This window comes from Panthera uncia, chromosome D1 (assembly GCF_023721935.1).
Source record: "Panthera uncia isolate 11264 chromosome D1, Puncia_PCG_1.0, whole genome shotgun sequence".
Classification (NCBI taxonomy): domain Eukaryota; kingdom Metazoa; phylum Chordata; class Mammalia; order Carnivora; family Felidae; genus Panthera; species Panthera uncia.
This window is the reverse complement of record NC_064808.1, coordinates 28,873,968-29,018,146: the sequence shown is the minus strand read 5'-3', so window position 1 is coordinate 29,018,146 and position 144,179 is coordinate 28,873,968. Positions and strand designations below refer to the sequence as shown.

Sequence of the window (144,179 nt, the reverse complement as noted above, 5' to 3'; positions counted from 1 at the left end):
AGGTATAGGATCACTCCAACCTCTGCTTCCATCACCATAATTTCTCTTCTTCTGTTGTCACATGGTCTCCCCTATTATGTCCCTATTATGACCCTCATGCATCTCCCTTTTGTAAGGACCCAGATGATTACATTGGACCTATCCAGATCATACAGGATAGTCTTCCCATCTCAAGATCCTCAATCAAACGTCCAGAGTCCTTTCTCATGTAAGGGAATGTAGCTGGCTAAGAGAATTAGGATGTGGACCATTGGGGTGGGTGGGGTGGCCTGTTAGCCTACCATGGTAACCATTCAGCCTTAGAGATCATTTCCAACCCTGACTTCATACTGCTGCTTACTGCAGTTTCATGGGACAAAAATAATGCCTTTTCCTGGGCACATAGTTTCTCAATCTCTTTGCAGTTGGGTTGGGGTCAAGAGAACGACTCAGACTAACAGGATGTATTTAGAAGGGAAGTAAGCACTATTTTCTCAACGTGTGGTCTGCAAGACAGCAGCAGCAGCATCACACTGAAGCTTGTTAGAAATGCAGAACTCCAGGCTCCACCTGCAACCTCCTGAGTCAGAATCCTCCTTTTAGCAAGATCCTGGATGATTCTACTGCACATTAAAGTTCAGGAAGAACTCATCAGACCACTTCCAACCCCTAGCACTTAGAAATGTCGTGCAACACCCAATCCTGCAGCTGTCTCTTCCTCTACTGCAGTGACCTCAGGGACCAAGAACTCCAGGTAGCAAAGTCACAACACAGAGGCCACCCAACCCACAAGAGACTGTGACAACAAGCAAAAAATAAACTTCTGAGTCAAGGCACCAAGACTTTGGAAACTGCTTGTTGTAGCAGCTACTGTTAATTACTCTGGTTTTCAGTAAGACATTTATCTGAGTTAGCTTGTGCAGATTCCCATTTCTCTTGATCAAAAAAGCTTTGCCCGCAATGGTGATTCTCAAGCAAGTGTGTATCAGGATCACCTGGAGGACTTCTGAAAATACATACTGCTTGGCTTCATCTCCTAAAGGTCCTGATTTAGTAGCTCAAGGGTGAGGCACAACAATTTGTCTTTCTAACCAGTTCCCAGATGAGACTGATGCTGCTGGCCCTGAGACCACATTTTGAGAACTGTTGGTTTACAATTTCACTGTTAGTTGCTCTCTATCACTATACAGCTCAATTCAGAAAACATAGACCAGGAGTCTGCACACTATAGGCAACAAGCCAAATCTGACCCACTGCTGGTTTTCACACATAAAGTTTTATTGGAACTTGGGAACCTAACTACACCTATTGATTTATGTACGATCTGTGGCTGCTTCCTCACTACAAAGGCAGAGTTGAATCACTGCAGAAGATATGCCCTGCTGCTCTGGACTGAATGTTTGTGGATTAGTTTAGGGCTTACCCACTGGTGAGTTGGCACATATTAGTCCCTATATAAATTCATTTGGTGGAACCTAAACCCCAAAATGATGATATTAGGAGGCAGAGCATTTGCTTAGTGCTCAGATCATGAGGGTGGGATTATGAATGTTATTAGCGCTTTTACAAAAGGGACCCCAAAGAGCTCCCTTACCTTGTCTGCCATGTGAAGATGCAGCGAGAAGATGGCCATCCATGAACCAAGAAGCAAGTTCTCAACAGAAACTGAAGCTATAAAGTTAATTTATTTATTGTGAGAGAGAGAGAGAGAGAGAGAGAGAGAGATCGATCGAGCAGGGGGAGGAGCAGAGAACAAGAATCCCAAGCAGGCTCTGCACTGTCAGCATGGAGCCTGACGTGAGGCTCCCACTCACAAACTGTGAGATCATGACCTGAGCAGAAGCCAAGAGCCAGTTGCTTAACTGACTGAGTCTCCCAGACATCCCAACTACGACTGAATCTTCCAAAGCCTTGGTCTTAGGCTTCTAGCCTGCGGAACTTTGAGAAATAAATTTCTGTTGTTTATAAGCTACTTAGTCCGTCATAGTTTGTTACAGCAGCACAAATGTACTAAGATATACACGAAACCAAAAGTATTTACTATCTGGCTATTTACAAAAAAAATGTGCCAACCCCTGATAGAGACTACAATAAAGTTTTCCTTATAATACCCTACAAAACACTGAATAGAGAATACAGAATACTGACCTGCTTGAGGATATTCATTGATTATTCTCTATTTCCATTATGCCCTTTTCCACTTTGGCAACAACCACAAGAAAATTCTTTGAGAACTGGTATTTACTATTACTATTATGTCCCTAGTAAGAGCCACTTGTTATCAAGCACAAATCTCTCCAGTATGGAACTGGAAATATTCTGGGGAAGCAATAAAGATTTTCAAAGAAATTCGTGTGTGAAAGCTGGGGTTGTGCTAGCACACCTGATTACAGAGGCAGAAGGGGACAAAAAGCAGGCAGTTTCCAATGCTATGAACACACTCTTAATGACCTTATGACCTTTCTGCTTATGTTACAAATCCAAATGGGCTTTTATGACTTTCATCATGCTGGGGTCAACTTATTTTATTAAAATTAAGCTGCCTGTCATCTTCCAGAATGGTACACAAGACTATAATATATGCTCTCCACCCACTTCAAAAGCCCTATGACCCATTTTTTTTTTATCCTTAAATATGCCAACCCACACAAAAGCACTGTCTTTTTTTTTTTAAACTACTCTTTCAGGTTGTGCCTTTTAAAACAGTAGTGTCTGCAGAAATGTCACATCAAAAGAAATTGCTCAAAGGAAGAAGTACTTAACTGAAACTGCTTTTATTAGTATATTGGAGGAAATTTGCTGGTCTGAGAAAGGAAAGAAGGACTGATACTGAATAAAAACACAGTGTTGCCAAAAAGGGAGATTTTTTTTCTATAAAAAACTCACCTTATATTTTAAAATCTAAATCAGAAGATTCTCTATGGACCATAGCTAGTTTTTTTTTTTTTTTTGAATAATAACCCTTTCCTAGTCTCCCCAGAATTCTGATGCATAAACGAAGCTTAGGGCTAATCCATTAGGCTGGTAGGCTGGCACATCCACTGGTCTCCATAGGAAGTCACAGTCTCTGCTGCACAGTTGTCAACTATGTCAAGCCTCCACATGACCCGGTGGAGCTACTCACACCAGAGCTCTTAGTAGGCACCCTCCTAGCCCAAAATGACATATCCATATTACAAGGAACAGGATGAAGGAAGAATGAAAAAGAAGAAAAAGGGGCATAAAGTTGCTTGCTACCTGTCTCCTGAAGTTCCTGAAAGCTGTCACACAACATTTTAATCACATCTTTTCAAACATAACCATTCCTGGCTGCAAGGGAGGTGGATACATTTTACTCTTTCTTCCAGGCAACCATATGCCCACCTAAAAAATCTACTGCTATGGGAGAATGGAGAAAGAATGGATATCAGGAAACAACTAGCAATGTCTGTCACTCGGGCTCCTCAACTCACTATCTTTTTCTGGGCTAATAATAAATTCTGGAGTCACCTAAAATAGAATGCTTTAAATTCCATATTCTTAAAAAAGTTGAAGTAGAAGTCAAAATTCTGGCATTTGATGTAACTGTCGGGAAGTCACTCAGTGGTTTAACTCTCTGCCTTACTCGATTGGGAATACACTGAGATGATTAAGGTGAAAGAAATTTTTGAAATATGACATAAATAACTCTTGAAGCAAAATAGAATTAAAGCAATAAATTCTCTTTTGTCTCCTTTAAACATATGTCTCTCATTCAAATTATCTCCATTATCCTTTTAGGTCTCTTAATAAAATGTGGCAGATTTATTTGCATACAGCAAAAGACCAGAAACAAAGGTATGTGGTCTGATACTAGGTGATTCGGATAGGGTCACTGGTCTATCAGAGAAAGAAAAGGAAATTCTCTAGAAATTGCCAAGATTTATGAAGTATCACACTATCAACATGGTCTCTCCAACCTACTTCCTATATTTAATTATTATTAGATATAGGATTAGATCTTCATAACAGAAGTTATTGTTTTTCAAGCAAAATTCTAATAATTACACTTCTAGCAACTGTGTTTTGCAGAGAAAGCTATCCTGGCCATTTAGGGCAAGCAGAACAGCTAAAAAACCTGCTTTTATAACTTTGTGGAGTGTTTAGTTTTGCTACCGCTATTATTGCTTCTTCTGTGGTTTGTTGAAAAGCACTAGAAAGATGGAATGATTGCAAATCACCTAGTGATTCTAAACTGCTTTAAGGGAGGGAATGAATCAAAGGGAGTCTTGGTAAAAGTAACTTGTATTGAGGCTATGTTTTGCCATGCTCTGCTGGAGGAAGAAAGAGAACACAGAGTGAGCAAAAGGTGTGGTGAGGATTGAAAGCTTTGGAAACGCAGAGGGTGATTCTGAAAATCATATTAGAACAGATTCCAGGCTTTGAATGTATTTTTCTTCCTCTCCTTGTGGTTTGGAATCCTATAGTGTCAAGCAGACTACTAACATGCCCTCCAGGGAACCTGGTAGAGGCCTCTTAGTCAGAATAGGCTTGGTAATGGTGCAGTAACAAAAGAACCTCAAATCCGCAATGACTTAACACAATAAAGGTTAACTGCTTTCCTATACTACATATCTAACATGAGTCACAGGCGACTGTGCTCTACACATTCACCCAAGGACACAGGCTGTCAGAGTCTCTCCTAACTTACAGCTGCACCACCTGGAAGATGAAGACTCTGCAGTACCCACAGAAAGAAGAGAGCATCAGAAGTCATGCAAGAGATTTCTACTGGCTCAGCCCAAAGGACTCTGGAGTCTTCTTGCATGGTCTGGAGTTGAAGCTCTGCCACTTACTTACTGTGACATTGGGCATCCTAATGCACTGCTCTGACCTTCATTTCTTTATTTACAATGTACAGATATTAGTAATATGTACTTCAGAAGGCTTTTGGGAACATTCAATGGTTCCATGTATGTAAGTATTTACCACAGTGACGAGTACAGAGTAAGTGTTCAGTAAATGTTTGTATTCTGTAAGATGAGGACCATAATACTACTCTCAAAAGATACACATGAACTTAAGGAAGCTGTGAAAGCACCGTAAATGGTTATGTCAGCATTTTCTATGTATGTCTACATGTGTGTGTGTGTGTGTGTGTGTATACATATATATGAGATGCTCCCTCTGAAAACAAAAGATGTACAAACAACTGGAATCTGCATTTCATGATGGGGTAACTGCCACTCCAACATTTGATTATTATCTTTTCACATTATTTTCAGTATAGGCCACATCAAGAATCAATATATTGTTAGCACTTAGATGTCCATTCTATTCTTAGTGCTTCATTCTTTAGTTTCTAGAAATTTGCCAACTAGCATCAAAACAAAAATCAAATCCATAAGTATTTACTGAATGCTTACTCTATGCAAAACACAATTGCTATAAAGCTTAGGAAATATTTTTAGCTTCATGCATTATCAGTTGACTGATACCAAATGTACTGCCTTCTTACTGGAACACTATCATGGAATATTCTGAGTGCCATTACTGCTTTTAAAAGAGTTTCTATCAGGAGAGCTCTATGCTACTATATTCCATCTTGCTCTGAGGAAAAGAAAATGCAATAAAGATGAGCATTAGATTTCATTTCGTTGTTCACAGTATGCTACTGTCTCAAAGAATGAAATAAATTAAAGTTCCATCTGACTGCCCCAGTGGATAAGAACAAGAAGTTTACCTGCTAACATGAAGACTGACCCTCCTGACCCCATCACCGAAAAATATAAAGTGCATTATTGTATCTTCATGTTAATAAACATGTCAACCAACAGACTTTTCACTTTATTATTTTTTAGTTCTATCAGTTGACCTAGACTGGCAATGTGTAATACACAGAGCCAGACATTAGACCAGTAAACAGGTCTTATAACTTCTGAAAATTTACTCATCAGCCAACATGTTCTATACTTGTGCTGTCCAATAAAAATATAGCATGAGCCACTTATGTGTTTTAAAATATTCTAGTAACCACATTTTAAAGTAATTTTAGAGTAAAAGGAATAAGTGAGATTGACTTAGTAGTATTTTATTTAGCCTAATATATCCAAAATAATGTCCTTTCAATGTAACCAACAGAAAAATCATTGAGATAATTTATATGCTTTCTTTGAAACCCAGTGGGTATTTTATACTTATAGTACATCTTAGTTTGGACTAGCTGCGTTTCAAGTGTTTAATAGCCACAAGTGGGTGGTGCCTACCATACTGGACAGTACAACAGCTCCATACTATTGTTGGGTAATTCGGTAGGGTAAAATATAAAAATTTAGTACTTAATATGGAAATATCCCATAATATATATTATATATTACTGTGTAATTTAAATAAAGGAAATATTTTTTTTATTTTGTTAACATTTTTTTTTGAGACAAAGAGAGAGACAGAGGGTGAAAGCAGGGGAGGGGCAGAGAGAGAGGGAGAAAGAGAATCTGAAGCAGACTCCAGTCTCTGAACTGTTAGCACGGAGCCTGACATGGAGCGTGAACCCACAAACCATGAGATCATGACCTGAGCCAAAGTCGGATACTTAACTGACTGAGCCACCCAGGCGCCCCTAAAGGAAATAAATTTAAGTAACTAAGACAAATTTGAATAACTAAAAATGACACGTTTGAATTAGAAATTATTTAAAATACATTAAGCATCTTTAAAAATCTACATAATGAAACATAATTCACATAGGCAAAGAAAAGGAGAAAAAGGATACCATAGAAGGAAAAAGTAGTTTATCAAAATACAAGCATGAGTACTTAATTTCCTATTTTTTAAACTCAAACATTTAAAAATGACTTTACAAATTCTTTTTTTATAATTAAAAAAAATTTATTTTTGAGAGAGAGAGAGAGAGAGTGCAAGTGGGGGAGGAGCAGAGAGACAGGGAGACACAGAATCCAAAGCAGGCTCCAGTCTCTGAGCTGTCAGCACATAGCCTAATGAGGGGCTTAAACCCATGAACTATAAGATCATGACCTGAGCTGAAGTCAGACACTTAAGCAACTGAGCCACCCAGGTACCTCTAAAAATTCTTTATAAATGAAAGAAGAATGTGAGTCATTGAGCATATGTACAGGTAGAAATTCTAGGAATATTACACAGTTGAGGTCATTGGTTCACCAGAATTCACAAGATAAGTCTGTTTCACATTTAAATTATAATGTGATAAGGGGTGGTTCAGTCATTGAGTGTCCAACTCTTGATTTTGGCTCAGATCACGATCCTAGGGCTGTGGGATCGAGTCCTGTATTGGGCTCTGCGCTAGTCTCCCCCACTCGTACTCTCTCTCTAAAATATATATGTATATATATGTAAATATATATTTATTTTATATAAATATAAATAAATATATATTTATCTTATTATGTAAATATACATACTTATTTTAAATATATATCTAAAATATATATATTTAAAATAACTATATATACACACACATACATACATACACACAAATAAACACATACACATAGAATATGATGAGTGTTAACATTGAGATAAGTCCTGGGAACTAATGAAACAAAACAGAAAGCACTGGACTGAGAATAATGACTACTGTGTAAGGTGGAGTGAATGCACACTAAAGAAGCTACATCTAAATGAAGTCCTATAGTAGTGCTTGTAGGAGTAGCTTAGATGAAAAGAAGATCTAGCCTAAGGAACAGAACCTTTTGTCCTTAATACATGGTATATTGGGAAGTGGGGAGGTGCTTCAATAAAGTAAGAATTTGACATAGGGTCTCCCTGAATAATGTTCAATATTTCATCAAATATGGAATTAATAAAAACAATATAGAGCTAGAAATAAAGGCGGGTGTTATCAGCTTCCAACCAGGAAAAGAGCAATGACCCCTAATACAAAAAACAGAAATTTTAAACAGGAATTTAATCCAGAGAGTTGACTACCAAGTGTTAGAATTGCTAAGAACCCAGGCAGGGAAAATGAGGCAACCCAAAAATCAGCACAGCACAGGAAGTCCGCTTACCCTCAGGACTGGAAGACACAAGTGGGGTTTCCATAGCCAAAATGTAAGACTACCCAGCAGAAGCTCAAGCCATAAGAGGAGTTTCCTCACAGAAGCCGGAAACACTGAGGGAGGAGCTGTCTGATATGACCTGGAGCCAGAGAGAAAATGCAGCTACTGCCAAGAAAAGAAGAATGTAAAGGAGAGAAATACTCTGACTTCTTTCTTTTCACTCTCCAGTCTCCCTCCACAGAGGTGAATCCTGCTGACAATGGAGCTTGGAAAGACAGCCTGCAGAGGTCTTCCCCAAATATTTTCCTCTCTACAAAACCCTCAGCAATTCCTCTACCATCCTTATTCTCAGATGATGATCTTACTTCATACTTTACTAAGAAAATGAATTAATCACAGGAGAGCTTGCACAGAGCCGTTCACCACACCTACCACTCCCCATCTTCTGCACCCACCACATCTCTGCACCCACCAGCACCTGCCCTCACAAGCTCTGCCTCCTGCCTGATACTGGGATAATCTCTCCATCCTCCTGTCTAAAGCCAGTCCCTCCACTTAGGCTTTAAAGTCAGTTTCTTCTTACCTACTCAAGAACACTCCAGAAATTCTCCTCTCTTCTTCCAACATAGTCATTTCTCTCTTTCTACTCAATCATTTGTATCATGATGCAAACACACAGTTATTCCTTCCATCTTAAAACAAAGATATCAAAAGAAAATTATCTTTACGCTATTTCCACTTTACCAAATCACCTACTTCTTTGGTCATCATTGTATCAAAACTCCTGGAAAAAGTTGTCTATATTCAACTTTTTTTTTTCTCTTGTCAATAACTAAAATACACATCAATCAGGGTTTTATCCCCCTCACTCTAGAGAAAGTTATCTAGCCAAGGACACTAGTGACCTTAACATTGCCACATGTGCTGTACAATTCACAGTCCTCATCTTAACCTGACAACAGCATTTATCACAGCTGTCACTCATTCCTTGATACACTTCCTTAGCTTCTGGGACACCACATTCTCTCCATTCCTGTCTTTTCTCAAAAGGCCTTCTCAGTTTCCTTTAGAAAAAAAGCAGCAAAGGGGCACCTGGGCGGCTCAGTTGGCCAAGCATCTGACTTCGGCTAAGGTCATGATCTCACGGTCCGTGAGTTCAAGCCCCATGTCAGGCTCTGTGCTGATGCCTGCTTTGGATTCTGTGTCTCCCTCTCTCTCTGTACCTTCCCCACTAGCTCTCTCTCTCTCTCTCTCTCTCTCTCTCTCTCAAAATGAAATAAACATTAAAAAAAAAAAAGAAAAAGGCAGCAAAAAAACCCTTCATCTTATCCCTGACCTCTTAACGTTGGAGTATACCAGGCTCAACTATTGGTCTTTCTTTTTCCTCTATTGTACCCACTCCCTTGGTAATCTCTTTCTAGGCTCATGTCTACAACTCCCAAATGTATACCTTCAGCCAATATATGTCTCCCAAAATCTAGATTCAGCATTCTATTTAGATGTTTTAAAGACATCTCAAGCTTAACATGTCCATATGGAACTCTATATCTTTGCTAAAAACTTACTACATTGACAGCCTTCCCATTTCATTTGATAGCAAGTTTATCCTTAAAGTTGCTCAGGCCAGAATCTCTAGTCATCCTTGACTCTTTTCTTTCTCTCACACTCAACATTCATCTGTCAGAAAATTCTGTTGGTTCTACTTTCAACATATATCCAGAATCAGATTATGTCCCATTACCTTCATTGCCACCACACTACTGTGAACAAATATTTCTCACCGGGGTTCCTGCAATAGCATCTAACAGGCCTTCCTGTTTCTACCTTTCTTCCCCTACCTTAGCAAGGGATCCTTTTAGAACCAAATCAGAACATGTCACTCCTCTACTCAAAATCCTACAATTGATCCCCTCTCACAGACAGTAAAAACCAAGGTTCTACATGATTTGACTTCTGTTATATCTTTGAAATCATATCCTAATATTTCTACCATTGTTCTTTTGTTCCAGCCACACTGTTTAAATAATAGATATTTGTTAAAAAAAATCAATCCCAGTCTCCAAGGAGCTCATACTCTACTGGGAGAAACAGAGAGATATTAATGATTCCAAAACAGAAGGTGGTGATTAAAGCTCTCCTCCATTTCCCATCCTAAATTCTGGCAGGTGAGTGTGGAAGGTTGAGAAATTTACCAGGGATGGGAATGGTATTGGAGAACACAGGTAGGAAGCAAAGACATTTCAGGCAGGACAAACACGGCACATGTAAAGATCTGGAGAAATGAATCAGCAGAACATTTAGAGAATTACAAGTAAAGCATAAATTAAAGAATAACATTTGAGATTAGAGGATCTGGACGTGGGAGGTAAAGACAAATACAATTTATACTTTAGATAGGAGTCAGATAATGAAAGACTTTCCATTTGTTTGTTTCTTCCCTTACAGCTTTCAAGCTGCTCTGAGAGTAATTTATTAATCATATCTTTTGATGCACCCTCTCAACAGGGCTAAAACAATACTTGGAAAGGATTCTGATTTCCCTGAGTTAAAGATACAAAAGAAAAACCTAGAGTCACATTTAATTTGACAAGGTAAAGGAGTGGGTGTGCTACTATATCAAATTTAATTTGTACAAAATCATAATCTCTGGTAACATTATTTTTCCTGATCTACTGCGTTTAGACTACTTTAGTAAGGCTTGATCTCCCTGTCTACCTAAACACTGATTCACTTACAGCAAGCTTCAGGGTAACATTGGTCTTATTAATACCCAACAAATCCACAAGGTGTTAGTTGCACATGATTTTGTATAAAAGGTGAACTCAGATGACTCAGTCTACAGCTTTCACCAGACTAGACAGCCAACCAAAGGTGAGTCTTGACATCTATAGTTATCAAGTGGTGATGGTTACTTTTAAAATTATAGGTTTTCCAGGATCTGGAGAACAAATCAAGACCTTTTCAACTACTGTTGTGTAGACAATTTGTGCTTGTCAACTTGATTCTTAAATATGGTTAATATGCTGTAGTCACTCTTAGCAAGCAATTGAACTTTACATAGACCAATTCACCTGGCTTCTTAAAATAGTCTTATTTTAAACAAAGGTGAGCAAAAGCAAATGATGATATTTATGAGATGCTAAAAATGATGAGCTAATTTTATAGTATAGAATTTCTTTTTTCTTTTTAAACAAAAATAGTCTTTAAAATGGTAATGAATGGACAAATATGACAATCACAAATTACCATCCTCAGAATAATCACTTAAATACTCTAATCTTTATATTATTGCTCTGCTTAAATCATTATATTGGAGTTTTGACCTGCAATATGGGTTTACTTTGACAAAAAAAAGAAAAAAAAACCAAGAAGGAGTATAAGAGGAAATGTTTGTTCAAGAAACAAAGAAGGAAAGAAAAAGGAAGGAAAAAATTGCTGAAGCAAAATGTGACTGGGGAGGATGGGAAGATCAATTATTTTTGGTTTGGCCAACTTACATAATGATTATAATTATTTGTTTTTTTGTTGTTTGTTTCTCATAGTCTTAATTGTTTGCTTCATAGACCAGGATGAAGTCAGTCCAGTTTTGCTTCCTTTTCTGTTGCTGGAGAGTAATCTGCTGCAAGAGCTGTGAGCTGACAAACATCACCATCACAGTGGAAAAAGAGGAATGTCGCTTCTGCATGAGCATCAATGCTACTTGGTGTGCAGGCTACTGCTATACCCGGGTAGGAACTTTGCTTTGCTGGAAGTGAGGGTGGTAAGGGTCTATACAAGGCTGGCTTCATTAATTCTCACTTTATGAATATTTTAACTTTTCAAAATAATAGCCATGAGTCCTTTAGCCAATACTGCCTGTGTTACGATTGTGGTTAATTGCTATGATATCAGTTAGATGTTTGGGATTGGATTTGATTAGGATAAATCTAGGGAAGCCTCAGATTTGATCTGATCAACTTGGAAATATGCCAATTCTTCATTTCCAAAAAAAAAAAAAAAAAGTAGTGCTATGGCAGATTTTACATATAGAGAGATAAACATGTAAACATACGTATATTTAATAACAGATCTAAAATATTCCCCAAAAGCCATTTTCTGTAATTGAAGCCATATCTTTGCAACAGAGATAGTATCAAAATATGTTTCTACACCACATAAAAAACATAAACAGCCATATTTTTTACAGTTATTTATTTATTTGAGAAAGAGAGAGAGAGATACAGCATGACTGGGGGAGGGACAGACAAGAGGGAGAGAGAATGCCAAGCAGGCTCTGCACTGTCAGCATGGAACCCAACACGGGGCTTGAACTGGTGAACCATGAGATCATGACCTGATCAAGAACAGACTGAGGCACCTAGGTGCCCCACAAACAGCCATATTATAAAAACTGCCTTATTGGTCTACCTGATTAGAAATGGCAACAAGTAGCCTGAGAACACAGTCAATGCATACAGACTATTAGAACCAAAATGAATCAGCAATCCTACTCACTTCTTCATGTCTTTGAGAAAAACAAAGCACAGAAGCATTAAAGCACTAGTTTGTATTCACTCAGCTTCTTTGCATTAACTCAAGTAAAGAGTTTCTACTTTGTTTACTTTGTTCTCCTATAATACCTGGTTATCTATGCAAAATTTCATTCTATAGACTGAAACTGAAAATAACTTTTTAATGAAATATATTTATTGGGCAGTAAATGAGTTTGATCAATAGACCTGGTAGCATGATACTGAAACAAATTAAGCAGCACTGCAAATTTCCTCTCGTGATGCAAACAATTTTTCTAGAAACGATTGGAACAAACCTATTCTGCCTGGATTAAAAGTTCTCATGTGCAGGGGCAACTGGGTGGTTCAGTCGGCTGAGCATCTGACTCATGATCTTGGCTCAGGTCATGATCTCACTTTGGGATCAAGCCCCACCTTGGGCTGGGCTCTGTGCTGACAGGGTGAAACCTGCTTGGGATTCTCTCTCTACCTCTCCCCCATTCATAGTCTGTCTGTCTGTCTCTCTCTCTCTCTCAAATTAATAAACTTTAAAAAAATGTTTTCATATGCAAACCGTGTATGTTTTGAAACCGAAAGCCCTGCAAAATATACAACATTTAAGGGAGGGAAATGTCTACAAAACAGTAAAATATTTAAAATTTGCCATGAGCTTTCATAGTCATGTTAAGCTAAGCATTAACATTTCCTATTATGTCTTTTTTGGCCTTTTATAAACACCAAGGGACAATGTATTTGGAAACATTTTCTGAGAAATTAAACTTCAGTATTTTATGGTTAATGTTGTCATTAATACAGCTTTTGACTAAGTACAAAAATCAACTTAAAATTTCTGTTATATTTCACTTTTCATCTTTTTCTATATTGAAATTTAAAATTTCTCTACAGTTTGAGAAATATTTAAGATTTGATATTGACATAAGGAGTAGGAAAAGGAATGACTTATCTTTTCTATATGATTTCCAGAACCAGGAAATAGGATATTTATAAGATCATATTTCCTTGGTTAGGAATTCCTTAAGTGAGCTTTAATGGGTAAATGTTAGAACAAGCAATATTAAGTTTCCATCTCATTTTCATTATGCTACATAGAAACTTCCAGCATATTTTAACCTAATCCTCTCCTTTCTAAACTCCTCAGGATCTAGTGTACAAGGACCCAGCCAGGCCCAACAACCAGAAAACATGTACCTTCAAAGAGCTGGTGTACGAGACAGTGAAAGTGCCCGGCTGTGCTCACCAGGCAGATTCCCTGTATACATATCCAGTAGCCACTGAATGTCACTGTGGCAAGTGTGATAGTGACAGTACTGACTGCACCGTACAAGGCCTGGGGCCCAGCTACTGCTCCTTCAGTGAAATGAAAGAATAAAGAGCAATGGACATTTCAGGTGACCTATCCTTGTCCTAAAGGACCAAAATATCCAAGAAGTCTGTGTGTGTCCATATGCCCAGGCTGCAAACCACTGTGGACCAGGGGATCATTAGACCCCTGATCCCTGTTCTCCAGGCAGAGGAGGTCCAGGAATTAAGAATGCTGGGGCCAGGAGCCTGTCACCACTCAACCCTATAAACCTGGTTCCATAAATTTTATTCAGTCTTACTTAACTTATAGACATGTGGGTGCTTTCCTATTTAATAGCCTTAGAAATCCTCTCAGGCAACCCCTTTCCTTAAAAGGAAGGGATTTTAGGCCCAAAGGGCAGAAATAAGATGGGAATGGATCAGAGTACTAAAGGCAGCCTTCTAGACATTTGAGCCCTCAAAAGCAGGGCCAGCATCTTCATGATTATAGTCTTAATGCCTAGCATCATGCCTGAAATTTAGTAAGAAATTCAACAATGGCTTCCTTAAGGAAAGTAAGATCTGAAAGGTAGGGATAGGAAACACTAAAAGAGCATGTTTGACTCTGGCTGATGAGATTGCCTTCAGCAATGCCAATCAGTCCATGAAAGTGGGGGCATTAACCCCACCTCACCTCTCCTTCTCTGTCACATGAAGTACTGAGATACGATGCATCTTGCATGAATTGCTTAGTGTATATGGGGGTTACCAGAGCTCAGGATTTCTAACTATTACTACCAAACCTTTCAGTTAAAGGGCAAAAGCAAGAAATGTTAATGAGGACCTGGGAAAATTAGCCCGTATCTATTTCATCATTTAAACAAATTGAACAAATATTGTCAGGCTCCTGAAAAATTCCCTTTGAGAAGTAGAAAAAAAAACTACATCACCCTGCGCTCCAGGCTAGGATTCACTCCTTTGAAGAGAGGTGGATTTGAAAGTAGATTGGAAAGCAATTTTGTCAACTTAGTAAATACATTTATCCTATCTACAAACACATTTGTGTAAAAAAATATGTTTTTTAGAAAGAGTTAGCTAGGAGGAAAAAGAAAAACTACCTGTTTTCTAGAATCCTCTGTATGTCAATCTTTTCTTTTGTCTATCCATGTTCTCCCATATCTGTTTCTTTCAAGAGGATAAATATTAAAACTGTTTCATGAGTTGATTTCTTTTCAAGGTGTTACCTCTCTTAGTCATGGAGTTATTTCATACTTATATTGTCTAATTTATTTAAATCTTATTTTTTTAATAAAGATGCTAGCCACAGTCTTAGATTTAGATTTTTTCATGTATAAGCAAATGACTAAAATATGTCTTATCTTTATATTAGTAGAAAGAATATTAAAAAATAATTCCTAGTTCTTCTGTAATATTTAATTGTTCTCACCTTTGGAAACATTAAAATTAATTTTGTCGCATTTCTAGAAGTGTTTACTTAAATTTCCTATCATTTTTTGAACTCAGTTTCTGATGGGGGGGGCAGTGGGAGACAAAGAATCACAGAGTGGGTGGGGACATTAGAGATTTTCTAGTTCATTTTTGAATTTTTGAAATGGAAAAATTGAAGTCTAAGGACATTAATTGACCCACCCAAGATCACAAAGACAGTTCATGGCAGAACCAGGATTAGAACTCTGGCATCTTAGGGGCCTGGGTGGCTCTGTTGGTTGAACATCCAATTCTTGATTTTGGCTCAGGTCATGATCTCAGGGTTGCAGGATCAAGCTCCACATCAGGCTCGACACTGAGCATGGATCCTGCCTGAGATTCATTTTCTCTCTCTTTCTCTCTCTCCCTCTCTCTCTCTCCCTCTCTCTCTCTCTCTCTCTCCACACACACACACACCTCCCCGCCTTGCACATGCACAGACACTGTCTCTATGTCTCTAAAACAAAAATTAAAAAGAAAAAAAAAAAGGAACCCTGGCCTCCTAGCTCTTAGCCAGCTCTCCTATGACTACTCCACCATATTAAGAAGTCATTTTGACAAAGATTGAAGCAAAATTGTAAGTATTGATAATCAAGCTATGCCCATTCAAATCTGGTACTGATCGTGGCTTATTTATATTCTTTACAATATTGTGACACACTGAAATTAGGGCTTATTAAGCAAAGTTGAATAAGAGCTTTAAATTATAACAACGTTTTCCTTCTCGCTATACTTTTAGAAATCAAAATAATTGCCTTCCTGTTAGAGACAGTACAGGGCAATGGCTCCAGAGTTAACTTGTCTTAATCACCTTGTCCAGATGTAGCATCTTAAACAAGTTACTTAAATTCTCTGGATCTCTTTTTCCTCAGCTGTAAAATGAGGAGAATAATATTTACCTCAGAGGGTTATACAGATGATTAAATGGGAAAACACATGTAAAGGGCTTAGAACAGTGCCTGGCACACAGCATTCCTCAATAAATACCAGATGTTATGCTTTAAAAGAGATGATGTGTCAAGATGGTAAGTCAGACCTAAGTAAAGCAACATAGCTTAGGTTCTTTCTAGTAATATTAGGCAAGCTATTTAACTACTCCGGGAATCACTTTCCTCACTTTTAAAATGGAGTAAAGATGGTAACTATGCCACAGGGTTGCTTTAAAGATTAAAAAATATAATGAATGTGAGGTGCTTTAGGAGTCCAGTAGAAGGACTATAATCTTGATGTAGAGTGATCTCTACAACTTAGCTTAGAACATCAAGGTCAAAATGCTAGGAAGGAGCAACATTTTCCACCTGAGACACCCCCATGCCAAACTGAAGTACAATCCTTTATGAAGCAGCAAGAAAGAACATTTGTGAGCTCTCCAAGTGCTTGAGAGCCTAACCCCATGGACCACTATTTTAGAAGCCATATTATCTCTCCTTAGCATTATAGCAAGGGTCTTTCTACCTCTGAGAAGTCCTCATGGGTCAATTCCTCACAAATCACAACTTTGATCATGTCTAATAATGAATGGGATTCCACTTTCTTTTCAAAATAAAATCTTAATATTTAGCTGACACATGAGGCTCATCATGGTCTGACCTATGACTATCTCTCAACTTCCTATATCCCCATTCCCTCATTCCCAAGAGGCTGCTATACCTGAGACCATCTACGAGGGTTGAGGGATGATTTTGTATCTTCCACCGTGGAATGCTTTAACAGAATACCATGCCTTTCCTCCCATGAAAGATTTTGCCAACTATCGTAGAATTCAGTAGTGCTGACTTACTGACCAGTTTAAGTGATTAAAAATGTGGTATCAGTATACAAGATTAATAAATACTAAGTTCACAATAGCGAGGAAGGATAAAGATGAATGGAACTGGAGGAAAGTACTTAAGGAACCTCAAACTAGATTTACAATGTTTATATCTTAACATAAATCAAAGTTACAAATATGGTATAATGTTAACACATATATAATCTGGGGAAGAGCTATCCAGGTACTCATTATATTCTTTCATACACACAAAGTGTTTGCTAGTTAACAAGTGACAAAGCATCTTTATATGCTTTATACATTTAATCCTGAATTTATGCCCATTATAAGAAAGTTGAGATGGGCCCTGAGCCTAAAGTCACACAGCTAGTGTGCAAGGCTCAGTCATTAATATTCATTTAGGAATTGAGGCAGAATTTAGGATGTTCACCAAGATTTGTGCTTACTTCTTCCTGGCTATAAAGCTGAACTCCATTTTCTAGCCTTCCTTGCAATCAAGTTATATCCGTGTTCCAGTGAATAGAATGTGAGTGGAAGTACGAGGAGATATTCCATATCTGTCCCCTAAAATCCTCTCATAAGCAGTCATCCATTCTCTTCCTATATCAGCTAGATGTCAACACCCGGGATGACCTTGAAAGCTTTGTGTTGATGATAACAGAGCCACTGTCATCCTGGATTCCTGAATGCTTGCATGGAGTAGTATGCCCCAACATCAACAATCCTTACAGCAGACTGGATGGACTTTAGATCAATGAAGAAATTTTCTATTGGGTTAAACTACTGGCATTTGTGGGTTCATCAATTAAGAAAAATTGCATCATTTTAAGTAATATATAAATTGGCACTGGAAGTAGAGTGCTGCATTAACAAAAAAAATAGCAGATGTGGCACTAGCTTAGTGGTTGTACAATAGGATAAAAAAAGTGATAATCAGAGTAAAACTTTCCGCTGTAAAAACGTGAAGGCCAATCACATGTTTACTGAGCTTTTAGCAAATTTATGGCCTATGGCCCAAATCTGGCCCATCAACTTTTTTAAAAAATAAAGTTTATTGGTACATAGCCAGTTATCTATGGCTGTTTTTGCACTACAACAGAATTCAATAGTTGTGACAAAAACTGTTTATGGTCCACAAAGTCTAAAATAATTTACAATTTAGACCTTTACAGAAAAAGTTTGCCAAAAGGTTTACAAAGAGTTCAGATGTTAACAGAATTAGCTTTTACCCTCTAGTTATTAAAGCTATGGTTTGTCAAATAGACATAAAAGGGAATGGAAAAAGTCTAGGAATTTGAAGACTTGAGGTTTATAATAAAAGGTTATTGCTTCTAGACCCCAAATAGTGAGAGATAAAATGGATTTGAGGAACAAAGATCTATTAGGATTCAGTCCTGAGGTAGACAGATTTAAGGTGTGGCCTTATCACCTAGGTCTTTTATCTCAGATAGTATCCACAATAGAACCACTAAGTTGCAAGGAAGCAAAAAAATAAATAAATAAATCAGGATTTAGGATCATGTTTAGGAAAAGAACTTTAGATATTTTTATAGGCGCCAGGAACAAAATGAAAGTATTTAAGAGAGTTGTCAACAAAACCAAAAGATTAGACTAAAAATGCCTTTGATTATTCAAACAACCTTTGAGTCCTAAAAGTTGGTGAGCAGAAAGTACTCTACTAAACTTGTACAACTCCAAGGAGGGCCACTTTCCATACCTACTTCAAATGTGATGATAGAGCCAGAAGCTATGGAGAACAAGGACATGGAAAAAAAAAAATGTTCCTCTAGAGAGAAGAATCAGCATCTAATTAAGGAATTTCGTCAACTGCCAAGGCAGAAGGATTTCATAAAGCTTGTGCAGTAGGATTTGATCCTTGATTCCATGAGCTGTGTCTCCTAGTCTTCCCTTTTGTGAATGGGAATGTTATTGTGATTAGTATTATGGTGTAGAAGTGCCACTACTTCATCACTGAATACTAGGTGGAGAGGGAAAAGGAAGATAACTTGTCTTTTTAGTTCATGGGTTGCTAGCACATAAGAAGCCACGTGTGGAATGATGGTGAGACCTTTATCATCTGGAAAGTAGTGACCTGGAACTGGACTCAAGTATGGATGAGCTCTTTGGAGAGGCAAGGAGGTAGTTTGACATGAGGGAGAAGGATGAAACTTGTATTGTTCTTAGATATTTGGACTGTGACAGAGATTGTTATATGCTCACCAGAACCCTTTTTCTTTTCTTCTTGGGACCATAACTAGTCTACCTTTCTTAGTCTTACCTGTAGAAAGGTCTGATAATGTGACTGAGTTCTACCAATGGAAGGTTATCATAAATGATGTGTGCTAATTCTAGGTCTGGCTCATAAATCCTTCCCATAAATGAATAATACTTCCTCTCTTTTCTGGCCGAGTTTTATGCTTAAAGCAATCTTGGAAGTCATGTATAGAAGATGGCAGAACATCCATCAGCCTGTCTCTGAATGACCAGAGGATCCACATAACCCCACACACCTGTTCCCTCTGAGAGGACTTAGTATCAAGAATAAACTTCTCTTGTGTTAAGTCACTGAAACTTGAGGGTTTACAACAGGTAATGCTACCTTAACTAATCTAGGGATCCACAGTTCTCAAGAAACTTAATGTTTCATACCAATCCACATGAACCAAATACAAAGTCAGTTATCTAATATTGTTCACATATATGCCCATAGATTACTAGCTTCTAATGAAAAATTTGTCAATTAGTATTTTATTTATTTTTTTTCAACGTTTTTTAATTTATTTTTGGGACAGAGAGAGACATAGCATGAACGGGGGAGGGGCAGAGAGAGGGAGACACAGATTCGGAAACAGGCTCCAGGCTCCGAGCCATCAGCCCAGAGCCTGACGCGGGGCTCGAACTCACGGACCGTGAAATCGTGACCTGGCTGAAGTCGGACGCTTAACCGACTGCGCCACCCAGGCGCCCCTGTCAATTAGTATTTTAACTTTGAGCCTGGATGTGTGTGTGTGTGTGTGTGTGTGTGTGTGTGTGTGTGTGTACACACGTGTGCACAATTTCCCTAAATGAAACTTCCTTCGTCTTTCAGTCTGAAAGTAGATTCAGGGAATGACACTGAAAAGCCCTGATGACCAGTAAAAAGACCTCCCCAAAAAAGGCAAGCTAGTGCCTCCTTCCTGTTTCCCTGGTAAAGTCTCTTTCCTAAGGCATTATGATCATAGAGATATTAAGTGGGGAATCCAAGAGTCAGGAAGTTCCCATGATTTCCATGCCTGTGTGTACACAGTAATGCTCCACTGTTTCTCCACAGGCTTCATTGTGAGGGTAATTTGAGGGTCCACTTAGAGGTAGACCACCTGGCAACATTTGAGTAGGCCTTAAAATTCAACACTCAGGTCACTGATAAATTTTAATGAAGCCAGGAATTCATATCACACTAAGATATGATGCTGTCTATCGAATGTAATTATTTCAAAGCCTCACCTCACCTGGGAAAAGAGAGGGTGACCCTGAGGGAGAGGTAATAATGATTAGACCAAATGCTAGAGATTAAGTCCAGTGAGAGTGATAAAGTACAGAGGAACTAGGCAAAGAATTTCAGTTATTAAGCAATAAGTCCTCAAAGGCTCCCATATGTGGAATACATTTATTTCCATCTAGAGCAAGATAGTCTATTCCTTTAGCATTTTTTTCTCAAGCTCCAATACAGATCCTGAAAAGATCACCAAATAACATCAATAACAAAACAATCTGAGCCACTTTGAAGCAATATACATAATGATCATATTAAAAGTCCATACATAGAATATGGTCTGTTGGCCCATGTGATGACATGGATATATAGACAATCAGCTCACACTAAACAATGAAAATAATAAATATCCACTCAGAACCAACGAAATAATAGATGTTACATTCAGGAAGTCAGCTGTCCTTAAAATAAGCAGGAAAACAAAAGTCCATCATATAGCAGCTCAGACAGGTGAGCCCTGAAGATGTGACTATGTTAAGTGTGCAATGAAATTGGTGCCAGTTTACCACATTCCTCCAGACAGGGCCTTTTTTGGTGTCAAAGGACAGACACCCATCACGTTTCTTTATAGTAAAAAATGATTTTACTTTAAGAACGCTCATGGAATTGGAACTAAAACTAAAACACTTAAAAGGATCAAGACAGCATCCTTGTTCAGGGGTCCCCAAGGCTCATTTCTAACATCTCTCTCTCTCTGCACAACAGCTCCAATATCTTCATTATTATTGTGTAGGAATACTAATGATTTCTATGTATTAATTTTGTATCCTGCAACTTTAGTGAAACAATTACTTCCACTAGTTTTCTAAAGGAGTCTTTAAGACGTTCTATGTATGTCATATGCAAATAGTGAAAAGTTTAACTTTACCAATATAGATGTCTCCTATTTCTTTTTTATTTAATGTTTATTTTTGAGAGACAGGGAACAACCAGGGGAGGGCAGAGAGAGAGGGAGACACAGGATCCAAAACAGGCTCCAGGCTCTGAGCTGTCAGCACAGAGCCCAACGCGGACTGCGAACCCACAAACTGTGAGATCATGACCAGAGCTCAACCAACTGAGCCACCCAGGCGCCTTGCCTCTTATTTCTTTTTCCTGTCTGACTTCTATGGCTAGGACTTCCAGTACTATACTGAATACAAGTGGTGAGAGTGTACGTCCTTGTCTTATTTCTAACCTTAGAGGAAAAGCTTTCACTTTCAGTTTTTTACCATTGAGTATGATGTCAGTTGTGGGCTTTTCATATAAGGCTAAGCCCACTTTGATGAGAGTTTTTAACATGACTGGATATTGTACTTTGTCAAATGCTTTTTCTGCATCTATTGAGGTGGTAATATGATTTTTAACTTTCATTTTGTTGATGTGGTATATCAATTTGATTGATTTACAACTATTGAGCCATCTTTGCATCATGAGAATAAATCCCCAATCATGGTGAACGATCTTTTAATGTACTATTGTATGCTATTTGCTATTATTTTGTTGAGAATTTTTGCACCAATGTTAATAAGGATATTGGTCTGTAGATTTTTGGGGGTCTCTTTGGTTATGGTATCAGGCCTCATAAGATGTATCTGTAAGCTTTCCTCCCTCTTCTGTTTTTTGGAATAGTTTGAGGAGAATAGTATTAACTCTTCTTTAAATGTTTGGTAGAATTCACCTGTGAATCCACCTGGTAGTTTTACTTTTTGGTACTTTTTGATTACCAATTCAATTTTTGTTAGTTATAATAATTCTGTTCAATCTTCTATTTCTTCTTGATTCACATTTGGAAGACTGTATGTTTCTAGATATTTACCCATTTCTTCTGGATTGTCCAATTTGTTGGCATATAATTTTTCACAGTATTTTCTTATAATCCTTTGTATTTCTTTTTTTTTTTTTAGTTTATTTTTATTTATTTTTGAGAGATAAAGAGAGAGCACGCAAGCCAGGGAGCAGCAGAGAGAGAGAGGAAAAGAGAAAATCCCAAGCAGGCTCTGCATTAACAGCTCAGAGCATGACACGGGATTTGATCTCATGAACCACGAGATCATGACCTGAACCAAGATCAAGAGCTGAATGATTAACAAACTGAGCCATCCAGGTACCCCTAATCCTTTGTATTTCTATGGTTCCAGTTGTTAGTTCTCCCTTGTTTCTGATTTTATTTGGGTACTTTCTCTTTTTTTCTTCATGAATCTACAACCAGGTCTCGGTTTAATTTATATATATTTGTGTGTGTGTGTGTGTGTGTGTGTGTGTGTGTGTGTGTATGATCTCTGTGTCATGTACTTATGCTCTGATCTTTATTATTTCCTTCCTTCGACTCACCTTGGGCTTTCTTCTTTTTCTAGTTCCTTAAGTGTAAGGTTAGATTGTTTATTTCAGCTTTTCCTTGTTTCCTGATGTGGCCTATATTGCTATATATTTCTCTTGTAGGACTGCTTTTGCTAAATCCCAATGATTTTAGACCATTGTGTTTTTATTTTCACTTGTCTTCACGTATTTTTTTTTTATTTCTTCTGTGACTACTTCATTCACCCACTGGTTATTTAATATCATGCTGTTTAGCCTCCACATGTTTGTATTTTTTCCAGCTGTTTTCTTGTCATTTATGCCTAGTTTCATAACACTGTGGTCAGAAAAGATACATAGTACGATTTTAGTCATCTTAAATTTATCAAGTCTTTTCTTGTGGCCTAATATATAATCTATTCTGGATAATGTTTCACATGTACTTGAAAAGAATGTGTATTCTGTTGGTTTGGGATGGACTGCTCTATATATATCTGTTATATCCATCTGGTCCAATGTGTCATTCATAGATACTATTTCCTCATTGATGTAAGTGGGGGATTAAAGTCCCCTATTATTGTATTGCCATCAATTTCTCTCTTTGCTTTATATATTTGCTTTATATATTTAGGTGCTTAACAATGGGTGCATATATATTTACAATTGCTATATCCTCATGCTGAATTGTTCCCTTTATCATTATAGAATATCCTTATTTGTCTCTTGTTACAGTCTTTGTTTTAAAGTCCATTTTGTCTGGGGCTCCTGTGTGGCTCAGTCGGTTAGGTGTCCAACTCTTGATCTCAGCTCAGGTTATGATCTCAATCTCAGGGTTGTGAGTTCAAGCCCCATATTGGGCGTCATGCTGGGCATGAAGCCTAAATAAATAAATAAATAAATAAATAAATAAATAAAGTCTATTTTTCCTGATATAAGTATTACTATCCTGACTTTTTTTTTCTTCCATTTGCATAGTAAATGTTTTTCCATCCCTTCACTTCAGTCTGCATATATCTTTAGGTCTGAGGTGAGCCTCTTATAGGCAGCATATTGATGGGTCTTAATTTTTTTATCCATTCTGCCACTTTATGTTTTGATTGGAGCATTTAGGCCATTTAAATTCCAAGAATTATTGACAGATATGTACTTATTGCCATTTTGTTATTTGTTTTCTGATTATTTCTGTAGTTCTCTATTCTTTTCTTCTCTTGTTCTCTTTGTGATTGACAAATCACTGTAGTGTTATGTTTGGCTTTCTTTCTCTTTATTATTTGTGTATCTGTTATAGGTTTGAAGTTTGTAGTTACCATGAAGTTGATATATTCATAATATATACAAGTAATTAGGAGTCTATATTAATTTGGTAGACATTTAAGTTCAAACACATTCTACTAAAAATGGAGAGGGAAACTTTCTTTTATTTTTTTCCTTTCTCTTCTTTCTTTTCTTCTTTCTTCCCTTCCTCCCATTTTCCCTCCCTCCCTTTCTTTTCTTTCTCACCCCTCTGTTTTATATATGTCCTGGATGTTCTTATACAAACACTAATCCTATCACTATTACATCAGGGCTCAGACCTTATGATTTCATTTAATCTCAATTACATGCATAAATGCCCTATCTCCAAATATAGTCACATCATGGTTTGAGGTTCAATATATGGATTTTGGGAAGACAAGTCTATAATATTATTCCATATCTGGCAGACCAAAATTCATGCCCTTCCTATATGCAAAACACATTCATTCCACCCAATAGCCCTCAAAGTGTTAACTCATTCTAGCATCAACTCTAAAGACTAAAATCTCATCCAAATATCATCTAAGTCAGATATGGGTGAGACTCAAGGTATGATTCATCTTGAGTCAAAATTGCTCTCCAGCTGTGATCCTGTAAAACTAGTTATGTCCTTCCAAAATAAGACAGTAAGGCAGGCAGAAGATAAACATTCCCATCCAAAAGGGAGAAATAGGAAAGAAAAAAGTAGTGATGAGTCGCAGACAAGTCCCAAACCTAGCAAGATAAATTCCAGTAGGTCTTAAGGCTTGAAACTACTCTCCTTTGCCTCTATATCCTGTCTTCCAAGTCCCTGGGGTGGCAGCATCACCCCCCACAGCTCTGTAGTGACCTTCTCCCCCTCTCCCTTAAGCTCCTTGCCCTCTAGCCCTTGCTCACATGGCTGTCTGCAGAGGCTCTGCACTCTGAAACCAGGGAGGAGAAAATAGCCTGGCTACCTGGGCCCCTGGTGAAAGTGGCAGCCCTGATGATCTCTGAATAGCCTCTGGGTCATTGTTCCCCTTCCCTGAAGAATAGCACATGTTCACAGGCAAACAGCTCTGTGCTCTGGTCCTACAGAATCCAACAAGTCAGACACTTGTTCCACCCACTTTCTCTGCCAGTTTATTTCTTTCTTTTTTTTTCATTTTTTCTTTTTTTTTTTATAATTTATTGTCAAATTGGTTTCCATACAACTCCCAGTGCTCATCCCAACAGGTGCCCTCCTCAACGCCCATCACCCACTTTCCCTCTCCCCCATCCCCCATCAACCCTCAGTTTGTTCTCAGTATTTGAGAGTCTCTTAGGGTTTGCCTCCTTCCCTCTCTGTAACTTTTGCCCCCTTTCCCTCCCCCATGGTCTTCTGTTCAGTTTCTCAGGATCGACGTATGAGTGAAACATATGGTATCTGTCTTTCTCTGCCTAACTTATTTCACTTAGCATAATACTATCCAGTTCCATCCATAGCATAATACTCTCCAGTTCCATCCACATTGCTACAAATGGCCAGATTTAATTCTTCCTCATTGCCAAGTAGTATTTCATTGTATATATAAACCACATCTTCTTTATCCAGTTGTCATTTGATGGACATTTAGGCTCTTTCCATAATTTGGCTATTGTTGAGAGTGCTGCTATAAACATTGGGGTACAAGTGCCCCTATGCATCAGCACTCCTGTATCCCTTGGGTAAATTCCTAGCAGTGCTATTGCTAGGTCATAGGGTAGATCTATTTTTAATTTTTTGAGGAACCTCCATACTGTTTTCCAGAGCAGCTGCACCAGTTTGCATTCCCACCAACAGTGCAAGAGGGTTCCCGTTTCTCCACATCCTCGCCAGCATCTATAGTCTCCTGATTTATCCATTTTAGCCACTCTGACCGGCATGAGGTGGTATCTCAGTGTGGTTTTGATTTGTATTTCCCTGATTAGGAGTGACGTTGAGCATCTTTTCATGTGTCTGTTGCCATCTGGATGTCTTCTTTAGAAAATTGTCTATTCACATCTTCTAACCATTTCTTCACTGGATTATTTGATTTTTGGATGTGGAATTTGGTGAGTTCTTTATAGATTTTGGATACTAGCCCTTTATCTGATATGTCATTTGCAAATATCTTTTCCCATTCTGTCACTTGCCTTTTAGTTTTGTTGATTGTTTCCTTTGCAGTGCAGAAGCTTTTTATCTTGATGAGGTCCCAATAGTTCATTTTTGCTTTTCATTCCCTTGCCTTTGTAGATGTGTCAAGTAAGAAACTGCTGCAGCTGGGGACAGAGAGGTTTTTTTCCTGCTTTCTCCTCTAGGATTTTGATGGTTTCCTGTCTCACATTCAAGTCTTTCATCCATTTTGAGTTTATTTTTGTGAATGGTATAAGAAGGTGGTCTAGTTTCATTCTTCTGCATGTTGCTCTCCCAGCAGTTGTTACAGACTGTCTTTTTTTGGATATCATTGGATATTCTTTCCTGCTTTGTCAAAGATTAGTTGGTCATACATTTGTGGGTCCAATTCTGGAGTCTCTATTCTATTCCATTGGTCTATGTGTCTGTTTTTGTGCCAATACCATAAAGTCTACTAGAACTGATACATGAATTCATGAAAGTCACAGGATACAAATTAATGTACAGAAATCAGTGGCATTTTTATACACCAATAATGAAGCAACATAAAGAGAAATAATGAAACTTATCCCATTCACAATTGTACCAAGAACCATAAAATACCTAGGAATAAATCTAACCAAAGATGTAAATGATCTGTCTGCTGAAAACTATAGAAAGCTTATGAAGGAAATTGAAGAAGATACAAAGAAATGGAAAAACATTCCATGCTCATGGATTGGAAGAATAAATATTATTAAAACATCAACACTGCCCAAAGCAGTCTACACATTCAGTGCAATACCAATCAAAATTGCACCAGCATTCTTCTCAAAGCTAGACTAAGCAATTCTAAAATTTGTATGGAACCACAAAAGACCTCAAATAGCCAAAGTAATATTGAAGAAGAAAACCAAAGCAGGAGGCATCACAATCCCAGACCTTAGCCTCTACTTCAAAGCTGTAATCATCTGCCAGTTCATTTCAAACTGGCAGTGCCTTTGACGATATTATCTCATCTTTATTCCTGTTTTCTGCTGAGAGGGTTGATTAAATCTATGAATTGTATCCATAATCTCTTTATCAAATGTTTGTTCAGCCACACATTTAATGTTCTCTTAAGAACAAGCCTTCTCATTTTTGCATTATGAATAGGCTGAGAATTTTCCAAATCTTCAAGTTCCAGTTCCTTTTTGCTTCACAATTCTTTCTTCAATTCATCTCTTTCCTCTAGCATTTTACTATAAGCAGTAAAGAGGACCCAATCTGTACCTTCAATACTTTGCTTATAAATCTCCTCTGCTAAATATTCAGTTACACAGTTTGCAGATTCTATGTTTCACAAAACACTACAAGACAATTCAGCCAAGTTCTTAGCCACACTTCCTTCAGTTTCCAACAAACTGTTCCTCATTTCCATCTGATACCTCACCAAAATGGCCTTTATATCCATATTTCTACCAACATTCTGCTGATGATTATTTACATATTCTCTAATAAAAAGGAAGCTTTCTCTCCAGCACTCCTTTCTTTCTGAGCTCTCACCAGAATCACCTTTAACACCCATAATCCTACCAACAGTCACTTCATGACAACTTGACTTTTTCTAGCATGTACCTCAAAACTCCTTCAGCCTCTACATATCACTCAGTTCCAAAGTTATTTCCACATTTTTAGTTATTTATTAAAGCAGAACTCCACTTCTTGGTACCAAAATCTGTTTTAGTCACTCAGGCTACCATAACACAAAACCACAGAGTGGGTAGCTTAAACAACAGAAGTTTATTTTCTCCCAGTTCTGAAGGCCAGAAATCCCAGATCAAGGTACCAGCCAATTCAGTTCCTGGCAAAGACTCTCTTCCTGGCTCGCTCTTTTCTTTCTTTCTTTCTTTCTTTCTTTCTTTCTTTCTTTCTTTCTTTCTTTCTTTTTTTGAGAGAAAGAGAGAGAGAGCAAGAGAGAGAGTAAAGGAGGGGCAGAGACAGGGAGAGAGAATCCCAGAAGGTTCTGCACTATCAGTAGTGCAGAGCTTGTTATGGGGCTCCAACTCAAGAACAATGAGATCATGATATGAGCCAAGATCGAGAATCAGATGCTTAACCAGTTAAGCCACCCGGTTTCCCCTTCCTGGCTTATTAATGGCTATCTTCTTGCTGTATCCTCATGTAGAATACAGAGAGGGAGAGAGAGGGAGAGAGGGGTGGAGAGAGAGAGACAGAGAGAGAGAGAGCGAGAGAGAGAGAGAGAGAGAGAGAACATGCAAGTTCTCATATCTCTTCTCAAAAGGACACTAATCCTATTGATCAGGACCCCACCCTTGTGGCCTAATTTAATTACCCATTTCCAAATACAGGCACATTGAGGGTTGGGACTTCAACATATGAATGTGGCAGAAACACAAATATTCAGTCCAAAACAAAAATGATTATATCTTCAGCCAATTTAACATTATTTTGCCCCATGCTGTAAAGAGACCAGCAACCTCTACAGTTGGAATGGCTAAATATGAAGGCTACAAGGTGATGAATTTCTTTTAGTGAATCACAGGCCACATTAGAATGCTCTAAGCTTATAAAACCTACTGTGGTAGGCCAAATGTCCATGTGCCTTAAATATTTGAACCTGCGAATATTATATTACACAGGAAAAGGGACTTTACAGATGTGATTAAGAACCTTGAGATAGAGTGATTACCCTGGATTATCCAAGTGACTTCAATGTCATTACAAGGGTTCTTAAAAATGGAAGAGGAAGGCAGAAGAGGAAAGTCATGGAGAAACGTGACTATGGAAGGTCAGAATGATGCAATGCAAGGACTTGACCTGCCATTGCTGGCTTTGGAGGTGGAAGAAGGAGACCATAAACTAAGGAATGTGGGATTGCCTCAAGAAGCTGGAAAAGGCAAGGAAATAGATTCTCCTTTAAAGCTTCAAGAAAAGCACAGTCTAGCTGACACCTTGAGTTTAGCCCAGTGAGACCTATGTTGGACCTATAATCTACACAACTATAAAGTAATAAATTTGCGTTATTTTAAGCCACCAAGTTCGTGATTATTTGTTATGGCAGCAATAGAAAACTAATATAGCTGTAAAAAGTTCTCATCCACCTCCCAAAAAAGTGAGTCAAGCTCTTCCAGTCAAGATCCATAGCCAAAATCCGTTACAGGTGCAATGTGCCTCCAGCTACACTCTGGGTGGATTGGCTAGACACATGGGGCCTCAACCAGAACAGTTTACCAGATGTCTACACAATTTCATAATAGCTTAGAAAGTAAACAGGCTGGTGGAGGAAAAGACTAAAGTCAGGATCCTTTGAGGAGATAACTTAATGTCTATTTCTGATGCTAAATCCTCTAGATTATAAGCACTCCTTGAGGGTAGGAACTACCTCTTCCTCTCAATTCAGTCTTCAGAACCTAGAACCTCAGTGTTTGACATATGATAGGCACTGAAGAATTATTTGTTGACTATTAAAGTAACCATCACAGACTCTGATTGAAATTTTAGGAGAAAGGTGAAGCCTGAAGATACCTTATGAAGTGCCTGGTGGCTCAGTCGATTGAGCATCTGGCTCTTGATTTTGGCTCAGAGCATGATCTCATGGTCATGGGATTGAGCCCCACGTTGGGCTCAGCGCTGGCAGCATGGAAGCTGCTTGGGATTTTCTATCTCCATCTCTCTACCCCTCGCCCCATCTCTTGCTCTCTCTCTCTCTCTCTCTCTCTCAAATAAACATTAAAAAAAAGATACTTTATGATTTTTCATTCTCAATTTTGTTGTAAATAAATCTATTATATTTGTCAGGGATTTTTTTTTCCCTTAGTTTATAAGAACTAGAAACCCAAGCAAATGAAGGAGTTTGTAATAATATGATTAAGAATAGCCACCATAGTTCCAATTTCATGTAGTACTAAGTCCAGGGTAGTTCTCACACTAAGTCCTCAGGATCCTCTCTGTTGTTTGAAAACTTATTCCATTACTAAAATTGAAAATTAAAAATATAGATCATTAAACTAAATAGCCCGATGATTCCTTTCTTTTCTGACAGCTTATTGTTTCATAAGAGAATGTCACTTGCTTACCCAGAAAAAAACAGGATTAAAATGTATTTGCAGTTATATATCTGAAATAGCTCTCAAATAAACATGAACAAAACAGATTTTATCATATCCACTTTTATTTATTTTTTTTTATTTTTTAATATATGAAATTTACTGTCAAATTGGTTTCCATACAACACCCAGTGCTCATCCCAAAAGGTGCCCTCCTCAATACCCATCACCCACCCTGCCCTCCCTCCCACCCCCCATCAACCCTCAGTTTGTTCTCAGTTTTTAACAGTCTCTTATGCTTTGGCTCTCTCCCACTCTAACCTCTTTTTTTTTTTTTCCTTCCCCTCCCCCATGGGTTTCTGTTATGTTTCTCAGGATCCACATAAGAGTGAAACCATATGGTATCTGTCTTTCTCTGTATGGCTTATTTCACTTAGCATCACACTCTCCAGTTCCATCCATGTTGCTACAAAAGGCCATATTTCATTTTTTCTCATTGCCACGTAGTATTCCATTGTGTATATAAACCACAATTTCTTTATCCATTCATCAGTTGATGGACATTTAGGCTCTTTCCATAATTTGGCTATTGTTGAGAGTGCCGCTATAAACATTGGGGTACAGGTGCCCCTATGCATCAGTACTCCTGTATCCCTTGGATAAATTCCTAGCAGTGCTATTGCTGGGTCATAGGGTAGGTCTATTTTTAATTTTCTGAGGAACCTCCACACTGCTTTCCAGAGCGGCTGCACCAATTTGCATTCCCACCAACAGTGCAAGAGGGTTCCTGTTTCTCCACATCCTCTCCAGCATCTATAGTCTCCTGATTTCTTCATTTTGGCCACTCTGACTGGCGTGAGGTGATATCTGAGTGTGGTTTTGATTTGTATTTCCCTGATAAGGAGCGACGTTGAACATCTTTTCATGTGCCTGTTGGCCATCTGGATGTCTTCTTTAGAGAAGTGTCTATTCATGTTTTCTGCCCATTTCTTCACTGGGTTATTTGTTTTTCGGGTGTGGAGTTTGATGAGCTCTTTATAGATTTTGGATACTAGCCCTTTGTCCGATGTGTCATTTGCAAATATCTTTTCCCATTCCGTCGGTTGCCTTTTAGTTTTGTTGGTTGTTTCCTTTGCTGTGCAGAAGCTTTTTATCTTCATAAGGTCCCAGTAATTCACTTTTGCTTTTAATTCCCTTGCCTTTGGGGATGTGCCGAGTAAGAGATTGCTACGGCTGAGGTCAGAGAGGTCTTTTCCTGCTTTCTCCTCTAAGGTTTTGATGGTTTCCTGTCTCACATTCAGGTCCTTTATCCATTTTGAGTTTATTTTTGTGAATGGTGTGAGAAAGTGGTCTAGTTTCAACCTTCTGCATGTTGCTGTCCAGTTCTCCCAGCACCATTTGTTAAAGAGACTGTCTTTTTTCCATTGGATGTTCTTTCCTGCTTTGTCAAAGATGAGTTGGCCATACGTTTGTGGGTCCAGTTCTGGGGTTTCTATTCTATTCCATTGGTCTATGTGTCTGTTTTTATGCCAATACCATGCTGTCTTGATGATAACAGCTTTGTAGTAGAGGCTAAAGTCTGGGATTGTGATGCCTCCTGCTTTGGTCTTCTTCTTCAAAATTACTTTGGCTATGCGGGGCCTTTTGTGGTTCCATATGAATTTTAGGATTGCTTGTTCTAGTTTCGAGAAGAATGCTGGTGCAATTTTGATTGGGATTGCATTGAATGTGTAGATAGCTTTGGGTAGTATTGACATTTTGACAATATTTATTCTTCCAATCCATGAGCAGGGAATGTCTTTCCATTTCTTTATATCTTCTTCAATTACCTGCATAAGCTTTCTATAGTTTTCAGCATACAGATCTTTTACATCTTTGGTTAGATTTATTCCTAGATATTTTATGCTTCTTGGTGCATTGTGAATGGGATCAGTTTCTTCATTTGTCTTTCTGTTGCTTCATTGTTAGTGTATAAGAATGCAACTGATTTCTGCACATTGATTTTGTATCCTGCAACTTTGCTGAATTCATGTATCAGTTCTAGCAGACTTTTGGTGGAGTCTATCGGATTTTCCATGTATAATATCATGTCATCTGCAAAAAGCGAAAGCTTGACTTCATCTTTGCCAATTTTGATGCCTTTGATTTCCTTTTGTTGTCTGATTGCTGATGCTAGAACTTCCAGCACTATGTTAAACAACAGCGGTGAGAGTGGGCATCCCTGTCGTGTTCCTGATCTCAGGGAAAAAGCTCTCAGTTTTTCCCCGTTGAGGATGATGTTAGCTGTGGGCTTTTCATAAATGGCCTTTATGATCTTTAAGTATGTTCCTTCTATCCCGACTTTCTCAAGGGTTTTTATTAAGAAAGGGTGCTGGATTTTGTCAAAGGCCTTTTCTGCATCGATTGACAGGATCATATGGTTCTTCTCTTTTTTTTTGTTAATGTGATGTATCACGTTGATCGATTTGCGAATGTTGAACCAGCCCTGCATCCCAGGAATGAATCCCACTTGATCATGGTGAATAATTCTTTTTATATGCTGTTGAATTCGATTTGCTAGTATCTTATTAAGAATTTTTGCATCCATATTCATCAGGGATATTGGCCTGTAGTTCTCTTTTTTTACTGGGTCTCTGTCTGGTTTAGGAATCAAAGTAATACTGGCTTCATAGAATGAGTCTGGAAGTTTTCCTTCCCTTTCTATTTCTTGGAATAGCTTGAGAAGGATAGGTATTATCTCTGCTTTAAATGTCTGGTAGAACTCCCCTGGGAAGCCATCTGGTCCTGGACTCTTATTTGTTGGGAGATTTTTGATAACCGATTCAATTTCTTCGCTGGTTATGGGTCTGTTCAAGCTTTCTATTTCCTCCTGATTGAGTTTTGGAAGAGTGTGGGTGTTTAGAAATTTGTCCATTTCTTCCAGGTTGTCCAATTTGCTGGCATATAATTTTTCATAGTATTCCCTGATAATTGTTTGTATCTCTGAGGGATTGGTTGTAATAATTCCATTTTCATTCATGATTTTATCTATTTGGGTCATCTCCCTTTTCTTTTTGAGAAGCCTGGCTAGAGGTTTGTCAATTTTGTTTATTTTTTCAAAAAACCAACTCTTGGTTTCGTTGATCTGCTCTACAGTTTTTTTAGATTCTATATTGTTTATTTCTGCTCTGATCTTTATTATTTCTCTTCTTCTGCTGGGTTTAGGCTGCCTTTGCTGTTCTGCTTCTATTTCCTTTAGGTGTGCTGTTAGATTTTGTATTTGGGATTTTTCTTGTTTCTTGAGATAGGCCTGGATTGCAATGTATTTTCCTCTCAGGACTGCCTTCGCTGCATCCCAAAGCGTTTGGATTGTTGTATTTTCATTTTCGTTTGTTTCCATATATATTTTAATTTCTTCTCTAATTGCCTGGTTGACCCACTCATTCGTTAGTAGGGTGTTCTTTAACCTCCATGCTTTTGGAGGTTTTCCAGACTTTTTCCTGTGGTTGATTTCAAGCTTCATAGCATTGTGGTCTGAAAGTATGCATGGTATAATTTCAATTCTTGTAAACTTATGAAGGGCTGTTTTGTGACCCAGTATATGATCTATCTTGGAGAATGTTCCATGTGCACTCGAGAAGAAAGTATATTCTGTTGCTTTGGGATGCAGAGTTCTAAATATATCTGTCAAGTCCATCTGATCCAATGTATCATTCAGGGCCCTTGTTTCTTTATTGACTGTGTGTCTAGATGATCTATCCATTTCTGTAAGTGGGGTGTTAAAGTCCCCTGCAATGACCACATTCTTATCAATAAGGTTGCTTATGTTTATGAATAATTGTTTTATATATCTGGGGGCTCCGGTATTTGGCGCATAGACATTTATAATAGTTAGCTCTTCCTGGTGGATAGACCCTGTGATTATTATATAATGCCCTTCTTCATCTCTTGTTACAGCCTTTAATTTAAAGTCTAGTTTGTCTGATATAAGTATGGCTACTCCAGCTTTCTTTTGGCTTCCAGGAGCATGATAGATAGTTCTCCATCCCCTCACTCTCAATCTAAAGGTGTCCTCAGATCTAAAATGAGTCTCTTGTAGACAGCAAATAGATGGGTCTTGTTTTTTTATCCATTCTGATACCCTACGTCTTTTAGTTGGCGCATTTAATCCATTTACATTCAGTGTTATTATAGAAAGATATGGGTTTAGAGTCATTGTGATGTCTGTATGTTTTATGCTTGTAGTAATGTCTCTGGTACTTTGTCTCACAGGATCCCCCTTAGGATCTCTTGTAGGGCTGGTTTCGTGGTGACAAATTCCTTCAGTTTTTGTTTGTTTGGGAAGACCTTTATCTCTCCTTCTATTCTAAATGACAGACTTGCTGGATAAAGGATTCTCGGCTGCATATTTTTTCTGTTTAGCACACTGTAGATATCGTGCCAAGCCTTTCTGGCCTGCCAAGTTTCAAAGGAGAGATCAGACCCGAGTCTTATAGGTCTCCCTTTATATGTGAGGGCACGTTTATCCCTTGCTGCTTTCAGAATTTTCTCTTTATCCTTGTATTTTGCCAGTTTCACTATGATATGTCATGCAGAAGATCGATTCAAGTTACGTCTGAAGGGAGTTCTCTGTGCCTCTTGGATTTCAATGCCTTTTTCCTTCCCCAGTTCAGGGAAGTTCTCAGCTATAATTTGTTCAAGTACCCCTTCAGCACCTTTCCCTCTCTCTTCCTCCTCTGGGATACCAATTATGCGTATATTATTTTTTTTTAGTGTATCACTTAGTTCTCTAATTTTCCCCTCATACTCCTGGATTTTTTTATCTCTCTTTCAGCTTCCTCTTTCTCCATAACTTTATCTTCTAGTTCACCTATTCTCTCCTCTGCCTCTTCAATCCGAGCCATCGTGGTTTCCATTTTGTTTTGCATTTCGTTTAAAGCGTTTTTCAACTCCTCGTGACTGTTCCTTAGTCCCTCGATCTTTGTGGCAAGAGATTCTCTGCTGTCCTGTATACTGTTTTCAAGCCCAGCGATTAATTTTATGACTATTATTCTAAATTCTAGAAATAGCTAAAAGTTCACAATTGTAAACATTCCCACTAAAAATTGCAAATATTTATTGAAAAGATATAATATACTAGAAACTGTAGTAGGGATTATGAAAGACACCAAGTATAAGGCAGATCTTTCATTCAGTAACACTATATAATCTAGTAAGGTAACATACGAAATATAATGACTTTTGGTGGGTACGAGATGGTGTAGACCTATTTCTCCCTGCTCTTCCTTCCTGCTAAGCATAACTATGAATCCTGGAAATAACATAAAACACAAACAAAGGAGAATTCTGAAAGGTGTTCAGAAGAAAGTGAACTTATGTAGGATCCCATTTAGAGGGACAACTGCAGCAGGGCATCTTATATCCTTCCAACTAAGAGAAAAAGGCAACCCAGATCTATTTACTAACCCCTAACCTCATTCCTCTCCATGATACAGCTAGGGCCGCTTAGACAACAACAGGCAAACCCAGCCCAACCACTGGGTTGACCAGAAGGTCTGACAACAAAAAGGGGCCAGAAAAGCACTTATCTCTACTTTCTACCAACCCCTTACACCCTCTTCAAGAATGTGTTTAAAAAGACCCAACTACATCCTACTCACAAGAAACTCATTTTAAATTCAACATAGGTAGTTTTAAAGTACAAGGATGGTAAATAGTATACCATGGAAACATCAATTAATTTTTTTAAAGCAAAGTGTCTATGTTAATATGTAATAAAATAGATTCAGAGCAAAGAAAATTACTTAGAGACAAAGAGGACGGTGGCATAATGACAAATCCACAATTAGAGCTGAATACTTCAATAACTCGTCTCAGCATCTGACAGAAGTACTAGAAAGAAAAGAATCAAGGATTTAAGAAGTCTGAACAACACAATCATTCCATCACCAATAACAGAATACACCTTTTTTCTCAAATGCTTGTGGAACATTCACCAAGAAAGACTATATCCTGAGCCATAAAGAAAACCTCAGCAAATTTAAAATAATTGAAATCACACAGAGTGTGTTCTCTAAACATAAAGGAATAAAACCAGAAATCATTTTTTTTAAATACAAGAAAATCTCTTATATGAAACTTAAACAGAAAACTTCCAAATAATCAATGGATCAAAGGAGAAGTCCCAAAAAAAAATTAAAAATTCATTGGACTGAATGAAAATGAAAAAGTATAACATATCAAAACTTGTGGAATACAACTAAGGCAGTGCTATTTTTATCACTAATGCTTACATTAGAAATGGCAAAATTCTTAAATCACTAATCTAAATTTTTATCTCAAAAGAAGAGGATAGCAAATAATCTGAAATTAAAGACAAGAAAGGAAATAATAAATATCAGAGTAAAAATCAATACATTAAAAAATAGGAAAATAGAGAAAATCAATGAAACAAAAAACTAGTTCTTAAGAAATTTTCAGTAAATTAACTTCTACCAAGTCTAAAAAAAAAGACACAAATCACCAATATTAGGAATTAAACAGAGGTTATCACTATACATTCAGCAGAGATTAAAAAGATAAGGTAATACAACAGCTTTATGCTCAGACATTCAACAAATTAAAAGATACTGACCAATTCCTTGAAAGCCACAAACTACCAAAACTCAACCAAGATGGAATATGCATCATGAATACCTCATAACCATAAAAAACTGAATTTGTAATTTAAAAGCTCCCAAGAAAACAAATCTCCAGGCCCAGATGATTTCACTGGATAATTCTAGCAAAAATTTAAAGGATTAACACCAATTTTACACAATATATTCCAGAAACGGAGGAAGAGAGAATATTTACCAAACCATCTTATTAGGCCAATATACAAAACCAGACAAAGATACTTTAAAAAGAAAATGAAGAGGGAAAAAACCTGCAGACCAATGATTCTCATCAACTTAGAAGCAAAAATCTTCAATAAATGTTAGCAAGTGAATTCCAAACAATGCATAGAAAGATTTATATACCATGACAAAGTAGGAGTTACTGCTATGTAAGACTGGCTCAATATTCAAAATCAATGTCATCCACTGCATCACAGCAGTCTAAAGAAGAAAATTCATATGATCACATCAAATGATGCAGAAAAAAAAAATCATTTGACAAAATCCAACATCCATTCATGCTAAATACAAAACTCAGCAACTGAGAAATAGAGGGGAATGATCTTAATCTGATAGACAGCATCTATAAAAACCTACACTTAATTTAATGGTGAATTTTTTTATCTTCCTAAAATCAAGAATAGGGCAAGGATGTTCATTCTCACCACATTTTGTTTTAACATAGTACTAGAAAGCTCAGCCAGGGAAATAAGAAAAATAAATACAAATAAATAAAAATAAATCATACAAATTGGAAAGGAAGGAATAAACTATTCTCTTTTGACAAATGACCCAACTGTCTATATAGAAAATCTCAAGGAAGCTATAAAAACAAAAACTTCTAAAATTATAAAAAGGCTAACTAATACAAGATCAACATGTAAAAATCAATTGCATTTCTAAATACAATGAATGTGTGGAATACAAAATCTAAAAATAATACAATATACAATCATTCTGAATAAAATGAAATTTGGAGGTATGGAGTTAGCAAACCACAAAATCTATATACAGAAAATTACAAAATGCTTATAACAAAATTAAATATCTGATAAATGGAGACTCAACATTTAAGTAAACATATCAATTCTCCACCGCAGTGATATATATGTTTAAAGCAATTCCTATCAAAAACTCAATACGGTATTTTTGCAAAGACAAGCTTATTCTAAAATTTATATGTAAAGTCACAGGCACCAGAACAGTTAAACTAATTTTGACAAAGGATAAAGTGAAAGGAATCATTTTACCTGATATTAAGACCTAATAAAAAGCAGCAGTAATCAAAACTGATATTGATGGAGGCATATACACATAAGTCCATGGAATAAAATGGAAAACAAAATAGATTCACACAAACAATAAATTATGTTCAACCAAATTTTCAAAAAGGCACAAAAGCAATTCAAAGCAGAAATGAGATATTAGTACATACCTATCATAAAATAAATAATGACAATACTAAATGCTGGTGAGCATTTAATGCAATCATTCACATATTGCTGGTAGAAATGTAAAATGGCACAGCCACTCTAGAAAACAGTTTGGTAGTTTCTGATAAAACAAACAAGCAACTGCCATTTTACACAGCAATTTCCCTCTTGGGCATTTATCCCAGAGAAATGAAATTTATTTTCACGTAAAACCTGTACACAAATGTTCATACCATCTATGTTCATATTAGCCAAAAACTGGAAACACCCCAGATGTCCTTCAACAGGCAATTGTTAAACAAACTGAGATACATACATGCCATGAGCACTACACAGACATAAAAAGGAACAAGCTATTGACACATACAATTTGGATGAATCTCCAGGAAATTAGGCTGAATGAAAAAAGCCAATACTCAAAGGTTACACATTGTATGATTCGATTTATACCTGTAGAGTTTTTGAAATGATAAAATTTTTGAAATGGAGAACACATTAGTGGTGAGGTTAATGGTGTTAGGAGGGAAGTTGGTGTGGTTATAAAACTCAACAGGAAGGATTCTTGCGGTATTGAAACAGAGTAGTACTTTGACTCTGGGTGAGAATACCTAAACCTATGCATTTAATAAAACTGCAGAGAATTAGATACACATTCACAAATACATGAGTTCAAGTGAAAATGGGAAATCTGAATAAAATAGGCAAATTGTATCAATGTCAGTATCCTGGTTGTGATATTATACCATGGTTTTGTAAAATGTTAGCATTCAGGGAATCTGGGTAAAGTGCACCCAAGAGCGCTCTGTATTATTTCTTACACCTGCATGTGATTCTACAATTATCTCAATAAGAATTCCCCCAAAGATATTATCAGTCATTGCTGCAAAGCACAAGTTTGTTCTCCAGGCAAGTGTTTGTCATAACCATTCTCAATGCACTTTAGAAAACTAAACTCCCAGAAATTGCAGGGCCTTTATAGATTGCATTCAGTTTTACCAATATCTAATTCCCCTTCTTGAAGTCACATTTGGCCTTAGCCCTAGATTTTTTTTTTTTCCAACGTTTTTTTATTTATTTTTGGGACAGAGAGAGACAGAGCATGAACTGGGGAGGGGCAGAGAGAGAGGGAGACACAGAATCGGAAACAGGCTCCAGGCTCCGAGCCATCAGCCCAGAGCCTGACGCGGGGCTCGAACTCACGGACCGCGAGATCGTGACCTGGCTGAAGTCGGACGCTTAACCGACTGCGCCACCCAGGCGCCCCTAAGCCCTAGATTTGATCTAGGAGCACCTGAGTGGCTCAGTCAGGTAAGCATCTGATTCTTGATCTCAGCTCAGGTCATGATCTCACTGTTCATAAGTGTGAGCCCTGTGTTGGGCTCTGCGCTGACAGTGTGGAACCTGCTGGATCCTCTCCCTATTTCTCTGCCCCTCCCCTGCTCCTGCTCTCTTTCTCTTTCTCTCAAAATAAATAAACTTAAAAAAAAAAGCTAGCTTTAGTCAACATAATATGCAAAAAAGTGACACGTGTCACTTGTGGGCAGAAGTTTTAAGAGCCAATACATGCCCAAAGTTGCCATGTTTTTTTTCCCTCTGTCATGGCCATACCAGTGTTTCAGGCAGTGGCTGCTCTGTCAGCCTGAGCCCCCAAGTGAGGATGATGATGACTTGGGAGCAGAGATCCCAGTCGACTCATGACGGTTATGTATAGTGGGAGCAAGATATAAATTCTGATTGTTTCAAGCCCTGTGATGTGGATGCTCTTTATTACTGTGGCATAACTTAGCATACCTTGCCTGATACACAGTCCAACATGTCTCATGTTACAGCTAATAAAACTAAGAGCCAAGGGGCTAGAGCCCAGGTACCTAGGAAGTTAGTGATAGAGATAATGCTATCACCTAGATAGTGACAGTCCCAGACTGGTGCCCTTTCCAATACAAATTTTATCAGTAAGCCTCAGGTTATTTTGTTCATAAAAATAAAATTAAAATACAAATAAAAGCTCGGCACCAAACTGAATAATCAAATTAGTTGTAGTTAATAAGCCAAAAGTGAAAGAACATATTTTAAAAGTAGACTGAATGAAATGCTAGCATTTCAAATTTTATCGTGTATTTATGAATCAGTAGCCCGTCATTCAGAGGGAGAGAAAAAAGCACTTGACTCAAATGAGTCATGTCAGAGAAGTCCTTGATATTTTGAAAATTCAAATGTCAACAAGCCACATAATATGAAACATGGGAGTCATTGGCTCCAACCTTTTGAGCAATATCTACAAAATGAATCAAAATCAAATACCAAGACTAGAGGTTTATTAACCTACAAAAAGATATCTGGGTAATTCTGCAAAGAGATGCTTCCATAGTGGTCATGACCATTTGTAAAATTAAAAGAGAATATGTGAGGGACACCTGGGTGGCTCAATTGGTTGAGCGTCCGACTTCGGCTCAGGTCATGATCTCATGGTTCATGAGTTCAAGCCCCGTGTCAGGTTCTGTGCTGACAACTCAGAGCCTGGAACCTGCTTTGGATTCTGTGCCTCCCTCTCTCTCTGCCCCTCTCCTGCTTGTGTTCTGTCTCTCTCTCTGTTTCTCTCTCTCAAAAATAAACAACATTAAAAAAAGAGAGAGAGAATTTGTGAAAGAATGGAGCATGTTTTCTTCTAAGGAAGGGAGTGTTTTATTCAGCCATTTTTTGTGAATCTGCTTAAGACCCAAGAGACTTCTTGTGGTATGCATTAACATTTGAAATTTGATTATTAAAAAAATCTTAAGAGATAAACCTATTCCAGAATCATTTAAGAAAATATTTACTCCATCCTCACTTGCTGTATATCACATAGGAAAAAAAAATTACTTCTCTATACAAAAGAACCTCCTAAAAATTGCCAGTTACCAAGTCAGTCAGGCATTAAGGCTTTATTGCAAATATTCTACTATAAAACAGCAAGCAGTTCATGAAGAGAAAAAGATGTAGCTGAAATGTTCTTTAGGGGAAAAAAAAAACTTCACCTTGTCTTTATTTAGCTATTCTATTTATAGATCACTTCTTAAAACCAAGAATTTTTTCTCTTCAATTTTAATTCTGATGATAAACATAATAGGGTCATTAAAGAAAATTTGGGAAGGGCGCCTGGGTGGCTCAGTCAGTTGAGTGTCCAACTTCGGCTCAGGTCATGATCTCACAGTTTGTGAGTTCAAGCCCCATGTCGGGCTCTGTGCTGAGAGCTCAGAGCCTGGAGCCTCATTCGGATTCTGTATCTCCCTCTCTCTGCCCCTTCCCCACTCATGCTCTGTCTCTCTCTGTCTCTCAAAAATGAATAAACAAATTTTTTTAAATAAAGGAAATTTGGGAAGTTTAAACAAGATAAAATGAAAAAAAAAAAAGGTTTCCTACAATCCTTCCACCTCAAGCAAATAGTAGCATAATTTTAGAAAATTTCCTTTGACCTTTTTTCTGTATACTTTTCAAATATAGTTGAGTTGACAGCTTATAATTCTGAATATTTCTGTGTTCCAGTCATCACTATGTCAAAAATATTCTCTCATATTAAAAACTCATGAGTAAGCTCATGTCATTAGATGCACAAAATTCTATTGTCATTATACAGTTATTTATTTATTCAGTCCTGAAACACAGGACATCTTAGTAATTTCTTCTCTTTCATTATCATAAAGTATCTGAGTTAATTCAACTTTATTTCACTTTTATTCAGTATTGTTTTTATTTATCCTGAGATTAAAAAAGATTATGTAATATAGACCTTTCATTTCCATGCTGCCCTGCTTCCTTCCCCCTTAAGCTGCTGCTTCTGTAGATTGTCCTAAGAATCTTGAACAATCTTCTCTCCACAGATATAGTTAAACCTTGCATTGCAGCAAGGTAAAAAAAAAGCATTTGATTTTTGGTGCTCTCACTAGTACTGAGAGAGAGAGAGAGGAGAATACCTCACGTTCGAAAAATAAATAAATCCATCAGTAATTGCCTAAATAAAATAATCCTTTATGTCTGTTCCTTTTTGAAGGTAAATATAATGTGATGAAAATGGAAAAGCATTGGATTAAAGTCAGATTCTTTTTTTATTGAAGTATAGTTGATACACAATGTTACACTAGTTTCAAGCATACAACATAGTGATTCCACAAGTCTATAGTTCCTGCTACCCAAGCATGGTTACCATCTGTCACCATACAACACTAGTACAATACCACTGACCATAGTCCATATGCTGTTACCTTTTATTCCTGTGACTTATTCATTCCATAGCTGGAGGCCTGTATATCCCACTTTCCTTTACTCATTTTGCCCATCCCAACACCCCCCTCCCCTCTAGCAACCATCAGTTTGTTCTCTGTATTATGGGTCAGTTTCTGATTTTTGTTTATTCATTTGTTTTGATTCTTAGGCTCACACATGAGTGAAATCATATGGTATTTGTCTTTCTCAGTTTGACCAACTTAGCATAATACCCTCTAAGTCCATCCATCTTGCCTCCAATGGCAAAGTCTCATCCTTTTTAATGGCCTCATAATATTGCATTGTGTGTGTGTGTGTAGTCCCCCACATATTTCTAATCCATGTGTCTATTGATGGACATTTAGGTTGCTTCCATATCTTGGCTATTGGAAATAATGTTGCAATAAACATAGGGGTGCGTATATATTTTCAAATTAATCTTTCCCTACCTAAGTGAACCTTAATCTTAGCAATTTGATTATGATGTATCTTGTAAAAGGAGATTTCAAAATGGAGCAAGCTAGCCTAGATAAGAGAGTCCCTTTTAAAATAGGGTTGAGGGGCCAGAAGGGAAGGGAAATGTATGCATGTACTAATAGGAAGAAATATGAACATTTTGCCAGGAACAGATCCTCAGCCTGGACTTAACTACCTCCTCACCATGACACCTGAATCATTGGCTTTCTTCACTTCCAAAGGAGTCTATGCAGTTTAACAAATTTTAATCTCTCATTTGCATATTAACGCAATCAATCTCAGCTAACCTAGTTTCAATCCCTGTTTTGCATAAAGTACCTTAAAGAGAACTGCACTCATGAAATTTTGTCTTCATAACTCTGCCCCCTCTTTGTCTTCCTCAGAGCACAGGTCAAGTTTCTACCTGAATCTATGTCTCCCAAATTGCTACTCTAATTGCCCAAATAAATGCCTGTTTGCTTAAATTTTCAGTGAATTCTTTCTTTGTGGACAACTTCCATATGGTTTTGAGTCTAACCTACTTGGGGTTCACTGAACTTCTTGGGACTGGGTTTTAGAATTTTCATCAAGTTTGAATTTGAATATTTTCCAGCCACTATTTCTTCATGTATTTTCCTGTCCTACAATCTTTTTTCTGGGGACTCCAAATAAATTGATATTTTCTATAGGTTACTGAGGCTCTGTTGATTTTTTTCAGACTTTCTTCTCTGAGTTTCAGTTTGGATAGACTCTATTTCATATATATTAAAGTTCACTGATGTTTTTATTTTATACTATCTAATCTGCTATTAATCTCATCCAGTTAATGTATTAGGTATTGTATTATTCTGCTCCAAAAGTTCCATTTGGTTCTTTTTTATAGTTTATGATTCTTTTATCATTATTTTCATGTTTCCAGTACCTTTAAAGATATGAATGATAGCTGTTTTAAAGTTCTTTACTGCTTTAATATCTTTTATCGGATGTCAGTCATTGTTAATTTTATATTCTCGAACACTAGATTTGTTTCAGCTTTTAAATAGTGTTGCACATTGTTCTGCCAGGCAGTTAATTTACTTGCAATAATGTTGATCTTTTCAAAGTTTCCTTTTCGGCTTTGTTATGAAAAGTCTAGAGTAGCTTATGTTAGGGCCAGTTTTGCCATACTTCTAAACTATGACCTTTCTGGGGTTTCTATGGAAATGTCCTAGGTTTTAAATGAGGACTCTCCACTCTACCTGGTCAGAATTTTAACATCTCTGAGCCCTGTGTGAACTATGGGAATTCTCAGCTAATATCTTTCCCTGGCGTCACTGTTTTCTATCTACAAATCTCTAGATTTGTATTCGGCATCAGACCCCAGGGACTCATGGGCAGATTTCTAGAGCTCTCTCTCTGCATAGCTTTCTCACCTCTCCTGTACTCTGGCCTGCAAATCCCAGCTATCTCATCTCTTTTCCACACTGGGATCTCTCTCCTGAAATCAAGGAGTTCATTCTGCTCATCCTGGGACTCCCATCCCTGTTCCTCTGGCAGGAAACCAAAGTGATTTTAGGACTCACCTTATTTGTTTCCCTTCTCAGGGATCAGAGTTGTGGGATGCCTGTTATCTAGTGTTCTTAAAAGATGTCATTCTATATATTTTGTCCAGTTTTCTATTTGTTTAAAGTTAGAAGGCTCAGCTGGTCCCAACTTCTCCATCAAGCCCAGACGTCAAAAGCCAACTCATTTTCCTTTTATACTGCAAAAAGTAGAGCTTCCAACCATCAACAGCCTCAAAGAAAACTTCTCACAAAAGGTGTACGTGAATTGTATCTCTAGCACATGAATTTCAGGAACTGACACACTATACAATCATGAGACAATTAATTTTTCACAGAAAGTTCAGGAGAAGAGTAGCTATTTTGGAGTTCTTTGCTGCCAGCAGGGAATCACAAATGATTTTTTTTTTTCCTGCCTGTAACTATTTTTGGCTTAGGTCACTGAATTCAGGCCCTTTTTTGTCAGAACTCTTTCTTCAGCTAGTGGAGCAAGTATATTCCATAGTTTGGCAGTTGGATAAGCTGCTGACAGGTACTGTCATTTGGTTTGCAACTTTGGTGATGGCACAAGGGAAAAATGCCTCATCCAGGGTAACCAGATGGAATACCCAAAGGCGGGAGAAACAGAGAAGACATAATGAACGAAAGATGAATTTATTCCCTCATTGTTTCTGTCTTAGGGAAGAAATGCCATGGGAGGTGTTGGCAGAAGTTTGACATAAAAGAGTGGAGTATAATCATTTCACTCCTCTTGGCAAAGGGTAGAGCAGTTGGCTTCTCTAAGAAAATAGAAGTTTCAGGGGAAAGCAACAAAAATATTCAGGCAATGAAAAAAAAAAAAGAATCCGTGGGGAAAAAGGTTTATGAATTGACGTTGTTTATACTATGAAAAACTACTAAAGTGACTTCACATGTAGATTAGATTGCATTTATGCAACACTTTAAAACCCTTTCACAAAACACTGCTAGATTATCTGATGTTATCTTCATAATAACCTGTGAGTGCAGGATCTTATTTCTATTTGTAGAGACATAGACTAAGGAGTAGAATTTAAGGGATTTGGCTCAAATCACAGAGCCAATTGATTACAGAGAGAAAACCAAATAATCAAACAATAACAACAAAACAGTTCAGTTCATTCCACAAGAGTATTTTGGCTACTCATTCTTCATCTCCATAAAGGATGCCACATGGGAGATTCATTTTAATAAATAAAATCAGAAGCACAACATCACAACAGACTCCAGAAAGAGTATCTTGACATTTTCTGGACTTCTGGGTAAAATTGGAAGACTGAATACACATACCAACTTCCACTACCTATCAAATATCCACTAAAATAGTAAAGGGATTTTTTTTTAAGGTACAAATCCACAAAAACATGGATAACATGAGATAAAACAAAAACAAATTGGGGGAGAATACAAAGAAAAAGAAAAAGAAAGAAAGAACTTAGCTGCCCTAAGAAAACTGAATCCTCAATTGGTGGCAAAAGACTCAGAAATTGTCAGTATCAGGCATTTCTGAAACTGTGGATAAAGGAATAAGGGCTTTAAAAAGGGAAATTATCTGAAAGTCTAGAAGGCCTCAAATCCCCAACCTACTATGAATAGTCAGGAAACTAGCAATGCTCTGTTCCAGCAAAGATTGGATATCCTGGCTTTAATGTAAGATACAAATAAAAAAAAAAAAGTAAGATAGAGGCACCTCCCTTCTGGACTGATGTCACTGACAACAGTGACATCAGCTAACCTTAAGAGACACCTTTTTAAAAATAGAGGAGATCTCTACCCCACTGGGCTCACATCATGCTGTCAGCTAGCTTTCACCACCCAGGAAGGGGACTGAAGATTCTCTGCAAAATCTCACCAACCCTGGAGGATATAAATGTCAGAGGTTCCCATTCAGAGGCCTTGACAGAACAGCCTGCAAGAGAGCTCAGTCAACAAGCCATATTCATGTTTTCATATTTTCAGTTAGCTTCTTAGTTCCCTCTTAAAACTACACAGAAAGCCACAGACCAACACACATGTAAGGAAATCTTCTTCCAATGGTGTTTTTTTCTAACACCACCAAGCAATTCTCCAGTTCTTACAAAACAGTCACTGGGTATCCTACAATTTAACTCAATTTTGATACTTTCTACCTGGAGATAGCATCAGATCCCACAGGTCAAGGATTCAGTCCTAGAAGACTTACCCCGATCTACTCCAATCCCAAATCCAGGCTATGCTTCTAACCAACTGGCTATAAATCAGAGGTTCCCACAACTCCCTGGTTGGATTCAATTAATTTGCAAAAACTGCTCACAGAACTCAGAGAAACATTTGCTTATGTTTACTGGCTTTTTTTTTTAAGTTTATTTATTTTGAGAGAGAGAGAGAGAGAGAGAGAGAGAGAGAGAGAGAGAACATAAACAGGGAAGGGGCAGAGACAGAGGGAGAGAGAGAATCCCAAGGAGGCTCTGTGCCCTCAATGCAGAGCCAGACATGGGGCTCAAACCTACAAACCACAAGATCATGACCTGAGCTGAAATCAAGAGTCAGATGATTAACTCACTGAACCACCCTGGCACCCCATGTTTACCAGCTTCTTATAAAGGATATTATAAAGGATATAGATGAACAGCCAGATGAAGAAGTACATAGGGTGAGGTCCAGAAGAGTGCCTAGAGCAAGAGTTTCCGTCCCAGTGGAACTGGAGTGTACCACCCTCCCAGTATATAGAAAGTTTATCAATTTAGAAGCTTATCAAATCTTACTGTTGGAAAGGTTTTATACAGTTTAATCTGTAGCCTTCCTCAACCCTAGGCCTAGAGGTCGGTGGGTGGGGCTGAGAGTTCCAACCCTCTACTTACTTAGTCTTTCTGGTGACCAGCCCATCCTGAGACTGACTAGTGGCACCATCCTAAGTCACCTCATTAAAGCTCAGATGTGCTCAAAAGGGGCTCCTTATGAATGACAAATGACACTCCTATCATTCAGGAAATTCCAAGGGTTTGAGGAGCTTTGAATCAGAATCTGGGAAAAAGACCAAATATATTTCTTGTACCAGAAATCAGAAAAAAAGAACAAATGTATTTCTTATACCATACTTCTAAACTAAAGATGCAGGAGGAGGGGAGAAAGGGAGAGGAAGGAATGAAAGAGAGAGACTATGTAGCAGAAGAATCACCCCACTCCTTACCAAAACAAACAAAGAAAAGAAAAACTATTGGGCATTTTTTGATCACTAGGAACAAAGAGAATATCCGTCAACCTACTAGAAAGGAAAAATGGGATTCAAAGTGGCTTAACCTTAATACTGTAAGTGAGATGACAATGGTGAATTCTTTCAAAATTCTGATGAAAAATTATTTTCAACTTAGAATTCATTACCAAGCCAAACTACCACTTAAAAATAAAGGAAAAAATATATTTTCAAACATGAAAAAATTTCAAAACAATTATTTTCTATAAGAATTAAATAAGAAAGACAAAAAAAGTAAGAAATAGGCTACAAAACAGAAAGGAGAGGTAAAGAATACCTCAGGATGATTATGAAAGAAGGTCCCAAGAAGGTGATCAAATATATATCAGAGAGGGAGTCAATTCAGACAGGTACAGCTAAGAGCAGTACGAGAGACTTCTTCAGGAAGACAAAATAGAAACCTGAATGTGAATGAATGCATTCAGAGGCATTCCAGACAGTTGTAGAAGAGTCTGAGGCTAGATTAATAACAGGTACTTAAAAATTAAGCAAATAAACAAAAGGGCACAAATATTAAAATTGTGTAGTAGAGAAAAGGTAATGATATGTCTATACAGGGCTCAGCTGTGATTACGGAATACAATCCTAATATAAGAATAGTGAATATATTAAACCAAATTAGATCATCACTGTATTGAGAATGAGATAAAAAGGTCACATGTATTTAGTGGGGCAAAGAGAGGAAAGGATTATATGATTATTTTTCAAAGAGAGAAATCAACAGCTTGGAAAAATGAAAAAGTATCAATGAAACAATGTTATTTAGAGACACTAGAATAAATGTGGAACCAGGTAGGTTGTATGTCTTGCTTTGCTGGGAAATACTGGGCCTACTAAATCCATATAATATCAAAAAGGCAACACAGCATGATTCTGAAAGGCATATTTGAGAATTGAACACACCTGGATTCTAGTCCTGACTCCACCATCTATTGGCTGTGATATCATGGGCATGGGAAGTTGAGGCTTCCTCATTCATAAAATAAAAATAATAATAACAGTTCTATTAAATAAATATTTTTATTATTTTATCTAAAACATTATCAGGAATATAGTTGGCACTCAATATACATTTATTTAATGAATATTGGTGAAGAAATAGTGCATGTAATATGTTTAGCCTGATATATAATAAATATTAAGTAAAAATTAATATTGTGTTTACTAGCCAGTCTGTTTATAAGCATGTTCTAAATGTAAGCTCTTCCACTTCTCATCAAATTAGTGAGAGAGAATTAGTTATTATACTGACTTTATTCTCAGAAACTTTGGAGGCATATTTAACTCCTGACTTTCTTGGCCAACCTTTCACAATAATCACTACACTCTATTAATTCACAATATTAACCACTTTATATTATCTACCACAACATCTCCTTCCTCTTCTGAACTACCCTTATCTTCTCCTATTTGCCTTTGGCAAAAGTTTCCTAAATGGTTTCACTGCTTCAAATCTCTTACTTCTCAACTATATCTTCCACCTTGCTGCTAGAGTTACCTTTCTAAAAATATATATCTCATCATGTCACTTCTACACTAATACCTTCTAGATCCCCTCATTACTTGTGGCAGGGCACCCCTGCTCTTCATAGTATGCCCACTAAGCCACTGTATAATCTCATCCAAACTCACCTTTTGTCTCCTGGTATTTCCCAACCCTCCTCTTTCCAATTAGCTTTCCTCCCCTATATTGCTTAAACACATTCCTTCCACAGTGCCTGCAATGCCACGCTCTTTCTCAGATCTGGGGCTTTGGACATATGGTTCTCTCTGCCTGGAAAGCTTTCCCTTCTTTCCCTTTTCCACTTGGCAAACACATTACAAATTAATTGCTTGTTGGTCTCTCCAGCTACACTATAGATTCCTTGAAGTTTGCACTATCTTACTTCTATGTGGCCCACTATTAGGTGCTAAATAATTGTTGATTAAAGGACTACAGCCCTATAATGGCTAGTCACCCATTTTAGGGCTTTTGCTTACTAATAATTAAGGTGGTTGATTATTCCACATTACAAAAATTATATTCCATTTTTAAACAGTCAGATTTCCAGTTTTCCTTATATAATATTCAATATTTAACTTGGTTAAGTATAGAGAAATCTAATATGCTCACTCCTCTGTAAATGAAGACAAGCTTTCCACTGTACCTTACTTCTATCCCCTCTAAGAAAACAAAATCAACTGGCATGCACATGCCCATTTTAATAAACACAATACCTGCATTTTGGTGACTATTTACTTTCTTTCAATTTTTTTATTGGCTTAATTCCCACCTACCTCACTTCCTGGGAAACCCTTGTTAACAACCAGTATGTTTGCATGTATACCTTTAAGTATTGAGATATGTAGATATACACACTCAACGCATCTATATGCACAACAATCCTTTATTCTACATCTTGCTTTTCTCATTCAGTGGAATCTATGGAAAGTCTTCTAAGTATATTAATTCATGTTGCATGGGCTGCATAATAATCCATTGTATACTTAGATTTTTATGAAAGCTCTGCGTTATCTTCTGGCCTTAGTTCGGGCTGATAAAAGAATATCATAGCCTGGGTGGCTTATAAACCACAGAAATTTATTTCTCACAATTCTAGGGGCTATCAACGCATCAGTAGCTTTGTTTTCTGGTGAGAACCCCTTCTTGTTTCATTGACAACAGTCTTTTTGCTGTCTTCAGAAGGTGAAAGGGGAGGGGAAGGTTTCTCTGGAGTCTCTTTTATCAAAGCACTAATCCATTCATGATGGCTTTGCCCACTTGACCTAATCACTTTCCAAAGTTCCCACTCCAAATACTGGCACATTGGTGATCAGGTTTCAACTATGAATTTGGGGAGTCACAAACATTCACTCTATAGCATGGCCAGTGAGAATGAAGCATTAGAACCTTCCTTGCCAACCAAATAAAAGAAAACCTATAGCTCAAAATGTTTGGCAGAACACTTGAGTGGCTCAGTTGGTTAAGCATCCAACTCTTGATTTCAGCTCAGGTCATGATTTTATGGTTCCTGAGATCAAGCCCTACATGCATCAGGCTTTAGGCTGACAGCACAGAGCTTGCTTGGGATTCTCTCTCCCTCTCTCTCTGCCCCTCCCCACTGACACATGTGTTCTCTCTCTCTCTCTCTGTCAAAATAAATAAATAAACTTTAAAAAATTAAAAAACAAAATGGTTGGCAATTTCAGATTTCTGTCAGAATCGAGAAGATGTAAACAAACAAAATCTTAGCTGAATGTAATCAACTATGAAAGTTGGGTTAATGATTTATATACATATGTTGCTAGAAACATTTTCAAACAGTCTCAGGAATTTGCATTTGATTCATTTATATTCACTACAACAAAAACAGTACTGCAATTTATACGGTACCTCCAGGCATTTCATTTGTTAGACTGATTTACAGTAAATTGGTTTATTTCAGCATAATAAAGAATACTCTTTGCTATATGCCACTAAAATAAATTAATCAAGCAATTTAAAATTGAATTTTCACACCACAATCTTGTTTTGTTTTCTCACATATCTAAAATAACAGCATCTATCATCATTGAAAACCAATAATGTGATTTGTGCTTTGCAGAAACCAACAAATTAAAGACCAAACCTTTGCATTATTAGCAACAGAAACAGCCAACAACGTTTGAGAAATGAGTCTGATTTTTCCTTCACTGTTACTATAGCACTTGAAATCTGGGAGCAAATGGAGCCTAGTACAATTTTGTGATTGGTTTAAAAGCTGTAACACTTCAGGACAATGCAAATAGGTTCTCACATTAAAAAGACATTAAATCGCTCAGCAATTTAGAAGAAAAGGCATACAACTGCTCTTGAATTTTAAAATGTATTTCTGTGAAAAATTACCTCTGAGTTGTAGGAGACCCTGAGGCTATTGTGATGTACCCCTTCATGTGTGCTGTAAGTGACGGTAGCCTTCCCCAGGCTTTCCAGGGTTGAGAAAGGCAGCAGTCCTGTTGTTCAAAATATCTAAAGTGAGTGATTAATCATGAGCTCTGTCATAAGCACATAAAGTGACGAAGATGGAAACACTGAAAAGCCAGAGGCTTTGTGGAGGAGGTATAATCAACCCTCAATTAATTCTGCTAATGGGAAGAAGTGTTACGGATAACACAAACATCATTAAATGCCAAATGACAACCAGCCTGACTTTGTCCCAAAGATATAAGTTGAAATTTTAAGATATGAAACACATTTTCCTCCCATGGAACTATTATCCATGGGGATAGGTCTAAAATTTAACACAAACATTATCTTCAAAAGAATAATGCTTTGCAGTGTTAAAGGAGTTAGAGTGACAACATCTGACAAAGAGAAATACATTCCAGATACACCCCTTTCTAGAATAAGCACAGGTTTCTATGTACAGCCCCCATTCCTATATTCCTCAACCTTAACACAGATGGACTAAAAATTGTAAAGGTGAAACTGTTGGAAAATTAAAATTCTGCTGGAGTTTCCAAAAGTCACTGAGGATAGATGGGTCTGATAAAAACAGATGAAAGTAATCCAGGCTTATTAAAGTTTTTTCTTTTACAGGTATACAAACAGGGCTATACCCACATACACACTCATCAACATAGGGAGAACAGCCCCCTATTCATCAGTCATTTTTATCCAGACTTGCATAATGAATGTTCATTCAAGCTTCCAAAAATTATTATTCAGCAGGCATTATTCAGCAGGCATTAAGTCCTAGACAGTGTGCTAGATACTAAGGATGGACTGATCAACAAAACAAACTTGGTCATTGCCCTCATGGAGTAAAACACCCAACAGCTCTTAGCATATAAGTTCACAATAAATATAACTATTGTTTTCCATTCCCCTTAGCTTCTTTTAGCTTGTTTACTCTTTTGTTAAATGGGAATAATGATATATACCTTAGAGCATTACTAAGATTAAGAGTTCTAATAAAATTCCAAAAACTGTTGATTGATTCAGAAATCTCCCTGGGCTGAGCAGCCAGCTGCTAAAATATCAACTTATATTAAAAAGGGGGTGGGTATAAGGATTTAGGGGAACATGCTGGCTGTCACTTCCTCTACAATGGCAAGTGCAAATAAGAAAAGAAATCAAATCTAATATAAAATCCATGGGGAAAGATGGGATCTTAGGAGTTTAACTAATGGTTGTCAATATTTAAGAACATGAAAGAAGTGAACTGAAAGGGCATCAGATTCCCAAGGAGATTGTTCTAAGTTTAGTGCCAACACAGAAAAGACCAAAAAAAGGTTGGTAAAATGTCAAAAAAAAAAAAAAAACACACAAAATTAAAAATGATACTTGATTACACCAAGTGAACTTTGAGAGTTGGGAACAAAGGTAGGAAAATGCCTAGTCAATAAATCAAAGATTATTCTTAAATATTTTTACTGGATTCCTTATTATTCATATTTATTGGTTGGTTTTATCACTGTAGAAAGAAGAATCACAAGATTTTGACAACCTACACACAAACATCCAAGCCTCTAGAATTCTACCTGGAAGATTTCGTTATTTCTCATTTAGGACCATATATATGGAAAATGAATTGTCCAGATTTCCACCATATGTTTGAGTTTACAAATCAGTTATTCTCAATGACCTAGTACCCAGCTGAAATAAATACACATATAGCTATGTTCATGTGTAAAGAAACACAGGTGAGAACAAGATTTCTTTAGCCTCCTCTCTGTATAGATGAATTAAAATCCAACTGGAAAAAGGAACATATACCAAAAGCCAGAAATATTCTGAAAAATAAAATGAGAAAGGATAGCTCATCCTGATAATTAGACATGGTAAAAAGCTAAATTAGTTTGGTACTGAAGAAAAAGCATATAGATCAATAGAATGGAAGAGATAATTCAAAATTGATGTAAATCCATTCGATAAATGAGTATTTCAAATAAACTGTCAAAAAGAATAGATTATTCAACAAATCATGTTGAGGCAACTAGGTAACCAATTAAGAAAGTAAGGAGAGATTTGTATCTAATTTGTAGCAATTAAATAATTTCCAGAAAGGTATAAGATTTAAACACTTAAAAATAAACCCATGTAGCCCCAATAGTTTATTTTTACTTTTGTTCCCCTTGCCTGAGGAATATATCTAGAAATACGTTGGCATGGCTGATGTCGGAGAAATTACTATGCATGCTCTCTTCTAGGATTTTTATGGTTTCAGGTCTCACATTTAGATCTTTAATCTATTTTGAACTTATTTTGGTGTAAGTAAGTGGTCCAGTTTTCCCAACACCTTTGTTGAAGAGAGTGTCTTTTTCCCATTGCATATTCTTTCCTGCTCTATTGAAGATTAATTGGCCATACAATTGTGGGTTTATTTCTGGGCTTCCTATTCTATTCTATTCTATTCTATTCTATTGATCTATGTGTCTATTTTTGTGCCAGTACCATACTGTTTTGATTACTACAGCTTTGTAATATAACTTAAGTCTGGAATTGTGATACCTCCAGTTTTGTTTTTCTTTTTCAATATTGCTTTGTCTACAGGGTCTTTTGTGGTTCCATACAAATTTTAGTATTATTTGTTCTAGTTCCATGAAAAACAATCTTGGTATTTTTATAGAGATTGCCATTAATGAATCTGTAGATTAATTTGGGCAGTATAGACATTTTAACAATATTTGTTCTTCCAATCCATGAGCATAGCATGTCTTTCCATTTGTTTGTGTTGTCTTCAATGTATTTTATCAATGTTTTATAGTTTTCTGAGTATAGGTCTTTCAAAGTACAGCCTTTTCAAACTAAAAGCTTCTGCATAGCAAAGGAAACAGCCAACAAAACTAAAAGACAACCTACTGAATGGGAGAAGTTATCTGCAAATGACATATCTAATAAAGGCTAAGTATCCAAAATATATGAAGAACTCATACAGCTCAATACCCAAAAAACAAATAATGCAATTAAAAATGGGCAGAACACATGAACAGATATTTCTCCAAAGAAGACATCAAGATGGCCAACAGACCCATGAAAAGATGCTAAATGTCATTCATCATCCGGGAAATGCAAATCAAAACTACATTGAGATATCTATCACCTCATGCCTCTCAGAATGGCGAAGATCAAAAACACAAGAAACAACAAGTGATGGCAAGGATGTGGGGAAAAGGAACACTTGTGCACTTTTGGTGGGAACTTAAGCTGGTGAAGCCCCTGTGGAAAACCGTATGGAGGTTCCTCAAAAAAACTGAAAAGAGAATTACCCTGTGGTACCTGGGTGGCTCAATCAGTTGAGCATCCAACTATTGATTTCAGCTCAGGTCATGATCTCATGGTCCGTGAGTTCAAGCCCCACATCGGGCTCTGCGCTGACAGTATGGAACCTGCTTGGTATTCTCTCTCTCTCTCACTCTCTCTCTGTTCTTCCCTGCTTGCACGCTCATGCGCTCCCTCTCTCTCTCACAATAAATAAATAAACTTAAAAAGAATAGAACTACTCTATAATCCAGTAATCACACTACTGGATATTTACCCAAAGAATACAAAAACATTAATTTGAAGGGATATACGCACCCCTATATTTATGCAGCATTATTTACCATAGCCAAATTATGGAAGCAGCTCATTCATCAACAGATGAATGGATAAAGAAGGGGTTGTATATATACATACATATATATGTGTATGTATGTATATACATATTCAGCCATAAAAAAGAATGAAATCTTGCCATTTGCAACAACATGGATGGATCTAGAGAGTATTATGCTAAGCGAAATAAGCCAGTCAGAGAAAGACAAATATCATATGAGTTCACTTATATGTGAAATTAAGAAAAAAAAACAAACAAAGGGAAAAAAGAGAGAGAGAGAAAGAGAGACAAACCAAATAACAGACTCTTAACTATACAGAACAAACAGATGGCTACCAGAGGGGAGATGGGTGGGGGGAATGGATGAAATAGGTGAAGGGGATTAAAAGTACACTTATCTTAATGAGCACTGAGTAATACCAGGACTTGTTGAATCACTATATTATAAACCTGAAACTAATATAATACTGTATTGTTAACTACACTGGAATAAAAATAAAAAATATAAATAAACCCATGAGTGTTCTAGAAGAAGGAATCAATAAATGCAGGCCTTTCTAAACAGGATACAATTTAGAAGTCATACGACTACATTAAAAAATTATTCATCAAAAAAATTTTAAAATAATACTCAAGACTGGGGAAAATCTTTATAATACACATATGAAAGGAATAATTTCCTTAACAAAGAAATTATAGGAATAAAGATTAAGATAAGTAATCTAATAAAAAATAAACAAAGAATATGAACATATAATTTAAAAACAAATGGTCAATAGGCATGGAAAAAATTCATAATTCAAGAAATGCAAACCAAAACAAGATGTTATTTCCACCCCTAAGATGAGCAAAAAATTTTAAAGTTTAACCATGACCAATACTGACACTGTTGGTAGAAGTGTAAATTTATGCAGCATTTTGAAGGCAATTTGACAACATTTTCTAAAATTTAAAGTGTATGTACTCTTGGACCTAGCAAGCCATTGGAATTTATCTACAGCCACCCTTGCAAAAGTCAACCAAGATATATATATATAGATATATATAGATATATATATATATATACAGATATATGTGTGTGTGTATATATATACATATATATATATACACATATATATGTACACACACATATGTACATATATATGTATATATACGTATATACATATGTGTGTATATATGTATGTTTATATGTATATATAAATACACTCACACATATATATATACAAGATATATACATATATATACAAACACTATTAACTGTAGCTGAAAATGGAAACACATGTTTCAGCATTATAGTTCTTACTAAATAAAATATGACATACCCAGATTATGAAACACCATGCAGCCCATGACACAGGATAGAAATCTATATTAGCTGATAATGGAAAGATAGCTAAGCCATATTGTTGAGTTATGAAAGTGCAGAATAGTATATAAAGCATGATCCCTTTGTGCGTAAAAACACAGAAAAATTTCTATATGCTGGTAAATGCATGATTTTTTTTTTCTGGAAGAAAGCATGAAAAAATAATACTACCTGTGGATTAAGGACTAGAAGTTATTTAGAATCTTTCTATACTATCTGGGTTTACTATAAGCAGGTCAAACCTTATTTTTTATGTCATAGCAATACAGGCAATTTCCTAAAATATATTTTACCATATGTTTAAAAATGAACAATTTCAGTTAATATTAAAATATTGTATCAGTTATTTGGAACTCAATTAATCATCCACTGAGCAACATAAGGCTAAGAAACCTCCATCTAGTCACACATGCGACCATATGTTCCAGTCCCTATGTTCCTCTGACCATGAGGAATAAAGGAACAGAGATAGGATTTTTTCCTTAATAAGGAAACTAGTAATTAACCCTCTGCTAATTAGGATATCTGAAAAATATAATCATATACCTAGGAGTTTGCCTAGATAATTTCCTTAATAAAAAATCCTACTGAGACCTAAGCAAGTCCTAACCCTAGAGTCTAAAAAGATCTCTGCACAAAGGCAGTTGTGAGTTATGTTTAGGCGGAAAAGTCTTGCAAGACAGGAAGAGTGAACAATAAGTACTTGAAGTCGAGTGGAGCAAAAATTAAAAAAATAAATAAAATGGCATTTTCTTTAACAAATGAATTGCAACAAGGAAAATAGAGATAGAGGGGAAAACAATAGATTAAAAGAGACTTAAATGATGTATTCACTGCAACAGATTAAGAAAAGGTGTCCCCTTCTTCAGTCTACGCTATGCAATTTAAGTTTGTAGTGCTTTCCAATCTGACACTAACTTGGCAATGTTACTTGCTTTGGCCAAAAGAATGAGATAGAAGTGATGTTGTGCCACATCTAAGCCCAAACTAGCATGCTATTACTGTCTCACTCCTTTGCCACTGCTATGAGAACATGCCTGGAATAGTTCACTGCATGGTGACAGACATATGGATTAGGGCCAAATCATGCAAATCACCCCAGGTTATGGCCCATCCACATAGCCAATAGCCAGCCAAACCCAGATATTCAAATGAACCAAGATCAGCAGAGTTGCCAAACTGACCCAGCTACACTGTGTTAAAAAGAAACAGACCCAAGGGGCACCTGAGTGGCTCAGTCAGTCAAGAGTCCAACTCTTGATTTCTGCTCGGGTCATGATCTCGCACTTCACAAGATTGAGCCCCACATAGGCTCTGCTCTGACAGAGTGGAGTGTGCTTGGGATTCTCTCTCCTCTCTCTCTGCCCCTTCACCACTTGTTCGTTCGTTCCCTCTCTCTCTCTCTCAAAATAAATAAACTGAAAGAAAGAAAGAAAGAAAGAAAGAAAGAAAGAAAGAAAGAAAAATAGAAACAGATCCCAAAAAGAAACAGACACTTTTGCTAAGGCCCACCAAGATTTAATACCTGAATTAACTGCAGTTTCAGCCTCCCCCAGTAGTGAAATTTTAAACCAATCAGTCTGGTGTTTCTTGATTAGCACTAATGAGTTAATATGCATGATAAGATCCCCTGACTTCCCCTAGGAAAGGAAACCTTGCCTGAAATAATCCACTCTTCTAACTTCCTTGTTCCAATGCTCCTTTTGCCTATAAAATCCTTCAATTTTGTACCGCTCAGATCTTCTCTTTGCTAGATGAGATGCTGCCTGACTCGTGAATCGAATAAAGCCAATAAGATCTTTACATTTACTCTGTTGCATTTTTTTTTAACAATTAGCAATAACTTCTTGTTTGTTTTTACCTCAGAAGTATTGTGGGGTTTGTTACAAAGCATTACTGAAGGAATAAATGATACATCCACCAAATTGCAATATAGAGATCTTACATTTTGATTTGAGCAAACTGTTAAAATAAATATGTCAACTGAGAAACCTAACAGTATTTGCTGACATTATGCAAATATTCCCCTTTTTTCTCTCCCATGCTGACACTGAGTTGTAATTCACTTTTTTTGCAGTATGATGATATACTGTATCTTAAGGTAACTGTATACCTGAAGAGTCCTGCTCTCTTAAAGACATACTAAAATGATAAGATAAGATACCTTGGATTTACTTGAAAATAATTTGTGAACCAGGGTGGGGAAATGATAAGTCAGGTAATTTGATAATCATTGAAGATGGGTGATGGTTATTTGAGGCTTAATACCATTCTGTCTACTTTGATATGCTTGCAATTTTCCATAATTGAGAAGTCATGCCTGGGGGATAAAACAGGCTTATATCAGGAGCAAACAATTAAAACAGCAGTATATCAGGAGAAAAAAATACATAGGTTAGTTGAAATCAAACTGGCTTGTATTAAATATATCATTTATTCATTAAAAAAATAATAATATATGTGTGCCTAGTATTTGTCAAGGACTGGGAATAGAAGAGTGAACAAAACAGACAAAAGTACTTGCCCATAAAGGAACTTACATTCTAGTGGGAAACAGATACTAAATAAGTACAAAATTATATATCAGACAGTGATCAGTGCTGTGGAGAAATATAAAGTAGGGAAGTGGGATTGGGGATATGAGGAGCCAGGAGAAAGTAGTTTTCTGTTTTTGTTTTTTTAATGTTTATTTTTGAGACAGAGAGAGACAGAGCATGAATGGGGGAGGGTCAGAGAGAGAGGGAGACACAGAATCGGAAGCAGGAAGCAGGCTCCAGGCTCTGAGCTATCAGCACAGAGCCTGACGCGGGGCTCGAACTCACGGACCGTGAGATCATGACCTGAGCCGAAGTCGGACGCTTAACCGACTGAGCTACTCAGGCACCCCAGTTTTCTGTTTTAAAGAGGGTGGCAAGGAAGGGCTGGCCAATAATGTAGCATTTGAGCAAAGGGGAGCAGGAAATTAAATGCCTGATAATTTACAGAATAGAAAGATACTAAATTTCCCAGACACCTAGAAACATGCATTGGCCTCTCATACTGCAATGCAGCCTTCAGAGATTTTCACACGTCAGTCTGAGCAATGCGAATTTTTTTTTTTTTGCTTCATTCTCAAAGACCAAACATTTACTAGCCACACTTCAAATTCCTCAGGAAACCTTGCTATAGTTCTTTATGTTCTGTATTCGTGTATATAGATATTAGAATAAGCTTAATAAGTTATACTTCATAGAGAACGCAAACCTAAACATGAACTGCATACTCTGTCTATATCAAGGATGTGATTAGTATCCCTCATTTCAACTGCTACTACAGGAGCCCAAATTACCATCCACACCGAATTACTACAACAGCTTCCCAACAAGTCACGTGCTTCCACCCTTTCCTACGGTCTCTTCCTAAGACAACAGCCAGAATGAACTTTCTGAAATAAAAGTCAAGTTAATCACTCTTCTTTTCAGAACTCTCTGACTCCCTATTTTACTCATAGAAACATCCAGACTTCTCACATGGCCTAAGAGGCACTAATGCTGCATCCTGATCCTTCACTTCCAGCCAGTTCTTACTACCCTTATCCTCATTCACTCTGTTCCAGATGCACTGACATCCCTGACGTTCCTCACTTGTCCCAGACATGCCTCCAACCTGGGTATCTGTACTGACTGCTCCATCTGCCTGGAGAACTTTTCACCAGATAGCTACATGGCTAACTTCCTCACCTCCTTCAATCCTTTGATCAAGTGATACCTGCTCAGTGAAACAATACCCTTTCTCCTCTTCTACAGATTTGCCCTTGGGTTAACATTTTAGCACTGTCCCCTAGAAATCTGATAAAGGTGGAAGAACAGCTATGGTACTAAGAACTGTGATTATTGTAAAAACAACTCCTGATTGCTAAGTAGCATCTGCACTGAAAGTTATGTGTATGAACTATAAATTCAGGTTGGATGTCCCTGAAAGTGTTAACTCCTGTAAGTAAACACGTCCCTTGAAGGAACATGTTCCCATTTCTGAGACTATGAGATACCAGGTCATATTTGGAACATGAGGCTTCTAAGACTTGAGTGGATAATGTACTTACCCAATTAAATCTCCTCTCCTCACACCTGAGCTAAAACTTGGGTGCAGGTGCAAAAAAGACTGGCTCCTGGATGACAATGCAGATGGTTTCCAGAACTACTTACTCCCACTGAAGAGAAACATCTGACTGCTTTGCTGGCATGCTATTTTTCCTGACCACTATCCCCATAAGTGAAGCTTATTTTAAGTCTGGCCTATGGTAATTTAGCTGAACCTAAGAAAACTTCCAGGTGGTAATCATACCCAGAGCTAAAGAGTAAACTGGCTGGAAATCAGCCATGAGGCAGGCAGACAGGAATGTGGGAGAACTAAAAAGGCCCTGAAAGAGATATATGGGCATGTGGACAGTCCAGGAATGCAAGACTAAAAGGTCAGGAGCTGAATGAAGTCTGCAGGCACTAAAAGGAGAAACTGTGAGTAAGCTCATCTACATAGCTACCCTGCTGTTACCCACCCACATCTAGGATGTCTGCAACCTGCTTCCTGGCCTTTGGATGGATCCTGTGCAGCAAACTCTTAAACTCCCTATATTGCTTCTTGCACTTGCTGGTGGAACTCAAAATCATCTGCACCTGGCTGGAGTGGAGGCCACAGCCAATCAGCAGCAATTTCCGGAAAGGCCATCCTGAACAAGTACAGTGGCTGAGTCAGAGCCTTAAACCAAGCCAGAGCACCTCATACCAAGGCAGCTCTGGCAACAGTTGGAACATGTGAGAAACTATGGTCTAATGTTGGGTCCAGGGACTCAAGATCTAGCTCTCAGACTTCCTCCTCCTCCGCCCCTGTTTACTGCTCTGGCCAGATTCCTCATCACCCACCCTCAGTCCAGATATTCTCTGGCTACCACAAAGCAGGTGCCATGTTCTAATATGTTCTTGGCCTAATCTCTCAATTTATATAAAGGGGATTTTTGAAATTGCCTGACAAAAAAAGGCTTTTGAGTTGTATTTTGAAGACAATGACAAAAGCTAACCCATAAAATCTCTCTGGCATTAGCCCCTGGGGAGAAGTTTATAATCTCTATTCAGAATGTTCTGTAGGGCTTGGTGTCCTAATCAGCAAGTGGGCCATGTCAACAAAGGAATATCCCATTTCCAGAGACCCTTCACAGTGTGACTCCTATCAGCCTCTCTAGTTTCATCTACCTCCACTCCAGACCTTTCCTGTCCTGCCTACTCCTGACATGCTGCACATTCTCACCATGTTCATTTCTACACATTAGGCCTTTTCACACCTCTCTGCTTTGTTAAATATTATTTTCTCTGCCTGGCATAGACTTTACCAACTCACTTTCTCCATTTAACTTGGAAAAGGTCCCTGTAGGCTAGCTGAGTCTCTTGACCTAAAGTCACCTTTGCTGTAGGTGGCCCTCTCTCTAGCAAGTGCTTCTTCCCTTTTACCTTCAGACCTGCCCATATCTTCATTAAATTTTTCTCAAATTATTCCATTTTTGTGTGTTCCAACTCTTTCCTACTGGGACTTTAACTACATTTACAAAAATGTGTTCAGCTTTTTTACAGGTCAGTTTTTTAATGAAGATTACACTTGCCTCAAAAGTGAAGACTCAATTATTTTATCTATTTGTTCAGTAGCTTAACAAGTATTTACAAGTTCCTCCACTATTTCAGGGATTGTGCTAGACCCCAGGGATAAAATGACAAGCAATGAAGGCCATGCCCTCATGGAATTTACTGTCTACTAAGAGTCATTAAAAGACTTCCTTGGGATTTCTTAATTTGGAAGGCCACATCACACATCATATCAAACATTTTTAAACCTGCCAGTAAGAGTTATGAAAGTAGTCTTACAAATTTGTGTTAACATTATTGGACACAAGTAGTACATGTAACTCATAAATTATTATGATTTTATGGCAATTATACTTATTGAGGACTGTTTTAAAAATATAATTTATTGTCAAATTGGCTAACATACAGTGTATAAAGTGTGCCCTTGGTTTTTGGAGTAGATTCCTGTGGTCCATTGCTTATATACAACATCCAGTGCTCATCCCAACAAGTGCCCTTCTCAATGCCCATCACCCATTTTCCCTTCTCCCACACACCCCTATCAGCCTCGGTTTGTTCTCTGTATTTAAGAGTCTCTTATGGTTTGCCTCCCTCCCTCTCTGTAACTTCCCCCCCTTCTCTTCCCCCATGGTCTTCTGTTAAGTTTCTCAGTTCCACATATGAGTGAAAACATATAATATTCTGTCTCTGACTTATTTCATTTAGCATAATACCTTCCAGTTCCATCCACGTTGCTGCCAATGGCATGATTTCATTCTTTCTCATTGCCAAGTAGTATCCCATTGTATATATAAACCACATCTTCTTTATCCATTCATCAGTTGATGGGCATTTAGGCTCTTTCCATAATTGGGCTATCATTGAAAGCACTGCTACAAACATTGGGGTACATCACCCCCTATGACTCACCACTTCTGTATCCTTTGGATAAATTCCTAGGAGTGCTATTGCTGGGTCGTAGGGTAGTTCTATTTTTAATTTTTTGAGGAACTTCCACACTGTTTTCCAGAGCGGCTGCACCAGTTTGCATTCCTACCAGCAATGCAAGAGGGTTCCCGTTTCTCCACATCCTCGTCAGCATCTGTTGTTTCCTGAGTTGTTAATTTTAGCCACACTGACCAGTGTGAGGTGATAACTCAGTGTGGTTTTGATTTGTATTTCCCTGATGATGAGTGACATTGAGCATCTTTTTTCTTTTTAATTTTATTTTTCTTTAATTTACATCAAAATTAGTTAGCATATAGTGCAACAGTGATTTCAGTAGATTCCTTAGTGCCCCTTACCCATTTAGCCCATCCCCCCTCCCACAACCCCTCCACTAACCCTAAATTTGTTCTCCATATTTGAGTCTCTTCTGTTTTGTCCCCCTCCCTGTTTTTATATTATTTTTTTCCCTTCCCTTATGTTCATCTGTTTTGTCTCTTAAAGTCCTCATATGAGTGAAGTCATATGTTTTTTGTCTTTCTCTGACTAATTTCACTTAGCATAATACCCTCCAGTTCCATCCACGTAGTTGCAAATGGCAAGATTTCATTCTTTTTGATTGCCAAGTAATATATACAGTATATATATATATATATATATATATATATATATATATATACCATATGTTCTTTATCCATTCATCCATCGATGGACATTTGGGCTCTTTCCATACTTTGGCTATTGATGACAGTGCTGCTATAAACATGGGGTGCATGTGTCCCTTCGAAACAGCACACCTGTATCCCTTGGATAAATGCCTAGTAGTGCAATTGCTGGGTCAAAGGATAGTTCTATTTTTAGTTTTTTGAGGAACTTCCATACTGTTTTCCAGAGTGCCTGCACCAGTGGCTTGCATTCCCACCAACAATGCAAAAGAGATTCTCTTTCCCTGCATCTTCGCCAACATCTGTTGTTGCCTGAGTTGTTAATGTTAGCCTTTCTGAAAGGTTTGAGGTGGTATCTCATTGTGGTTTTGACTTGTATTTTCCTGATGATGAGTGATGTTGAGCATTTTTTTATGTGTCGGTTGGCCATCTGGATGTCTTCTTTGGAGAAGTGTCTATTCATGTCTTTTGCCCATTTCTTCACTGGATTATTTGTTTATTGGGTGTTGAGCTGGTTAAGTTCTTTATAGATTTTGAATACTAAGCCTTTATCTGATATGTTATTTGCAAATATCTTCTCCCATTCTGTCAGTTGCCTTTTAGTTTTACTGATTGTTTCCTTTGCTGTGCAGGAGCTTTTTATTTTGATGAGGTCCCAATAGTTCATTTTTGCTTTTGTTTCCCTTGCCTCCGGAGATGTGTTGAGTAAGAAGTTGCTGTGGCCAAGATCAAAGAGGTTTTCGCCTGCTTTCTCCTCGAGGATCTTGATGGCTTCCTGTCTTACATTTAGGTCTTTGATCCATTTTGAATTTATTTTTGTGTATGGTGTAAGAAAGTGGTCCAGGTGCATTCTTCTGCATGTTGCTGTCCAGTTTTCCCAGCACCACCTTTTCCCAGCACCTACTGAAGAGACTGTCTTTATTCCGTTGGATATTCTTTCCTGCTTTGTCAAAGATTAGTTGGCCATATGTTTGTGGGTCCATTCCTGGGTTCTCTATTCTGTTCCATTGATCTGAGTGTCTGTTCTTGTGCCAATACTATACTGTATTGATAATTACAGCTTTGTAATACATCTTGAAGTCCAGAAATCTGATGCCTCCTGCTTTGGTTTTCTTTTTCAAGATTGCTTTGGCTATTCGGGGTCTTTTCTGGTTCCATACAAATTTTAGGATTATTTGTTCTAGCTCTGTGAAGAATGCTGGTGTTATTTTGATAGGGATTGCGTTGAATATGTAGATTTCTTTGGGTAGTATCAACATTTTAACAATATTTGTTCTTCCTATCCAGGAGCAAGGAATCTTTTTCCATTTTTTTGTGTCTTCTTCAATTTATTTCATAAGCTTTCTATAGTTTTCAGTGTGTAGATTTTTCACCTCCTTGGTTAGATTTATTCCTAGGTATTGTATGGTTTTTGGTGCAATGAGCATCTTTTTAGTTGTCTGTTGGCCATCTGGATGTCTTCTTTGGAAAAGTGTCTATTCATGTCTTCTACCCATTTCTTCAATGGATTATTTGTTTTTTTGGGTGTTCAGTTTGGTAAGTTCTTTATAGATTCTGGATACTAACCCTTTATCCAGTATGAAATTTGCAAATATCTTTGAGGACTTTGAAATTAAGAAACAAACTTCTCAAATGCAATGAAATGTTTGTGAATAGCTAACTCAATAATGGAGTCAACATTTAATTATTTATTAATTTGGATTTTCTTTCTTTTTTAATTTTGGATTTTTTATTAATTTGAATTTATAAATTTAGATTTTTCAGTTTTATTTTCCCATTTTTGAATTTGGTAGACACAAGAATAGTATTCACCAATATCTGGCTCTCCTCTCTTCTGGATAAATAGAAAGCTACACTTCTCCTTCCCTACAGTTGAGCAAAACCACATAATTAGTCCTGCCCAATGGAAGGTGAGTGACGAGGCAGAGAAAAGCCTGTGCTGAGCTCTTCAGGCGCTCTCTTATTCTACCTTGACAATCATGAAGGCTGTGTTTTCTACATAATGCAATTTAAGAGATGGTGGAAGTTCTATCAGCCTCAGTTCTTCAGGGACTTTGGGAAGCCCAGAATGTCCTTTTTCTCTCTCTCTTGTTTTTAATGTTTATTTATTTGAGACAGAGCGAAAGACCTCGAGCAGGGGAGGGGCAGAGAGAAAGAAAGAATCCCAAAGGCTCTGCACTGCCAGCACCGAGCCTAATACAGGGCTCAAACTCACAAATCTATGAGATCATGACCTGAGCTGAAATCAAGAGTCAGATGCTTACCTGACTGAGTCACCCAGGTGCCCCCAAAATGCCCTTTCTCTTGTCATTAACATGTAACTAACATGTAACATAAACTAGAAATAAGGTCCTCTGCATTAATACACTAAGACCTGGGAAATAATTGTTAACGCAGTGCAAGCTAACCAATGCTGACTAGTACAAAGCCCCATTTTGTTTTTTGCAGGTCTTTTACATTTTCAGAGGCCCAGCTTTCAGGCTTTAGACATTATGCCATCACCACCTAGTAAAGGAAACAATCCTAAGTCTAGTAAAGGAAATAGATCAAATGAGAAGTTAAAACTGAAAAATGCAATTCATTCAACAAAGAGTTATTGAGCTCATACTATATGGAAAGAAGATCAGGTCAACCTCCCCTAAATTTCCTAGGTAGCATGAGAGTATAGTGAATACTGGGGCCGATTCATAGTCTACAATTCAGACTTGGAGAAAGAAGAATGGATGCTCTATAGACAAACAGTGTCTGCTACAGGTCCAAAGGTATAATGGCTTCTTTTACCAATGGCCCCAAATAAAAAAAGGATAAGACATTTCTGATTCTAAGGAAATGATTATTTCTCTAGGAAGATGAACTAAGACACTGCACTATGTTGTTTTAGTCTGCAGGCTATTAACAGAGGCTAAAGAGGATGGTCTCCTATAAGGAAAATGGCCATTCCATTAAAGAGATGAAAGCACGTTCTCTTCAAGTGGGGTTTGAGAGAGAAAGAACCTGGCTACCTAAGAGATGACACTAACCAGGAAAAAGAAAAAGAAAGAAAGAAAGAAAGAAAGAAAGAAAGAAAGAAAGAAAGAAAAGAAAGAAAGAAAACAAGAGAAAAGTTCTTAAGGCTTCTGGCCTAGGAAGTACTCCAATCTCTTTTTGGCTTGCTAGTGATTCTATAGTTAAAACATCACCTTGCATAATGCTCCCTAGGAAGCCAAAGCAGGGAGGCATAAGCCATGCAAAGAAAGCTAGCCTACAAAACTAGGAGACTAAAAGCAGAATTTGTTGAGGCAGAGAACCAGAGAGAAGAGAATAGAACTAAACAGAGAAAAAAATGCCAGAAATCTGCATTAGGATCTCAAGTCTTGACTGATTCTAAGATGCCATACAGCTGGTCAAAGAGCAACTACAATGAAAAGAGGAAGTATCAGGTTGCTATAAACTGACTTGTCTACTGGTAACACCGAGTTATGACCAAACACAGTAGAAACTTCATGAACACCTGAGACATTCGATAGAGACACCAGAAAGGCCACACCTTAGTCTATTTTTCTTAGGTTCCCTAAAGAGCCTTCCAACTTTATTATAGCAGGACATGTCTTACTTTTTCCTCCCAGAGAAATAGGCAACTTTCTTCAGCATCAAAATTGTTTCATCTACCCTTTGATAACATGAATAAATTATCTGAATGGCAACAAATTCCAAAACCAACAGAGAAAGGAAAAGAAATCTTAAATAGACTGATATCAATTAACAAAATTTCAATTGTAATTAGAAGCCTTCCTAGACAGAAAATGGAAGTCCATTTCTGCTTCACTCAGATGGAGAATTCCATTAAACATTTAAAAAAGATGCAACACCAATCTTACAAACTCTCCTAGAAAATAGGAAAAGACAGAACACTTCCCAAGTCATCTCATGAGACCAATACAACCTAAAACCAAAACCTGCCAAAGACATTACAAGAGAAGAAAAGTACAGGATAATAACCCTCAAAAATATAGATGCAAAAGTCGTTAACAAAATATTAACAAATTCAATACCTCAACATAGGAAAAGTTAAGTTACAGATAAGGTTTACCCCAGGAATGGAAAGTTGGTTTAACATTTTTAAATCAATCAATATAATTCACCATATTAACATAATTAGAATATTCATATGATCATCTCAATAAATGCATATGATAATGAAATGAACTCAATAATTAGACGAACTGAATAAAAATTAATATCCATTCATAATAAAAAACCCCAGAAGACTAGAAATAGAAAGAAACCCATCCTGATAAAGCATATTTACTCCCCCGCCAAAAAAAAGCCCTACTGCTACATAATTCTTAATAGAGAATAAATAAACATGATGCCACTAAAATCAGGAAAAAATGAGGTCAACATTGTAACAACAAATGTTCTAGCCAGGACAATTAATCAAGAAAACAATTGCAATGAAAGAAATATATAGTTTTTAGTCACAGATGACAATATTATGTAAAGAGAAAATTGCACACTTTTACTTCTTCATTCCCCTAGTGGTGACCACTTCGGTTGCCTCTGAATGACAACAGTGATAAATTTCCTTACATGCACATGTAGAAAAATTTCCGTGTGATATAGGGGCGCCTAGGTGGCTCAGTTGGCTAAGGCTCCAACTCTTGGTTTCAGCTCAAGTCATGATCTCCCAGTTTGTGAGATTGCGCCTCCTGTTGCTTTCTGTACTGACAGCATGGATCCTGCTTGGTATTCTCCCTCTCCCTCACTCTCTCTCTGCCCCTCCCCCCTCCCTCTCTCACAATAAATAAACATTAAAAAAAAGAAAAAAGAAAAAGAAAAATTTCTGTGTGACACATACCCAGAAATGGGATTGCTGATTCTTCTTAGGGTACAACCACACTATTAATTTAATTTCCAGAAATACTAAACCAGTGCCCATTCCAACCAGCAGTGAATCATGTATTTTGAACTTAAACTTATTTAAAATGTATTCTGCCATTTAAAGTGGCAGAATAATCTATTGAAATAATTTTGTTTTGTTGCTGGCTACTCTACAGCTACACTCATTAGGAAGAAAGGAAGGATGTCATCTCCACATCCAGTCAGGGGGTCAGGCCTTGATTTCTCAGGACTGGGCCAGATCTAAAGAAGAATAAACAATCACATTGTGTGTCAGAGCTCTAACGAGGAGTTACTATACAGGAATCCACTACCAAGAAGATAGCCCCTAAAAAGGGCTTTATGCTACAAAGGTCTGGGTCCATTCAGAGAATGAAAGAAGCTTTGGAAAGTAGAACAGAATAGAGGTTTTATGGAGTGTTATCTGGCAGGCTGATAGTTGTTGATTCTCTAGGATTGCAAATTTGCCATGGATAGGCATTAGGACTTATCTGCCTAAAATGCCTGTACAGTAAAAGAACAATAGAAGGCTCTGATTAGGTAAGAATTGTTACACTCCTGGGAGTCTAAGTGAGAGTCTCTCTGGTTAAACTTGGTGCCGTGGAAAAGAAGCACCCACTGGAGCATTAACCTTCAGTAGAATGTTATGCTGGCCTTTAAGGGCCTTGTGAGTCCCCAGCGTTCTTGCAAAAGTCAAGCAAGGGAAAGAAATCTGTGAAATAAAATGCCTGATAATGAGCTTTCAAGCAATCTTCACAGATGGAACCAGAGTTAGCCTCATTTTGAACCCCATCTCCCAAAAAAGTAAGTCCACCAAGGCATAGTCTAAGAATCATTTTTCTTATCCCTGTACCTCCTTTCCCTTATTTATCTCTTAGATTTCTACAGCTTTAAATGCCATCTATATGCTGATGACTTCTATTTCTATATCCAATTAGGAAATGCACACACTTACACTGAACATATTCCCTATAACCATATCCCCTACTTTTTCTTCTTTGAACTTCCCATTGTTTGTTTGTTCTAGCATGTTTGCTCTCTATCTTCTCAACTAGGTTGTATGCTAAGCAAGGCAGGAACCACATATTTTTTATTTACCAAATACATACCATTTTGTCTCTAGTCCCTCATACAGAGTACATGATTAATAAACACAATAAATGGATGTGTTGTTTCCCTAGAGTTATACAGCAATCCATCTTTGTTACATTTAAAAAAAAGAACACTCCTTAAAATCTTCTCCCATTTGTCATACCACATGTACTTTCTTTAATAATTCTGGAGCATAGGGGCCTCTGTGAACTTTACCCCATCACTTTCCACTCTCATCCCTCATGCACAGAGGAGGACTCCCTCCCATAAAAATGAACATTAATGCTCTATGACTAACTTATTATTCAAAAAAAATTTTTGTTTGCTTTATAGGTGGTCCATTTAAGGAAATAAAAGTTCACCACTGATATTCAAATATGGAGTCTGAAATAGGTTTCCTGGGGAAGCAAAATACACCAGAGCCCAGCAGATTATAAAGGAGAAGGGAGAGAACAGACATAATAAAAGGACAGAGGTCAAGACACTGAAAAAGAAAATATTTCTTCGTGCTTATCTGATGATTATTCTGTTTAGACTGAAAGGTAACCCAATGGCAACAGGAAAGAAATGTTTTACATCATTCTCTGAACTATGAATATGTTTGCAATAACCATTTGTAAGATTAGATTCCTTTTTGTAATATCTAGACTCATCCATTTCCAATACAGAGTTACAGTCTAAAAGAAGCCCTCTGGTTCTCAATGAATTAGAATCATTCCTCAACTATCACATTGCTAATATCTGAGTTAGGAACCATAGACCATAAATTAATTTCCCATCATTCTATTTCAGAGTAGAATAAAACATCACAAAGAATAGGATTAATAAGAGTACTGTAGAAGGAGGCTAGGGAATAAGAAGACAAGTGATGAGTAGTTTGGAATCTGCACTTCAGCAAGGATCTGGGGAGAAGAGTTTTCAGGTTCTGTTTTTCAGGGTCATGGAACTTTTCTCCAAGCCAGCAAGTAAAACAAAAGTTAATCCCCAGCATCCTCTACTTGGCTCTCCATGGTACTCCCAGTTTAAAATAGCTACAATAGATAATAAATGCCATGGCATTGCTAATTTATTTAGATAAAAAGAGTCCTCATCCGTGACTTTCCCATCTATGTCCAGCCAACTAAACTTTGCCTGAAGCAGAGAACATGCTGGTGGTTACTAAACTATTACTAATCTTTGTAGGTTTAGCTCATTAAAAATGATTTTGGAGCCTCTCAGTACAATAAGTATGACCTGTTGTCACTAATTCTATTTTTATTTCTTTGGGATATCACCTAGAAAGGCTGAATTAAATAATAGCAAGTGACTGTAGCAAAGTGTGAGGAAATGTGAAGAACAGAGTCTTCCTAGGTTTTTGCTACATTCTCAAGAATAGGTGGGAAATGACACTGGGGACTTTAAAGTCAGACCTGGATTTGCCAAGGGGAAGTTATTTAACCATTCTAAGCCCTGGTTCTCATATCAGTAAAGGTATAACAATAATATATATGTTGCAGAATTGTTGTTAATAATTAGAAGAAACAGGGGCGCCTGGGTGGCTCAGTTGGTTAAGCATCTGACTTAAGCTCAGGTCATGATCTCACCATTCATGATTTCAAGCCCCACATCAGACCCTATGCTGTCAGCACAGAGCCCATTTCTGACCCTGTCTGCCTCTCTTTCTGCCCCTCCCCTCTCGCACACTCTATCTCTCAAAACTAAATAAACATTAAAAAAATAAGTAGAAGAAACATGTATCTAACACACAAGGCATTTGATAGGGGGTTGATAAATGGCACTTGTTATAGCTCTCAGAAGCTTGCCAAAAAAACTAAATCCTCATTAAATCATATGAGTTTTTCCAATACATCCCCAAATTTTCATTAGCAGCTTACAGATACAAGCACAGTAGCAGTCATTTTGATACCATAGAAAGAGACATAACTAGGGGCACCTGGGTGGCGCAGTCGGTTGAGCGAATGACTTTGGCTCAGGTCACGATCTCGCGGTCCGTGAGTTCAAGCCCCGCGTCAGGCTCTGGGCTGATGGCTCAGAGCCTGGAGCCTGTTTCCGATTCTGTGTCTCCCTCTCTCTCTGTCCCTCCCCCATTCATGCTCTGTCTCTCTCTGTCCCAAAAATAAATAAACGTTGAAAAAAAAAAAATTAAAAAAAAAAAAAAAAAAGAAAGAGACATAACTATATGGAAAAATTGTAATAATAAAGTAACTCTCCTGTCAATATCAGTAAAGCTTATACCAGAATCAGTCATGACTGCAAGCAAAGTGAGAGGGATTCTATTTCCAGCTATAGTAGTGCAGCTTGTAGCAAAGCAATGTATTCCCACATCAAGAAAAACTAAGAAAAAATAAATCTCTGTTTGAAAGCACTGAGGACTGCTGAGGCAACCAGGAGTTAAAAGGCCAAGATCCTAAAGGAAGGTGAAGCAGAGAGAGATTAATGGGTAAGTTTCTCTTGGGGAATTTCCTAATTCTTAGTGCTGGATGCAAGGCTAAGAATATGGTCAGGGAGCGGTTGCTAAGAGGCAGAGTAGCTGAAGAAATTTTTGGTAGTGTCATAGGACAGAAAAGACAAAAAAATAGGGCCAGAGTCACCGACATAGCAAAAATAGGGGGAAGCACACAGCAAGCATGACCCACAGTCAATTTTTTAAAGATAAACACAGCAAAAGGTCTAGAACCTAAGTAGAATGCCACTTAAAAGTATGGTATTTTCAATAGTCTGACAGTGCCATGGAGACAAAAGACCACATGACTCAGCAAAAAGAAGGAGTCCTATTGAACACCCCAACCTCTCAGTTAAAATCCTTCGAGGGCTATATCCCCAAGAGGGGTAACAAGCCAAGTGTATATTAGTCTTAATAAAAATTGCAATATAGACGATTTATAGCAACTCAGTTGTTGATCAAATTAAGATGACCTGACCCCCACCCTAGCTTCCTAACAGACAAGAGAGTGAAACCTTTCTAAGAGAAGATAAAAGCATCTGGAACCTCTGCAATTTTTCATATACAATGGAAACCATTTAATGGAAGATGATAAGACATACCAAGAAATAAACAGAAAACCCAGATGATATAAACAGACCTTTGGATTATCTAGATCAGTGCTATCCAACACAGCTTTCTGCAATGATGGACACATTAACTACTGGGTGCCTTACCTGAAGAACTGAAATTTTAAAATTTTATTTTCCCTATTTATATTCATATTCATTCTTTTTTTTTAAAGAGAGAGAGTGTGAGCAGGGGGGAGAGGGGCAGAGGGAGTGAAAGAGAGAATCACAAGCAGGCTCCATGCTCAGCATGGAGCCAAATATGGGGCTTGATCCCATGACCCTGGGATCACGTCCTGAGCTGAAAACAAGAGTCAGATGCTCAACCAACTGAGCCACCCAGGCTCCCCTACATTCCCATTCAAATTTAAACAGATATATGTATCTAATGATTACTCTATTGGACAGCACAACTTTAACCACTAATATAATCAATAATTCTAATGTTGATAAAGAGAAAGGATAATAAAAATATTTGATTAATCCAACAAAGGAGGAAAAAAATCAACATAGAACAAATGAGACAGTATAGCAGTCAGCATATACTCAAATATATCAATAACTATTACAAAAAGTATCTGCACATTAATAGAAAAATAAAGACTGTCACACAGAAAAAAAGATTACTATATGCTTTTACAACCATCACATTCAATTACGGGAAGTTCTTTAAATGCCACCTCTCTCCACTCCTTCTTTTCCTCTAGAACTCTCATTTTGTTAAACATATGCTCACCCCATCAGTTTATCCTCTATGTCTTAATCCTCTATCCTCTGTGTCTTTTCCCTAGTTTTCATTTTATTTATCTTTGCTGCATTTTGGTTTTCTCAACTCTTTCTTCCAGGTCAGTAATTCTCATTTTTACTATGACCTATCGTTTAACCCTTCCATAAAATTCTTAATTTAAATGATTTCATGTCTAAGAGTTCTTTTCAATTATTTTTCAGATTCACACATTCTCATATCACAATATCCTATTCTTTCCTTTTTATTTTTACTCCTCTTTTTGTCAACCTAATAGTGTTAAGCATAGTTACTGTACAGGATCTTTCAGATTTTTGTATTTTTTCTCAAGTTCTTAAAGATCTAATCTTCTTCACCATGTCTAAGTATTCTCACATGTGAATTATTTTCTTCTATGATTTATAAGTTTTAGTCACTAACTCTTCTTGAGAGTCTCTTATTGCCCTGGACTGTTGGAAGTATTGCTACAGAGAGCTTTACTGCTGCTGGACATCCTAGGGTTTAGTGGTGTGAAAGATGAGTGTTCACATTAAAATCCTAGGAAGAATGTCAAATGAGACTTCACATCTGTATATGGAAAAATCTTGGAGCTTTGATTTATCAGGGGAACTTTTGTTAGTTTTTAGTTTTAGTGTTTAGTTGTTCTAATTCCCTTTTCACTGAGAAAGAGTGGTCTAAGGTCCTTTCATGAAGGGACCTCAGTTCTAACTTTCTGCCTCAGACAAGCCAAAGCTTTGTTTTCTGTCCCCAGGAAATCTTTGATACTATAGCCTTTAGCTCCTGGGTGTTATATTCAGTCAACAGCCTCCCTCCCCTAAGACACCATAGCATCATTTGGTTAGTTTATTGCTCTAGCTTAAAGCTTTCCTTTTCTTGAACCCAGTGACATCAGATTACAAAAAGTTTGGTTTTTTGGGTTTTTTTTTTAATCCACAATTTCTTCTTGGTTAATGGAAATAAGTAACTCTGCTTTGACTCAGCCCAGAACTACCTGCATGATTTCTACACTATGCTTTCTCCTCTCTCTGCTTCTACTCCTAAATTTGTTCAGGTTAGCTTGTTCCTGTGCCCCCTCAGATCTAGAAGCTTCGTTAGCTTACACAAAATTTCTATTCATACCAATCATATCTACATTTTTATAAATTGCCTAAGGAAGAAAGAGAACCTCATAATATGCACTCCTATCTAGTTTTTTGTTTTTGGTTTTGTTTGTTTTGGTTCCCAGTAATTCTTTCCTAGTGTATAGAAATGTATAGAAATTCATTTTCTATATTGACCCTTTGAGCCTTTGTTCAACTTACTAATTCTTGTAGTGATTTTACAGTATCTATAGGATTTTCTACATAGACAAACATATGGCCTGAAAATAAAGTTTAACTTCTTCCTTTCCAATCTCTATGTCTTTTTATTTTTTTCCATTATTGCAGTGGTTACAACCTCCACTACAGTGATGAATAGAAAAGGTAAGTATTCTGCCACCAAAGTAGCTTATCAGCTTGACTCATGCCTTCTTATGCCTTCTAGATTTTCAAAGAAGAAGTCAAGCATTAGTTCACTATTTACTCTGTTAAGCTCTCTAAATAATCTTTTGAGAGCACACTCACCCACATAGGTTTCCAGTGCAGAGCAAAGAATCACCTACCTCTCCACCTTGTAAATATAAGGGAGCAGAGAAGCAGCTTTCTCCAAAAAAATTCCTTCACTAATTCTCACAAGTTTATTTTGATCCTCTTATATCTGTAAGTGAGGGTTTCTTCTTTTCTTATTAATAGCCATGAAACTAATTTTTGGTTTTTCTTTTGAGAATCTGAATACGGTTATCAGATAGCTATATCTGATAGCTATATCTAATAGCTATATCTTTACACTTTAATCCAAACTTGTGAAGTAATATCCTTTAAAGTGTTGTTACATCAGCATTCTTCATTCTTTTGTACAACTGTCCCTGAACTGCAATTGACCCAGTAAAATTTAAACTGGATCAATGTGATGGTCTGTCTTCATTCCTTAGTCAACTAGAAAGTTGAACACTGAGAAGAATACCTCAAAACCATACTAATTGTTACCCTGATCAAATGTGATCTCTCACCTTGGCTGAACTCTCATTTAGAGTTTCAGTCCTTTACTCATTCTCAGTCACTCCACAATCTCATATCCAATAATGACTACTCTACACTTTCTTCTAAAGTTCCTACTCAAAGCTTCCTGTTAAATCAAGAGAATCAAGCTCATCAAGCATGATGTCTCTCAATATTCTGCTTCCATACACACATTCACATACATCTCTTACTTTCTTTTAAGCTCAGAATTTCAGTGTCCCAACTCCTGAAGGTGAACTCCTCAATCTGTAAGCTTCATCTTATTCCCTCCCTCCTTTGTGAGTTCTTTTCTCTAATATCCTCTCCTGGATACCTTCAATCTTTCCACTGTCTTCTTTCCCATAGCTGGTAAACATATTCAATTATCTTTCTCTTCCTAAAAATAAAAAAAATCTCTTTTCTGCCAGAATCTTCATCTAACTAATGTTGGACCTCTTTCTTCTCCTCACTGAAAACATCTGAAGGTATCATTTATTCTTCTTGGTTGTACTTTCCAATTCAATTGTACTTTCATTTTTCAACCACCTGCAGTCTGGCTTCTACCCAACCATTTTACTAATACTTTTTTCATTTAGATTAAAAAAAAAAAACCAGACAGTTTTCAGGATATATTTTAAGGAATTCTCTGCTGCAAATCACATTGTAGATCATTCCTTCCTTACTATTTCCTTCTTCTTAAATACCCTATTTCCTTTTTCTCCCATGGCACTGTACTCTCTACTTCTCCTATGTAATATTTCCCAAGGTGCTGGCACTCAGCCAGTACTCATCTCAAACAGCACACTTTCCTTGTTAGACCTCAGTTACTACCTTTATTTAATTGAAACTTAATGACCCATGAATCCAATTATTCAACAATAGTTTTAAAACTCATATTAAGTTGCAGCCAGACATTGTCCTGTGGTCATCCCACAGGCCTCATTCTCTATATATCCCAAATCAAATTCATCACCTCCACTGGAAGAAGTACCCTGCTCTGTATTCTCTGCTTCAGTTGGAGGCACCATCATTCACCTATGATAGAAAGCTGGGAATCATTCTTGACTCCCCCCTCTCCTCCACCCTGCACATCCATGTACAGTATAACTTGGTGATTTAGAAACTAGCACCAAACAGGTCTCTGCACATAATGCCTTACCTATATTGCAAGTTTTTAGATGGCAATGTTATATGGTTCAATCTAGTCCTCAGTTTCTTTAAGCTTTTTTTCCCTCCATCTGTAAAATGGGGGAAGTATCATACATATTACACAGAATTGTTGTGAAGATTAAAGAAGGTAATGCATGCAAAACATTCATTCTGCTTAATATTTAAGTGCTCAATATATATAGTTTTATCAAACTCATCAAGCCCTATTTCCAAAATATATCATGAATTTATTCCCTCTATCTCATCACTATTTATTTACTCACTCATTTATTGATATAGCAAATTTTTATTGTATAACCATGTGTTCCAGGTACGAAGGCATGGGAATTACCTCATTTAACTACCTTGGAAATTCACGATGAACAAAGTAGACATGCCCCTGCTCTAGTGGCACTTTCAGAATGAAGGGAAAGATAGGCTGTTAGAAAGTAATCAAATGAAGTCATAAAAAGTCAAGACCCTAGGATTTGTTTTGGTTAGGGACAGAACACATTTTCCATATCCCATTCCCTTACCCCAGGGTCCTAAGTGATGGAACAACATATTAAAAACCCAGAGATGCAAGAAATGTTGAAGAAACTCCTGCCAGAGTAAGCCATCTAAACCACAAATCTATGTCAGTGTGCAAACTATTCTATGGCTCTTCATTGCCTTCAGAGTAAAGTTAAACTCCATAGAATGATAAATTTCTCACCTCATTTGTTAGCACTCTTTCTCTCTCTTATTTTATGTTTTAACAAAATTAAACTATTTCTATTTCTCCTACAGGCCATGCTTTTTAATGTTTCTAAGTCTTTGCTCCTGTGGTCCCCAAAATGCCCTTCACCCTCTCTCTCTGCCTCAGTAACTCTTTATACCAGCTGGGATTCTTGTGTCTGCAAAGGAAAGAAAGCCTACTCATACCAGTTTGAGAAAAAAAGAGACTTATAAGGATACTGGGCTGTCTCATGAAACCAAAGAACAGGGAAGTGGCTGCACATATATTATGGGCGACAAAAGAACCAGAGGCTTGAATGCTGGGAGGATGCATTCTCTACAGTTTGTGCTTCAATTTGTGTGTGTCAATGTAACTCAGGTTATTATTGCTGTTTTCTTCTGACAAAAGGCAGAAAACGAATCAGTTAACAGTTCTCCAGTTTCACTGGGTCCCATACTGAAAAATCCTAGGAAGGAACACTGATTAACCCAGCATGTTTCTTTTTTCATATTATTTAAAAATGTTTATTTATTTGGGGGGGGGTAGGGGTAGAGAGAGAGGGAGACAGAATCCCAAGAAGGCTCCATGCTGTCAACACACAGCCCCATGCTGGGCTTGAACTCACGAGCCGTGAGATCATGACCTGAGCCAAAACCAAGAGTCAGACACTTAACCAACTGAGCCACACCGGTGCACTACCCAGCATATTTCAGATGTCCACTTGTGGATCAAAAATTTATAGCTTAGGAATGCAGTATAATAGTGTACTGAATGGCCACTCTCAACATAACCATGTGAATAGGGGAGGGAAGATTAAAGAATACATTGAATAGAATACATTCCTACTCCTTTATGACTTAGTTCTGATGGCCCTCCTCCAGAAATCACTCCAGATCCCCTTATTGGGTTGAATGCTTGTGTTCCATGCACTCTTACTGCCCCAACCCATATGCCTAATTGTCTAATACTGCCATTAGATTTTTCAGTGATCTGTTTCTGTGTCAATCTCTCATGAACTCTTTGAGGATAAGTGTGTATCACATTATACCCCAAACTCTGAAGATACAAAAACAAAGCAATAATGAATGTGTAAATACCAAAGATTTCTGGAAAAATGAGATGATTACTTCAACTGATATGTGGATTTTATTACTAAAACTCTTTGTATCAAAAGTCATCATTTTAAACTTTCTCTGGATTCAGTATATATTCATCCTCTTATGTAGCAAAATCAAGTGACTAATGAGATAATTCCAAATCTTACTACATTGTTAGTTTCTCTTTGAAGTAGTTATTAAAAGATAATATATATATTTGATTACATATATTTAAAATCACTTAAGTTGCCCAATATTATGGGAAAAAGCATGTGAAAGCCACACAAATTCCTAATATGCTTAAAGACTTTCCAAACCCAGTTCATTTGACAGTCTATTGACCAATAAGTTAAGTAGAATTCCAATTCATTGGTAGAAGCATTCTCTATCCTGCCCCAAAAAAGCAGGAAAAGGTAATATTTTTCTCACCACTGTCAAGGAATAGATCAAATATGTGTAAAAAAAATTAATAAGAGGTAAAACAGTAAGGAGAAACTTGGTGAAAATTGGCAAAACAATGTTCTGCTCTCCCTCTGCTGGCTCCTAGGCAGTATTGCTGTACAAAGATCCACCCGAAGGCCTAAGGAGGGTTCTCTCATGCAATCCCTGAAAATATTTAGAACTGTTCATATTGTTCACCTAAATAAGCCCTATGGCACACCAAAACATCCTCCATCAAAACCAACAGTACCTACTCTCGTCACTAATAATGATTAATATAGAAAAGCCAAAACATGTAGACTCTAATAACTTGGCTCCTAATTTTCCAAGAGAGTAATTCAAAGGAGAGTTATATGTAATATTATATTTTCTGGTTTTCTAAGAATATGATCCTTACTCATAGATTGTGTTGTAGGCCGGTAAAGTACGAAAAACAGTGAATTTTGAGTTAGATGATATGGGTATGAGTCTTTTTTCCCCCTATTACTTACTGGTTGTGTAACCTTTACTAATTGTCACTTATATATTGGTTGTATAATATTACTATTTCTGGAGCTGAGTTTTATCAATCTCTAAATGAAGAAGCTGTGCAACAGAATTGTTGGATCCTTTTCCAGTTGTAATATTTTATGATTCTAAGTGCTGTTGAATTACAAAATTTTAATGATTTATTTCTGCTTTTTCTTTATACCAGTTGGGTCATTTTCAGACATAAGCAAAATGGTCTAAACCAATTCTGTGATCATCAGCTTCCCTCCTTGATGTAGTGCCAAATACTGTGGACATGCAAACGAATCTTAATTGATACAATAATGATTATGATGGCAATGAAGAGCCCAGGGATTTTAATTTGAGCCAAATTCTCTACTGGTTATATGGCTAGTATTCTGAGTAGCAGCTGTGAACAGATCTGCATTTCCTTCCCCACGCCACCCCCACAACAGTCTGAAATCTTTGCTTCAAATGAGAAAAATCAGAAGACGCTAAAAATGCAACTTCAATCTGTCCTACTGGACAGTAATTAAATTCCCTATATCACATTTCTTTACATCAATCAGCTCTTAAATATTGTTGTAAGGAAGGAGGGTACAAATTGGTGAGAGGGAAGTCAAGAGATACAGGTTCAAATACTTCTCAGGTTAATATCCATCTTTCAAGATTAGAACATAGCATGCCATTGGGGCGCCTGGGTGGCGCAGTCGGTTAAGCGTCCGACTTCAGCCAGGTCACGATCTCGCGGTCTGTGAGTTCGAGCCCCGCGTCAGGCTCTGGGCTGATGGCTCGGAGCCTGGAGCCTGTTTCCGATTCTGTGTCTCCCTCTCTCTCTGCCCCTCCCCCGTTCATGCTCTGTCTCTCTCTGTCCCAAAAATAAATAAATAAACGTTGAAAAAAAAAAAAATTAAAAAAAAAAAAAAAAAAAAAAGAACATAGCATGCCATGAATGACAGAACATATGTGAGCTGATCATTCCAGTGTTTCCAGATACATTTGGAGGTTCATAAATAGTAACAAGAATAATTATAGCTACCAGTTATTGAGAGCTTACTGTGTGCTAGGCACTTTCTATATATATATGAATGAGATATTACATATGTATGTGAAGGGTATTGTGATATTGTAATCCATAACAAGAAATTTATATTTGGTCTTGGTCTCCTTTCCTGGCAGGAATTTAAAACTCTTGTAATTTCCTAAGTGGTAAGTGTGATTAAAATGTCTTTTGTGATTCATAACAAGCCCCTTATAACCACACCATAGTTTATGTTAACAAAGGGACTACTGAAAAGCCACAAAGGTTGGGAAGGGGGGGGGGGTGGTTACTCTCCCTACCTCTGGGAGGGAAATGGAACTGGAGATTAAGTTTAATCATCACTGGCCAATGATTTAATCAATCATGCCTACTTAATGATGCCTCCATAAAAACCTGAAAGCATGAGGTTCAGAAAATCTCCCGGGCTGGTAAACACTTGTAAGGTTCCAGGAAAGTGGTGTGCCCCAGAGAGGGCATGGAAGTTCTCTGTGTCTCTTCCCACCTTTGTCCTATGCATCTCTTAGACTAGTGGTTCCTGTTACACCATTTTCTTTAAAAAAAAATTTTTTTTAATACTTATTTTTGAGAGAGAGAGAGATAGAGAGAGAGAGAGAGAGTGAGAGAGAGACTGAGCATGAGCAGAGGAAGGGCAGAGGGACAGGGAGACACAGAATCTGAAGGAGGCTCCAGGCTCTAAACTGTCAGCACAGAGCCCAACACAGGGCTCAAACTCATGAACCGCTAGATCATGACCTTAGCCAAAGTTGGACACCTAACCAACTGAGCCCCTCAGGCACCCCTACACCATTTTCTAATAAGCTGATAAACTGATAATCTATTAAGTAAAATGTTTTCCTGAGTTGTGAGCTATTCTAGCAAATTAATTGACCTAAGAAGAGAATGATGGGAACCTCTGATTTATAGCCAGTGGGTTAGAAGCACAGCTAACAAGCTGGATTTATAATTAGCATCTGAAGTAGGCAAGGGGCAGTCTTTTAGGACTGAACCCTTAACCTGTGGGACCCCACACAATCTCCCAGCTGGTGTCACAGAATTTGTGTATCTGTTAGTACTGCTGCAGCATTAATTGTGTCTCCATTACCTAAAACTTAGTCACCAAAGAAATCACAGATTTTTTGTATCAAATTAAAGTTGTTACAGATATCTCAAAATATCATTTATATTCATCACTACTTTGAAATTATGTTAGTTATTAGATTTGGTCCTAGACTATGCCATCTTTTGCATTTTTTTAAACATATCTGCAAATTTTTTTTATATTCCTCCCATCAAGAGGTGTAAGCCATGCTCCCACCTCTTGAATCTGGACCAAGTTCAATGACTTGCACATAACCAACAGAATGAGGTAGAAGTGACAATATGTGACCCCAGGGGATAAGTCATAAAAGGCAAAGCAATTTTCACCTTGCTTGCTGGAACACAAGCACCAGGAGCTCTGAACCACCGTGTAATAAATCCAGCCACCCTATGGCTACTATGCTGTGAAGAAAACCAAACCAGCCTAAGCAGAGACCACATGGAGAGACCTGAAAGAGAAAGTGAGCAAGCTGGCCAGGCTCCACCTGGTCTTATTTCAATTGGTAGAAACAACTGGTATTACAATTGGTGTTACAAGGTTTCTCTACTATGGTTGATGGAACACAAACTATTCCCAGCCCCGTGTAAACATCAGAAATTGTTGGGCCTGTGGCTTTTGGTGGTCCTTTCCCAAGTCTCATGAAGTTTCAGTCTTCCATTGTGCAGATCAATACTCAGCCAAAGAACAAGGGGAAATCACACCTGACCAGACAGACCTCCGAGACTCTCTCTCTGTGTATCTTACTCTTCTATCTTCCCATTGGCTTCCTTCAATTTCCATCTCTGTCTCTTTCACTCATGAAACCACTGGTTTCTGTTTAGGTTCCTCCCTGCTCTATGTCCTGAACACTGCCTCCAGGCAGCAAGCTGGAGTCATTGTAGGACTTCCCTTATTTCTCTTCTCTCAGGGATCACAATTCTGTATTGCCTGTTGTCCAATGTCTGACAACAGTGACTTCATATATTATGCCCAATTTTCTAATTATTTTGCAGGGAGGACAATTCTGCAAATGCAGAAATTCAAATATAACTGTTAAAATTTACATAAAAAGCTGAATTATGCTGTCTGATCTTAAATTCATACTCAAAAGTACAAAGCCCCTCATACTATATTATTAATTGCAAAAATTTTTGAAAATGTTCTCAGTGGTAGCTGTTATCTCTAACTTTCCACTGTTTATCTAGGCATATTTTGGCTTCTTCACTGAAAGAGCTTTCATCACATGATCTATGACCACCTTTGTTACTATAGCTAAAGCTTATACTTTAGTTCTTTTCTTACTTGACCTTCTACAGCTGTGAGATACAATATGGTAGCCACTAGCTACATGTAGCTCCTGAGTACTGGAATTGTGGCTAGTTCAAATTAAAGGTGCTGGAGGTATAAAATGAATACCAGATTTCTAGGACTTTGCATGAAAAAAAAGGATGCAACATGGCTCATTAATTTTATATTAATTACATGTTAAAATGTTTTAGATATAATGGATTAAGCAAAATATACTTCTAAAATTAATTTCACCTATTTCTTTTTACCTGTTCACTACTGCAACAAAAAAATTTATTATCTACATGACTTGCATTATACTTCTAATGGCCAGTACTGCTTTACAGCAACCTCTTGTACTAATAACACCCCTGCTTGCAATTCTCTCCTTCCATGGTTTTTGGGACTCTGCTCTTCCCTACTTTTCCTGAGACCAAAAACTATCATTCTCAAATTCTGGCATGCTGCAAGATCACCTAATTGCTTGCCAGAAATGAAGATTCTTAGAGTTTACCTGCAGACTCTAATTTAATCTGGTACAAACATTTCTTACTAAGATAAGAAAATTCTGGGGCACCCAGATGGCTCAGTTGGTTAAGTGTCTGACTTTGGCTCAGGTCATGATCTCATGAGTTTGAGCCCTGTATCAGGCTCCCTGCTGTCAGCACAGTACCCACTTCAGATCCTCTGTTCCCCTCGCTCTCTGCACCTCCCCACTCATTCATTTTCTCTCTCTCTCTCTCTCTCCCTCTCTCTCTGTCAAAAATAAACATTTAAAAAATTAGGAAATTCTTATCTTCCAGCTCAAATTCTTCTCATCTCCTCTCCTTTTTCCACCTGCTTACTGTACATTTTGGGGATGTCTCAAACTTAACATATCCAATGTTTAATTCTTTATCTCCATTTTCCCTAACCTACTTTTCCCTTTGTCCTCCTCAGTTTGTCCTCCTTTGTCCTCCTCAGTAACCCAAGCTCAGTTACTCCTAGTTACCAAGTTACTCATTCTCTTTCTTCCTCACATCTATATATAATCCGTTATAAAATCCAACTAAATTGAATTGCTTAACCTCTATCCTCTCTATGCTTCCTTAAATCCCTTACTTGAGGGGGATCCCTTCTCAGTCTTGGGACTACTGATATTTTAAGCCAGAGAGTTCTCTGTTGTGAACGACGCTTGGCTTGGGGCACACAAGCGACAGTGGCCTTCATCTGAAGTCGAAGAGCTGCACCCAAAGTACTGAAGTATAAATCGATGTGACTGACGGAGACGGTGTCTGAGATTTGCTGCGAAGTGGAAAGAGTGCGGTGCGCCTAAGGACATTTTCCAAAGGCAGCCGCAGCCCCTGCTCTGCCTCCCGTTCTCCCGTGTGACCTTGATGCCCCTCCCACCTGGGCGGGGCCTGTAGCCTCTCCTTAAATCTCTGCCAGCTTGACATTTTCTTGTAACCAATAGAAGGTGTAGAAAAGTGGTTTGTGAGGCTGGGCCGGGAAAGGCGGTGCCGTCCCGCCTTGCTCTCGGAACGCAGACCGTCTTCTGCATTGTAGGATGCACAGATTGTCTTGTGCATTGTAGGATGTTTAGAAGTTTCCCTGTCCTGGGGCACCCGGGTGTCTCAGTTGGTTAGGCTTCCAACTTCAGCTCAGGTCATGATCTCCTGGTGCATGAGTTTGAGCCCCGCATTGGGCTCTGTGCTGACAGCTCAAAGACTGGATCCTGCTTCGGATTCTGTGTCTCCCTCTCTCTGCCCCTCCCCTGCTTGTGCTCTCGCTTGCTCTAAGAATAAATATTTTTTAAAATTAAAAAAAAAAAAAAAAGAAGTTTCCCTGTCCTCACCCCAGTATTTATCAGTAGAAACCCCTAGTTTGAACAATGAAAAATGTGTCCAAATATTACCAAATGTATTTGGGGGCAGGGGGATCACCTCTAACTCCATAGAACCACTGCCTTGGTTGATTGAGGCCCTCATTATTGATCAGCTGCATTAGGGCAAGAGATTCCACCTGGCCCTCCTGCCCAGGCCTGTACCTCTTCCCTATTTTCCACTCTCCTTATAGTTTTACACTTTTCTTCAGTATAAAATGTAGTATCTTTAATATGTCATAAAAAGGGCACTATCTGTCCTCTACTTACCTCTCCAGCTTCTCACTCCAACTATACTGAATTCCTTGCAGTTTCCTTAAGGATGGAAGAAAGTCATAAGAAGTGTTAGTCACAAGAAGTGCTAAGTACACTAGTAGTTTATGAGACAAATGCAAACCTCCTAGGATGTTTTATATATAGAATATGAGTAACTATGTACTTTCTGAAACACAGGCAGAATTGTGTTAAATATACATAGTAAGTTAGTAAACTATAAGGCATGCCAAAGCTAAATAAAAAATACGATGGAAGAGGGTCATTTATAGTCAAACAGGGATGGAAAAACTAAGGTATGAATAACTCTGCCATCTCTGGGACGAAAGCTTCGTCAGCCCTAAATTAGCTACCCACAAGTGACACCTAGTATATTCTCATATGTGCTCTATCCAAGAAACGCAAATAAAATCAGTGCCTGTTCATCAAGCTAATTAGTAGGCTCTGGCTGTGGCCAGGCCTGTTTCCTTATATCGATCCAACAGAGTAGATGTGTGTCATTGGCCCAAAGCACTTTCTGCCTGTAGGCCTTCTTGCTATAACCCCATCTCTAGTCCTCATAAGCATATCATCAGTGGAAAAGGCGGATGTGGCAGATAGAACATACGAACATCGCATAACTCATGATTCAGGTGATGTCGTCCTTCTACATGTTTACACCCCATCCTAAGTGTGTCAACTCCAACTCTTTCCCCTGCCTGGGTATTTAAGTTGATTTAATAAACCATGTTTTTCAAGTATCTTAATGTGGTCTGTGAGCCTTCTGTTTCATTACCATTAGGATGGCTTAATTAGTAGTGTACTTGGATGTCACGAGTGCATCAAGTTAGTTTTCTACACAACAGCTCAATTCAAGCATTAATCTCCCTACTGAATGCCCCTGCTTTCATGTATCTCATTATATCCTGTTCATATCCTTGTGTTTCTATCATGGTATTTATCACACCACACTGTGATTAACTGTTTACTCCTCTGTCACTAGGCTGTGAGTTCTTTCAAAGTAGAGATAAATTTTATTCTTTTTGTCTCATTATTCCTTAGCAAAGCACCAAACACAAAGTAACAAAAGAACTATCGAATGCGACCTCTTGCAGACACAGCTGAGGGGATTATCTCTTGCTTTTTGCCTTTCTCCCATTCCCTAGTTCTAAGATTGACCCAGCCTGGTTGCAGAGCAGGAAAAAAAAAAAAAAAAAAAAAAAAAGTGGTAGGAAGGGCCATAGGCTCACTGCAGAAAACAATTTACAGTAGGTGTGTTTTGTATCACAAACAAGCTGGGGCCTTGGTGGACCTTATCTTTTTTCCCCGGTCTCACATTTTTCACTTGGGTGGTCAAAAAAACAATAGTTTGGGCGCTTTCCTCCCTCCTATCCCCACCTGAAAAAGGTTGAAGGCTGAGTCTTCAGTCTAAGGGATCACAATCTCTCAAAGATTCTAGATGAATAATACCCACTCCAAAAACTGAGCGCCTAAACTGTGGCAGACAATAGGGATACAAGAAATAAACTGTTTTCTTCCCTCAGAAAATTTACAAGCATCTTCCTGGAGCCTACATTTTACTCCAAGTAATAAACATAGCTATTTCTATTGTTTGTAATTTAAAAAGATGCATTTTGCAATATATTTCGTTTTAACAAAAATCACACAAAACGTGAGACTATAAATAAAGGGTCTGTTCGTGACGTTCTTGTAACTCATTCACTTCTCCAGGGATTAGGAGGAATGGGGTGCAAAAATTTGGCCTCACGCACAGGCATAGGAATTTGCGAATACAATCCAAGTCAGCCGAACCTGTATCTCCCAAGAAATAGCCCCCAGGGAGCTCCCAATTCCCTAACCTCACAAAACAAACGCAAAACCGAGAGGACTTCTGAAGCAACCATTGCCTCACCTTGCATATTCCGCCAATTAACACCGCCCAGCCCATTCCGCGCAGGAGGCGGGCCAGGCTCGGATCCGCTCTAGGCTTCTATCGGGCGTCGCTTTATGGTAGCGCTGAGCCTCTCTAGCCCTTGCCAGCCGTCCTCTCAGTGGTAGGACGGGGAAGAGAGGAAGAGCTGGCCGCCAAGTCCGCTCTACGTGAAAGCGGGTGCAGCCCAACCTCGGCCGGGGAGAGCTCGAGCTAAGGTGGAAGGGGCCCGGGGGAGGCTCTGGGAAGGGCGGGAGTGAGGAGACGGGTCCTTGGGTGGGAGGGGGGTCCGGGCCGGTTCACGGAAGTCCCTAAGGAGAGGTGGGAGAGGAGGCCCCGACACATGAAAGGGATTTCAGCTTCCGGCTTGGGCCTCCTGCAGCCGGCTATGCTGCTGTGGCTCCGACTCCCCCAGTTCTTCTGCGGCCCCTTGTGTCAGGGCCCAGCATAGTTTCCGGCGCTTCTGTCTCCTCCGCGGGTTGTCGCCCCTTTTCGGGAGACCTGGAGCCCTCAAAGCTATGATTTAGGCTTATACTATGTACATGAGGGATATTATGGCCCTGAATCTCGTCCACATCCTGTATCGCTGCCTGTTCGTTTTCATTTTTTAATGAGCATCCTCCCAGCCCTAGCTGATTGAGGCTGGAGGCCGATCAGTATTCATTTTTCCATCCCAGTAGCATGAACATAGGAAGTGTTCATTGGATGTATTTGGTAGCTTGACACATGATATGGCTGTCACCTAGGGGCGTTATGCATGTGACCATCATGCTGTTGGAGTGGGAATAATTGCAGCATCCTGGGGACCTAGTCACCCTGATTTGGAGAGATCCATCCTTCTTGATGTGACATGTGACAGTTTCTGAACATGGAACATGTATTCAAAAGACGTTAAGTGATTACTTAGTGCCAGTATTATGCTAAAGAAGCTACAACTGTAAACAGGAACTGGTTCATTCCTTGTCCTCACAGAGCTTAATATATTATTGAAAAACTAACAACATCAAAAAAAAAAAAAAAAAAAAAACCCTGTGATGAGTGCTATGAAAAGGGAAGTCCCTGATGTTCCTCTTTTGCCCTTGGGTGATGCAGAAAATAAAACCATAATGCTCCTGCCTTCCAACAGCTGAGAATAGAGAAAAAGTTTTCTTGCACCATGAGATTGCTCTGCAGACACAGAGGAAGAAGGACCTATAATAATAGTACTTGGGTAAGGCACACCAGATAGGTTTAGACACTGGTACTGCCCTGAAGGATAAGTTAGCATTGCCTGGCACAGAAAGGGCCATTGGCTTTCCAAGCAAGAGTCATAAAGTGTAAAAGAACTTTGCAGGCAGTGTCGTTTGGCCTGGAGTATGTGGCATTTGAACAAGTAATGCCATGCTAGAGAGTCCAGACTCTTATCTTCTAGGAAGAGATGAAAGTATTTTCAACAGAATGATTCAGAGTTCAGTTTCACAATCACCTACTCAACAACTGGAGTGTTAAGTATTTTTTGACAATTTGGGCCACATCCAGAATCAGGTAGAACCAAGAGCTTTATTTACTCTTCTTGGTCTAGAAGCAGTCTCTCCATTGCTGAAATCCCACTTCAGTTTTCTTTGGCCTTTAAGGGCTAGAAGACTAGAGACAAATTGCGAATGGGGTTTAGAAGCCTGAAGGTTTGCTAAATTGTTCCAAAAATGATCTGAAACTATACTAGACAAAGCAATAAGAAAATCTGAGGGGAATATGTTAGATAAACCTAGAATAAATCATTAGGACCTAATTAAGAGAGATTCTTCATATAAAAGTAAAATTAATTTTTGTGGGGTTTTTTTGGTTTTATTCATTCAGCAAGAACTTGAATGTTATAACAGGCTCTGTGCTAGGCTTGGTAACTGGAGCTCTAAGCCTCAGTTTCTTCACCTGTAAATGGGGATGATAGTATTTATCTCACTGTTGTAAAGATTAACAAGATGATGTTTGTGCTTGGTGCTATACCTCACACTTAGTAACTACAGGCACCAAATATTTTAAGTGATACTTTGACTATATTTTGGTTTTAACTTCTCTTTATCTTTTTTTTTTTTATTGGGGCTGAGTCTTAAGACTCAGGAAAGCTTGCTGGAGTCATTTCCTTGTATGAGCTCACTCAGCTGTGTTTAACCTGCCTATTGTAGAGTTTTGTAATGGATAGCAAGTGATAATGCTTAAAAGCTTATTCCATAGAATCTAAATATATATATATGTATAAATTTTAAATAAATCTTTTTTAAAAATCAACTCATAGATAAACAGAATAGATTGGTGGTTGCCAGAGGTAGGGGGTCAGCAAAATGGGAGAAGGGGGTCAAAAGGTACAAACTTCCAGGTATAAAATAAATAAATAAGTAATGGGGATGTGATGTACGGCATGGTGACTATAGTTAACAACACTGTATTGCATATTGGAAAGTTGCTTAGGAAGTAAATCTTAAAAGTTCTTACAAGAAAAAAAGTGTAACTGTGTGGTGATAGATGTTAACTAGACTTACTGTGGTGATCTTTCACAATATGTGCAAAATATCAGATCTTTACCTTGTACACCTGAAACCAATAATGTTATGTAAATTATACCTCAATTTAAGAAAAAAAAAACTTGTTTCTTGAGCTTGCAGTGTTCAAATCATATGATAATACAAGGAGAAAATAATTTTGTTTACTACCTAAGGTAGTAGAAGGGGTCTAATCTGTTCTACACTTATTTCATTGTTTCTTGACTCTTCTAGTATTGCTGTAAGAATATTAAATGTTAATTTTAGAATCACAAAACATACTATATTTAGGCACTCAATAAGTGTTGGCAACCCTAAAGCAACAGAAAGTCCAAAATGCAAAAAGTTTTTGGGGATTTTTCAAATAAAAAAAAATCCAGAGTTAGTAAGGAGAGACTTTATTTGAAAGGTATGACAATAGGGGAAAAGGAACTATTGCAGTAGAGAGAATTCTTCGACCAAAAGATCTACCAGCATCTCCAGGGAGGAGTAAACTGATGCTACAACAGATCTCATTGATCCAAAGTTCAGGGACCTGGGGGAAGAAGAGAAACTTAAAATATGACTAACAAACATTTTTGTTCTGAATGGTCAGTTTTAACATGCAGTTAAGATTCACAAATTTGTAAATGAGGCAAAGATTGGGAGTTTGGACGACCTTTGTCCTAGTCTCAGGTAGACAAGGGGGTATCCTCAGAGTCTTATAGAAGCCATAAAGAGAGTAGTGGGAGGATTTCCTTAACCATGACTCTTGAAGAACCAGAAACACAGGCCTCAGGTAAAATTCAACTTCTCAAAAGGCTATTTGAAATGGAAAATGAGTGTACAAATAAAATTCATCCAAACCTCTCTACAGGAAGGCCTTAGGAGACCCATTGATCCTTCAGGAATTAACTGTTAGTATTTGTAAATCCTACATCACAAAGTACATTTTAAAAGTATTTGAAGACCTATATCTCATTTGTATCAGAGTGAAATCTTACCAAAAGGTAGGGGAAAAGAACTGAATTAATCAGGCCTAAATGAACACATTTAAGGTTTTTTGTTTGTTTTTGGTTTTCATCTTATCCGATTAAAAACAGGACTTTATGGGGCACCTAGGTGGCTCAGTCAGTTAAGCATCAGACTCTTGATTTCGGCTCAGGTCATGATCTCACCGTTCATGGGTTTGAGCCCCGCACTGGGCTCTGCACTAATGGTGAGGAGCCTACTTGGAATTCTGTCTCTCCCTCTCTCTGCCCCTCCCCCAGTTGTGTTCTCTCTCTCTCTCTCTCTCTCTCTCTCTCTCTCTCTCTCTCTCAAAATAAAGTTTAAAAAAATTAAAGTGAAAAATAAAAGCAAGACTTTTTTTTTTCCTTTCAAGAGGCATAGTAGATTTACTGTTTAAAATGATTGACTGGAGGTAATTAATCTCTCACTACGTTTAAAAGAATTTTCCACCAAAAAAGGGGGTGGAAGTAAAATCATGACTGTTACACAGATATAAAATTATAAACACATGATTTTTGTTTACCTTATTAATGAGGGAACTATGTTGTAACCAATTCAAATGACAAAAGAACAGACATATTTATTCATCGGGACTATTGAAATGAGCAAATGGAGGCAAACGGTCTTCCACAGTGGGCCAAGCAGTCCATTGAGCCACCATTAGACAGAATTTACAAGACTATAGACAAGAATTGGATTTGCATTGCTATCCATTATCTACAGTTGTCAGTTGAAAAATAGCTGAAAGGCAGTGGAAGACACAGAATGTGAAAACCCTGATCTCTGTGCTTTCAATAATGCACATATTTCTCATATATATATATCGGTTTTATCAAATTTATGACTCCACTCCCCTCATAGTCTTCCCTAAATGTTAGACTTCCTGAAAGATAAGTTCATGTTTGGGTGTGTATCTTCCTTTTTTTTTTTTTTTTAATATGCTTTATAAATATGGAAGATGCTTGGTTAATATTCTCTTAATTGAATTACCTGAAGCAGTGGATCTGGATCTCAAAGTAGTATGCTTACATGTCACCTGGGGGTCTTTTGTTGTTTTGTTTGTTTGTTTGTTTTAGTATAGATTCTGATTCAGTAGGTCTAGGGTCCTTACTGAGATTCCTCTTTTCTAATACGTTCCCAGCTGATGCCAGTATGGTTCGTAGACAGTAAATAGTAGTGCATTCCTGACTATGTTAATTAAGGAAGGTGTTCGATTAATCGTTACTGGAGAACATTACATCATGCTGTAGGTAAAGGGAGCAACATGGAGCTACTGGACTGTCACTGGAAGAAAAGAATAAATATGATTTGTGGGCCACATTGCCAGAACATAGACCAAAACAAGCAAAAGAAACAGTTGCTGGGAAATAGATGCAAAGAGCTGTACAGCAGAACTTTAGCTTAGGGAGGAAAGACAGAAATAAAGACATCAGATACTACAACAGGGGAGGAGCAGCTAGAGGCTGTAATTTTTAGAAGACAGGCAATAACCAGTTAAGGTCACGGCCGAAATTCTGTGCTCCTTGAGTTAGCCTGACTTTTCTTTAGCAATACATGAAAAAACTGCCTAATTGTAGATCAGGAAGGTAACTTATGTAAGACTTCAAGCAGTAAAACTTTACTGACACAGGTGTATACACTTTTACCTTGACAGTTTTAATTTTTTTTTTTAATGTTTATTTTTTTGAGAGAGAGAGAGACAGCATGAGCAGGGGAGGGGCAGAGAGAGAGGGAGACACAGAATCCAAAGCAGCCTCCAGACTCTGAGCTGTCAGCACAGAGCCCAACGTGGGGCTCAAACTCATAAACCATGAGATCATGACCTGAGCCAAAGTTGGACACCTAACCAACTGAGTCACCCAGGTGCCCCTACCATGACAGTTTTAAATGAGTGTACAGTTGTGCCATTGAGTTTTAATCAGTGTGTAAAATTTATTTTTTTACCGTGACTTGCAGTTTATCTTCTATCTGATAGGACGTTTTAATTTTAAACTGAGCATGTCCTATAATTTGTTCATGGGAAGTTCAGCTTTCTTTTAGCAACAAGTGAGAAGTGGTGCATAATGTGAAGCTGGTACCAAAGAAACATTTCTACTTTCAGGAATATACAAAAAATGAGGTTGCCAAATTTAACAAATAAAAACACAGCATGCCCAGTTAAATTTGAATTTCAGACAAACAACAAATTACTTTTTAGCAATATTTGGGATATACTTAAAATATATGTACATTATCTAGAATTCATGTTTAATTGGCCAGTCTAATAGTAAATCTACCCTAACAGTGACACCAGAGGGATAGCTGCTTAGAAAATGGTATTGCACAGCAGTGTAATTCCTGCAAGTGTTCCTCCAAAAATTATAGTACTCAAAAGTGTGCCAAAAGCTCAAAATAGTTGGAAGCACCTGTTTACCAGTAGAGGATGTTTTCAAGGACTGAGAGGGTCATGGCTACATTGAATTAAAAACACATTTAAGTCTATGCTTTCCAACTAAGAGTTCAGGTTCATAGTAGTTTAAGATTAATAAAAGAATTTATGGTATTGTGGAATTTCCAAGCAAATACTTAGAAAAAGGTGGGGCTGCCTGGGTCACTCGGTGGGTTAAGCATCCTACTTTGTTTGGCTCAGGTCATGGTCTCATGGTTGGTGAGTTTGAGCCCCATGTCAGGCTCTGCGCTGGCAGCATGGAGCCTGCTTCAGATTTATTTCCTCCCTCCCTCCCTCCCTCTCCCTCTCTCCCTCTCTCTCTCTCTCTCCCTCTCTCCCTCTCTCTCCCTCTCTCCCTCTCTCTCTCTCTCTCTCTCTCCTCCTGCCCTGCTTGTGCATGCTCTCTCTCTCAAAATGAATAATAAACATTAAAAAGTGGTTTAATATGAGTTAATCATATTTCCAAGTTTCCGAGAGAGATCATTTAGAAATAAGTACGCTGGCACAACTGGCAGTCTTGCTAATAAACTCTAGTGAACCATGTCGTAATTTAGACAAGATAAAAGGAAAGTAAGGAACTGATGCCCCAGTAGCCAAGGAAAAGAATTCCCTAGTGGGTAAAAATGTATTACTTCTGTAGACAGAATTTCCAAAATGAATTTTCTAAGTCACAGGATGCTTTTCCTGTTAAATACGGTTAGGGTGATGCAAGTGTTTGAATGCTAAGAAATAATTTTATGTTCGAAAAATCACAGATTAGTGGCTACAGATTGGGTATAGTACCTACAAATATAAAGAATCGAGCATTAATAAAACATTAAACAATAGCAGTTTCCATAATGTACGGGTCAAGTTTTTTTCTTTGTGTTGACTGTTAAGAAAGTTCAGAGCCAGATTTGTGTCCCATATCTCTTAAAGTACAGTACAGCATAGTTTGTAGTTTTATAATCATATCTCTGGCTTCCTCTTTTCCACTCCTTAATTTATTTTAATCCACATTTCTGTTAAAAGAAATCTGCTTGTATAATACAAGCCATTTTGTCTGATATAATAGGTACCATTACTTGGAAGTTAAATTTTAAAAGTTGGTTAAAATAGAATAAAAAATATATAAACATGCTCCACCTTAACTAGCTTTTAAAAACATCATAAATTAAAATGTTCAGTGACATTTTGAACTTTAAATTGTATTCTATTTTTTAACTTTTTAAATTTAGTATTTTAACTGAAAACAGATGCATAGTCACCATTTTTTGTTAACATGAGACCAGAGTGATCTGTGTATATGGTGTTTTCTTTGCATATGGTTTCTTTGTATATGGTTTTTCTCTACAGAAAACATGGCAAAGTAAGCTTTCTAACGATTTTTTTTTTTTTGAGCAAAATTTATAAAAGCACTGGCAAAACTGCAGGATCCTAGATTTTTCAGCACTCTGCCACCATCCAGATTTCAGTGATTCACATATATATTTTTTAATGTTTTTACTTTTTTTAATATTATTTATTTTTGAGAGAGAAAAAGAGTGCACAAGCTGGAGAGGGGCAGAGAGAGAGAGGGAGAGAGAGGATCCGAAGCAGTCTCCACCGTCAGCACAGACCCCAGTGCAGGACTCCAACTCACCAACTTTGAGATCATGACCCAGGCTGAAGTCAGATGCCCCATTGACTAAGCCACCCAGGCGCCCCTCACATATATTTTTCCTAGTGACTTGTATTTGTTGAATTTTTTCTTAAGAATTCAACTAAGGTTTTGTATTTGCTTTGAAAAATATTTATGAAATTTTCAAATAGTACAGAAAATGAAGCATGTGTGTACATGCCACCAAGTTTTATATTCCATAAATATCTTTAAAAAGGTTCCTTCCTCCTTAGAAGTATGTATACCACAAATTTGTATTTCTCTTTTTTTTTTTTTTTTTCATTCTTTATACTTAGAGAAAGCCCGCACATTTGGACGTGTGCCCAGGGGAAGGGCAGAGAGAGAGGAGGAGGGAGAATCCCAAGCAGGCTCTGCCCTATCAGCACAGAGCCCAATGTGGGGCTCCATCTCATGAACTTTGGATCAAGACCTTAGCTGAAATCAAGAGTCGCAGGTTGTTTAACCCACTGAGCCACCTAAGTGCCCCAAATTTGGCATTTCTTAATCTGATACATATATTTTATCATGATTCATATTTTTATTCATAAACCATGTACACTCTTTTGTGTGTGTTTAAAATTTTAAATAAATGGTATGTGTCCTTTTACAACTTTTTCACCTAAGATTGTCCTTGAGATTTATCTATGTTGATTCATAGAATTCCTGTAGGTTAGTCATCTTACCTGACCTGTAGGAGTCCCTGTTGAGTAACTCACGGTGTCTCATTCTTAAAATTAGGTTCTTTCCAACTTTTTACTGTCAAAGACAATAAATGCTCAAAGTCCTTGTATATGTAATGTACAAAGTCCTTGTGCTCATGTGGGACATAGATTTTTCTGGCATTGACATCTAGAGCTGAAAGTGCAAGGTCCTGGGATGTGGACTTCTTTAATTTTGCCAGAAATTGCCAAAAATGCTCTAAAGCCATTGCAATTTACATTTCTACCAGTGTATAAGGAGCATGTAAGAGTTGGCCACAATTTAACCAGCACCAGGTTATCAGATTTTAAAATTTTGCCATGCAAATGTTTGAGAAATGGTATTTAATTTGCTTCTTTTTTTTTTTTTTTTTTTTTTTGACAGCAGTGAAGGGTGTACATCTTTGCATGCATTTCTTGGCTATTTTGTTCTCTTCCTCTGTGAATTGCCTATCTGTATTTTTTTAGTTTTCTAATGGGTTCCTTGTCGTTTTCTAATTGATTTATAGAAGTCAGGATATGTTGTTGTTTTTTGTATATTTGGGATAATAATCCTAACCTTGAAAGCATACCTTTCAAGTGTGGCTGTTTTTCCTCCTTTAGAGTTATAAGGAAATGTTTAATTTTGATGTATAATCAGATATATCCATCTTTTCCTTTGGTATGTGCTTTCTTGTTTGAGAAATTCTTCTCCCAATGTCACAAAGTCTTCTTGCTTGCTTGCTTGCTTTAAATGTTTACTTATTTATTTTTGAGAGAGACAGGGAACGTGAGGGGGGGAGGGGAGGGGAAAGACAGAGGGAGAGGGAGAGTCCCAAGATTGTGAAAGCATTACCTGAGCCAAAACCAAGAGCTGGACACTTAACCCACTGAGCCATCCGGGCACCCTGTCTATGTTTTCTTTTAAACATTTGTATAGTTTTTCTTTTCTTGTTTGATTATTTAACCCATCAGGAATTGATTTTTGATTGTGAGAAAGAGATCTTAGTCTATTTCCATGTGGTTATCTGGTTATCCCTAATCTTTTAATATTTTCCCCATTAAGGTGTAATACCCTATAACACTGATTATATAAAATCATGTGTCATATGTCACACCAAACCCTTATCTTTTCATGGATCTATTTGTCTATACTATACTGCTACCACAGATTTAATTATAATAGCTTTATAGCAAATAAATATGTTACTTTCTTTTCCTTCAAGACTATCTTGACTGTCTTGGATTTTTACTCTTCCAAATAAACCAAATGCTAAATTCCAAGGTGGAATGAGTGGAATACCTACTGGGATTTTTATTGGAATAGTATTGAATTTATAGATAAATTCCTGGAGAATTTATATACTTTGGTCAGAGTTCCCATGATTAATTTCTACATTCATTTAGGATAACTTTTTTGTCTGTTTCATAATTTTCTCCATAAAAGTCCTGCATATCTGATGTTTATTGTAGGCTTTTGGTAAATGCCATTCTATTCCTCACTTATGAAGAGTTTCTTTCTTTTAAATAGGTGTTAATTTCAGCAAATGCTTTTTCAGTTTCCCAGATAAAAAGTTTGCAGCACAAATCTGACTCTTCATTTTTTTCTCTAGGGCAATCAGCACATGACCTACTTGAGAGAGATCTGTAGACAAAATCTAACAAGGGAAATTTGCTAGAATCAAGAGTGATGGATCCATGTTCAGTTGGAGTCCAACTCCGTACCACGAATGAGTGCCATAAAACCTACTATACTCGTCACACGGGTTTCAAGACTTTGCAAGAACTGTCATCAAATGATATGCTTTTACTTCAACTTAGAACTGGAATGACACTTTCTGGGAACAATACCATTTGCTTCCATCATGCGAAAATTTACATTGACAGATTTGAGGATTTGCAGAAGTCATGTTGTGACCCATTTAACATACACAAAAAACTAGCCAAAAAAAATTTGCATGTAATTGACTTAGATGATGCCACTTTTCTGAGTGCAAAATTTGGAAGACAGCTTGTACCTGGGTGGAAGCTTTGTCCAAAATGTACACAGATAATCAATGGAAGCGTGGATGTTGATTCTGAAGATCGGCAGAGAAGAAAACCTGATTCAGATGTATGTATGGCAGCCATTTTTGTCTCCTGTGTTACTTCTACAATGTGGGGTTTTGTTGAACTATAAAGAAATCATTTATATTATTATGATACTAATTGTAAATTAAAGTTGGGGAGGTGAAAGTAAATGATTTTCTAAATATTCCCATGTACCTAGACTGGATGATAAACCGGGCTTGAGAAAGAAATAACATACTATGCCCAAGACTCAAGCTGTAACTCCTAGGGCTAAGATGTCAGGAGTGGCTTTTAGAAAATTCTGGTAAAGCCAGGATCTAGTTATTATCTTAGCTTCTTTTCTAATACCAAAGTAACTCAATGGGACATGCCAGCCAGTGAGGATCTGTATAGCACAATGAATTCCCCTTGAAAATTACTGCTTTAAAACGAACACCAGAAAAATCACTTCCAATAATTGTTTCTTCAACCTTTCTTTCTTCTTTGGTGTTAATACTATTCTTTGGATATCTTTTGCTTTTAGCTCTGAATTCTTACTTGATATGATCAAGCTAATTTTAGTGCTCCCTATGGTAAAAAGCATACATTTTTACATTGTAAATACTAAATATTTATAACTCTCCCTTATTCACATACCTACATTCAGATTATTTAACTACATCAGAAAAAAAAACCCGAGATTTCATAAAGCTATCTTTGGGTGTAGAACAAAGACAAGTATATCAAAGGAGCACTTCTCAAAATTTCTATTTATAACCAATTTATAATTCTTGCTGCTGGGATGTTTTTCTCAATTTCCCCCTTTTCATTATATTAATAAACCAAATTAAAAGATAATTAAAATTTTAAATTATATGTAGTACTTCCCTTTTGTTCTCCCCTCAAAGGCATATCTCCAGGACCCAGTGTTACCTTGCAGTTCATACGAGGTACTTGCACCTGTCACTATAGATGTCTTCTCCATTCCATTTATTTGTTGCTCTGTGTAATATATCACATAAACTGCTTTTTCCCCAGATAACAAACTTAAATCCTTAACCATGAAAATTTTGTTTTACCAATGCTTTTTAAAAAGATGATAATACTGTTTCAGGACTTGAAACCATTATTATCTCTCTGCTTTTAACTATGTATACAATAATAGAATCTTTTCTTAAGGACTCAAGATCATATTAGGAGCCTCAGTTTTTGTTTTTCTTTTTTGTTACGTTTTTAAAGTAATCTCTACACCCAGTGTGGGCTTGAACCCACAACCCGAAATCAATAGTTGCTCGCTCCACCAACCAAGCCAGCCAGGTGCCCAGGAAACTCAGTTTTATCCCATTGGGTCGTACAGCAGGGGTTTTTTTTGCCTTTTCTCCCATATTGACAGAAGCCATAGCAGTTTTCAGCAGGCCTATCACCCCTTCTAATAGGCCAGAGACTAAAATTAGGTAATGGAAATATTACAAATAAGTTAACCAAAGTTAAACTTTGAATATTGTCTAAGGCTGTGTAAATTTCATTGCACTTGGGTTCTAAAACCTTTTTCTTCTTTTTTGTGAATTCCAGACTGTCCTTCAGGTTAAGGAATAATCAGGATTAACATTAAGTTAAATATTAATGTATTCATGGTCTGTTGTCAAGATTTGAGTTGATAATTTGTTTACCTTTATTCAGGGAAGAACTGCTAAAGCTTTGAGGTCATTGCAATTTGCAAACCCAGGAAAACAAACTGAATTTGCTCCAGAAACTGGTAAAAGAGAAAAAAGAAGGCTCACAAAAAATGCAACCGCTGGTTCTGACAGGTAGGCTGTGTGTTCCCTGAAGACCTTTGTTAGCTTGCTACGGCTCTCTGTTATTGTTTCACATCTTTCTCTGGAGTTTTGAATTTTTTGGGTAGATATTTTAAACTGGATAATCTGCAATTAGTAGGAATCTCCAAGGGCTGCATATAAAATGAAGGCGTCCCTTTCATCTCTAAAAATTTATTTCTAAGGAAGTGTCAATGAAGTGAACAGGTTAACATTTTTGGCATGAGAACTAAAATTCAAACATATTTAAAACAGTTTTTTGAAAAGTATTGGTATTATGTAATTGGTATATCACCCTTCTATGGGTGGCAGCTAAAAAGTAAATCTTATGAAAATTCAAGGTTGCTTTTTATTTTTTACATGTCTAAAATAGAAACAGTTATGGTATAGTCAACAGAACGAATGACAAAAGTAAATTGTTTAGAATATGACTTTTTAAACTGAACATTTCTAACACAGGTTGACAAAGAAATGTTAGTGTAATCATTCAGAATTATTTTCTACATATGCCATTTATTCCATCTGTTAAGATTTTCCAATGAGTCATTTAAGTGTTTTTAGGCCAGATTTGCTCGAGTCCGTTAAAGAACAAGAAACAGATTAATTGCAGTATAAAAACCAATAGGGTAATAGAGATTGGTAACCAACAAAATGTACCATTATTAAGCAGCCATTCTTTGTTGTTGTTGTTGTTGTTGTTGTTAAGGGAAGGGGAAAATATTTTTCACAGAAATAATATTTTTTTGGAAATAGTTCTGGTCCATTCCTTTATTGAGTTGACTTTTAAATGGACTTCTAGAGGCATTTTCAGGCTCTTTGGATTTGTCTCAACGCTTTAGAACGAGGTCTCTTCTCACACACAGTTCATTACTAGTAATTATAGAGTAGGCTTGAGTCTGGTAAGTTATGTACCAGTTTTGCAGGACCTCATCCCTAATTCAAAATATTTTACTTGCTTCCATTTTTTTTTTTTTTTTTACCTTTTTTTCATTTATTCAAAAATAATGTCTTTGTGAAGTGTCATTCATCTTGTGTTTTCTTTTACAGACAAGTGATACCAGCAAAGAGTAAGGTCTATGATAGCCAGGGCCTGCTGATTTTCAGTGGAATGGACCTCTGTGACTGCCTCGATGAAGACTGTTTAGGATGTTTCTATGCTTGTCCTGCCTGTGGTTCCACCAAATGCGGAGCTGAATGCCGCTGTGACCGCAAGTGGCTATATGAGCAAATCGAAATCGAAGGAGGGGAAATCATTCATAACAAACATGCTGGATAATTTGTGGTATCAAATTATGGGAAAAGATCCCATCTCTATTTCTAAAACTCTGTCACTCTCAGATGCATTCTAAAGTTGACTGCCAAATGATGACAATTTGAAAACCACCTCAGCATGCACTCATTATGCATTAGTTTTGCAGTTAGGGTGCTTTAAGATTTATTATTTGATGTCAGTTTATATGGGCTTTTACTCAGCAGTCAGCTTTAAGCCTGCCCAGGCCAATGTCAACAAGTAGGTAAAGGCAGTCCTCCATTAGCACAGTTCACATTTCAGTTCCATGGTATATACCATGGGTAGTCACGTGAAGTACAAACTTCCCTGCTGGCTCTTTGTCCCTAAGTCATTATGTAACAGATGTGCCTCCTCATCAGTGACCAGTCCATCCGTGACCTTTACTCAGACCCCTCTAGTGGCTGGTTACCGCATATCTGTCATTCAGTCCACTCCTAGACAGCAAAGCATGTGGTTGTGCTGTCTCCTTGTCACCCATGTGACATTTTCCAAAAGTGAATCATCAAAATAACTGGCCACCAAAGATAAAAGAGCAGTGAAGAAATGAAAAATGATCATGCTAGATGTGAGATATGCACTGAACGTAGATGGAGTTGTAGAAGAAATCACTTATGGGAAGGTTGATGCTGCTGTTTCTTTAGAGCCTCAGTATGCAGCTAGAGGAAGCTCGCGGGGGGTTGCTGGGGGGAGCAATGTAAATAGGGAAATAGGCTGTGATGAAAAGCTTGAATATATCCCAGAGGAAGTGATAGTAAAAAACTTCACATTAAAGGAAATTACAGTGATTTTACAACATTGAAAGCACAAATGAGAAAATGGTAGAAGCAGATCCAAACTTAAGTATCTGCAATGGTATAGCCTACTTTGTATCTTAAGTTAGCAAAAAAGCAGGCACTGTTCAAACCGCTCTTGATTAGTTTTTTGCAACGGAATAATGCTTTAATTCTCAGTGTTTCCAATGTTTTTCAATAACAGTGTACTAAAATACCTTTTTTTTTTTTACAGTGTTTTCATTTTCCTTTACGTTTCTAACAAGAGTTTTTAATATTTTGATGGGTTTTTGGAGGTCACAGAACATTTTCCCCATTGATTATTAAGGTTGCTACGAATGGTCATTTTTATGGTCCAGCACTACTGTGCAAGCCAAGGACTGTAGCCGAGAACAGTGCCTACTTCAGGAAAAATTAATTTCAATAAAACTAGGTGGTTGAGTGTTAAAACTATTTTGGAAATAATCTACATATCTAAGTGCTAAAATTCTTGTCACTACTTACCCTTAAAAAAAAGTTTTAGCATTGTAAACCTTTCATTGTTTAGTCATACATTCTTGGTGAAAATTTGTTCCTGGTGGCAAAGATCTTATTATGTATAAAGCATGGATATTCATACAATACAGAAACAGGGATACATGGTGTCTATGTTATTAAAGTTTTATAAGGTGGTGATTAGGATCAAAAGGGCTAAAAAAAAAAAAGGCTTTAAGGCAGTAGTAATGAAAAGGAAAAAAAGTGGACAAACAGTGGTAGAGACAATATAAATTAAATTGGAAATTGCTTGAATCTTGATGTACTGGTTCTGTATGGAGTTCGTATGGGTGCTCTTTGGAGAATGAGAGTGGGTGATAACTTCTCTGCTCCTTTTTCAAGCAGCTCCCTGTCTGTCTAAAATATTTTATCAGCTAGGGCATTGCCACTAAACTAGGTTTTTGCTTTGTTTTCCCTAAGTTGTAGTACTTTAGTTTAACCAGATAAGCTTTTAGTAGTTTCAGATACATTTTAAGTCATTTAAGTGAAATTTATGCAGCCAATTTGATTGGATTGACCAGTGGAGGTTTATTTTTATTTCTATATACTTTGGTATCTGTTTAACAGGTTTTACTTTGATGGAATGCCATTTTGAACCATGGTATTGTCATTAAGTTATAATTGTCCACTGACCTACTTATCAGAAGTATAATCGGTATCAAGTCTTTAATTCAGATTTCAACAGAGCACTGGCAAAAAGAATATTTTGGCTTTATATACTTAAATTAGATGCTAGTTTTTTGGGTGTTTTTCTGAATTAAGGAAATATTTTGTTATAGAGGATACAGAGACTTCTAATTTTATCTGAACTTCTGGGTTCATTAGACCTTAGTTGCATTGCTACCAATGTTTTGGTTTTTTGTTTGTTGGTTTTTTTTGTTGTGTTTTGGTTTGGGTTTTTTTTGGTTCTAAGTAAGTATGATTTACTATATTGCTTAAGCTTTTCAGGGGCGCCTGGGTGGCTCAGTCGGTTAAGCATCAGACTTCAGCTCAGGTCATTTGTGGGTTCCAGCCCCACCTGGAGCCTGCTTCAGATTCTGTCTCCTTTTCCCTCTGCTCCTCCCCTACTTGTGCTCTGTCTGTCTCTCAAAAAATAAACAAACATTAATAAATAAATAAATCTTAGATTTTTTTTTTGTTTAAAACAGGAATATATTTTCAACAGAAGAAATGACTTTAAAATTCAAACTGTTTATATTTCAACAGTCCTTAGACTATTTCTGTGTTATTTTTCAAAGATGGTAATATTTAACTTGTGTCAGGGATAAGTTTCTATTATAATTTTGCTTATATTTGTTCATTATGCCTATGTAGAAGACCAGACTTTTAGTGAGCATGCAAAATATTTACAGAGAGAGGTATATCTAATTTAGTCTACTACAATAAAAGCTGTGTTTTGGGAAAATTACGTCATGAGTTCACTTACTATTTTTTACTGTAGAATTACAAAAATACAGAATACAATGAAATAATCTGAATTCTTTTTATATTTTCCATAAGTATGGTTCACGGTGGCTAAAATTATTTTAGAATACTATTAGTCTAAAAGGCAAAAATAAAAGTGATAAGAACACTTCTGCTGTATATTGGTCCTGCTTAAGAAGTTGATGTAAGGCCATAAACATTGGTCTTACACAGTGTTGGTCACAAATGTTAAAAAGTGCATTTATATATTTGAAATAAATGGCATCCCATGTAATCTTTTTTCTATTTATTTTATAAGCATAAGAAAATAGTTACCTTTGAAATATTATTCATGAGATTCTTCTATTTTTTTAATATTATAGCTATGTCTGTATAACAAGCTGTTCTACCATCTGACAGAATTCTCCAGAGAAATGCATTTGTGTCCTCTCAAGTACTCCCACGTTCAGAACCCCTGAATCTGTATCAGAGAACCTAGGTAATATGAGTGTTCAGTAAACCAAAACATGTTTTCTTTTTTTTTTTTTTTTTTTAAATGGGGATGGCTGTCTGAAGCATGGTTTAGTTTGCCGTACAGTGTTATAGGTGGGTTTTGTTGGACAAAATCTGAGCAGTCAGTTCTTTGAAAGAGCTGTTGCTGCCCTGAAAAGGCAGATTCCGCTGCGGCCTCTCAGCCCCACCCCTCCTGGGTCACGTAACACTGTATGAAACCAAGGGGTCTTAAATGGACTGCACTTTGGTAATTAGAGATTTTCTGTCGACATTAGGAATACCCTTGTACAAAGTCATATGGCACTGCCTTAGTTTTTGCTGACATCTGCTGGTATCTTGATGTAAATAAACTCTGCTGCTACTAAATGCTTAATCTCTTCACTTTTAAATTAAACTGTGAACACTGGTAGTTACACTAAAGTGGAATATTTTAAAGAACCCTGGGAGTAGAATGGTTTCTCTTTGTAGCATTCTTAGGTCTCACCCAATAGTAGTCAACCAGATTTCTTTTTTCAGGAATATGAGTCAGGATATGAAAATATGCATAGGCACTTCTGGGTTTCATTTATTTATCTATTTAAGGTTTATTTAAGTAATCTCTACACCCAGTATGGGGCTCAAACTCACTACCCTGAGATCAAGAGTTACAATGCTCTTCCGACTGAGCCAGCCAGGCACCCCTCACTTATTTTTATAAAGTGGAGAGACTTGGGAAAATAATGGTTTTTATTTACTGAAAACCATCAAATGCTTCACTGAACACTTAGTTTGAAAAGCATGATAAACTCCTGTAGAATATATACCCCAATTTATAGATTATTTGCAATGGCACAGTTGTGAGGATTGACTAATTTTACCAAGATAATCTAGCTTCTAGGAGATAAAGGAGATTTACCTGGTAAAACATTATTAACTGAGTTGGATTAGTAATACTGCATCTTTAAGTGCAATTTAAAAGTATTTAATTACAGTCCTATCAGTGGCACAACTAGCCATATTAAATTTTTTCCCCTTGAAACCATGAGGGATAAATGTCTTTGTGAAACAATGATTTAAAAACTTCAATTTTCTCATTTCGTATTAATCTACAAGCAAACAAATGTTTTATTAAGGAGTTGCCATAATCCTCATCTGTGTTTTGTTTTGTTTTTTTTTAATGTTTATTTTTGAGAGAGAGAGATGGAGATAGAGCGTGAACAGCAGAGGGGCAGAGAGAGAGGGAGACACAGAATCCAAAGCAGGCTCCAGGCTCTGAGCTGTCAGCACAGAGCCAGATGCAGGGCTCGAACTCACAAACCATGAGATCATGACCTGAGCTGAAGTCGGTCACTTAACCGACTGAGCCACCCCGGCTCCTCCATCTGTGATTTTGAAATAAATGGACATACTAAAAGTATAATGCTTACAAACATTGCTAGGATGTCCAAAACCTTCCAATAGTCCCAACTTCAACAGATAATGCATGAAAACACAAAAGTTTGGCTCATGATTTTCATTGTAAACTTGGATGATACTTTTCAAAGACACATTTTAAGGTGAGGGCACATTTTTCTTAAATAGTGTAAAAACTAGACACAGGTCAAATTGCAGGATCTTTGTCCTTTTGAGAGAACTTCATGAAGAGTATGGCCTGTAAAAGGAGACCTGAAACAATCAAAACAGAAATACTATCTGTTAAGTATCCCTTTGTTACCAATAATCAGTTACCAATCAGTTTGATCAACCCAAATTAAACTTTAGTTTTAATTATATTCTGGTAGCCCAAGTTTATGATCTGGACTTCAAAGTAGTATTTACTTCCAGTTACTTTTAAAATTGAATTTGTGGGGCACCTGGTGGCTCAGTCGGTTAAGCATCGGACTTTGGCTCAGGTCATGATCTCATGGTTCATTGAGTTTGATCCCTGCGTCGGGCTCTGTGCTAACAGCTCAGAGCCTGGAGCCTGCTTCAGATTCTGTGTCTCCCTCCCTCTCTGCTCCTCCCCTGCTCGTGTTCTGTCGTGCTCTCTTAAAAAATAAACATTACAATTTTTTAATTCAATTTGTTATTTGGTGGCATAAGCTAAAGTAATAGTGGCAATCCTGGTACCATGTAAATGGGTTCTACAAAGATCTGGGTGAAGTACAAATTTAATTTTGGCATTAAGAGGTAAAATGATTCAGAGACGTTCAGTGAACTGTGGCATCATTAAGGTTTGTAAATAACAAACTCATTGTCTACCCCAAAGGGGAAGCCTTCCGTTTTGGATTGGACTTTCCTGTATTTCAGTTCAGCTTAGTATAGTGAAATCAGATCAGTTATTAGAAGAGAACCTGGAGGGCCAATCTGATGATCTAGAGAAAACTATCACTTGAGCTTTTTTTTTTTTTTTTTTCCTTTTTGGTAAATAAGGTTTTAGAAAATACCAATAAACTTTAGTCATTTATGCCTTAGTGAAGGAGACTGCAAAGAGCATTTCTGCATAAAATATAGGCCCTACAAACTGGTGCGTGCAAATAAGATTATTTTCCAAAATACTATGGCTCATGGCATTTCTAAATTTGGTCACAAAAAGACTTCCCTATAGCAAATATTGAAAGGAAAACATTCCCAAAGTTTGTCAGTAAAAGTTTCCAACTCATCTCCAAAAAGTTATAGTTGAATGCTTAATTTGTCCTTGATACCTTTTTTTTTTCAAAGAACTACACATAGATTTAAGAGAGAACAGCTAAACATCCCTGACAGACCAAGCTTTCCACTGTGTGACATAACCCACAAACTCATGTTAGGAGGATCCTCAGACCTTTTAAGGGAAATGGCCCTAGGAGATTCTTACTCTGCATTTTGCTTTCCCCTGTTCCCAACTGGTTGGGCTTCGTAAGAGACCTGACCCAAGGAAAGCCAATTAGGCTAGCAAAGCTTACGCGTTGGGCAAATATTAAAGGAAACATCACCAAGTGATGAAAGAGATTAACTGAGCCTATCAGATTATTTCAGAAATAAAATTTGTTTTAATGTTTATTTACTTTTGAGAGAAAGAGTGTGAGCAGGGGAGGAGCAAAGGGAGAGGGAGAAACAATCTGAAATAGGCTCCAGGCTCTAAACTGTCAGCACAGATCCTGACGCGGGGCTCAAACCCACAAACCACAAGATCACGACCTGAGCCAAAACGGACGCTTAACTGAGCCACCCCAGCGCTCCTATTTCAGAAATTTAGACAAGATACAGGAGAAAGAATTCAGAGGTTTGTAGAAAGAGCGATGAAATGGCAGAATAGCTAAGGCACGTTAGGGTTCTAGACCTACACACTTGGGAGGCAAGAGCTCTTGAAGCTGTCATTGAGTCTCCAGAGCTGCTGTCAGATTAGTACATCTGTTGTATCTTGAAATTACCCACTATCAGTGAAACCTGGCCACACAGTTGATTCCTTTATATTCATACAGATCCTTGCAACAAATACTCTATTACTTAAGCAAACCTTAATGAGCCTTAATGAGTTCTTTCACCCAAAGAGGCTTACTAACAGACCTGCCCTGCTAACTAAGAAAAAAGAGAGTGAAGGTATAGTGTTAGTGTCCTGTGCTTGTTAGCATTGTGTTGTGGAACTCTAGACCAGTGCAAATTTGAGCATGCATCAGGATCACCTGGAGGGCTTGTTAAACCACAGTCTGCAGGCGCAGGGTGGAACCAACAGTTTATGATTTAGTAGGTCTGGAGTAGGGACAACAAATTCGCATTTTTATCAAATTTGCAGATGAGGTTGAAATGGCTAGTCTGGAAGCCATGCTTGGAGAATCACTGCTCTACAGGGCATGGTCCTGAACCTTGGTTGCACATGGAAACAACCTGTGGAACATCAGAAAAAAATACCTTACCTGGCCTCAGCCCCAAATATTTGATTTAATTGGTCTGGGGTTTGGCCTGAGCCATTGGGAGGCCAACTGCCTTCTGGCTCAATATGGAGATCATTCAGAATTCAAGTGGGTGACTGGGATGTTTGATTTTCTGTGTCAACTTGGTCAGGCAAGGGTATCCAGTTTTTGGTGAAACATTACTCTAGATACTGAGAAGGTGTTTTTTAGATGTGATTAACATATACATCAGTAGACTTTTAATTAAGCAGATGACCTTCCATAATGTGAGTGGGCATCATCCAATCAATTGAAGGCCTTAAAAAGATTGATGAACCCCAAAGAAGAACAAATTCTGCCTCTGGACTGCCTTCAGACTTGAGCTGCATCATCATGTCTTCTCTAGGTGCCCAGATCACCTATAGATTTTGGGTTTACCAGCCCAGCAATCATGTGAGCCAATTCCTTAAAAAATCTGTGTGTGTGTGTGTGTGTGTCTGTCTGTCTCTATACACACACCCTCTTTTATTTCTCTGGAGAACCCTGGCTAATACAATAACCTAGTAAGTCTCTATTCCAAATTGTTTCCCAGAAAGGCCCTGACTCTAAATCAGAATATAATCCCTTCATTAGATTTTTTCCTTTTCCTGTATCCTACCTTAGGTAAGTCCATGAATATATGGCACATTTTTTACCCCTTTCTTCTGTTCCTATTGTCAAAACCATTTGGTTCCTCCTTGGAACATTCTTGAATCTGCTTTGATTTTTTTTTTTTTTTTTCCTGTTCATTTTTATTTTGTCTTCACCACCCTGGTTAAAGCTCAATAGTGTTTTGCATGCTTAGTATCAATTCCCCCTTTTGGTGTTAGTACTGAAATTTGTCTTTGAATAACCGCCTTTATACTCTCAGCCCATGTTGTTTAGGTGGCATTGACCTCACTTGGTGGTTCCAGGGGTGGGCACATCACCAAGTCCTGGCCTTTGAGAGTGCAGCATCTCCCCAAATTTAGTGACTGTTTCAGTTAGTGACTAACTGAGCCAATCAAAGCCAATAAACATCAGCTTTGCTGGGACTAGAGAACAAGAGATACTCATTTTTCAATGACAGTTTCTAATCTTACAGATTTAGGACTGGACCTATTGGTGGTTAATCTGGACACCACTCAAGAAGAATCTGACTTAGAATGAAAGCAGCATAGGTAAAAGCAGAAGCCACAGACCAAGACAGACAGACAGACAGGATTTGGGTACCTGGATCCAGTTACATCTGAAGTCAATCCTGTACTTTTCAGTTAACATGAGCCCGTCATTTGCACTTTTTCCCCACGATTGGCTATTAAGTGAATACAAGGGATTGACCAGATGAAGAATTAACTCTATTCATCCGAGGGTAAAAACCACCAGAGTTCAAAGGTAAAATGGCCTGTTTAAAAATCATGCCCTTGAAACATAGATATATTTTTTAACATTTTTTTTTTAATGTTTATTTTAGAGAGACAGAGCATGAGCAGGGGAGGGGCAGAAAGAGAGGGAGACACAGAATACAAACGAGGCTCCAGGCTCTGACCTGTCAGCACAGAGCCCAATATGCGGGGCTTGAACCCAATGAACCATGAGATTATGACCTCAGCCAAAGTGGGACACTTCACCAACAGCCACCCGGGTGCCCCTGAACACATATACATTTTAAAGAAGGAGCACAAGCAGCTGTGACCTATAGTCACATATTTCTTCCTCCTCCAAATTCTTGCAGAAGCTTCTCTATAGTTGTCATGGACCTTAACTCAACCTACTTTAAAGGATGAATGTAGCACAGACTGTGGTACTTTGCCACCAGGGTTTGAAATTCTATAATACAGAGAATAGACTTACAATTAAAATATCAGTGTTTGGTGTTTTGGTTGGTATTACTTGCTTTTAAAGCCCTTAGAATGTTTTAAAATTTTTTGTTTGAATACCTAATGCATTTTCTCTGTAACCCTATATCTAATAGTTAGAACTCATTCCTAGGTTAAATGATCTGAAATTTTTAATAGCTGAATCTGAATTAATTAACTTGTCAGGCAATTAAAGGTATATCATTGCCTTAAATTAGTGATTTATAATACATTGCTAGCAAAGTGAATTTTAAGCATTAACAGCTCTGGTTCTTCCTCCCTTCTGCCCTTAACAGGACATTTAATTCTGTATGGTTGAAGTAGAAAATGTGAGACAAGGTTCCTACCAGAAAAGGAGAACCAGGCACACACAGTTCAACATTTTCTGTATGTCACTTCCGATGCCAATAGTGCCAAAAAACTAGAAGTACAGTGACTCTGATACTTTATGGTACTTTAGAAAGCTGAATATTATTATTATTTTTTTTTAACATTTATTCATTTTTCAGAGACAGAGAGAGACAGGGTGTGAGTGGGGGAGGGGCAGATAGAGAGCAAAACACAGAATCTGAAGCAGGCTCCAGGCTCTGAGCTGTCAGCACAGCCCGACTCGAGGATCAAACCCATGAACTCCAAGATCATGACCTGAGCTGATGTTGGACTCTGAATCAACTGGACCACCCAGGTGCCCTGAAAGCTGGATATTCTAAATCACTTATGATCGGGATATTTAGATACATTCATCTTTTTTGATATTCCATTATATTGATGCATTTTCAAACCTTTGTTTCAGTTTTGAAATTAGATGAAACAAAGTATAGATTATCTTTGCCGTGAATTTCACAGATTGTCAGATTTCTGAGGTTCTTGTTCCAAACCATCTTTGTAGAGATATCATTGATTTCCTTGGAAAAGTACGTAGCTCTAAAACTTGTATAATTTAGAGAAATATTTGGTTTGTTCAACCTTTGATATTAGCCAACACATTGATAAAAATAAACACACTTCAGGGATGACTGTGGCTCAATCAGTAAAGCGTCTAACTCTTGATTTCAGCTCGGGTCATGATCTTGCACGTGGGTCTTAGCCCCCAATCAGGCTGTGTGCTGACCGCATGGAGCCTGCGTGGAATTCTCTCACCTTCTCTCTCTCTGCCCCTCCCCTACTCTGAAAATAAATAAACATTAAAAAAAATAAACACACTTCAGGAAAAAAAAAAACATGCTGTTTTTATAATTCTACATTGTTGGCTTTTGTGGTTCAAAATTTAATATAACCAGGGCGCCTGGGTGGCTCAGTCGATTAAGCGTCCAACTCTTGGTTTTGGCTCAGGTCATGATCTCACAATTCGTGAGTTCAAGCCCCACATCGGGCTCCATGCTGACTGTGGGGCCTATTTGGGATTCTCTCTCCCTCTTTCTCTGGCCCTCCCCTGCTTGTACTCTCTCTCTCTCTCAAAATAAATAAATAAACTTTAAAAAATTTTATAAAAGCAATACCTGATTCTATACAGTTAATAATTGGGACAGACCTAATAATAAAGTACCATTTCACACATATTGAGTCTAACTCTTAACAATGTTACTGCCTCTGTTAGGTTTTATCCCATTTCCTCTTCCCACCTGTCTTACTTTTCCTTTTTCAATGACACACTACAATATTAGCAATTACTGTCACCATGTTTTACATTAGATTCTCAGACCTTATTCATCTTCTAGCTGAAAGTTTCTACCCTCTTACCAACTTCTCCATATTTCCCCTGTACACTGCTCCCCCACTGCCAGGCCCTAGAAACCACTTTTCCACACTCTGTTCCTAAGAGTTTGACTTCTTGTTTGTTTGTTTGTTTGTTTGTTTGATTCTACCTGTGAGTGTTACATGCAATATTTGTCTTTGTCTGGCTTATATCACTTAAAAAGCTACTTTTATAATTCCGTTTTAACAAATGAAGAAACTGAGGCTCAAATAATTTAATAACTTGCATAAGGTCACAGCTTATAAATGAAAGAGAGAGGGATCAAGTGAGGTAATTTGACTCTAAAGTGTAAAGGCTGACCTATATTCACTATATGTATCCTTTCTCCATCCAGGTTATGAGTGTGAACTTCTTCCTATTCAGGATTCATTGGAGCTATTTGATTCTGATGTTCCTGGTAGTATTATGGCTTGTTATTATAGTTATTAATATAGTTAGGTAATATTATAGGTTTCTTAAGGTGTGTCCTATAGTTGAAGATTTTACCTACTTCTATCCCCAGGAGACACCTCCATAAAAATAGATGGAAAATTATTGCTTGGCTGGTTCCAAAATGTCTTTCTGCTTCCATTCCATTTCTTACTTTTAAGAGTAAGATATACACCTGATAAATGATAACAACAGCTTTCCATTGTATCATTGGGCACATAATTGTACTTTTGTTCTGCCGTTTAAATCCTTTGTATTCATCTCCATTGTACGATGCCCATATGTCCAGAAGAGGGCGATGTTTTACTATAAACTTCCAGTGAAGTTTTCTCCAACCTGCTTTGGACAAAGTATATACATTTAGAAACAAAATTTCTTAAGGTTAAGTGGGAGTGCCATTTGCTTGAGTACCATTTGCTTAAACGCTTTGGTGGGGGAATGTTTCTAATAAACATGGGCTTTAGAAAACCCTGAATATTTGAATATTTGAATATTGTTGCTATTCATTCCTGGCTTTATGACTTCACACAAGTTACTTGGTGTCTAGAGGCCTGGGATTTCCTTACATGTAAAATGTGAACAGTGGGACCTACAGGATAGCAATATTATGAGGATTAAATGGGCCAACTTAAGAACCTAATACAGATGCTCAGTAAATGGCAATGTTCTACATTTCCGGAAAAGCAGCTAATCAGAGCAAACTTATGTGAAATTTTCTTTTGAGATGAGCCTTGGTCATTTCTATCCTCTGTTGCTTTAAACACAATTCTTGGCATATATTACATGTTCAACAAATTTTGTTGACTAAATATTTTAAAATATAAAAACATTACACCTTAGGGAAAGCAGGAAGCCAGAGATAAACTGGTAATGTAGTCTACTAGGTGTATTTCTACCTCCTTCCCTTTCCGTTCTTCTCCCTGCCCCGGGTAAAAGAAGTTAGTCCCCTCCTTTCTTTGAGTCAGGAATGGGAGTTTGACCAAGTAAGAATAAGGTTTTGGAAATAAAGGGGAAAATAAACAAAAGGAAGTGTTTTGCTTGCTGTCCTCTGTTTTATCTTTGGTAGGTAAGAATCTGATGCAGAGAAGGCAAAGGCTTGGGGGCTGCAGGAAGTTCAGTGTCTCAAGTCTGGGCCCCAGGAGGAAATAGCTGTAGGTACCAAAGGTGGGCGTCAAGGTGAGCGGGCTCTGCGGCAGGCAGTGGTGAGCTCTGAGAGGTATATGCAGGTCCACAGTCACATACGGGCTCTCATTGGTTGCTCTCTCCACTCTGCTCATCCCTCCTTCTTCTGGGAGATCCTCACCCAGCTGAGCCCAGAACAGCAAGCGGTGAGTAGCTGCAGGTGCTGTCACTTTGCCTGTTGTTGGCCTTTGGTCTGGGTACTCACAGCCCAGGCCCAGCTGTGTCTGTTCCCAGCAGGTGCAATGTATCAGCTCCATCCAGGCACGAAGGTCATCATGACTAAACAACCAGAGGGTGTAAATGATGAGACTTCTTGTAGGGGGGAAATTGCCTCTAAATGACAAACATTGTTGCCACTGGGGCTTAAAAATAGAGATTTTGTACAATGATGCTCATCACCCTTATAATAGCAAAATTTGCAAACTAATTGTCCAACAAGAGGAAAACTGTTGAATAACTAATGGTATATAATATTTATGTATCAACATAATGCAAACAAGTTTTTTGGAAAAATTTCAATGACATGAGGCAATACTCATGATGTTAATTATTTTTTTTATGACAGAGTACAAAATGAGGGAAGCAGGACAACTCCAAATTTGTTTAAAAACAAAGTAAAGCAGAAAAACAGAAAGAGACCCCAAAATGTTAAGGGAATTTATCTTTGGTCTGATGTCCTTTTATATTTTTTCTATCATATGTTGTACAATTTTCAAATTTCCTGTACTGAACAGTATTACTGTAATAATCACAAAAATACAGCATTACCAAAAGGTGATGAAAGTTGTTGATGCTAATGGTTTGTATCCCCTCCTCATATAGCAGATGAGGCATGGCTCTTGTGGTCAAATATTTAAGAACGTTGGGCAAGTCTCTTGACAATTCTGCCCCTCAGTTTTTGCATCCTTAAAATGGGAATAACTTAATGGGGTGGGGTAGTGGGGAGGGAATCCATTCAGTTGTGATCATTAAATGAGATGATATATGTAAAACTTTACTCAGCTCATTGCTTGGTACAGAGGAAGCATTCAGTCATCTGTAATAATTATTATTAAAGAGCAGAACAGAGGAGTCATTACAAAATTCAACCCTGGTTTCTTCAAGTTTGCCTGCCTTCCTTCTTTCCTTCCTCTCAGTTAAAAATAGTTTATATTGGCAATTTCGTAAGATATTTACTTTGCCTCTTGTTTCAGCCCATCTCAAAAACTGGGGGACAAGGAGATGGATGCTAAGCCTTTCTGGGAAATGGATTCCTAGTGATAAAAAGATGAAAGAAGAAAAGTGTGGTTCTCTGGGAACGGGAGGGAAGAGCAAGTGCTGGGCCATCAGAGATGGAGTGGTCCTGGGCTTGTGTCTGTGTACCAGGGAGAGATGGGTTGGCTCACAGGCTTAGGGTCCTGGTGCATCACAGGCCCAAGGGAGAGCACAGGTATCCAAACCCCGGCAGAAGTGAGCATCTCTTGGCTGGGCCATCCAACTCAACCCCCAACCACTGAGACCTGGAGGGCAAGAGGAAACGAAATGAATGTGAGCCACAACATCAGGTATTTAGGTTAAACACTTCATTTGAAACCTTTTAATAGTGTTCTGGGCAGACAGAAACTCCAGAGGTTAAAAAGTATCTGCAGAATCCCTTCTGTCGGGAGTATCTATGCCAAGGCCGCCTTGCAAATTCTGACCTTGGCTGGATTTGCTGAATGTACCTCACCCTCCTGCTGTCCCACCTCCTACCATGGTTCCCACCCATGTGGCCTGAAGCACCAGAAACTTAACTTAATATCAGGCCCCATCAAGGGAAAGCCCTGAAAAATTTTCTGAAAAACGGGGCTTAGAGAGACTCAAAATATAAACAAATGAACAATCCTGAGATGTTTTTAAAATCTGAAATCCAAGTAAAAGATTATTTTGTTATTTTGTGTACTGATAAGTATGAGCTAGCTCCCTGCCATGTTGTAATCCTCACACAGCCGTATAAGATAGGTGCTTCAATTATTTCCATTTTGCAAATGAAAACTTGATGATGTGGTTTCTGTTTTGTTCTCTTCTTTGTCTCAGTACCTACCACGCTGGCTGCCCTCTAATAAGTCCTCAGTAAATATTTGTCGAATCAATTAATGGTATTTAGCAATATGCGTAAGCCATACTGCTGCTATGGGGTGAAGCCGGAGTCATACCCGGGCTGGCCTAACTCCATAGACAGAGGTCTTAACTACTGCCTCTGTTTACCTTTTTCCCACTGACCCCTTAAGTCTGAGAAAGAAGACAAGGGCCTGTTGGTGGAGGCACTTCCCTGCATGATACTTAGAGTTGTTGTGTCCTTGGATATAACTGGATGTTGTGATTTCTCCAGGGTCATTGTTTAGACATTATTCACAGGATCCAGGGTTCCTCTGCTTTGGGAATATATTTACATATCAGCTGTAAAAGCTGAACCCTTCTATATAATATAATTCTCCAGGCTTTCTGTAATGCAGAATGATAAATTGTAGGCTACTTACCAAAAAATGTCTACATATGGGCAAACATATTTTTATTATCATTTAGCAACTGTGTGAGGTGTTTGAAAAGTCTCTGGAATACAGGCAGATGAAGAAGTCCCCCCGTAGAAATGATCAAGATTAGGGCTTGGAAGTTAAATGCACTTCCCATACCTTTTAGGCTCTATCTCCTTCGAAGATGAATAGATTGAGTTTGCATTTCTCTGTGTGATTAACATCAAGCACCCTGTGTTGGTTGAAAAGGTTCATTATCTGGAGAAGAACTTAAAAGGCAGGATGGACAACTTCAATTTAGATAATTGTTGGCTGTGATGGAGTGCTCTTCAAATGGGTCTCTACAGGGCGGGGGCGAGGAGTGCCATCCACTAAGCGCTGGAAAGGTTCTCAGAACCCACAGGCAGCAAATGCCTACGTAGAGGAAGCATGATGTATGGGATCAGAAACCCTGAATTTCAGCTCCAGCTCCATCACTTACTAGCTTGGCGGCCTTAGGCAAACTCAATCAGTGTCTTTGAGGTCAGTCTTGCCATCTGTAAATGTGGCAATGACCAGGCCTAACTTCCAGGTTGTTTTAAGGATCCAGTGAGATGCTGGCTGAGAATGCCTTGTAAATGCTCTATGTAAAGCTTGGAATCATCATCATCACCCTTCTGATGATCATTGTCACTAATCAAGGTTTAGGAGGATTCAAAGATGGGCAAGACGGTTTTATACAACCTGAAGTTAACACAATCTTGAGGGCCTCTCTAAGGAAAGAATACAAAATTACAGGTAAAAATTAAGTACACTGTCTTGGAAAGAACTTTGTGGGCTTCACTGTAAACACACCTCTGCCTGCATGAGAAGTGGTATAATGGTCAGAAGCACAGGTGCAGGGAGGAGCACTACCTGAGTTCAAATCCCGACTTAGCTATGTGACCCTGGGCAAGTTACTAAACTTCGTGCCTCAGTTTTTCCTCTGTAAAATTTTTTCATCTGTATTGAAGATTAAATAACTTAAAATGGGTAGTGGTGTCAGCACATAGTAGGAAATGTACCTATTTGCCACCACCATTTTTTTTTTTAACTTTCTTTCCAGGATCTTTTCACTGAAAGGATGAAATATAACAAGTACAAATATTACCTGAGACAGAGTGTGGTGAGTGCCATAAGGAAGTACAAACCATCAGTTCCGGGAGTCAGAGAAGACATGTCTACTTGGGGGAGTCAGGAAAGGCTTCATAAAGGACAAACAGGGAAGATGTCAAAAGGCAGCACATTCCAGGCAGAGGAAGAGCTCACTTGAAGAATTGGAGGTGAGCCCCAGTTGGACATATTGGAGAATAAGGTCTATATGTATGGACTAGAGAGAAAGTGAGAAATGGACCTGGAAAGGTAGATTTTAGCCATAGTGCGGGGGGCTTTGGGTGCCCGGATGAGGGAATGCAGGCAGTGGGGAGAGGATTAGAGCCTGTGGGCTTGAGGAAGATTAACCTGGTCGCACTCAGTAGGAGAGATGGAGTGGGTTCAGTGCCACTTAATAATCCTGGCAGAGGGTAACGAAGGTGACTGGAGTCCTCCCACCTTAACAGCTCAATTTGGAATATGCCTCCAGCAACATTGGGAAGAGCAATCATTTCTTTAATGTGTGAAAAGAGAGAACTCCTACTTTGTAGTTTTCCCATTCATATTAGAGGCTGAGTGGAGTTTCTCCTTCCATTCCATCAGTATGAAAGGTGTAGGGGTTCTCCCTACAACAGAAGGGAATTATCGCCTATCTCCATCCAGGGCCTTGCACTGGTGGGCTCTGACAGAGGATTGAGAAGGCTTCTCTGGCATGGGCACATCCTTCCTCCCAGGGGAAACTTTTCCCATCCCCTCTCATTAAGATAAACATTTTACATGGTTTCTTTTGCTATCACCTTTTGGGGTACATTCCCTTGAGAAATGAAGTGCTTTCATGCAGCTGCCTGGCATTTAGTTTTCTCCCGAGGCAGATGGGGCTGTTGTGTACAGGGCACTGTGCAGCCTAGATGACTGTATGTAGCAGCCCAGCCACGTGGTGAGAGCCTTATTGAGGAGGACATTTGGAGGGTCATTCCCAGGCATTTTCGCCCCTCTGGGAAAGGCAGTTGCTAGGTGTTCCCCTGGGGATTCTGCCTTCCTGGCCACAGTTGGTTCACTGGTGGGCACCTCTACCAAGCCAACCCAAATCCTTCCCTAGAAAACTTAGAGCTTCAACTAAGGAGAGGATTCACCTCCTCTGGGTGGTGGGAGCAACAGAATTTGAATGGTGGGAGCACCCATCAGCCAGGTTCCCAATACGTGGAAGAAGACAGTCTACGTACTAGAGAAGGGGCCTCTCCCAGGTTGAATTTGACTCCTTTTCCAGTTTTCCATGAGGAACAATTCCACCCTTGTTCTTCTCTAGGTTAAGTGTAATGCTCTTTTAGAAAGTTTCTTCTTTTTCCCAAACTATTTTGAGTTGGACTTCTTTCACTTTTAAAGTTTATTTTGAGATGGAGGCACCTGAGTGTCCGACTTTGGCTCAGGTCATGATCTCGTGGTTCATGGGTTCGAGCCCTGCGTCAGGCTCTGTGCTGACAGCTCAGAGCCTGGAGCCCACTTTGGATTCTGTGTCTCCCTTTATCTCTGTCCCTCCCCCACTCTTGCTCTGTCTCTCTCTCTCTCTCAAAAATAAATAAACATTAAAAAAAAAACTTAAGTTTATTTTGAGAGAAAGAGAGAGAGTGTGGGAGGGCAGAGAGAGAGGGAGAGGGAGAGAGAGAGAATCCCAAGCAGCAAGGATCCTGATGCACGTCTCCAGCTCATGAGCCATGAAATCATGACCTGAGCAGAAGTCCGACACTTAAGCAACTGAGCCATCCAGGTGCCCTGGATTTCTTTCACTTTGATCTAAGGGTCCTGATTCATGCACCCATGCCCTCACCCTGTGCTCATCAATTAAAACTTACTCAGCCTTGTCACCTTCTTTTCAGTGTCTTAAGGATTGCACAGACGACCTCATCACTGCTAACATAAAGAACAATGTGTTAGCCCTTAAGGATCACAGCACTCACACAGGACTTTTTAAATTCCAAAATAATTCTTCAATCATTATTTCACCTAATCCATAAAACATGCAGAAAGACAGGGCAGATATTCTCTTCCTCATTTTGTAGAGGAGAAAAGTCAGGCCCAGATTAATTAACTTCTGACTCACAATTTTTGCCTACATTTCCCCAGTTATATTCTGCCAGAACCTGAATTTCAACCCATATCTTTTGCTTGCAAATTTAGTATACTTTCCCAAATACCTTCTAACTTGAGGAAGTGACCTAAAGCTTAGACTTAAGGATATTGATGAAAGCCATTAAGAAAGATGGTGTGGTCAAGGGGAACTTCATAGGATCTTCAGAACTCTCTGGTTAAGCAACTTTCTACTCTGCTTATAAGAAAAAGGGTAGTGCTATTGCTTGTGTTTGGGGGGACCAAAGGAAATAATACTTGGGTCAAGACTAGGATGTAGCAAGTGAGCAGGTGAGGCAGTAGGAGACACCTATATTTATGGTTATGCAAGGGCTTGTCCTGGCCCTGTGATATCATGAAGGTCATAGCTGCAAAATTCAGACTTCAGGGGTATGTGAATAAGAACACCACTTCCACACCTAAGGAAGTGTTTGGAGGTATGTTGAGTGGAAGAATCAGAAGATCAGAAACAGTCACCGGTAGTCAACTCTGTCATACCTGGCATTTCGACATCATTGCTCTAACACCTTTGCTCAGGATTTGCATGTATAATTGATTCACTTAGCTAGCCATGCTCTCAAGAAATGTATTTTTTTCACTCGTTCTGACACACATATATCCTAGGTGCAGGAAAATTACAATCACATTCCTTTGGGAACCTAGTAAACCCAAACAAATACTAAAAATCAATATTTTAAAATCTAGAGTAGATCCTAGAGATAATCTATTTCAGGTTGGATTTCTGTGACTTTTGACCAGAGTGACCAATTACTTTTTACCAATTACTATACCCATGCTGTTAGGCTGCTGTTATTGATCAAAACTTACTTGTGCTATTTCCCTTTTTCTCAGTGTCAGGAAATTGAAAGTGATAGAGCCTAAGTCCTTTTTTAAGGTCATGCAGCCATGCAGTGGAAAAGCCTAGATTCGAATCCAGGTCTCCTGAGACATGGTGCTCATTCTACCATACCGTGGTCCTACATTGGAGGGATATTGTCCAAAGTACAAGAAATTTGTGTGTGTGTGTGTGTGTGTGTGTGTGTGTGTGTGTGTGTGTATTTATTTTTGAGAGAAAGAGCAAGAGTTGGGAGCAGAGAGAAAGAGAGAATCCCAAACAGGCTTTGTGCTGCCAGGGCAGAGCCTGACGCAAGGCTTGAACTCACAAACCATGAGATCGTGACCTGAGCCAAATCCAAGAGTCGGACACTTAACTGACTGAGCCACCCAAGTGCCGAAAAAGTACTAGAAATTTTTAATACCAATCATTTCATGTATGTACGGTACTTAGAAATTTTCTAAGTGCTTTTGCATTTGGTATTTCATTTTCAACTCAAAATTTTTGTGAGTAAATTATTCCTATGATAAAGATAAGAAAATTGAGGCACAGTAAGTTTATGTGACTTATTTGAGGAAACCTACTGAAGTAGTAGCATAGCTGTTGTTTTCCTCCACCACCATTCATTTTTTTCCCTATCAAATCCCATGACAAACCAAACATCTACAATTACTTGTTTAGTAACCATTTTCTCCTGCCCTATATATTAGTTATCTATTGCCATATAACAAATTACCTTGAAACTTAGCAGCTTAAAATAATGAACACATACTACCTCACAGTTCCTATCAGTCAAGAATCCAGGTGCCACTCAACTGGGTTCCTGTGACTTAACAGTCTCTCCGGAGGTTGCAGTCAGGTGTCGGCCGGGGCTGCAGGCTCATCTGAAAGTTCAACTGAGCAATGATTCACTTCCATCCCGTTGGCAGGACTGGATTCCTCATGAGCTCTTGGATGAGGGCCTCCATTCCCTTCTGGCTGTCAGCCAGAGACCTCTCTCAGTTACTACATGGCCTCTCCATAGGGCAGGTCACAACATGGCAGTTGGCTTCCCTCAGAGTGAGCACATGGGAGGGCAAAACAGAGAAGCCCAAGGCAGAAGCCACAGCACTTTGTGTAACCTAATCTTGGAAGTGACATCCCATTACTTTTGCCATGTTCTATTCATTAGAAGCAAGTCAAAAGGTCCAGCTCACTCTCAAAGGGAAGAGATTACAAAAGGGTGTGACTCAGGAGGCTGAAATCACTGGAGCCTATCACATATCACATGCTCCAAATTAAAATTACACCCTCAAGAAGCTTAAGGTGAAATAACTCTAGAGTTAAGTGTATTATCCTTCGGTTTTTTTAAGCAAAAACATTTTTTTTTTATAGTAAAGCAGAAAGGCTTATTCATCCAAAAATTATAGCTGGCAGCTTGTCTGATATTTTGGAGCCATTGTGCAAAGTGGACACGTATGGATGGATCTGTGATTCCGCCATCCATCTCTCCCTCTCCTCAGAGCATGCTAATTTCATAGCTTGATTTTTTTTTTTCCATCTGAACTGAAAGTCTTGCCTTCCAGACAGCACGAGTGAATGACACTGCCTGCACGTCAGAAATTGCAACTGACATTTCAATTTTGCTTAATTTTTTTTTCTTTCTTTGATAGTATTATGGAGAGAATTTACATTTGAATAAAAAGCAAATAGTGCATGTCAGAGTAAGCATCAGGGAATGTCAAATTGTTTTTTTCCAATTACAACTCTATTTCAAATAGGGTAATGCAATTAAAGGATAATTACCAGAAGCACAAAGCCAAGGTTATGATCAGAAATGGTTACCCTTTCACTTGAAGTCCTGTCTTGCTAAATAAAATATTCCTGAGGGGCAAGTTACTGTTTGAAAATAGAATACACTCATCCAGGAACAACCAAACACTTGGCAGTGTTGACCAAAACATGTATTTGTGCATAAATACCAGTGTTTAAGACAGATGAAAAGACAGTAAAGGTGAGCCGCATTTTCCCTGGTTTTATCACTCTGATTAATAATGTGATAAATTAGCTTTAGGATGCAATATTAATTAACAGTATATTAGTTGCATTTTATTGCCAATAACATAACAAGCTCTGAAATAGTAGTCAGAATAAACTGCTGACGTGGGCTTTTCTGCAAACTGAGCTGTAGTTTGATTTCTCATTTGTCCAAGTGAAGCATCAGCAACTGAGTAAAACCAATTACCTCAAAACCCACCAAGCCCTCGGCAGCAACTTAGTGCATCTGAGCTTTGCCCAAATGTTATTACTTTCAAATTAGAGCCTGGTCTGAGATGGGGCACCGAAGAATTTCTACTGCTGAAAATAATTCAATATGGCAGTCTAGTTTTGTTATACTTTGCAGAGCCAGATAGAAAGCAAAGACTCCTTCCAGGCCCAAGACATCTTGAATCCATAGCTGTCCCCTTCCAGAGGCAAGCTGGAGGTACAGAAGTCAGATGTAAAAGGAGAGGCATTTTCCTGACTCCCTCGAGCAAATTATATTGTTGAAAAATTCCCAGATTGTAGTGTTCGTTTTTGAGGTGAAGTCCTGGGTTTGGGTGGGGGACACTTTAGGAAAAAGGATGCAAGGCATACGGAGGTTTGGATAATGGGAGTTACGTCACCTCACTACATAGTGACAAACTCTGTAGCACAAAAATCCTTAGGTAAAAAGAGAAGTTATTGAGTTAGCACATGGTCAGGGGAATTGAAACAAGCTGGGGGAGGTGCATGATGGGTACTTGAAGAATTTCTGTACAGTTATTTATTCACTTGTCTCCCCGACAGCCCCTTGCTCTCTGCCTCCCCCACCCTGCTCTTCTCTCACAGACACAGTTACTTCCTATTCCTTTATCTTGTTTAATTTCTTTCACAGCACTTATCACTATCCTAAATCACATTTCACATAGTTTAGTCATTCATTCCTCATTTACTTATTGCCTATGTCCTCACCAAACTGTAAACTCCATGAGGTCAGGGGATGTGTCTGCCTGTACCCTGCAGAACCGTGGCTGGCACATAGCAGGCATAAAAATAGCTGAAGCAAAGAATGAACCCATTCACTGAACTCTATTTACCAAATGCCCAATGTCTAAGCTCAAAAGATTCCAAGATGATGAACTCCTAACTGTCCTTCTCTGGAGTTTACTATGTGCCCTCAATGAGCTAAAAAGCTTTGAGTGTAATGAGTAAAAGCTTTACAGTATCTTAACTTAATCCCCAAACAACTCTGCAAAGCCTGTTTCTTGTACCCTTTTTATTTTCTTTTAGGTAAAGATATAGCAGCCCAAAGCGCCTGGCTCACTCAATGCCCCACAGCTAGAAAGAGGTTAAAGTCATGAATTAAATGCAGTTTGCCACTCTGACTCTGGGCATTGTATTCAAAGATGAATAAGACACAAACATCCTTTTTTGAAAACCTCACAGTCTCATGGTTTGGATTTGAAACATTATGTCTGAGAAGGTCATCTTTGCCCTGCTGGGCCAGGGAAAGAATCTAGAGAACAGGAGATGGAACATTTGCCATCCTGGGAATTTCAGGAATGTCCTCCTTCCTGGCAGGATCTGGTATTCCATGGTGTTTTGCCTTTGGGTGAGATCAGATTCTATTAGGGGTTCGTGAGAGCAATATATATTCTCACATCGCTGGTTCCAGGTCTGTGTGTGAGCTCAGCGTCTGTCAGGGATCCTATTTACTTTTAATAAATCCAACAATGAGTGATGAATGAGTGATGAGTCTTCCACCTCAGAGAATCCAGCACGGGTAGGACCCAGCCAGGTGCATGGGGAGCCAAACTCTTTTCCAGCATTCATTACTGAATTCTAAACAGCCGACACCAAACTCCACAGTCAGTTCAGACCACAGACTTTCTGTACAAACTATCCCTCTCTCTGGTCCTGTGGAATAAAAGAAAGTTCCTCAGACTATTCATTCCATGAATTAAAAGAAAGAAAGAAAGATTAAAAAAGGTCTCCCTCAGTTACAATGCTATTCATGTCCTTTGACCAAAAAGAGTTAGAGAAAAACTTCAGGATTGATCTGAGGGATGCAGAGCCCAGGTTCCATTAAAGTGTATTAATGCCAAGGTCTGTGCAATTAGTGAAAAGTCAATCCCCATTACTAGTTAACACTATTGAATATCTGCTTTCTTTAATAAAAAGCCATGTCCAGTACAAAGAGAATAAATCAATAGGTTCGCTGCATTTAGATCCATTTTGCTTTCTTCTAAAATGCACAGAGAAACTCCCTGTCAGAGCTCCACTGTCTGTCTGCCAAGCTCAGTCTGTGAGCTGGCAGCTGGCCCTGACGTTTTTGCCTGGAATCTTTCATTAGCACTCTCTTGCCTCAGCTCTCATTTCTCTAATCAAAAAATTCGAGTTTACCCCGTGCCTAAAAATCCTCTATTTGAGCTTGGTCTTGATCTGTCTCTGATTTGGACGTGTTTAGAAAACAAGCCATGAAGCAGCTATGGACCTACTTCTAAGCCCCAGGTTGGCTAGCTTCAGCCCTCCCTCAGGCAAGGACAGACTGAGGTGGACAGAATCTCTTACAAGAGGCCAAAGCATCCCTAGGGCATGAAAGAGTTTGCCCCTTTAGATATACCTTTTCCATTCTTTTACAGCTGGTTAACCTTTTTTTGCTGCCAATTTTGGAGGCAGCCTGGAATGTTCCAGATCCTCAACTGTGAAGAGCAAAAAAAGGATACACCTGTCCCTTGATGTTTACAAGCCCTCTTGGTTCCCAGCATTTTCCCAAAGGAAGGACACATTCACCCCCCTGCTTAGGAGGCTGCTTCTCTGTAGCTAAGCCAGGCTAATCATCTTCTTTGGTGTAGACCACAAGAAGGGGAAAGCCGTTTAGATACTACTCTCATTACAATGCTTGGCTTATTACAGATTAAAAGGACATTTTGAACCCCACTGTCTCTCATGTACTTGATTATATGTAAGTTACTCTTAAATTGGAATATTGTATTTCTACTAAAGTAAATTACATTTCCCCAAATCATTTCATTTTATTTACCAGAATGCTTAGTCTTTGATTGAAAAAGGAGGATTGATATCATTTTGCTTCAGTTGGGTTTACTGCACAGAATGATTTGATATTCCTTTTATATCCTTTGGTCCTTATTTTTACTAGCAGGTCCTCATTCATTCACTGATTCAACCCTCCTGCCCCCTCTCTCCCTTCCCAGAGTGTGTGTTCGCCAGTGTGGGTAGGTTTAGTGATGATAATGATTTGGGTCATTATTAGTAGGAAATATTGGGTCATTATTAGTAGAAAATAGTAGAAAACAGTAGAAAATATTTCAATTCCATTTTTCCCCAGGATTCAGCAAATAAGAATAGATTATTTTTTTGCTCTATACTAATAGCAGAGATTGTCTAATTGCATAATATTATACAGATAGTATAGGTAGTTTTTAGTTGGTTCAAGTCTCTCTGCAACCAAGAAGGTGGCTCTATCTAATGAAGCGAGAGCTAGCTAAACCCATGTCTGCATATTCCTGTCACAGACATCCTTTTACACCACTTGCCACAGCGCTCTCCCTGGTCCTGAGGTCTGCGTCTGCCATTGCAGATGATCACAAACTAGACCCTACCCTATGAAACCAAAGAATGATCCACTACTGTTGTGGATGCTTCCTGAAGCCACTGACATCACCTGTTTTCCTGTCCCACTTCACAGAACAGCACTGAAACAAAGAGTACCAGTTTATACCTTCCTAACACAAGGGTGGGAAATGTTCTGTTGTGAGGAGGCATTTATGGCCACACAAACAGCCAGGTTTTCTTCACATTCAAGGTTAAAGATTTTGATAAGGCAGGTTGATTCGTGACAAGAAAAGACTTAAAAGTCATCAGACAGGCTGGTAGCACCCAATAGCTCAGGTGCCTCAGCTAAAGGGACGCTGACTAAGGAACAGATGACTGGATCAAGGGACCGTAGATCTTTGTCATCCCAAGTAGATGAAGGCTGCCCTCTGGGCCGGAGGAAGTGATTCAATTCCCATTTTGGGATGGTGCTCACAAAGTGATCAGTCAGCATTGTCAAGAAATTAATCTAAGATGAAGTATGGTAATGAATGTTGGGAAATGAATAAATGCAGTCCCAAGCAATCTGCCTATGTAACATTTATAGAGGAAAACTGCCTTTTAAGGGGTTCACAGTTGTCTTTGGTCCTTTAGCAAACCCTGCTGTGACAATCTTGAAATGAATAGCAAAAGGGAGAATTGAACTAAACTATTTCACTTTTCAAAATATAAAGAGATGTTTTAAAAGTTCAAAATTCACAGAATTGCCTCCAATGCTGCAAACCTTAGGCAACACCAAGGAATCAATCCCTCTTGCCTTCAAAGTGGTGGGGGGTGGTCAGAGATGTTCCCTACTCTGTAGGCACTCCTGAGAACTGTCTTTTGCAAGAGAGTCAAGGTGCCAACCTGGAGCTGGCAAGAAAGTTACTCCATAAAATGAGAATGGAATGGAATGCACTCTCACCTTTGAATTCAAGTGCTTGTTAAGATTTTTATCTGAAATGAATTCTGATTAATATCAACTTGGACTATGTAAAAAAAGACATTCAAACATGTGTTTATACTTGTCGACACGGGTAAAGGATACACCTTAAATCTGAGTCATAGTAGAGAAAAGCATATCACTGATACAGTTACCAAGAAAGTCGACATTCCAAATCTGCCAAGAGACGGAAATTTGTTTCAATGATTGCCCCCTCTACAGCCATAAGAACAAGCTACAATGGAGTGCCCTCAACCCTCCCCACACGACTTTGTTCTTTTTAGTTATTGTCTCAGTTTCTCACTCCAATACTTTATTTTCTAATCATTTCAAGAAGAAAGAGAAATAAACATACCCTCCACGGATGCTTTAGAAGACTTGTTGCTGGTACAGAGAGAAGAGAGAGGGTTGAGTTTCATATTCTTAGGAGAGAATTGTGTCCATGGCAATGGAAGTCACACACACAAACACACACACACACACACACACACACACACACACACGAGAATAAAACAAGCTCATCTCCTTGGATGATGATGATGCCAGATGCCTGCAATCAGCTATCTTCATTAAACTTGAACTGTTACCTTCAGTCAAATTAGGTCTTTCAGTGGAGATAAGATGGAATTTCCAAACTGGGAAGATCTGGAGGGTGGCTGGATAAGCCCTGTCAACAAGCAGCAGCAGATTTTTCCACTTTTCCACTGTTAGCATATGGTCTACATCCCTTGGACACTCTTCCATTGCCTATTTCTTCTTCCATGATTTTGTATCAGAAATTATTTTAAAGGATATGAAACAATTGTATCTAATGGCTTCCCATCTCACTCAAAGTCCCTCATCGACAAGCCACCAACCAAACACTCATGCACCATCTTCATTCCTTCTACAGCCTCCTCCAGGACACTAACCTGTGTGCTAGTCCTTACACACTCAGCATGTTCCTGATTCAGGGCCTTTGCGCTTGCTGTTCCCTCTGACTGGGTTGCTGTTACTACAGTGCATGCATGGTGAAATTGGGTCTTAACTCGAATGTTGCTTTCTCGAGAGTGCTTTCCTGAGGTATCGCACCTAAAGCTTTAACCTCCTCCATCTCCCAAACATACTATACAATTCACTTTTTCTATCTTATTTAGTCTGTCTCCTGACTTGCATGTGGAAAGGACAGTTTTTTATTCACTGTGGTGTCCTTAGTGCCTAGAACAATACCTGGTATGTAGTAAGGGCTCAATAAATACTTTGAGTGAATAAATGAGTATCAATGATTTACCAAGGGAGATACTTAACATCTCTCCTTTATTGACATAAAAAGGCCAGATCTTTTTATGGGATACTAGAAGCATTAACATGGTGATCTTCATTATAAATGGCTATGAGCTCTTACCATGTGCCAAGCATTATGCGAAATGCCTTACATGTGTTGTCAACCCTTGGGCTGAGTGTGATCGTTTCTAGTTTACAATGAATAAATGAGGAGCCAAGGAGATCAAGTAACCTGCTCACATTGGCATATTAGTATGAGGTTGAGCTCAAATAGAAGTTGAAGTTTGTCTAACACATAGGTTTCAATCAAGGGTGATTTTTGCACACCGCCTCCCCAGGACATTTAGCAATGTCTGGAGATCTTTGTCATTGTCACAACTGGAGGCTGTTATTGGCATCTAGTGGGTGGATATGAGAGATGCTGCTAAACACCCCACACCACACGAACCAGCCCTCTACAGTAAAGAATTATCCAGCCCAAAAGGTCAATTGTGCTGAGGTTGAGAAACCCTGGTCTAACCCCATAGACTGTTTTTAGTCACTTTGCAGTTTTGCTCGATTAGTTGCTAGTGGCAGTGAAAACAGCATCAACTCTTTCATAAAGCAATATGATGATAGTGTTTCTCAAGAGTGTCACATGTTTCCATACCTTTTGACCCTGAAATCATACTTCTGTAAATCTGGCCCCAGGAAGTAATCTGAAATGTAGCAAATGTCCCCAAATATTTATCATAACATTATTTGTAATAGCAAAAAATTGAAACATCACCTAATGTCTTGTAAAGGAATCATTAAGTAAACTCTGGAATATCCACTTGTGGGAACATTAAGCAGCCATTAAAATATTTATTAGCAGTTTATAAGGAAATAGGAAAATGCTTACACAGAAATGGTAAATTTTAAAAATTAGTTTCAAAATTATGTATTCAGTAGGACTATTTGAAATCTGAAAAATATTATATAAAATTATATAAAAGAGGTGAAGCAGAAATACACTAAAATATTAATTGTGTGGTAGGACAATGGCTGGTTAATTTACTTCTTTTCTCTTTCAGTACTTCCAAAATGTTCTATAATAATAACATATTCATTTTATAATATGGAAAAATATTTTTTAAAAAGTAAGCCTTTTTTTTCTTTTGTAAGAAGAAACAGTGGTAAATAGAACAACTGTCCCTTATGTGAACTTCAGACCTGTTGTGGTGGATTTGTCTTGTATGTGGATTTATTGTGTTTATTAGCTTTTATTATGATTTTTTCTAGGTAGCTGTCTTTGTTCTAGGAAGAAAGGCATGGTTAGTTATTTCATGGTAGCTGGAATTAGGTCCACCTTTGCCAATTGATAGCTCCCCAAAACACGTTACTTACTCATCTTAAATTGTTTAATGTTTTAAAAACAGTTGAGCCCGTTAGATCAAAGAATTCCCACCCTTAGAATCAGGGCCGCTGTCAAGACAGTTGCTGTTCAGGACCCTGAGGGATGCGAGAAGGAGGGCATGTGCATGGTTAACCTCCTTTGTATGGACATCCAAAACTAGGTGCCGTCTGCTGACTAAGAGTGGACTCTGCACTCCAACAGGCCTTGCTTCAAATTCAGGTTCACACTCACCAATGTGTCTTTGAATCAGCTCTTAACCCCTCTGTGCCCTCTCTGGATTCCAAACCTATGTTTAAATCCTCCACTAAATGCTGTTAATGTCTGATACACTCCATGCTCCTTGGATACTGTGACTTGGGACCATCCGCTGAAGAAAACCTGTCCCACAACCAGCCTCGTCCTTTTCCTACACCCCACTTTACAGATGTCTTTAATTGGAAGGAAACTTTAGGCTTATCCCACAAAAGTCATGACACCACCTATGAAAGCCTAATTAAAGAGGCACTACCTTCGTACTTTGCTTTAATTCAAACCTACCTTCACCCCATGGATGGCCAAGGGTAAGGCTTGGCTTTCTGGTCCACCCGAGGTGGCAGCCTACGATGAATAAGGAATACAGACAAAGCAGCTGCAGAGGTAGAAAGAACAGACAACTCAGTTATTTAATTAACCTACAGAGTCTCTGGAAGGTAAAACATTTTCTTTGTAAAGCCCTGAGACCTCCTCTTGTTTCCAACCAGTAGGTCTTTATTTCCACCTCTCCTGTTCTTTCCGCTCTTGACCCTTCTGCAATGCATTGTTAGATGACTTGTTTGCACAGGATTTTTTTCCCCCAAATTCTTGAGGCATTAGAAATTTTCTCCCTTATCAATTTTCCATGGACTTGCCCTCTGTTCCCTAATGGCACTGGATTGGTACACACCACAGACATGGCCTCAGAAACAAAAGGAAAAGCAAGAAGATAGAGATACACACAGCCAGCCTCCCTGGCTATTCCCAGTGTGTCCCATTGACAATGCTGTGCGGAAGGGAAATTGTTCTATCAGCAACTGTGTTAGATTCATGACCCCACCACAACCTTGAATTGGCCTTTAGTTGTCGCTGATGGGAACTGAAGAACAGAGCCTGTCGACATGATTGCTACTCTCCAATGAATCAGAACATACAGGGCGAGGAGCAGCACATTAAACCAGCAACAGAAATATATCACTGTACTTTTATATAGATGTATTGCTTTTGCCCAGGCATATAAATGATTGGGCCAGGCACTTATTTTTTTTTTCAAGGACTATAAATTAAAAATAAGCTAAGGGTTTTTAAATTATGTTCTTTTAGAAAAAATCAGGATAGCTATTTTAAGGCAACAGTCAAATATTTAAAGATCATTTTATATGGATATTTCAACCACTGTCATTTGGGAGGAAAATCAGCCCTCGCCACCTGCACTCAGGTTACTTAATACATGAGCACTGATTTCTCATGTGCTGTCATTTGCTAATTGATCTTTGTAAAAAGTAAATGTTTCCCATATTTACTTCTTGGCTTGCTTATTGATAAAAGTATAGTTCACAAATTTAAGTTGTGATTTTTTTTTTAAATAGACAGCAAGCATACTCAACCAGCCTAGAACAAGGTGCTCTAAGAGTCAAGGTGTTCAGAGAAAGCTAAGAGAGGGGATCAATAATTCTTAAATTTAGAGGTTTAGAGAGCCCCAGTGAGAATATGCTGAGGCCACCGGACACTCTCCCCAGAAGCACACAGGCATGCTTGCACTTATAAGCAAAACTCTTCATTTCACCTCTAGGACGCACAAACTCCCTAGAGCCAGGGCTGAAAGATCCCTTGCCTTTGAGCTCATCATGTAAAGCTATAAGGTCATGACCCCAGGATGATGATGATCAGCTCTGAAGCATGTCTCAAGTAGTTGGTCACTAACAATAGGTAAAGTGTGGATATTTGCAAATGATTTATTTTTTGGAAGTATGTATGGTTGAGGAGCTTCAAAGGCTCTCCTGTGACAGGATCATTCTCACCTCTCACTATGCCAATAAGACCTATGTGGTCTAAGCCCTGCCTACCTCTCTGAATCACTTCTTACAGCTTTTCTCCTCACCCTAAAAGCTCCAGCTACACAGCCTCCTTTCTAATTTTCAGCCCACTAAGTTCTTTCCTGCCTTGAGGCATTTTTGATGCTGGGTGATGTTCTAGGCACAGTTTGAACAAGGACTCAATAACTCTTTTTTGTGGATCTTACAATCTGTGGAGGGAAACAGACGATGGGTATCTGAATAAATCTACAAGTCTGATCATTTCAAATGTTATGAAGCAATTGAAATAGAATGATAATGGAATACAGAGTAATTGATAAGTGGCCAGATAATGCCTCTTTGGGGAGATGTTATCTGAGATTATATCTGAGATGAGAGAAATGTGAACTAGCTGTGGGTCAAAGGAAACATTTTACAGTAGCAAGTGCAAATGCCCTGAGGCTGTAAAGAATTTGGTGGTTTGGAAAGTCAGAAACAAAGCTATGTGGCATCTGATATGTTCTCTCCTGGAAAAGCTTAAATGATCTCTACTGCTGCCCGACTCATGGATATTCCATAAAGCATTTGTGGTAATTTCAAATTAAGTTCTATATTTCCCTGCAATAATTTTGAGTTTTGGTCAAAATCTGGATATGCCAATTGAAGTAATCCAAGACCTGGTTTGAGATGGAATAATATGAGGCCCAGAGAGGTTAAGGAATTTGTCTGAGATCACACAGCCAATTAACAAGTCAACTTAGTGAAAGAGACCAAAGAAAACCCTGGCTTCTGCATTTGCAGGGTGGTTATTCTTGCATCATAGCACTGCCTCATTGACTGGGGGGGAGAAAGCAGGTTATGTAACAATGAACATTTGATTAGTCTAATTTTGGAAAAAAAATGAATATATGTACAATTATACCAAAATAATAACATATTTGATCTCCTGGTGATGGAATTACTGATGGTTTTAGTTTTTTCTTTGTGCTTTTCTAAATTTTTCTGATTGTCTATAATCAATAGGCATATATTTTAAACTTTTATTTTGAAATAATTTTAGAGTTACTGCTATAGGCTGAATGTATCCTCCTCAAATTTATATGTTGAAACCTACTCCCCACTATGATGATATTTGGAAGGTGATTGGGTCATGAGAATAGAGCCCTTATAAATGAAATTAGTGCCCTTATAGAAGAGACCCCCTAAGATCATTAGCCTTTCTTCCATGTGAGAACATAGCAAAAAGATAGCTGTCTGTGAATCAAGGAAGTGGGCTCTCACCAGCTACCAAATCTACTAATTGTCCTTGGCTTTCTCAGCCTCCAGAACCTATGAGAAATAAGGCTGAAATCAGATCAGCACTGATGGAATACTCATTTGAACTCACCAGGGTCCCCACTAATATCTTCTTGCAGGTTCAAAATCCAATCCAGGTTCCCACACTGTATTTATATGTCATGTCTCCTTAGTCTCCTACATTCTGTGACAGTTTCTCCGTTTTTTTTTCTTATCTTTAATGACCTCAATACTTTTAAAGAGTCCTAACTAGTTATTTGTAGAATATTCTTCAACTTGAATTTGTCTGAGGTGTTCTCAGGCTAGTTTCATGCATTTTTGACATTTTTGCAAAAAGGTCACAGAATTTGTGATGTACCCTTCTCAGTGCATCATATGAGGAATTACATGATGTCAGTATATTTTATTACTGGTTTTGTTAATTTTGATCACTTAATAAGTATCTTTTGGAAGGCTATGTTGTACTATGCAAATCATCATACTTTCACCTACTAATTTTAGTATCATAATGATTCTTATCTATAAAAGTTATTACTGTTGGGGTGCCTAGGTGGGTCAGTTGGCTAAGCATCCAACTCTTGATTTTGGCTCAGGTCATGATCTCACAGTCATGAGATTGAGCCCCGCGACAGAGCTCAATCCACACTCAGAGTGGAGCCGGCTTGGGATTCTCTCTCTCTGCCCCTCCCGCCTTCATACATGCTCTCCTTCAAAATACATAAAAACAAAATTATTACTGTTTTGTTTTCTAATATTATTCCACATTTATTTATTAGAAATCCACTGTAAGAAAGACTTGTCCCTTTGCTTCCATTTATTTATTTATTCAACTATTTTTATGTATGTGTGAACTAATAGTTATTTATTTTATTCGTGAGTTATCATTAATGATTTTGGTTTCTTAAACTGCCCCAGATTTGGCCAATCAGAGCCCCTTTAATTTCATTCCTGTGTGCTTTTAACATGTCCCCGTCCTTTTTTTCAGCACTCCTTTACTTTCTGGCATACAAGATATTCTAGAATCACCTTGTGCTTTCCTCTCTTCACCTCTGGCACCAAACATTTCTCAAAGAGAAACCAAGATATGGGCACAAGATATTCCCATTGGCACCAGGGAATCATTGTTTCTAAGCCCTCCCAAGTGGATAGAGCTTGGAAATAAACAAAGTGTACTCACACATGCATGCAAAAATATCTTAATTTTTATATCTACCCGTCTATCTATCACTGATTTCATGTTGATACCTATGATTCTAGTCAAACTCTATAGCATTAATTTTAGGATCCCCCCTTTTCTTATTTATAACCCCTTTCTCCAACAGTGAGCGACCTTTCACTATGTACATTTATTTATTTGTTCAAGCCTAGAATGTACATAAAGAGTTTCAGAATTTCTAGTACATGCCCTCTGAAAAAAAATAAACTTACCAACTGGAGTATAGTCTTTGTACATAATTACTTTTGTCTTTAGCTGAATCATATCCAAGTACTGCTCTTCAATGTTACTCATATTAGTTCTTTTCTTCTTTTCTCCTTTTGGAGTAGTTATATAATTAATTTGTCATACAGTTAGGTTCATTTTTATTGTTTGTATTCCATTGGGGATCTCCTCGTATCCTGTTTTTTTTATAAACTTCATAAATTTATTTTGGGAGTGTGCAAAATGTACCTAAGAGAGCTATATATTTTTTAAAAATACACTCAAAGAAGTGTCACTCTCTCTGATCCCTACTACCCTGTCCTGTTCTCCCATTCTTTCCATCCTGTTCACCCACCACCTCTCAGTAAATAATTCAATTAGTTTCTAGTGTTTCCTGTCTGTATATCTTTTGCACAAATGACTGATACCTATATATTTTCTTATATCTCCTTCTTTCTTACACAAGAGGTAACATGCTACAAATACCCTTTACACTTTGCTTTCTTTTTTTTTTTCATTTAACAGCATATCCCAAAAATCACTCCAATTCTTTTTTTTTTTACAGTTACATAGCACTTCATTGAGTGACTATGCCACTTCCCTACGTATGCGGATTTTAATTCTTTCTAATATTTTGCAATTACAACTAATGCTGAAATGAATAAACTTGTGCAAATGTATTTACATATTGCTGGACATATATCTTCAATATACATTCCTAGAAGTGAAACTGCTGCATCAAAAAGTAATTGAATCTGTAGTTTTGTTAGACATTGCCAAATTATCCTCAAGAACGGACATGCCAGGGGCACCTGGGTGCCTCAGTTGATTAAGCGCCTGACTTTGGCTCAGGTCATGATCTCGCAGTTTGCAAGTTCAAGCCCCACATCAGGCTCTCTGCTTTCATCATGGAGCATGAGAGCCTCTGTCCCCCTCTCTTTCTGCCCCTCTCTGCCTTCTTTCTCTCTCCTTCTCAAAAGTAAACATTTAAAAAATGGTCATGCAAATTTGCATTTTTATCAGCAATATATAAGAATGCTTGTTTCAGGGAGCCTACCTGGTTCAGTTTGTAGAGCATGTGACTCTTGATTTTGGGGTCGTGAGTTAGAGCCCCACATTGGAAAAAAAGGAATACTTATTCCTCCATCATCTTGACAACAGAATGTGCTATCTACTGGTTAATTTTCACCAATATAATTGGTGAGAAAAAGCATATAGTTTGTTGGTTCAATTTGCATTTTGCTGATAATGGCTGGTGGGTTTGAATATTTTTTTTATATGTTTAAGAGCCATTTTATATTTTTTGTGTTCATTTTTTCTCATTTTTGTATCATACTTCTGGTCATTTATCTCTCAATTTTTAAGAGCATAAAGAACTTGAGTGGATTAGTCCTTTGTGGTATATATGATAAATATTTTTTCCCAGTTCATTCATTACTTTTGACCTTCTAAAAAGGTATTTCTGCCCTGCAAAATTTTTACTTAATTTTATGTAGTCAAATTTATCAACTTTTTTCGCCTCTAAATTTTATTATATTTATATATTTTTTATTTTTATGTATTTTTTATATTTATGTATTTATTTATTTATATTTATGTATTTTTAAACATGTGCCTATTCTATACCTGAAAGACTTAGACACTACTTCAGTGCCAAGAAAAGTAAGAGCTTATTCTGGGATATCTTAAACATGAGAGAGAGGAAGGAAGTAGAAAACTCAAGGTCTCTGCAATCAGGTGGACTTTCTTCCCACCTCGTTCACATTTGTCTTTTAGCTGTGAGCACTCTGGCAAAGTATTTAACCTTGCAGAGCTCAGTTTTTCTATAAAATGGGATGGTAAAACCAACAGGGTGCTGCTGTAAGGATATGAAATGCTTATTTCAGTGCTTTGTACTAAGGAAGTATTTGTTGTTGTTGTTGTTCATATTACAACTAATTCTAAGTGATAATTTTATGACAATCTCAAAAGATGTATCTGATATTTTCTTCCCAACATTATCTGACCAGGACTCTATGACTTCTATAAGAGCAAAGACTCTAAGAGATTTTCACCCAGTTACCTGCATGCTCATCAAAATTGTTCTTCTCTTTACTTTCTGAAATATTTTATTTTTTGAAATGCTACCATGTCTCTGTTCTATAATGCATTCAGAAAAAAAAAAAGTGAGGATGAAAGAGTTAATATCCATAGGACACACTGAACTGGCAGATAAGAGCATCAAAATGAGTTCCAGAAAGGATCCTCATTAACCCAATTTATTATCACCTTATCTCTGTAAAGCTCTTTCCTGCCCCCCAATCCAAGTTCAAAGTTTTGTGAGCTTTCCCAAAGGACACGTGTTCCGCAGAACCAGGAATCTTCAGCTGACACTGTTTATTGTCAGCACCACAAAGGTACTCATTGGAAATCCTGTTGCCAAATGTGCTCTGGCCTTAACAGGCAATTCCTTTTCAGTTTCCCTGTGAAATGAAACAGATGCCCATAGGGAAGTCTGATGTCACCTTTGTTTTCAGTACCATTCAAAGCAAACACAACCAAGACTATTCCCCTAATCCTTTGGCAACTGCCTCTAAATTACTTGAACATGATGAAGTTCCCATCTACCAATAAGTTAATTAGGTGGACGTGTGTCCTTATAGAGTACAGATGTCTTGCAGGGCAAAAAGAGAGAGAGAGCGAGAGACAGAGACAAAAGGAAAAAGAAAAAAATGTTAAAGGGCCCCATGGATGAGAATGGATTTTCTTCTACTTCAGTCATGTTTGTTTTTCCCATTGTCTTATTCCTAAACGGGTGATTTGGACATAGTCCTCCACCACCCTTTTATAATTCCTCAGTGCCTCAGGACTCATGCAACTGATAGAGGAAAAAGAGAATAGAAGAGACAAATAAAAGGCAACTAACTTTGATTGTACATCTACTACAATATGGGCACTACATTAGCTACTTAGAGATATATTTCAGTGGTCCTTAGTCAAGGGGGTACCACCTTCAAGTGGCATTTGGAAAGTTTGTGTAGCCATTTTTTGTTGCTATAATAATTTAAGAATACTACTGACATTTATGGAGTAGTGTGGTAGAATGAAAAAAATAAACACTTGCCCAAGTTTTCTGGCACAGAGCCCCTAAAATGCTTGGAATCTCCTGAGCGATGAGTGTCTTGTCTTCTTATGAGATAGCTGTTAGGCAAGGAGTACGGAATGAGATGGGGAATGGGGGAGGCTATGGGGCCCCTAGATACCTTCAGGATGAGGGGTGGTCACCAGAAAGACCAGCCACGATGATATGGTTAGAACTTTCTGTGCCCCTCCCCTCCCCTCCCCTCCCCACCTCTGGGGAGGAGACAGGGGCTGGATATTGAGGTCAATCACCAAAGTCCAATGATTAAACTAATTATGTCTACATAATAAAACCTCCACAAAGAAAAGAAAGAAAAAACAAAACAAAACACCTAAACAAATGGGGTTTAGAGAGCTTCCGAGTTGGTGAACATATTTCCATCCCAAAAGTGTGGCATGTCCATAAAGGGCAGGGAAGCTCTGTGCCCCCCTCTACCCTAGACCTTGCCATGTTCATATCTTCCATTTGGCTATTCGTAAATTGTATCTTTTATAACAAATTTTTAATGGTAAGTATAGTACTTTCCTGAGTTCTGTGAATCATTCCACCAAATTATTGAGCCTGGGGTGGGGAGATGGTGGTGACTCCCCATCTGTAGTCGGTAGGGCAAAAGTGTGGGTGACTTGGGCATTCCATTTGAAGCTAGTGTCTGAAGTGGGGGAAGCCTTATGGGAATGAGCCCTTAAATGTGGGATCTGCCCTGACTCTAGATAGTTAACATCACAATTGAACAGAACTGGATATCCAGTTGGTGTTGGGAGAATTGGTTGTTGGTGCTGGAAAACAACAACAAAAGTGGGGACCAAAGATGAATCATGCTTGACATCCTTCAGTGCATGGAACAGTTCTGCAAAAGGAAGAATTGTGCCAGAGTCCACATGGCCTTCAAGGGGCTCACTAGTGCACACCTGTTTATAATTATCTGAGCCTAGAACCTGACTTCATTTGATTTACAGAGTATGTTGGCATATTTTTATATACATATAACTTTCCAGAATTGCAACTATTATGTAAACTGAGGGAAGACTGCATTTTATTTTGTGCTCCATGGTACTTGAGTTGCTAATATAACACACTTGTATTGGTCTGCATTTGTACCTGACAGATATATGGTGAAAAATGTAGGTATAAACACTGGGCCGCTTCATATTGTCTAGTGGAATTGTGCCTGAGTATTTATAAGTTATTTTATTATAAATTACTTTCCTTTTATATCTTCTTTATATCACATATGGGCATTTGGGATTTTTTATGTGTGCATATAGATTATGTTATTTATGAATTTTATTTCAGGATAGTAAAGGAGGCATTGCAAAATATTTGTAATAAAACTACAGCATTTGTTCTAGGAGAGTTGAGACTCACTGTATTATTTTATCAACTCCTTACAATGATTTTGAGAAGATCTCTTATTAGCTCCATTTTATAGATGTAGGAATTGGAGATCAGAGTAGCTAAGTCTCTTGCCCAATGTCAGTCATGCCAGGATTCAGTTTCTTTCTAGGTCCAAAGGCCCAAATATAACAGAAATAAAAGGACAACAGACAGAAGGATGAATTAAGGAAGGAAGATAGGGAAAGCAAAAAAGAGAGAGGCAAAAATATGGAGGAGAAAAAAATGAAAACTAATTTTCATTTCAATTGTTAAACTCAGATGACTAATCTAAATATATGTAAGAGGTTTTCACTGATATTGTTTGGAATCTGCTATACATAATATATACTAAAGATACTGAGGATACAAAAAATAATTTTTAAGTGCATGAAAAACTTGTTGTTAAGAAGAAGGAATGCATTCACTTAAATAAACAAACAACATGGTCCAGGATGTGTTAAATGGAAGAGAGGGGCAGCATGATTTATTCATCTAAATGCACAGCCTAGTTTCAAGACAACCTTGCCCTTTCATGCCGTAGACAAGGAATGAGAAGCTAAATGGTTATATGTTCAATGAAAACTTCATGTGGTGGGATGATAATTTTTTCCCTCCTAAGTAAAGCTTTTTCCTGTATCTGAGGTTGATCCTGGCTTTATAAGACACAACTTACTGCCAGTTTTACTTTTCTATAGCTGATGCTTGGGGGTATCCAGACTTTTACTGGAAAAAAAATACCACATCCCAAAAAAGCGAGGATCAGTCAAGCTGCCAGTAAATGTGTCATGCTTGGTGCCATATCCAAAAGCCACAGTAACCACAGGGTAGATGAGTGGCCCACTTCCTGATCCTGTCTGCTGCCATCGGTTTTCCGGGACCAGTGTTAAGGGAACTGCTGTCTCTTTGGCCCCATGGGAGTTATTTACCTTTGAAGACTCACAGGCAGAGTCAGATTTCTGTGAAGCTAAGGAAACTTAAGATTCAGGGACCTTCATTTGGGAGGGGGCACCAATATGTTTCACATGGTCACAAGCTTTAATAACATTCACTAAAGTAAGATATTGTAACTACAATTGGTTAAAGCCACTGTCTCTTTCCATTAGGGCATCCCCTCCCACCCACACCCTTTTGTGTCAAGACAGTGTTAGAGTGACAGTGTGTATTTTCAGTCCCAGCTAAGAACTTGGGATGGGAATATATTTAGTTTGGGTATAGTGGGATATATGTTGGTGGTTCACATTTACTTTTCTTTTCTAGATCATTGTGTTTCTTTTCCTCTATTATCTATCTATTATTGACATATATTGACATATAACATTATATTAGTTTCAGGTTTACAACATAGTGATTCAATATATATTGTTACATGACTCATTTCTATACACGGTTAAGTATGGCTAACCGTACTGAGACAAAAATGGCTTCCAAGAATATTCTTTTCACTGATTATGCTGGCTAACCTTCATCACTGAGCATGTCATAAAGATACAAGGCTGGGGTTTCATGGCACTTCCAAAGTCTCAGTACCTGGCATCAGATGTTTATAGGTAATGTGGAGAAGCAAGGCATGAAATGTTTAGAGCCAGATGTTGGTCTGTGGAAAATTCTTCCAAATCCTAGAGGTCGTATATAAAAGAAAATTACGTAGGCTTTCTCAAATTTGACAGTACTAAAAATTTATTGATGTTACCCATCACAACTGGCAACCAGCATGTTTGAAAAAAATACTTCTAAAGTCTAAAAGACACATTTTGATATTAGAAGAAAGATTGAGTTATCTTTCTCTTTTTTTCCTTAGATAACATTACAAAATAATTGACAAATAGAGTTATTCAGAATACTGATACAAAGGTGTGCCTGGGTGGCTCAATTGGTTGAGGGTCTGACTCTTAATTTCGACTCAGATTGTGGTCCTAGAGTTGTGGGATTGAGCCCCACATCAGGGTCTGCACTGAGCATGGAGCCTGCTTGGGATTCTCTCTATCCCTCTGCCCCCTCCTCCACTCATGTGTGCGCTCTCTCTCAAATAAGCAAACAAAATACGGATTTTGTAAGAACATTTATTTATTTGTTTATTTTGAGAGAGAGAGAGAGAGCATAAGAGCTTACAAGTTCAAGGAAAAGGTAGAGAGAGAGACAGAGAGAGAGAGAGAGAGAGAGAGAGAGAGAATCCCAAACAGGCTCCGTGCTGTCAGCACAGAGCCTGATGCAGGGTTCAATCTCATGAACCATGAGATTATGACCTGAGCTACTAGATTATTCATTTATTATGAAAGGATGTAACTCAGAAACAGCCAGATGGAAGAGATGCCTAAGGCAAGGTATGAGGATGGGATATGGGGCTTCCATGCCTTTTCCAGGCTCTACTTTCTCCAAATTTCCACCAACCTGGAAGCTCTTTGAAACTCATCCTTTTGGGGTTTTATGGAGGCTTCTTTCTATACATACGATTGATGAAATCATTGGCCATTGGTTCAATTCAACTTCCAGCCCTTCTCCCCTCCCTGGAAGTCAAGGGAGGTAAGACCGATATTCTAACCCTGTAATCACGAGATAGGTTCTCCTGGCAACCAGCCCCCTTCCTTAGATGCATTCCAAAAATTACCTCATAATATATAACAAGACACCTTTATTGTTCTCTTAACTTAGGAATTCCAAGAGTTTTAGGCCCTCTGTGCAGGAAATGGGGATGAGACCAAATATGCCTTTCTTATTATAAATCACAATATCACAGTGGTGTTTTGGACAATTTAGTAATAAAATTGTTATGTTCTTTTTCTGGAATTTGTGAAGCATGGATTATTGTCAGTTTTTTTTTAATGTACAGTTGGTCGAAATTCATTTTCTTATTCAAAATAAATATTTATTTTTGTACCTAACTTTTCATGAGTAATTTTATATCATTTACCTTAAAGAGGGCCTTTCAAATTGCATAAGCTTCAGGTCTCACAAGACTTGGATTCATCCCCGCTCCTGAGGCCTGTGTTAGCTATTTTCAAAGTGTTAATATGCAAAGATGGCTCATTTCATACGGTACCAGAAAGCTAGAGCTTTAATTAATGGTGGGAGTTACAGAAGGAAAGATTTCAGGTCAATTTAAGAAAAGCATTTTCTTTTTATTTATTTATTCAGAGCCTTATTATCTATTTATTTATTTATTATCTATTATCTATTATTATTTATCTATTATCTATTTATTCAGAGCCTTATAAAGCTGAAGAGGGAAGCTATGAGGAGTAATGAGTTTCACGACAGCAGATGTATTTAAGTAAAAGCTGCACAATCATCTGGCAGTGGCCATCGTCCTGTGGGCCCACACTTGGAACGCTGTTTGGGCATAATGAACTTTTAGGTATACTTTCATGCTGAGAGCTTCTGCTTCTTCTTGTTTGATATACCCCTGGACCCCTCCTTGCATCCCCAACAATGCTCTCACAGTAGAATCTTCGGGAAGTGTGGGTGGTGAAACAGGCGAGAGTAATGAGGGCAGAAAACAAGGAACACAACAATCTTTTTATGAAGAGGATCGGAAGGCTCGGAAGTGAGATTAATGCTGTGGCATGTTCAGCGGTTAAGAGGGAATCCACAGCAGACAGTTTCAAGAAACACCTTCTACAAGCTCCCTGAAGACCTAATCATGTCCTAAGGGAAAGGCCCAGCTTCTCACTAATGGTGGAGGCAGTTGCTTTGCCATTAACCTTTTCAAAGGGTCACTTCCACACTATGAGCCCAACATGCCACCCAGAAAATGTAACTGAACATCAGTTTTGCTTTTCCTCTTGCTTAACTGTTTTAAATGTCCTTGAACTGCATTTCTCCACCAGGCTTAATTTTATGGATTGTGGATTACATTTACTGCTCAGCACTTCTTGCTCAACCCTGGACAATCGCAGACCTACTGAGTTGTTAACTCACATGGTCAGCATTAATGTCTGAGACTAGTTATACCAAATGACCGTAGCATAGTGTGATTAACACCTGGCCTTAGAGCATCCCAATGAAATCAGCACTTTGCTTCTTCTTTTTCACCCAGCACAAACCCAGGAGGAATGTACAAGTAATGGCTTGGGTTAACTGTGCTTATCTTCCAAAGAGTTCAAATTTTTACCCCAATCTTACTAGATGCCTTATCTTGGAAAACCGTATTTGAAAGCTGCAGGATGGCCACTTTTCCATTCCTGCATGCAGGTTGCAAGATTTCAGAGAAAGATGTGACTTCTTCGTTATCACACAGAGTACAGTAGGTTTTCCTGTTCTTTCTTTTCCCCCACTAGCCCAAGTTACTTGGTTAGGAGAATTCCAAAAGGTTGTTGTGGAAGCTACCAAAAGCTTTAGAATCACAGAATCTTGAACTTGAAAAAGACCTAAAAAGTCATTTATTATTTGCATCTTTCCGTCTCAAATAGAGGTGACAGAACCTGCTGCATGTATGACCTGTGGCCAAAGCCACCTTATCTACTGATCAAGATAGAAGCCCACTACTGTCAGATGAATGCAGCCCAGAGGGCGGAGCATAGTGAGTGTACCTGCTCTCCGAGGGCACACGAGATCATTACCAAAGGGTTCCCGGTTCAGTGTTAATAACTTCGTCAACTCTTCTGGGTCTTTTTCTCATTTTGTCAGCCCCATTCAGTGTCGATTGTCGTTCTGTGAAAGTATGACATATGTCAGGATGCTCAGGTTAAGAATGTCAGCAATTCTATTTAGGAGGAGGACAATCTGCAGCTGCTGAGAGTAGGAAGAAAATTCTGAAATGTCCTCTCTTGGTTCACTTAACCATCCCTCCCACCGCTCCTGTGAAGGGGAGGTTGACAAATTCCTGATATCAAAACCAGCTGTCAGAACAACATAGGGTAATAGCTGTCCTTGTCAAATGCACCAATTAATTCACCTGACTGTCAATGCTAGGATAATTGATAGACTCCACAATCTGGCTGAGTAATGAAAGTCAAAGGCATTACTAAGTCCATTTCACCCCCTAACAGGTCCTGTAGTGGAACTGGGGCTGTCAGGGCTGGAAAATATTAATAAACCTCTGCAAAAACTAGAGCTTGATTTTTAAAAGTATGTGTGTAGGCACGGGGAGGGAGGTTCCCTAATCAATTGTATCTGTTACTTTGTGACCAATTCCTAAAAATATTACCAGAAAATGCTCAATTCCTAAAAATATTACAATGGTAGATAAGTAAACATTCTACTGACTTATTCTAAGGTCTGTTTGCATGTGACTACATCACTGCTTGGGCATGCCATTTAAGACTGCAGTAGCTGAGGGGTGCCTGGGTGGCTCAGTCCCTTAGGCTTCAGACTCTTGATTTCAGCTCAGGCCATGATCTCACGGTTCATGAGTTCAAGCCCCACATTGGGCTCTGGGATGATACTGTGGAGCCTGCTTGGAATTCTGTCTCCTTCTCTCTTTGCCCTTCCTCCATTTGCTCTTTGTATCTCAAAATAAATAAAAATAAACTTAAAAAAAAAAGACTGCGGTAGCCTGGACCTTTCTGCACTATTTACTCACTTTGCTTAAAATAGAAAATACAAGTCTGGATCAACAGAAGTATCCCCAAAAGACTGGGTAGAAAATATTCCTTATTCTTGTGGCTGGATAATCCAAAGACTACCATGCCATGAGAGAACTCTCATGGTGAGAGATCTCTGCTGAACATATGGTGATATAAAATGTGGAATTCCAGGGTGACAGTCACAATTAAATCGTTCTGGCAGGGAGGACCAGGGAAATTAAATGCCTGGTAGATTCCCTAGGAAGGTCAGAGGGTCATTTCCAAGGAAGTCAGCTAAAGAGAGGCAAGTAGGTACACTAGGTCTAAACAGGCAAGGTGTCAAATAGAAGAGTCGTAAGATCTATGCCTGTGAACAAGGTTGAACTCTGGTCTGTGCATTCTAATTTTGCGATGTTTCTTATACTAAGGTATACTATTTGCTGAGCAAGGACCATCATCAGCCCACAAGTAATAGTGATAACAAATAACAATTTACTGAACACTTGCTATGTTCAGGTACTTTGCTTATATTTTATGTATATTAGGTCATTTACTTCTCACAACAACCTTATGAGACAGATGTAAGCGAAGGCACATTTTCAATGTTCATAGGCTTCTAGCCTAACAGAAAGACACCTGTGATCTCCATCTCAATTTTCCCCCAATTCCTCCCTTCCAAAGAGGAAGGATTCTTTCTTGCTGGTAAAGGGACAAAATACTGATATAATTATTAAAATACTGATAGAAGGGTAGAAGAATGCCTTGCTGCTGATGGGGGGTGTGGGGTTAGATTTTCAGGAGTACATGAGGAGAGAGGCTTAGAGCAACTGTGGGAGTAAACTAAGTGGGTGGGAGAGTATAAGAAATGAATAAATACTGGTGTG

At 38.1% G+C, this 144,179-nt stretch overlaps 2 protein-coding genes across 2 annotated transcripts; both read left to right on the top strand.

Annotated features, from left to right (window-relative positions):
* Nucleotides 1-11,199: 11,199 nt before the first annotated feature.
* LOC125935239 (follitropin subunit beta) lies at nt 11,200-13,853 on the top strand. Its single transcript, XM_049648894.1, has 2 exons — nt 11,200-11,701; nt 13,623-13,853. Exons 1-2 carry the CDS (start codon nt 11,543-11,545, stop codon nt 13,851-13,853), a joined length of 390 nt encoding a protein of 129 aa, XP_049504851.1. The 5' UTR covers nt 11,200-11,542.
* Nucleotides 13,854-87,228: 73,375 nt separating this feature from the next.
* On the top strand, nt 87,229-108,795 carry ARL14EP (ADP ribosylation factor like GTPase 14 effector protein). The gene is made up of 4 exons (XM_049648882.1): nt 87,229-87,335; nt 96,981-97,480; nt 99,097-99,224; nt 100,278-108,795. The coding sequence occupies exons 2-4, from the start codon at nt 97,058-97,060 to the stop codon at nt 100,504-100,506; spliced, it is 780 nt and encodes a 259-aa protein (XP_049504839.1). The 5' UTR covers nt 87,229-87,335; nt 96,981-97,057; the 3' UTR covers nt 100,507-108,795.
* The last annotated feature ends 35,384 nt before the right edge of the window (nt 108,796-144,179 follow it).

Excerpts from the sequence above, each read along its gene's own strand:
- LOC125935239 (XM_049648894.1), top strand. The coding sequence starts at position 11,543 with ATGAAGTCAGTCCAGTTTTGCTTCCTTTTCTGTTGCTGGAGAGTAATC. Across the intron at positions 11,702-13,622 it reads CAGGCTACTGCTATACCCGG|GATCTAGTGTACAAGGACCC; the intron begins GTAGGAACTTTG and ends TAAACTCCTCAG.
- ARL14EP (XM_049648882.1), top strand. The coding sequence starts at position 97,058 with ATGGATCCATGTTCAGTTGGAGTCCAACTCCGTACCACGAATGAGTGC. Across the intron at positions 97,481-99,096 it reads GAAGAAAACCTGATTCAGAT|GGAAGAACTGCTAAAGCTTT; the intron begins GTATGTATGGCA and ends ACCTTTATTCAG. Across the intron at positions 99,225-100,277 it reads GCAACCGCTGGTTCTGACAG|ACAAGTGATACCAGCAAAGA; the intron begins GTAGGCTGTGTG and ends TTTCTTTTACAG.